The 144,179-nt window shown below is 42.5% G+C and overlaps 1 protein-coding gene and 1 long non-coding RNA gene across 2 annotated transcripts; one reads left to right on the forward strand and one right to left on the reverse strand.

Moving 5' to 3' along the window:
- Positions 1-14,659: 14,659 nt before the first annotated feature.
- On the reverse strand, positions 14,660-71,981 carry klf7a (Kruppel-like factor 7a). The gene is made up of 4 exons (XM_004066536.5): positions 71,628-71,981; positions 38,606-39,227; positions 28,574-28,697; positions 14,660-20,189 (listed from the first exon to the last, which is right to left on the reverse strand). Exons 1-4 carry the CDS (start codon positions 71,727-71,729, stop codon positions 20,138-20,140), a joined length of 900 nt encoding a protein of 299 aa, XP_004066584.1. The 5' UTR covers positions 71,730-71,981; the 3' UTR covers positions 14,660-20,137.
- A 22,562-nt stretch (positions 71,982-94,543) lies between these two features.
- LOC144990171 (uncharacterized) lies at positions 94,544-97,267 on the forward strand. Its single transcript, XR_013654160.1, has 2 exons — positions 94,544-96,134; positions 96,226-97,267. It is a non-coding gene; the product is annotated as an uncharacterized LOC144990171 (long non-coding RNA).
- The last annotated feature ends 46,912 nt before the right edge of the window (positions 97,268-144,179 follow it).

The raw sequence follows: 144,179 nt of genomic DNA on the forward strand, positions 1-144,179 counted from the left end.
TACGCTTAATGTCCATGCGTGCCATTTCAAATGCATACTTATACATGCGTACGCACACACGTATCGTCTTCATTTCATTAGCAGAATAAAGCTTTTTCTATCTCTTGTGTGATATTTGGTCAAAAAATATTAATTTAGAATTTTTGATAAACTTTTCTTTGCTTTGAAACACTCAAAAAAGGCACATTATGTGCATTTGGTAGTAATTTACATTTTACTTATCCAAAAGCCATTACAACCTGTATTAGGCATACATTTGGCTAGTAATGATGACTGATTAGATTCTGGATCAATATTTTAACTTTGACCTGACCTACGAAATTCAGTGAAATCAATGAAAACAATACAAAGCTGATGTGATCATCTACTGTATGTTCACGTCGGGAACGGCAACAAGCGTTTAAACGACCATTTCAATAAAACGTCTATGTAAATGTGCATAAATATATGTTTTAGGCTTCCAAATTCAAAACTCTTGTGTTCATGCATCGCTACGCAAGTTTCTGTGACCGTTTTCGGGCTATACGAATAAAACGTACGTACGTACGTAATGAACGAACGTTAAAAGTTAAACCAGGTTGACCTTTGACCAAACAGGGACTTGAATTTGGTAGTGATGTAGGGATCGTGTTCCTTTAACATTTACAGATGTGCTAACCGTCTAAAAATTGTTCATTGGGGAGAAATTGCTAATTGTGGTTTGTGCCCTACCCAGAATTCTATAACATCAAGTTTTTCTTGTATAGTAAGAGAGCGGTGAAAAACACAAGCCTGGAGCAAGATTCACAAGATTTTCACAACTTGTCGCACGATATGTAGGTGGCAGACATGCGCTAGTAGCCAAAGAAAAACATGAAAATGCCCCGCCATGCTTGTCTAGTGTGAATACCAGGACCTAAAAAGGGTTCAAGAACCGGAATTTAACACAGTCTTGCACACAATTTGCACCGCCTGTCTTTTGGCGTTTGTCAAATTGGCAGCTTGACGCTCCCACTGTATGTGGGAGGAGCTACTGTCAAACTTTTTAGTGTCATCGTTACATGGAGCATTGACTGTACATCTCATATACAACCCATGAAAGACATGGATGATGTTGAGAGATTTTGAAAGTGGTTGCTTGATGCGCATTCCCGAGGCCAGTGTAAATGTATATTAGCTTAGCAAATGGAATAATTTTAGGTGACAGCATTAAATAGTTACAAAAATATTTTAGATTATTACTTTGAGATAAACTTTTGAAGCAAAGTGAAAAAATAAATCTGTTTTTTTTTACCCTTGTGCCATCCTAGGCACCTTAACATTGGGAGTTGGGTCATCTAGACCCCACAAGACAGTGCTCTGAACCTTTTTTCTTCAATGATTTGCGATCTTCACTGGTGTCCATGGATTACATGAAATCCTCTTCACCTTTATCCACCTGCGTCATGCTAGGGATAATACGTCAAGGATTGGGTCATCTGGACCCCATCGGATAGCACAAGGGTTAAATTATTTTTTAAATACACATATACACCGAAAGGATGGTAGGTCCCCTGAAACTTTGATCTCATAAATGTGGTTTTTCCTCAAAGTGTTGGACAAATCGTGATGTAAATTTACCAATTTACATCTTCTGCTAAATCCTTCTACTATAAAAGCCGGAAAAACCACAGCGAGACTAATATTTCACTTTTATTGAAAGCTGAGTGCAGTGACAACCTGATAAAACAACCCCGGTTGATGCATCCACACACACTCGGCAGTGTGTTTAAACACGTGTGTGTGTGTGTTTAAACTCGGATAGACAAACACTGAGGCGCAGAAATGTGGGGCGGGTGCCAGCAGACGCTGCACCTGGTGAGATCCAAGTGAAAGTGAGAGGTACGAGAAAAAAAAGAGCTGAACACTCAGGTCTGTTGATCTATTTTTACCGCAGAGCGCAGGGCACAGGGAGAGACAGACAAAGAGAGCTTTGCTGCATAATGCATGGCCCTGTAGAGCAGCGGTTGCCTTTTACACTGCGCTCCCTCACCGGGCTTCCAGGTGTCTGCGCTGTCTGTCAGGCGGTGTACAGCGGGGCCAGGTGTTTTTGCGTGGCGTTCTTGTTGATCTGTCTCAAAGCATGGGACCACCAACCCATCCAGCTGCTCGCTCCCAAAAACAAGAGCCCTTTAGACAAGACTTTCAAAAAGTTTAGCTGGAGGAGCGGAAAGTAATTAAGGACAAATTCATCCTAACTCTTTACCACCGGAGATGTCACCGGCGACAGCTAAATTCATATTTTTCGAATATCATTTCTGTAAATAAAAATTAACCCCAGAGTCCTTTTTACCACAATCGAGTTGATCAACTCAAATGTGAACAAAAACCCAATGCCAGCCTCTGCCTCATTGTGTGAGGACTTTGCAGACCACTTCAGGAGCAAGATCCAATATGTCAGATCTGACATCATAATGGACAGAAAAACCTTTTTATTGGAAATGATGGGTTGATTTTACCTGAGGAAGCACTGGACAGTTTTGACCTGGTTGAAGCTGCAACACTTGGTCGAGTTTTCTCCCAAGTTAATCCATCGACCTGTTTTTTAGACCCCATCCCTACATCACTTTTTAAATCATTTTACGGGTCTTTTGAGAGTGAGATTTTAAATATCATGAACTCCTCTCTACAGACGGGTATTTTTCCTGCTGCCTTTAAAATGGCAGTGGTGAAATCGTTACTTAAGAAATAATAACTACAGACCTGTGTCCAACTTGTCATTTTTAAGCAAGGTTTTAGAAAAAAAATTGTTTTTATTAAGCTGAATGAGTTTCTCGTTCAAAACAACATTTTTGAGATAAACCAGTCTGGCTTTAGAACGAATCACAGAACTGAGACAGCCTTGTTGAAAATCGTTGATGATGTTAGATGTGCCTTGGATTCAGGTCAGGTCTCAGTACTAGTTCTGTTAGATCTAAGTGCAGCTTTTGATACTGTTGATCTTCTGATCCTTGTAAACAGACTTAAAAGTCTTGGCCTTTCAGGGACTGTTCTCAAGTGGTTCAAATCGTATCTCATGGAGAGAAACTTTATGGTAAACATGGACACACACTTTTCTGGGGTTCATGAAATTAATTGTGGTGTGCCTCAAGGTTCTATCCTTAGCCCCTTGCTTTTTAACATTTACATGCTTCCTCTGGGGAATGTCATCAGAAGCCATAACATCAGCTTTCATAGCTATGCTGATGATACCCAGCTGTACATGGCTATGTCTCCTGATGACACGAGACCAATAGAAGCACTTTTTAACTGTATTTCACATGTGAAATCATGGATGGTAAATAATTTTCAGCAGCTCAACCAGGAAAAAACTGAAATTTTAGTTATCGGTCCTGAAGCTAAGAGACAGAAACAGTTTCTGAAGTTAAAATAACTTTCGTTAAGCAATTCAGAAACAGTCAGAAACCTGGGCGCTATTTTCGACTCTAAGCTAACTTTTATCCCTCATATAACATAACACATATCTTTTTAACCTGGCTTTCAGCTTATTTTTTACTACCAATATTTATGTATTTATTTATTTGAGTTATTTATCTTGATTTATCCATTTTATCTTGCTTTATGAACTTACACTAGATTTTAATGTGTTATTTTAATTTTAATTTACCTTATTTCAGTGTTTTATTGTTTATCATTTTTATCAATGTTTACTTTTCCAGTCTCTTTTTTATTTTTATTTTTTTATTTAATTATTTATTTTCCGGTGCTTCCTCAGTTGGCACCTCTCCCTCTGGGTCGGCTGCTGTTCAGCCACTGCGGCTCTGGATGGGGACCTGCATCACCTCTTTGCTGTGGTGGAGTGGTCCCCGCCTGTGATGCTGCATTTGGATGTCTATGCGGCTATTCACAGAGAGGGAAGCTCCAATCATCAGCGTTTCCAACATCTTGTTTTCGTGCTCAGCCTAATTCTTATTTGTCATTTCTCATTGGCTTTCCCCATTAGTTATGGGGTGGGAAATTTGAAAGAAGTGGGGGGTTGTGTAGGTACAGGGAGGGGGCCCCTATTTTTATTGTTATTTATTTATTTTTGTGCTTGTTTATTTTAATTTTCATGCTTGTTTTTATATTATTGATTTTGTTTTTGTTTTTTAATGTAAAGCACTTTGTGTTATACTTTTATATAAAAAGAGCTCTATAAATAAAGTTTGATTGATTGATTGATAAATGACAAACAGTCTTTTAACATGTTTTAACATCAACAACACAAATGGCTGTTTTTCTCTGTATAGCACCCTAATACAATGTTCACACCGGCATCGGCAACCTGCGTTCAATTTGGTACTTCCAAAGAAAAGACAATGTAAACCCGCGCATATGCTAATTTTAGCATTTCGAGTTAAAAACTCTTGTGTTCATGTGTCGTTTTTACATTTTTGAGTCAGTTTTTAAGCTCTACGCACAACACGGTTGGTCATGGAACGTGGGTTGCCAGTTAAAACAGTTGAACTTTAACCAATTGAGGGCTCAGATGTGGTAGCGATATTTGGATAATGTCCTTTTCAAAACACAGAAGTACCACACGTTTGACAATTGATTGTGAAGGATAAATTAATAATTGTGGTTTGTGCCGGCTTGAAATTAAATGGCAACAAGTCTTTAAAATCTCGGGAGTTTGAAAGAAAAAGCCTGGAGCAAGATTAGTAAGATTTGCATTACTGTGACATTTTTCACCAAGCCTCTTCCAACTGTGGGTACATGCGATAGCATCGGGTAGCAACAGACCAGTGTGAACACAAAAAATCCTTCCAGATGAACGTGTCAAATAAAGCGGTCAACAAACAATAACAGGACCACAAAGCACCACACAACAAAACTTGAAGGTGAACAGGTGCCCTAATCCAATTCTCCTCCAGATCATGTGATGTCAAAACAATGGTGGCTACCCTCTGCTTCAGAATATGTTGGAATTACATTAATTGCGTAAACAGTTACAGAGGTACGGTAGTCGATAGAATGTAAACATTGCAGCTACAGTTCCAGTTTTAAAGTGTTATATTATGGTTGTCCCATACTGATTCTGGAGATTTTTTGTTCTTTTGGGCCCATAGAGGGACATAGACAGGAGCGGCAGCAGTTTTTGAGAGGACAGTCTTGGGAGGGTTGTAAAAATGAAAAATCTGGAAGATGTGCCTGCGTTTCACCCACTTCACCCTTACTTACCATTCCATGTTGTATTCACTGTCGCCCAAATTAGCATCTTTACCCTATGGGTTCACCAAGTGGTCTACCATCCTAAAATTTCGTGTGGGCCACTTGATTTGCCTATTTTTCACTTGCAGACAGCCCGTATCCACCCGTAAGGGCACTTTTGATCAAGACAATAAATTGCTGATGCCCCTGACTTCCTGCCCTAAAGTGAAGCATATTAGCGCCTTTTCCCACAACAGAATCACGTTAACTGTGTAAACAGTAAGCCATGGTAGTCAAAAGAATGTCAACACTGGAGCTGTTAGAAATAAATTACGAGCGGGTTTTCTTGTATTTTCTTACAGTAGTCTATCAACAAACCTCTGTTAATTTTGCAGCCCAAAGCATGATTGATCTACCACCATGCCCAGCAAAGGCGTACCAAAATTCCTGGATGCATTTAGTTCTTCTGTCTTTTTACGCCTGAAAGTTATGGGAAAACCTACTACTGTCAGAGAAAGTTCCTTCCAGTCGTCGTCATTCATTTTATAATCAACTTTCAAATTTTCACGCTGCAATAAATCAATTTCCCTTCAGGGATTAATAAAGGATAATTGAATTCAGCTGAATAAACATGACGTCTGCTGGTCCATTTTACAAATTACGTTACACGCCGAGCAAACAGCCTTCTATGAAGAGTTATGTGTCTTCTCACAAACTTCTCCTGCTTTAGGGACGGTGGTTGTTTAGAATTTCTGAGCTGGGGGCATGCTTTTAAGGTATTAAAGGTTGGGAGAACACGATTAGCAAAGCATTTCAGAACATTTGCAATTCAAATTGGAGGAGTCCAGTTGTGCTGTGCTTTGTGGTTTAGGAGGAGTTTCCATCTGACTAAAGTGATTAATGTGTGAGACTCAAGAAGAAGAAATGGTCACCATTCGAAATTATTTTTCAGTGCAGCAAATGAGACGAGATAAAAAAACAAACAGGAAGTTGGGTCTTTTTCTTTGCAAATTGAGCAATGACCTTTATAGTTTAGATGGCTATCGGGTATACAATACATGTCATTTACCAACTTAACAATGACCATAAGGTTCTGAGACACTTGATTTGAACAACAAACTTGACAGGATTACATAGGCCTACAGATGAATATTTAGAGTCAGAAATAATTCAAATTCAAAAGTTTCAAATCCAGACCTAAAGTTGAATCTGATTCCCAAACATTTGTTGCCTTGAGTTTCCAATTCAGTTGCCATTTCCACCTTAACCCAGTCATGATTGGGTAGAGGTGGTGTTAAATGATTAAGATGCAGCTACTCAAGAATCTTCAATGAGCACTGTATGGTTGTGTAGCGGTTAGCTCTCTCGCCTAAAAGCAAGAAGGCCCTAGCCATAATCCTGGCTGCATCCTTTCAGTCTGAAATTTTCATGTGTGGATTTTGGCCAGGAATTCCAGCTTTTACCTGCTGTCCAAAAATGCGCTTCATGGGTGAATTGATTGTTCTAAATCACGAGTGTCCAATCACGGCCTCGAGGACCAATGTCCTACATGTTTTCCAACCTAACTGCCGTTGAAGCTTCTTATTGGCTAAACCAGTGATGTGCAACTCCAGGCCTCGAGAGCTGGTGTGTCTGCATGATTTCCAGATATCCGAGCCCTACTCATGACCTATTACCGGGTCAGGTGTGTCCAACCAATTTAAATATCCCAGAGCAGGGTGTGTTGGAAACATGCAGGAATGCGGCCTTCAAGGGTTGGAGTGGTCCAATCCCTGGGACAAACACACCTGATCCAGGTAATCGTAAGCAGACAAGGCAGGGTTTCTGGAAATCCAGCAGGAGGCTGGTCCTCAAAGCATGGATTTGGACACCACTGTTGTAAATTGTCCCTTGGTTTGAACATAAGCATGAGTGGCCCTGCGACAAACTAGTGACGTGGGTTCTGAACATGAATGGATAGATAACTGATGGAGAATCTCCAAAAACTTTGAGACATTTCTGAAGACCCTTTTGACAGTTGTAGCCCAGTTAGATTCAACCTTTAGATTTATAGTGTGGTCCTAGAGAAGAGTGCTCTATCTATACTCAAAACTTCAGTTTGAAAGTGAGTCGTTTTCCACTGGTTGTTGTACTGGCCCATGGGGGTGAAGATGGGCGTTTCTTAAAAAACAAAGCTCTCAATTTATAATTAATCTTTGCTTCAATGCGTTCTGGGAGGAGAAGAACAAAGTCACTAGTACAAGCGTCTGGAATCAGTTGGGATGTAACTAGTATATTCAAATGTCTCCTGGATGGTTCCCGGAGGAGGTGTTCCAGGTATGTCTCATGAGGTGGAGACTACAGAAAAGATCCATGAAACACTGGGGAGACTGCGGCCAAATCCTAATTCTACCCCTACTCCTCCGGCTTCTCCCTACCCATCCAATCGTAGAGACATTTGGAGCTGTAGTGGTGTCCAAAAATGTTATTTTAAGGGGGAGCCGTACTGACTTCTCTCCGCCGGGAGGGTGTTCTGCATTGTGCTGTACTGCAAAGGAGAAACACTGTTCTTCGTGTGGGTATGCTCTGATCCCAGTTTACATTTAATTGAAGTAATTACTTTTTGTTTTTGCGTGACTTTTTAAAGTTATAAAACGTGTAAAAATGTATTTTCCTAGCGCTGGCTGTGCGCTAACGTAGCTCACAGGCGACTATTCATGGTGTCATTGAGGGGTAATGTCGTTTTCCAAAACTCTCCACTTGGAGGGATAAATGTAGGGGTCGGGAGAAAATGAAGGGACAGGGGAAGAATTTGTTTTTGGCCTACATCTCTTGAGTGGCCGGAAAACAGAGTTGGAAGAAGAGAGAAATGGTTTGGCATCTTTGCCAAAACTTCTGCCCCGTATAAAGAAATAGATGGATAGATGTTTGGATGATAGACTTCAAAAACCGAAAGATCCAAACCTCCACATTAAAATTAACAAATGTATCAATTGTGGCCAAAATCTGCCTTTCTCGTTTTATATTATTTATTTATATGTTTGCTGTTGGCTAAACCAATGCCAGTTTATGACATGTGGACCTTATTGCGGCCAAACGAAGCATCATGACTCCCAAAGGTCCAGCAACATCCAGCCCACATAACAAATGTTCATGCCATGACTGAGCCAGTTCCACTGACGTTTATACGACATAAAGGTGAAAATATATCCGCATTAATTCATTTCATTTTCCTAAAACCTTTCGAAATGTCTTTTGGGGGGGAACGTGACCATCCTAAAAGGGGGTTGTGTGCTCATGCCGGGGAGGAAGACTAATGAAATCTTGATGAGGATGCTTCTCTGAATCCAGCAGCATGATTAGGCTTTAATTACGGAGAGCCACCACGACACATTCCCAATAATTGAGACGATGTAAGAAATTGGCTGCTTGAGAAACCAGGATTGCATTTTTTTTTTTTTTTTTTTGTAGGATGAATCTCATTTTTTGATTATACCTCTTGCAGGCAGTGCGGCTGGAGAAACTACAGGCTGAAATATGAATCTTGGCTTCATGCAGATCAGCTACAAAAGGATGTGTAATCTCACATGTCTTACCACCTGCGTGTGCAGAACACGGATGGAATAGGAAAGGCTTTAAACTTGTTGGAGCTTCCCAGCACACCACCATCTCCACAATGCCAGACATGACAGTTACATCCCAGCGCGTCTGCCAGACGCCTGCGCAGCACCCATGGGGAATTGGCAGCACCCTCAACGAAGTCTCCTGTTCCAGCTGCTTGAAATAAAAGGGCTTTATGTTCGGTTTGTTAGGTGACTCACCGCCTTGCCTGGAGAACCACTTTTTCTTTTTGATTTCAAAAGTTCGATTCAGCACTTTCACCACGTTTCTACCCTCCTGCAGTGGTGGAAGCTGCAACTGAGTCATTGTGTTTGAAACAAAGACAACATTTCCAAAATGTGCTCAGGTGTTTTGGTGGGTGAGTAGCGGTGCAGAGGCAATAGACGATTCAAGGGCAGGCTTTTATGCCTGCAGGGCACAGAACAATGACACAGTGTGCATAAAAATATAAACACAAAAGTCTCTCCCTCCATTTTTTATTTTATATTTTCAGCAAGAATTAGGATTTATTTATTTATTTTTGGTTGTAAAATCCACTTCCATTCGGTGGGTTTAACAACGTTCCGCTAAAACCACAAAATATTTTGTGCAAATATGAACCTCAACAGGTTTCGGACGATCTAATGGATATTTAAATCCTGTTTATCCTGCTAGATGTTATCGCTCAGTGCAGATGTGTGGGCACAGAAGAGGCAGGTTGACTGATTACATGCAACCAAGCATTTAAAAGCTGTGTTTATCAATTTATCTTTTCTATTATTGAGATTATTCCGCTTGGGATCCCTGGTGTAATTAGCCGTATAACAAATACGTCTTTTACCGCGGTGGAGCCGTTATAGCCCTGCTGTATATGCTTTAAAAAAACAACAACACAGTTATTTGTTTATGTATTTTTGAGTAAATCCGCAGGAATATCACAGATTTTGCTCTAGTATGTTCCTACCATCACATATTTACGGGTATTATCTTTTGTCCTTTTCACTTTCACAACAATGGTATTTTCCATTTTCATGATGTCCCTCCATACAGGTATATGTGGCTAAGGCTTTACTAATGTAACAGGGTAGGTACCAAAACTGTTCTTTTTGCAATAAGAGTTTGGGAGCTTACGGTAACCCTACTTGGACAAACTACTTAGCTTTAGGTGCTGTTCGTCAGCGAGCTGCCGGTCTCAGGAGAACCGTGTCTCCCAGGAAAAACTGTGTCTTCAAACATAGTAGCGGCAATAGGACAGTGTGTGAGTTTGCGGAGGTGACTTTTGAGTGCAGAAATGCAGGCCTGAGAAACCATGTAAACAATCATGTGAATTTGTGTTACCAGTCATGTCCAGACAAAATAAAGGCGGCTCACAGGTCATGCATATGTCTCTCACAAAGAACCATATTAGCGCTTAAACAACTGTACCAAAACATTTTTTTTATCGTACTGCAATTTGTCCGGACCAATCTTACATGTCATCGGACCAACGTACAGCCCGTACAGCTAATCAAATAGGGTTACGTCATCATTAGTCCAGAGCAATCACTATCTTACAAGTCATCCGACCAACGTACAGCCAATTAAATAATGTGAATACTAAACGTTTTCATAGTTCACAGCAGAAATTTGCCTTAAAACATTCACCGTTGTTGTTGAATCAGCTGCACAGTGTTTTGTGTTTTTTTTGTGTTTTTTTTTTGTCATCAAGAATGTAATAACGACAACATTCTCTTTATCTGCTAAACTATTGTTGCAGCCCTGAGATTTGAATTTTCGCATATCTTATTAAGCTTCCTTATAATCCACTCAGCTTTCATTAATACTCTTTAATTATTAACAGCTCAAACTGGGTTTATTCTCCATCTGGATCTAAGAAAAAAAAAAGAAACAATAAACAGTTAAGAAAACAATTACATTTGGCTCTTGTGAATTCTGATCATGTTTCTGCCTTCAGTCGTATTTATTAATGCCAGTTGGCAACAAAGAAAACGCTCACTCACGGGCAAAATGATAAACTGGGTGCTCGGATGTGAGATCTATTCCGCTGCTTCATGTCTTTTATATTCATCAGGAGACAGCACAGATTCTTTTGTTTTTCTTATACTTAGCTTTCCTTGGTGTGATAATCCAGCCCACAAGGGACCAGTTTCCTTTACAGCTACGGCGCTTGAACAAGTTTCACTATTTTAATTAGTTTAAATAGAAATCTTCATTCATTCTTTCATCTCCTGTTTTGTCCCTTTCGGGGTCACAGGGCTGCCGGAGCCGGCAGGGGACACCCTGGATAGGTGCCCAGTCCGTCGCATGGCCACACACACTCACACCTATGGACAATTTAGAGTTGCCAATTGACCTATGAAGCATGTTTTTGGACGGAGGGAGGAAGACCCCCGAAGAGAATCGGTGAGAACATGCAAACTCCACACAGAAAGGTCCCCCATTGATGTTCTGTTTCAGGTCCCCCAGCCGGGATTTGAACAAGGGGCCTTCTTGCTGTGAGGCAAGAGCGCTAACCAGTATGCCACCATGCAGCCAATCTGCCAATCGGACATATCCAATTCAAAATCTGTAATTTCTGCTCTATAGGGTGCACCGCATTATTTGGCGCACCGTCAATACAAGGTTTATTTTTGAATTTATGTCATATAAGGCCCACCAAACTACAAGGCGCAATAAGTACAAAAAAAGTGTGCCATTCAGATATGATTAACTGCCTTTGCCATAACTCTTGATCTTGTTTGTCAAATACTTCACGTTTAGCCACATTAGCGTATTCACAATACCAGTAACTCCTAACCTTGTTTGTGATACTTAAAAAAAAACAAAAACAGACAGATACTGTTACATGCTAGCAGTGATAGTGCATTAATAATAAAACCTACCCTTGCTTACAACTCTCAAAAAAACAGACTGAAATTTAGACGGGGTGCTGTGTACCCCCCAAAATCGCTTCAACATCAGTGAGCTTAACTAGAATAAACCATATACAAGATGCTCTGGATAATAAGACGCACAGTTTTTTTTTTTTTTTTTAAGTCTGTTAAGTGTGCCTTATATTGCAGGAAATGCGCCGATGTTATTTTCTTGTAAACATGCTTGGAGCTGATTATAAATTATTGTACGAATTAGTGGTTTTGTCCGAATTCCTTCAGTACACGCTAATTAGTGCACTATATAGTGCGCTCACCATTTTTTAGAGCTGTCCAAAACTACAAAACCCCATGCAATAGTCTCTCCAAAAAAATCAGCGAGCATCGATGCTTACTAGATCAACGAATGGACCACAATGCAATGTGTATTTGTAAAAAAAGTTCAAATCTGTAAATCTGTAAAAAAAAAAAAAAGTAGTGAGCTTGGTGTCCAACTTGTATTTAAATTCCAGGGCACTACATAGTAGGGAGGGAATTTGTGCATTGCCTTTATCTGTTCTGACTGTAAACTAGCTAATGCTAGCAAATCTAGCTAACTGAATCTAGTCTAGAAGTTTTAACTGCTAGAAAAATTAACCCATTCAAAAAAAGAAGAAAAAAAAGGAAAAACTGCACTTCTATCCAGTTTGCTAGAAATGTTTCTGCCTTTAGCTAAAAATGCATCGACTTGTGAGCTTGCTGCTCTAAGGGTTGGTTGTTCATGCAATATGCATGCCCACCACACAATGTAGTCTTTTCCAAACAGATCACGAACAGCATTTGTTTCACCATCTCTATCGGTTTTGTCCATAGACTGTAAAGAGGAATTGGACAGACTGCCCCCCTCGCGTTCTAAATAGGAAGTACGTGCTGGATCCATGAAGCCAAAATTCAATAAACTACTACTGAGAAGTAAGTAACTATACTTATCAGAATGACTATTCTTCTTCTGCTACCTATTTCCTAACATTTTCTTGATAATCCTCGAATTATTATTTTTTTTAATTACAAGCTATTCAAGTTATAAACTGACCAATTAGATGCCTCAGAAAAAGCATGTGGTGCCCGTTGGCCCCCACCTCGTACATTTGATTGACAGATTCTCCCGAGCCGCTTTCAGTGGAAGAGGTCTGGACTTCAAACTAGCTTACTCATGTTATTTTCCACAGGTCATAGGAAAAAGATGCAGCGACTGAAAGGGCAATACAATTCCCCCCTGGAAGATATTTTCAATGTCTATCTTACAAGGTAGCAGTTTATCTTTTTCTCTCTAATAAAAGAAAAGTTATTCGGGTTTTTTTGCGATGTTTATAAACTTTAAAGAGACAATTTCAAATGAAACTCGTTTTTTTCCCAAAGAAACTTTCTAAAACCAGGCAAGATTTATTGGGCCAGGAGCCTGCTGAAAAAAAAAACATTCTGCAAGTACTACACCTGTTGAAACAGTGGACTGACAATAATAGGTCGGGTTAACATTGCTTTCTTTGTATTCTGCTACATTTGGTGTGTGATTTTCTATGACAAGCTTTGACTACTTTGGGTAAATAAATAAAAAAAAATATTAAATATTTTTAAAAGAAAACTATTTCAATATGTTCTCACTATAACTACTTGGACCGAGAAACAGCTGCTGTATAGCAAGTCATAGCCCTATCCCATCTTTATATAGAAAGACTATATAAATAAATAAATTAAAAAAATAAAATAAAAATACTTTGCCTCAAAGTCCATACATTCTTCTGTTTTCCAAAACTGCTGTATCAATTTTGGGGGCACAGTGTTGGTGAAGCCTATCCCAGCCACTTCTGGTTTGCCAGTCATTTGCTGGAGGTACTGTACACATACGGGACAATTTGTTCACCAATTTACCTGTAAGGCATGCTTTTGGACTGTGGGAGGAAAACACCTGCAATCTAAGTGGGCGGAGCAAAAGTGTTCAATCTCAGTTAAATATGAATAGCGTTTTAAATTAGCACAGTAATTAATACCAGTATAATATAGCCTCTAAAACCTTTCTACAATGAAGTACTTTCATGAGTCAGGTAACACGAGAGTTTGGAATTCCCCTGACGACTTCTTTGCCTGTTGGTCACACAGCCCGAGATTGGCTTTGAGTAATGGCACGACCGCACTCATCTTTAATATGTTACCTTTAATATGCACCGACTCCCAGCCGGAACACATTAAGACCATTTAGCTCTGCTGTGAACTCACACCAGCTCATTTCCATCACACAGGATGAGAATGATGCTCGGGAAGCGTTCGTGCGACGGACGACCTTTTGCTGAAAAATGACTCCTTCCCTAATTTCATAATGCGCCCCGGCATTTGACGTGGAAGGTGTACGTATGTAGATAATGTGCAGTCTGTCTGTAATTACAGATAAAAGAACATTAAGTTGGACAGATACATGTAAGCTTCTTGATGAAGGTGCCCATTTCAATTAGGGAGCATTAAATGAAACAAAAAAACCTTATGGGAGTTTCTCATTGCCAGACCCAAGGAGAATTAATACACTGCATAGGGCCATTTACTGGGGAGTAATTACCCCCTAATTAGCCATTAGTTATTCGATTACCCTTTTATCAGCTAGTCATGGTCAAAAAAGCAGGAATAGTGGATAAGCCATCACCTTGGTTGGTAACAAATGTAATTAACTCGCTTTAGCTCCCTTTAAGGGAGACGATCTTGTGCATTCAGGCGAAGTGCAGGTATTCTGACCCGTTTCCTGATGAGAAGAAATGATAGATCAGATAAACAGAAAAGGTGCAAATTTAATTTATCTGCTCGCTTTTGTTGATTTGCATACTTCACTCCCGAGCTGTCGGCAAAACTGTTCCGACCGAACTGCCGGAAACAAAGAAAAAAAATAAAAAGAGGTACGTAAATGTTCTCATTGTTGATGACCTGAATGGGTGCGTGATTGAGATCTGATAAGAAATCAGAAACCGTTCAGACAGGGGGGAATGGCGCTCATTGTTGGCGCCGCTGAGAGACGAGCCAAGAAGCGTGAATACTCCATGCCCAACTGCTTCTACCATTTATTACACATAATTACATTCTTAAATAAAAACGATTTAACGGACAGTTTCCTTGCATAGAGATATTACAATACCAATTTAAAAAAGGAATTATGAAACAAACCGGTAACAAAAATAAATTTTTCTCATTTTTCCATAATAAAGAACATTATTGTACCCATACATCATAATATACAAATGATAAATCTGCAACACTTTGTACAGAGAATGAAAAGCAGAAGGACAACAGAGGAAAAGGGGTGTCGAACCGGAGGTGGGGGGTTGGTGGGGAAGGATTGGGACATTTTGAGAGGAGTTGAAAGAGGGCCATATCTGAGAAAATGGAAGGGGGGGGGGCCGTGGAGGAGGAGAGGATGCTGGTAGAAAAAAGGTGGCTTGTGTGTGCGCGTTGGGGGTGCGTTTGATTTAAAATTCAGACCTAGTGGAAGCAGAGGTGGTGTCACACATAGTAATGCAGGCTCCCCCTTCCCTCCCCCTTCTCTTCCTTTTTTTGATGAGTCTGACTCCCACCAAGGTGGAAAACACCGAATATTCCCGATCGTGTCCGTGCGCCAGTCTGTCTGCATGCACGCCGCTCGGCTCGGACATCCGATCTACGCGTGACAGACGCATACATAAACGGCTAAACAGGAGGCTTGAAAAAAATAAGAAAAAAAAAAAAAACGTTAGATATGCAAGTGATCTTTTCTTTTTTCTGCTTTTTTTTCATTTTTGTTGTTTTTTTTTACAAAAAAATTCAGAGTGCAAAATACAAACAGACAAGGAACGCACAGGCACAGCAGAATCGACAATCATTCATTAAGATGAACTCAATCCTCAGAGACGACATGAAACAAACCTTCCCAGGAAAAACATTCACAAGTTTCTTGAGCTCCTGGAGAACACATAAAAAACAAAAAACAAAACACTTTTGTTTTTATCTCCCAAGAAAAAGTCCGACTAAATCCTAAACTGTCTTGTTGTGTGTGTGTTTTTTTTTCCTTTTCCCCTCCACTGTTTCAAGTGAAAATGAACATGAAGAACAACACATTTAATGTTTCCGTCTAAAATCCGCAGCTGTTCTTGATTGATATGGAACATGGGGGAGATGGGGGGCGAACACTAAAAAAGCTTTGTGTTTTTTACACATTCATATCAGTTTAGTTTTGACGGGAGAGTGCCTCAATCGAATACTGAAATGCACATGTAGAGCTGCCATCGAGGAAGCGGTTGTTCCACGCACAAGTTAAAAAGCTCCTTGCTGTCTCGTCTCCCTTCCAGGTGGAGAATCGGGCCAAGCGGGGAAAAGGAGAGCAGTCCAGCACGCCTATCCGTAACGCCAATCTCCGGTGTTTGTTGTGCTGATTACTTCTTTTACAGCTTGGATCGCCATCAGCGATGTTTGTCATCCTGACCGTAAATCAACAGTTGATGAAATGCTTCAACCATAACAACTATAACAAACAACAAAAAAAAAAAGACAGAAGCCAACTTGGATTTATGTTTCATAGACCTAGTCGCCAGAGTAAGATGTTTGATTGCATCCAGCTGGTTTGCCATAGAAGTGTTGGGAGTTATTAACAGCTTTACGTAACCTTAATCTGGTTGGGACTACAGTTGGTTAGAGCCTCCATCAAAGCCCTAGATTAGTTTTGTTAGATTATCGACTAGGTTGCAACTATCTGGTTTATTGGAGTTGGAAATGTTGTCTTTGTGAGTGTGTTTCACTGTCCTAATCCTAACCTGGTTAGTTATGCTTATGAAATTATATCATTAAACTCCCCGGGTAATCCAGTTTTGTGGAGTTAAGAAAGACTGTTTTTGTTAAGTGACGTCATAAGAACATGACCTAAACAGATTGGCTAGGTTTAGAAACACAGTTGGGTAAGATCACTATCCAAACCTTGAATTGATTTCGTTAGGTTTTGGAATCTTCATCAACAATGTAAAAATGTCTTTTTTATTGTAAAGTGGTTGAATGTTATACGAGTTAACCAAAATTCGTTTCCTGTTACAAACAATAACTATCCATACCTCAAATTGGTTTTGTTGGGTTGTCGTCAAGTTTGGAAATGTCTTAAATTTAGGAATCTGGTTTATTGGAGTTGAAAATGTTGTCTTTCAATGTCCTAATCCTAACCAAGTTTGTTTTATGAATTTCTACCGTTAAATACCATGGTAACCCTATCCAACCTAATCTGGTTGGCAAGGTTTAGATGTAGTTAGGTACAACCACTATCCAAAACTTGAATTGGTTTTGTTATTTTTGGAATCTTTATCGTAGGGGTAAAAAGTCTTTTCGATCCTAAATCGGTTGAATATTTTCAGGAATCAAGTTAAATAGATTGATACGTTTTTCAATAGTGTCTTACACTGTCCTAATCCTAACCAATTTATTGTTGTTTTTGAATTTCTATTGTTAAATTCCTTGGTAATCCAGTTGTGTAGAGTTATAATTGACTGTTTTATGTTAAACAGTGTCATAAGGACATGTCTCTAGGACCTAATCTGATTGTATATGTTTAAGAGTGTAGTTGGTACAATCACTATCCAGACTTCGAATTGATTTAGCAACGTTTGTTATGCTAAGCAATATATATTGTTAAATGTTTTAGGAATCCAGTCGTGAATGACTGTTCTGGTTGGCTAGGTTTAGGAATATAGTCAACCAGAACCTAGTTAACTATATTCCTAAAACCAAATAGTGTTCGCTAGATTCAACTGTATTCCTGAACCTAGCCAACCAGAATAGATTCAGGAATACAGTTGGAAACAATCACAAACAAAACATTAAATCATTTTAAAAATGTATTTTCAATAGTAATCACGTTATATAGTGTATTGGTTCCTTCAATAATGTCTTTCACTGTTATTGTTATTTTGAGTTAGTTAAGCTTATGCATTTCTATTGTTGAGTGCCGTAAGAATCCAGTTGTGTAATGTCATAAAAGACATTACACAACGTTTTTTGTTTAAACGATGTCATGACCACCTGTTCATAGGACCTAATCTACAATTGGGTACAATCACTGTCTAAACCTTGAATCAGTTTTGTTGGGTTAAATAATCTTTACTGTCAAGCTTTTTTATGTTTTCAATGCTTTAATGGTTGGCATATTTTTGTGCTTACCAACAAACCTGGCAAGACCCAATGTTCCAATATGTCTAATGCTACGTTCACACTGGGCTCGGAAACACGTGTTTGAGCGACTCCTTCCATGGAAATGAGTGTTTCGGTCTTCCCCATTCAAAGCTCTTGCGTTCACGTGTCGCTACACAAGTTTTTAAGTCTGTTTTCAGGTTATACCAGATGGACGTTGACTAATCAAGGACTCTGATTGAGTAGTGACAAATGGGTAGCAATGGAAGTATCAATCGGGCCTGGAGCAAGATTCACGACATTTGCACCGCTCCAATATTTTACACCAAGCCTCTTACAACTGTGAGGACATGCGCTAGTATCAGGTAGCAAACCCAGGGTGTACGTAGCTTTAAGGTGCAATTTTTTTCTTACTCTGGCAACAGTGTGGTTTTGATGGAGTAAATGTATCATTTATGCAAACCAGTCCATGATAAAGGAGGTTCTTGTAGAGTTGTAGACAAATTGACTGTAGATAGGATTTTCTTTGTACAGTAAATTGAAATAGTAACATCCCTCTGAAATAAAAACCGGTTATCTTCATATCTTAAAACCAGACCGCTTTTTAGCTTTAAAACAAAAACACCTTGTGTTGCTGTTCACAGATAAATCCATCAATCGGTTCTTGTCCAAGCTGCCTTTTTTTGACACTTGTTCACTTGGATGTTCATCCTAAATGTCCATGTGGCATTGGATATTTGTTCTGTCCAACAAAAAGTCAGGTCAACTCCAGTTTTCCTGACGGGTTTGTTTGTATGTGGCTCTTTGTGCGAGTGGGTTTCACTGTGCTGCAGTTACATGAGCTGATGGGGCAGTTATCATTGCTGACTGAGCAGATCTGTCCTCCCCTCCCAAAACATTTCAGCCACCCACTAGGATATCTTCTCTCATGCTAGTCCATTCAGGACCCACAAACTGTCAAAAGCCCACAGCTTCTGAGCAGACTCCAATCATTTGTCTTACTTGTGTAAAATCACAAATGGCGTTTGGCATGATTTCAATGACCATTTTTAGTGTTTTCATGGATCTGGCAACGTGTCCATGAATGTACATTCATACTAATTTTCACTGGTGACCCAAATTGATTGAACGTGCTTTCTCGTGTGCTTCCAGCAGGGTCAGATTCCATATATGGACGCGTTAATCCGTAAGTCAGCGGGAAAGTTCACCGGGCCACACCGGAAAACTTTTAAATGTGTTTTTTTTTCCGTTTTCTTTCTGGATAGTAAGTCAGACGTTGGAAGAGATCGGCATGGATGTGCGACGTGGGTCGGACCATCTTAGTCCAGCGGCTCATTTGGTGCCAATCACTCTAAAAGGCCAAAGAGATCATTTTCAGGCAACCCCTTATCTTTCTTTTTGGCTGCATCCATCCCCCCCCCCCCCCCCCCCCCCCCCCAACAAAGTCAATCTTCAAAATACAGCAACTATTTTTTTTTTCTTCTTGTTAGTGATATTGGTTGTGTTTGGTGTGCTATCGCAGTAAACTAGCTGCTTTGTCTTTGTGCGTGTGGTCGTCCACAATCCGGTGCCGTATTTCAGACAGCGGCACATTTTTACAAAACCTTTGCAAAAGAGGCAATTGTGCAACCATTCATTTTTTGACAATTCATAATAGCTAAGATACCAGAGGTTAAAAAAAAAAAAAAGTTTTCAGAGCTGCCTTTCTTTTTACCAATTCCAGGAGTCTTCCCCGTAGTCGGTTAATTAGTCTCGATAGATGATGATCGTAAAGTAAGCTAGCCCCCTCGATGACCTCAATCAGTCTCTGCCGTGTGTTCCTTCTCCCAAGTCTTCCAGAAATCCATTCTAAAGCTCCATTCAAACAAACGCTCCAAAGTAATCAAACCAGAAGGATTTGTAAGTGGATCCAATTGGCCGATGCGAAAAAGGTCAGTTGATGGGATGTTATTTTACCATTGATCCAGGATGACAGAAAATAAACCCGCAGATGAGCTAAAGTTAAGTCTGAAACGAGCAATCCCATTTGTCTAAGTTGTACTGTCGTCTTAAGAACTTTATAGGAAGAAATCTTGAGTCTTCAAACAGCTCCTTGTTGATAAAATTGACTGTACAGCTGGTCCGGTTTAGAGTTCGCACTGGTGCTCGATCTTTTTCAGAAGGGGCCGCCACAAAGAATCCGCACGTAAAGGTAGCGTCTGTACCGTCCATGCCAACAGTGAACGGTTGCAAAGCCATCATCGTGGAAATGATGGAGATTGGTGGATAGCCACTTCGGATCAGCGTGTCTCCGAATAGTTTTGCTCTGACTCCGCCTTCTGTCTGTCGTCCATTCCACGCCGTCCTCTTCCTCTGTTCCTCCGGTCCCTCCCCCGAACGCCTCAAATGTGCCTCTTCATGTGCAGCGCCAAGTGATCCGACCGCGAGAAGCACCTGCGAACAAACACAAGGGAACAGAGTACAGCTTGTTAGGTCTTTAACAATGCGAGAGGAAGAAGTTTGTTTTGTCGATTGAGCTAAACGTTGCTGTTAGCTAGTGCACGCCGAGCCACTAATGCACACACAATTAGTATATGTGTAACTAATTCATAATCAGCATTTTCAGCAGCAGTCCTAATGACTTCAGCTGCGGCATGAATAACTAGAGAGCCTGCAGATGAATCTGTTCAAAGAGAAAAAGGGGGGTTGGAAGCAGCATGGAAACATGTGCTCTAAAACGACAGCTAAAGTAGATGAATCAAAGCCTCTCATCTCAAATCAGGCTTCGGGAATTGCAGGGGTGTTGCCGCACGATGAAGAACTAAAATTGCCCGGTTCGGTTATTTATTTTTTTCTCAGCAAAGCTTTTAAAAATGTTTGTTTCAAATGAGTATTTCAGCCTGACACGGTAAATGCTCTCAGCTGTGGTTTTTGTGGATTCCTTTCAGATGCAGCTGGTAATTTTTTTTATTTTTTATTTCCCCTTCCATCGCCATGTCGAGATCAACGGTGTTTGCGGGTTTAACACAACAACTCTGCTCCCGTGAGAAGTGCTTGCCGACTAAGAGCTTTGCTTTTTTGGAGATAATTGGGAGTTGTATGTTTTGGTTATTAGAGTAAAAGAAATGTGTGAAAAGGGGGATGTTTCAGAGTTTGGTAAAGTGGTTAAAGCGGGAAAAAACTGAGAAAATGACTTGGAATTGCTTACTATTCTCCTCCTGAGAAAAAAAAAAAACTTGCAATTTTGTCTCTGTAAAGACTTTGGAAAGGGCCAAACTGAGCAGCAGATGTAGATTTCAACCCTTTAACACTCCGGTGTCTAAATTCTTTTGACTACAATAACTCTTTTTACTGTTTATGCAATTAACGTAATTCTAGCAGATTGTGAAGGGCAAAAAAGCAGCCCAGCACTAATATGCAACACTTTACAGTAGGGAAGTGCTAACGCAATCAACATAACTACGCTTAATTTGCAGAGAAAAATGATACCAAACAACTAATGTACGAAGAGTGTTACCAAAGTTTGCAAAGTTACGAAAACGATACATTTGTAAAGTTTTGCAGATCTGTAAAAAGCCGATATGAAAAGCCATATTTCTTCAATGATTTACGGTAGTTCAAAGAGCGGGCATTATTTAGGTGTTGCTGGTGACATTTCTTGTGTTAAAAGGTTAAGTAGAGAGAGTGTATCTTACAAACTTAGGTTTTTGTACATCAAATTAGAGTAGATTTAGATTTAGACTCAACTCCTTGATGATAACATGCATCAATAATTCAGTCCTTTAACACCGCAGCTTTAGCTAGAGTGTTACATTCTTTCAACCAACGTAACTCTTTTTCCGTTTAAGCAAGTAGCGCAATTCCAGTGGATTTTAAAGCTCATAAAAATAGCCTTGCACTAATATGCAACACTTTACAGTAGTGAAGTGCTTAGGCACTTGACGTCAAAAAGCTAAAATAAAAGAGAATAATGATCCCTAACACTTTTCGTTCGTAAAGTGTTCATAAAGTTTGCAAAGTTACGAACACGTCACGTTCATACAGTGTTCAAAGACTTTATGTTCAAAAAGTCTTCATAAAGGTCGCAAATTTACGAACACTTTCCGTTCATAAAGTGCTCAAAGACTTTATGTTCGTAAAGTGTTCAAAAAGTTCGCAAACTTACAAACACTTTACGTTTGTATAGTGCTCAAAGATTTTATGTTCGTAAAGTGTTCATACAGTTCGCAAAGTACGAACACTTAACGTTTGTAAGAGTTACAAACCGGTGCAAAGCCAATATAAAAAGCTGAATATCTCTGTGTCACAATCAGCTGATTCATGTGTGTCGCATAAACGGTTAAAAGAGTGCGAGTTATTTAAATGTCGTAGATGACTTTCCATTATAGGGAATATAACACAGATATATAACACAGATATAGATCTGATCTTTGGTGTCGAAATTGCACCAACCAATCAGACACCTAGCTTTGTCACCATTCCATCTTTTTAATCAAACATAAAGGGGTTCTGGTTACGTCTTTTTAGGAACTAATCAGGATTGGCTAAAGACACTAAATTCTAAATGCAGTTCCCCTACAACATCTGTTGGCCGATTGAGATAAAAGCTTATTTTGGGCTATTAACGTAAGACATGTTTCATGTCCCTTTCCTGAAGACATTTCAAAGTAGAAATTTAACTCTATATTTCAAATTGTGACCTTCAGTCAAAAAGTTGTTTTCATCATCTCCTTTAAAGATTTTTTCAGAAATCTTGAAGTACAGGCCACTTTCAACAATAGATTTTAAGCAACCTTTCCTCTATGTGCAGTTGTTTTGTATCTCCTGGATTAGTGGACTCCTGAAAGACTGAAAGTTTAACAAGAACTCAATTAAAAAGAACACATTTGGACAACTTGATGGTTTGACATTTTTACAGTTTGAACAGCACTAATCTAGACCGCCCCAATGGTCTAAAGCCTTAAAACCATCAAAAAGCTCATACAAGTTGATTGACTAAAGCCACCGTTGCCGCAAGAACCATTTTGCAAACACCAAATGCAGGCCAGTGTTTACCCAGTTCTTAATGAGGAAATTGATTGGAGTCTTTTCTAGTCTGGGCTGCAGGGTTGTGATGTATGTGCTGTCGCGCTGGTGTCGTCTATGGCGATCCATAGCTCTTTATTTCTTTGTTACTTTCTGGTTACATTCTACAGCTGTCACCAGTAAGCCCGTCAGGTTCAGTTAAGACTTTAAAATTAGCAGTCGGGTCCCTGTTGTACTTCAGGTGTTTTACGGATGTTTGTGGACTATTATATTTGAATAGTCTGGGATGTTTTGATGTCAAAATCAGTATTTCAGCATGTTTGATGAATAAAAGAATAGGTTTGAGTTATCCTCAATCAAATTATTTCATTGCCCCAAAAATGAGATATGTACAAATACAAGCTGTCACTTTCTGTTTTCAAGGTCAGCGCAACAGTACCAAATATTGCAGCTCCGTAAATGACCACAAGATTATGGTTTCAGAGGGGACAAATTAGCTATTTACTCCCGTAACGGATCTGTATTAAATAGTGCAGTTCCTCAAATGACCACTAGGACCTGATTTTGGAAGAAAAGCAGTTTGCTAATCAGTTTTGCAACACAACATCAAGAAATATTTAAGTAATTTGAAAAGCCACTGGGCGTACTGTTTTCGAAAGGAAGCAACTTGGTATTCACTCTTGTATTGCAACAGTACCAAATATTGCAGTTCCACTAATGACCACTAATATCTGGTTTATGAGGGGAACCACTTGCTATTCAGTGTCTTAGGGCAACAAAGATTGCAGTTCCTCAAATGACCACTGAGGTCTGGTTTCAGAAAGGAGCAACTTCCTTTTTACTCTTGTATTGCAACAGTAATAAATATCGCAGTTTTTCAAATGACCACTAGGGTATGGTTTCAGAAGGGAACAATTTTCTATTTTCGCATGTGCAAAAAAGTGATACTTAACACCAAAATGTTACTTCAAAAAAAAAAGTTAAAGTAGTTTTTTGTTTTTATTATTAAAATTTGCTGGTCTCTTGTTTTTACTACAGGAGTTGCGTTTTGAGGCTTTAAACTCCTCACTACACACTTTATTCTCTTTTCTGAGACAAATGCGAACATTTTCACTCATTTGTCTCTTGTTTAAACTCTCAGAGTTCAAACCTTCGTAGAAAATGGAGTCCAGTTTTATGGAATGAAAAGAAAGACCTGTTCGCTTTCAAACATTTGTGAAACTTTGGCAAGCTGATCGCATTCTGAATTGGAGACACAGACTGACAAGGTCTACAGCCAACCACAATGAGCCGTAAAAAAAATGTAAATGACATTTAAAAAAAAAAGCTAAATCGTGTATAAAACAGTCGCAAAACAGGGAAATCGCAAAAGGTCGAGCCACGATATAGCGAGGGATCACTGTATTTTGTTACTAAAACAACTCCATGTCTTAATGTTTTAATTTTGGGTTTGCTAAAAATGTTCTGGTTGCTGTAAGAAAAAATATAGTATTTATTTATTTATTTATTTGGCATTTTCTTTAGTCAACTTAGAGCAGTTCAAGTTGGAAAGTTTTCCCTCTCCAACTGTTGATTCTTGGTTCCGCTGAGATACATAGTGTCTGATCGGGCCAGATGAGTAAGAGTTTGGCCATTAAGCGGGGGGGAGGGGTTAACAAATGCAAGACCCCCAGCCATCTCTCTTACTGTCACACCTGCATGTGGGACCAACCAAAACCTCCGGGGACGTTCGGGTGTTTGGGTGCACGCCACTGGAACTTTCTGCATGTGCTCGGTGAGACAGATGGCAAAGTATGAGTCACAACCCGGGGGCCACGGCACCAGCTGGCATACCGTAGATCTGTCTCTCCGTGCCCCCCCCCCCCCCCCCCCCCCCCCCCCTCAAATCCTCAATCTTCCGCCCCGACTCTCCTGCCTCCCTTGTTTCACCCCCTCTTCCTTCATCTCAGCGGGACGTCTTTCATGTCGGGGCCAGAGCGCCATGCGACACATGACAGAGGTGGGCCTAAATTAGCGATGTTTCCGCAGGGGGGCTTTTGGCAATGGAGAGTTGAGGGATACTGTATTTACAGTCTGCCCAGATGAGTCTTGATGAAGACGCTGCTGATCCATCACACATTGTAAGACCCCCCCCTCATTCTTTTTCACATTAGGCCAAAGTACCCTAAGTCCAGAGGGACTTCTTTTTGTCCTTCCATAATGAAGCAATGCATGATTCAAGAGGTCACATATTCAATATCTCGCCGCTTTGTGACTGATTTTCACGCCGCCATTGTTCTTTAAAAAGGCACACATACAGTGCTTTGTTTGGCAATGGATGACATCTTTGTCAATTCCCAGCTTCATGAATTAATAAACTGTAACATGTGAAAAGAGACAGTGTAATCAAATCCATTGAAAACTTCAAAGCACACTTCTAAGGTGAAATTTAAACCAAATTCATGAAAGAAAACAAACTGTATAACAAATAAAATGTAATGCGGAACTATAAATGACCCAAATTGGCAAAACTGTTTGTCTAAAGCAATCAAAAAATAACATTTAGGACAATTTTGAGAGGTTTATTTTAGCTAAGGGGAAAAATATCATTGTACACATTTTTTAGATATTTTTTTATTAAGTTAAGCAACATATGTGGCACAAAAAGCAATTTGATTTGCATAAAAAGTGTATTCTATGCAACCTTTAATAGTTGCATAGAATAAAAAGCTTTTATTTTCTAAAAGTGTGAATTAAACAATTTATATTTACATTTAAATAATTAATGTAAGGGTTTATACCAATACTTGCATGTTTTGGCATTGGCACAAATCTATTTAAATAGAAACAGGATATGTTTATATAAAATAAAAAGTACTGTCTTTTTCCTTTTTAATGATCAGTTTCTCTCTTAATTTGAAGATTACAAACAAGACAGAGTGACTCAAAGCGTTTTTTATTTTCTCAAACAGAATCCTTCCATCAATTGTTTGATGTTTTCGGGCTCTGATATCTGACCTTTAAGAATGTTCCATCTTCAAACAGAAACACGATCGACTCATTAAGAAGCTCCAAAGCAGATCGGATCCTATCTGCTCTTTAAAAGCACGCTCCTCACTGCGGTCGACTCGGATCTTGTCTGTTTTGGAAACAGAAGTTGACTTTTGACCCGAGCCAATTATCACCTTTTAAAGTGTTTCAAAAGTGTTCATTAACTCTTAACCTTTTATGTAAGGAAACCTGTTTCTGGGGCGATCACCTCAATATACTTGACCAACTCCTCAGTCTAGTTAAAGAAATTGTATGAATTCATGCAGAATTCTAGTTACAAAGTAGCAAAAGTCAAAATATCTTCACGCAGTTTGAGAAAAGACAAGCAGCAGCAATTTTAGCCTTATGCCAAGTGCTGTAACGTGCGTTCGAGCGTCAACCTCCAATGAAGGTCTGCATTCAAAACCCTCATGTTCACACGAAGCTACGCAAAGTTTTACATCCGTTTTCGGGCTCTACGTACAAAACTGGCGTTCATCAAATGCGCTATGCTAGTTAAACCAGGTCAAACTTTGACCAATCAGGGACTCAGAGTTGTTTGTGACGTATGGCTGGCGTCCCTTTTTAATTCACGAAAGTGCCAACTGTTTGAGAATTGATCATGAAGGAGAAATTAATGATTGCGGTTTGTGTCCGGGTTGTAAACTCTGAGGCTTCAACCCCTTCACCACAGGAGATGTTGCCGGCGACTTCTAAATAACACACGTCTTTTGATACATCGTATTGTAAATATTGTAAATATTGTAATTGTAAATATTCAACAATGAAATAAGCTGATTCGGATGTGGAAAAAAGTGACTTTTCATACTGCAACACACCTCTACGAAAAGTCTTGCTTAACAGCACAAAGCTGCTTTTCTCCGCTTCAGAATCCGCTGGAATTACGTCAATTTTGTAAAAACAGTTGAAGAGTTACGCTAGTCAAAAGAAAGTCAACACTGGAGCCAAAGCTCTGGTGTTAAAGGGTTAAAGCTAACCTTATAGTATTTCAATAAATCTGACCACAACATAAAGCCAAATTACCAAGGTGAACTACTTTCTGTCGCAAAACTATATATAAAAAAAAAAACACAAATAACTGCGACTACACACAGAAGCACAAATAGTACAGAAGAACGCAAAACCCTAAACCCTGAAAGAAACCGACAGTCTGCAATGAACAAAATGCAAACATTTTACAAAGCAAGTGGAGTACGATTTATGATGGAAAACCACAAAAAAAAAAGTGGACGGATATTTATTTATTTATTTATTTTGGATCTTGATGCCATAGGATTCTGTGGAATCCCATTTTTCATTTAGCATCAGGCTTTTATTTGGGGGCATGAAACAGCTGCTCACCAGACAGTTTTCTAGGGCATGTTGCCTTTCTCTCTTTTTCTTGTGGCCTTTAGAAAAAAAAGACAGAAAAAAAAAATGCTCGAGTTGTCTGTTGTTTTTTAGGCTCCTTCCATCATTGATGATTCACATTGATTAAAAGCATATTTGGGTAGATTTCAGTTGTGTTTTATTTTATTTTAAGCCATTAAAAGCTATTCTTATGGTGTTTCATTGTGTTGTAGTGTCAAGAGTATTAAAGAAAAATGCTGAGCGTGCAACAATAAATGTCAAATTCAAAATTAGCAACATTTTGAGGATTGTACTCTTTAGTTTGGTTTGTTTGATATTAGTCTGTGTTTTTGGTTGATCTTAGGTCTTTTAAGGTATTCTTTTTTCCGTCACAGTCTCACGTGGTTTCATTTGATAGTTAAGCCACTAAAAGTAAACCAGAGATGGCTACAAATCCAGGTCTTCAACAATTGAATACAAAGTTAAGGATATCACAAAAGTCAAAACAAAACAAAACAATGTAAGACTTCAAAAAAAAGATACGGTGCCCACCATTGCAGCAAACAAAAGCATCTTTGTAAAAAATAAATAAAAATGTTTTCTTTTTCTGAAGTTTTTCCAACACTTACTTTTGTCTCGCTTAACCCTTGTGCTATCCTAGGCACTTTAACATTGAGAGTTGGGTCATCTAGACCCCACAAGACAATGTGCTAAATCTTTTTTCTTCAATGATTTTTGATCTTCACTGATGTCCATGGATTACATGAAATCCTCTTCACCTTTAGCCACCTTTGTCATGGTAGGGAGAACACGTAATTGTAAGGATCGGGTCATCTGGACCCCATAGGATAGAACAAGGGTTAATGGTGCGCCTTTTATAAAACATAAGTACGAAAATGGGCAAATCATTGACGGTGTGTACAAAATACAGCCTTCTTACTTATGCATAAACTTGTACTTCCAAAAGAACTTGTTCATAATACATTTTTTTGCAATGTGAAAACGCACCTCCGGTTGAATGCTAATTGTATTTCGTCCCTTTGGACCCACATGTGCAGTGATAATAAAGTAGAATCGAATCAAATCCAATACTTGACGGATTTCATAGACTGCATTTATTACATTCATACATTTAATTTCAAACTCATTTTATGCAGGGTAATAAGAGACGGTGCCAACTGGTTCTTCTCTGCACTTCTTCTTTTTCATTGGGGGCCATGTACCCATGTGAGCAGATCAGCTATAAATATGCAGGAGCAGGGCTAATGTGAGTGGAGCCAGCCCTCTTTGGATGAGTAAAAGACTGCAACTTAAGCATTTAGCAATCCTGCCTACACACTTTCAAACTGGGTCAGGTTCCAAACCAGTTTGGGCGCGTCACCGGTGTCTTGAGGAACTTCTGCGCATCAATAGTAAAAAGTTGGGGGCGGAAAAAAGAAGTTGTTTCTACAAACCTGTCGCAGTGGTTGCACTTGAAAGGCTTGGCGCCTGTGTGTTTGCGGTAGTGCCTCGTCAGCTCGTCGCTCCTTGCGAATCGCCACTCGCAGCCCTCCCATGAGCACTTGTATGGCTTCTCACCTAGGATGGAGACATTAAAAGAAAAAAAAAACGTCCAATCACTGGGATGCCCATGACCCTAGGAATCAGGTGAGTTCATACGCAATATACAACTCTGCCTTTCGTGTCCCTATTTCTTTGTCCATTTTTAGGGACTAAAAACGAGAGTGGTGCAATGTTTGACTGGGATGGAGGGGCTCCCACTGGTCTACGATCTTGCTGAATGTGCAGAAGATGAGTGAGAGAAGTGGAGCGAAAGAAAAAGTGGGGAGGAGGACGGGGAGGAAGAGGAGGGAGGGATGGATTAAAGGCAAGGTGGATGAGACTGAGAAGAGGAGGTGAGACGAGTCTAGGAGCGAGGAAAAGTAAAGTGCAAGAGAAGTGGATTAAAGGCAGAAGAGACTGCAGATATGCTAAGGGGTGATAATTAGGCTAGTCACAGAACGGACGATGTGTCCACCGCAGGAGACGTCCGACACCTGAGTCCCATCCCAGATGGACTGGCCCTAAAAAGTCATGACTTTACGCATTAAATAAGGCCTGGTCAATAAACTGCAAAAGTACAGTCACTGCGATATTGGCATGTGCTATACGCATATCGCGTAAATTGCGATAATTGGTCATTGTGCTAAAACATGGCAGCTTGAAGTATTTAACAAATCAAATACAGCCCCATACACATTTGACCAATCGGATGGCCCCCTTTATTTTGTTAACCAATGGAATAGAGAACTTTGATGTTAGGTTGAAAGTGTTTTCTTTTAAAAAGCAGCTAAAAAACCTATCTTTTTATAATAGCTTTTTTTATATTCTGTGTTTTACCATACTGTGAAGCACTTTGTGATTTTTATCTTGAAAGGTGCTATCCAAATAAATTTTATTATTATTATTATTAGACGTTGGTCATTTGGAGTGCAACTGCGGCGTGCACCAGGTGAATGATTTTTTGATTTTTTTGATAGTGGACGACATCACTTTCAAAAGAAATGAAGGCATCACAGTGGGAGCAACCATCAAAAGATGAATGGGGACAGAATCTCTTATCGGGCTAAAAATAGTTTTCACAATCATGTAACGAAACCAAAACCCACATGTCGGGGATACCCAAAGGAAGTTTTGAAAATTATTATCCAATGGCCGCTGGACCTACGGCTTGGAAGTCATGTTGCGGCAAATGAAGAAATTTAGCAGAATCACACAATTTGGGAACCATCATAACCTTTAACACACTCCACCAGGTTAAGTCTACAACTACACTTGAAGTTTTGTTGACTTTTGACCTCGGGGAGAGGACAGCATCTTAAATTTTCCAAAAGATTCATCCTTAGCATTTTCTACAAATGTAAACTCCGAGTGATATCGATCTATGCTCTCATAACTCCACGAGCATCATTAGGTAGCTATGTGGGAAAAAAATTATGGAGGCAATTTTCTTTTTTTTATGGCATTAGCACGGCGAGCTAGCAAAAGTCGGTTTTCCTCTGTTGCACGCACATTTTTTTACATCAATATTCTAAACATTTAGTGCACAAATCCCTGGTTCATGATGAACAAAAAGATTTGACATACAATTTTTTTTAATAAGACTGATGCTGGAAATTATTTATTATTTGTTTTATTGTTTAGCTGTTTGTTTGTGTATATTGTATATTGTTAGGCACATTTTTGATTACTAGTACTACAGGTTTTTCTTATATTATGCAGCCCTAATTTAAATTCCAACTTTGAACATCACCTTTTTCTATCCCAAACATGCACATAACTAAATTGGGAGATGATGCAAATCTTTCAACCAGGATATCTGTCGGAGGACGTACTAGAGCACTTCATTAGCACAAGACAAACATGTTAAGAAGGTGAGAAAACAGAGTTGTAGGTTCTAGCTTTGATGAGGTGTAGAAAAAAAGTGTCAACACTTGGGATGAAAATAGAAAAACACCTGTTATATGAAGGTGCCATTTAAAAGAAAAAATAATTTGTGGATCCCATTGTGGCAGCCCCACTTTCACAAAAACCCGGACCAGCAGGTTTGGGCCATCCGGCTCTGGCCAATCAAATTCCCCGAAGGCACGGATGTCTGTGTTGCCTAGCAATGGCAGCAGGGAGGGGGGAGGGGTCTGCGTGAAAGACGAGGCGGCGGCGGCAGTCAGTGCAGCTGGCTGGATCTGGCAACGGCACGCTGCCATGCCACCGGCCAATTAACGAGCGCGGAGGCAGTTGCCTAGCGACGGGAACCGCTAGAGCTCCACGGGGCGAGGAGGCGGGAGGGTAGGAGTGGGCTGCGGTGCCGACGGTGGTGATGGTGGTGGTGTAGAAAGAGGGGGGGGGTGCAACTAAGAGGCCCGCAGCAGTACATGAGTACTCCGCTACCGACTCCTCCAACGATACCCACATTGCCTAGCAACACCCCCCCCCCCCCACTACCAGCCCTTTTAAGATGCATTCATAAAAACATGCAAGGAGAGCAGGTACATGTTTTGCAACCACACATTAAAACAATGTTTCTCAAAGAGGTTTAAATCTGTAATTTAATCCAGTGGATTAGCCAAATACTGTAATCTGATTACATAGAGTATGAAGTTAAATAGATTGAAAAAATTTGGATTGTGGAGCTTTTGTATATATATATTTTTTGATCACTTATTAAGAGCTATATCTGCTGCTTCGCCGGTGCTTCTTATCCAATCCGCCAAAAAAAAAGACACCCAAAAAAAAACAGGCTTTCCAAAAGACAATTCTCAACCGTAATCTCATAACCGGGTGTTTCCTGAGTCGCTGTAATCCCATTATGTGTAATCTGTTACTTCCGAATGCTCTCACACGCGGACGAGCACGCGCGCACTCTCCAGCCTTTCAGGTGCCAGTGTTGGAAGTTAATTACATTCCCTCCATTAGTCGGAGCCGGAGCCGGGCATCCGGGTCTCTGAGGTCATTACTTTGGCTCTCGGAGAGCTCTCTGAGGCCTGGAGACAAGGGAGAAAGTGTTGGAGGACCGTGATGTAAAACTCTGTGTACTCTTGGTGTCGAAATGTTCTGGACATTAAAATGAAGAGTCAAAACGGGGGGCTGGCATTCCTAAGGGGAAAAGAGGAAACGAAAAGGCGGAATTACCCGACAGTCTTCGTGTTTCACCCTACCCGAAATCTAATTGTACCGTTCCTTATCTTCCATAAGCCTATTCACAAAAAAAGCTCTACGGGGCAGTCATTTCAACTCTAATTCCAGATTAAATCAAAGCCTTTTCTCTGTCTGTAATTTATGGAAATAACAACTAAAAGGAGAAAAAAAAGGATTTTAGTAATGACATCTTTAAACTTGTCAGGATAATGGCTCAGTGAATGAGGGAGCCCGCGGCATCGGCGTCTTTCTCAAGAGGGTCGCCCCACTGTGCCGCCCCTCTTCTCCCTGTCTTTCTCTACCTGTTATTTGTTTGGCTCCACGTCCCTCTTTTTGCTTTTCTTTTGGCGGCTTTTCTGCTGGATGCTGGTTTGGAAAGCGCTTGTGACAGACACAACCTCGTTTGTACGGAGCATATAGGCCGCGTTATTTAAAGACTAAAAATAGTGTTTTTAGCTTATTCTTGTGACATTCTTCTGATAATGGAGGACACATATTAAGAAATTTAGCTTAAAAATCTAGTTCTGGGTATTTCTATGTTCGAATCACTGTGAATCAGGAGCAGATAAAGAAATGGCATCTGAAAAATATCGTACTTGTTACGTAGAAAATACAATGTGCGTCTAGAAGGCTCTATATTGCTTGATGTTTTTATTGTATGGATAATGTTAGCTTGCAGGAAGTGACGTTCTGAGAGCTCCCAGTTATGAGTAATGGGAAAAGGGGCGGAGTCGCTCCACTCTACTAGAGAATTTGTAAAAGTGTTACAAGTGGTCCTTTAATTTTTAGGCAAAATCAAAAAACCCGTCATTTTCTAGGACAAAGTAAAACACACATTAATACGATAATACGTCAGATACATTTTCAAGAATATATCTTAAAATTGGAATTCTAGCACAATTTTAAACTTGGAGGGACTTTGAAAACAAGGATGAGAAAATGTAAAGCTCAACTTATCAATATAAGTGTCTCAAATGTGTTTCAAAACAATCTCAATGTTGTCTCAATGCCAGATTAAGCAAAACGTTTAACGACTTTTCAGAGGAACTAAATAGCAAGGGGTTAAAAACAAAAGCAAGAATCTGGCACTTCCAGGTGGACAGATGCACTACAAGGTTTTGTTTTGAATTTTTCACATATTTAACACATGAAATTTCAGTCTTTAGTGATAGATGTGAGATATAATTGATTTCTTACGTTCGTTATTTATCAATGTCCGCAGATGTTCATCGTCGGTGTCAGCGAATATGCAGGTTATGCATATTTGATACGCAATTACTACGTGAATCTTAGGTGCGTGATTTATGCTTTTTTGGCTTTCAACGACCATTCCATGTACACCAAAAGTATTCATTTACCCATCTAAATGATCAAAATCAGTTCTCTTAATCAAACAGTTTATTGCTACAGAACTCCAAACATTATGTGACCTTCAGATATGCCCAAGCACAGCACGCAGAGAGCTTCATGGAATGGGTTTCATGGCCGAGCAGCTGCATCCAAAGCACACATCACCAAGTCCAATGCAAAGCATTGGAGAGAGAGGTGTAAAGCCACCAGCCACTTGACTCTAGAGCGGGGAGACAACTTCTCTGGATTGATGAATCAGGCTTTTTTCTTCTGGCAATCTGATGGACGAGTCTGGGTTCAGAGGTTGCCAGGACAACGCTACGTTTCAGACTGCATTGTGCCGAGTGTGAAATTTGGTGGAAGAGATATTATGGTGTGGTGCTGTTTTTCAGGACTTGAGGTTGGCCCTTAGTTCCGGTGAAAGGAACTGTGAATGCTTTTGAATGGGAGGTAAAAAGCCAGGTCCATAAAGAAATGGATGACATTCTAGTGTGGATGAACTTGACTGATCTGCACAGAGTCCTGACCTGAAACCGATAGAACACCTTTGGGATGATTGTGTGACGTCACCAGTGGTCAATATGGTCAAAAAGTCCTAGAAACACACTCCTCAACCTTGTGGACAGCCTTCCCAGAAGAGTTGAAGCTGTAATCACTGCAAACGGTGGACCAACAATATTTTGAACTCTATGGGTTAGGAATGGGATGGCACTTCAGTTTATATGTGAGTCAAGGCGAGTACTTTTGGTAATACAGTGTATGTCCATGTGTGTCTACATTTTATATTGCATATCCGTCGCACATATCAAGTTAATTTACTAATGAATCCCTAATAAAATGCACATAAACAAGACAATAATCACACACGATTCATGTTCTATGTTGATATACTTGTTCTTTGAATGGTTTTAGTGCTTTTCCCCCAAATACTCATGTATGACCAAAATGTACATAGTGGCTGTGTGACACGGCCTTTATTTACGCCCCACAAGCACATCTACTGAGTTTTCTATAGATCACACTTAAACTACATGAATGTAGAAAGTGATGCTTACAGCTGCAAAAATCAACATTTTTTCCCCCGGAATCTTTTCCGTTCTCCTCACAAGTATATAAATAGGCCATAAAACCATAAACTTCTGTTTGCTTTGAACATTTAAGAATCGCTCCTGATATTTTTAGCTGGCGAGTTGAATGAGTTCAAACTCAAACAAGCGGCTTGTCGTTTCGGATTTGCTTCAACTTCGAAGGTGTGGAACTTGACAGGCCCCAAAATGTCAAGATTGGAGGGGGAGGGGGGGCAAAAATGAGCAGAAGGGAACAGGATGAGGCGGAACGTCCAAAAAATACCAAAGGGAATTTAGACAAAGAAGACAATATAATGGAGAAAGATCCAAAGAAATGGATACAAATGAATATTTGGAACATTTGGGATGAGCTTTCTGAGAGCCTACTGGTAAGGAGACACGCTTTTAAAGTTCTCAAAAGGTTTCACTTCATAACATTATCAATGGATCATTGGAATGACCCATAGGGACTTTTAATACGGGTTATTATGCTCTCCGAAACCATCTCTATCGGTTTAAAGCATACATCAACTTCAATGAGCTCTTAAATGCTGTGTCACACAAAAACTATGTACAATCTGCACAAATTGCACGGATAGAAATTGGTCATACGTGAATATATGTGGTAAAAGTGAGACAAGTTGTGGTCTTTACGTGAAATTTTCAAGTGGTACACTGGTGGTATACGTGTGAAAAGTCCATTAGACATACGTGGAACAGTCGTGGGAAGAAACAAATTTACATATGCATCTTCACGCACAACCGCGTAAGATTTACGTAACAGTTGCGAATAAACTATGTAAGATACACGTAAACTGCATAATTCTTAACAGACCCCAAATTTTGAACAGCCGAAAACCGGATTCAAGTGAAGACCCGTTGACTGAAACCTTCGACGGACAAATGCGGACATCCACAAAAGAAACACTTATGAATTGTGTATATTTCACATGTATCATGAAAGACTGAAATAATATGTGAAAATGTACCAAATGTGTGTACTGGATGTGTGACACGACCTTAAGAAGTTCCTTGGATGAGGATCGAAACTCTACAAGTCCAGCTGACATGACTCTCATACATTCTTAATCATACACCACTACCTGGAGAACTGAGAACCTTTGTCAATATATGTGGAGCACTGAAGTAAGTAAACCCTGCAATAAGCACAATCTGTGACTATCCATAAAAGGCCTTTAATTGTTTTTGTCATTCTGCCTCCCCTTTTTAAGCTTGAACTGTATGGCTCTTACCAACTTCAGTTTAGCCTAAAGAAGTTCTTTGAATGAGAAACACAACATTTCCTCTCAAGAACCTCCCAAGAAGTCCAATTGACAAGACGAAGCTCTGACATAGCTCTACTTGGACAACTTAGAACCTCTGTCAACACATGTGGGTCTCAAATACGTACCAAGATTTACGCAATGCAATATTATTGTAGTGTGGCGCAAATCTGCTTCTCTCTGCAACAGAATCTGCCACAATTCCGTTACTTGCATCAACGGTTGAAGAATTACGCAAGTCAAAACAACGTGAAGCCTGGCGCTAAAGCTCTGGTGTTAAAAGGTGTTAAAACTGACGATGTTTGTTGACTGAGGATAAAAAAAAAAAACTCCAGAAGTCCAGGTGACATGACTAAGGGTTCTCAAGTAACCAAACCAGGATTAAGACACAAATCTCAAGAAGTAAAGGAAACAACAACCCCTTAAAGGTTTTATTACTTCATGTCATCTTCTGGTCATTTCCCATACAAGGCTTGGCTTCAACAATTCTTACCAACTTTAATGCCAACTGAAGAAGTTTCTTGGCTGTGGAACAATACAGTTCAACTCCACAAAGTCCAGTTGACTAGATTAAGCTCTTAGAAAACTGTACCAGGACAACTGAAGGAAAACCTTTGACACATTTTGGGTACTCAAGGGAACCCAGGCGTTAAATAGAATCAAACAACCCCCTAAAGGATTCCAATTCTTCTTCTCATCCTCTGGTACTTTTCCCTTATACAAGCCTTGGCTTGTATGGATTTGAGACCGGGCAGCACCAGTGGCCTCCAAGAGCTGGCCCAGTTGGCATGGAGTTTAATTACAGCAGCTGTCGACATGCCGCACTGAGGGGAGGTGGGGGGAGAATCACCGATGGCACGTCTGCACCCTTCCCTGCAGTCAGGCTGATGCCTGTGCACCGCGAAGGGCGCGATCACACATCTAGCATCTTTCAATTATCCTCAACATACAGAAGTTGACAACATGTATTATTGTGTGTGTCTGTGTGTGTCCATATTCACACCCATCAAAAAGCAAGTGCACACATGTAAGGCCTTTAGCGACGACTTTAGGGTGGGGAGAAAAGACTTTAGGGTGGGGAGAAAAGAAATCTCAATGGAGCTGCTGTAACTTAATTTAGCATGATGGACGCTCTTTGCTGACCCCCCCCCCATCGGGTTTAAAGAAACAACAATGTGTATCATGTGTCAATAATTATCTCATTTTACCCCTGAATGGTTTCCTTAAAGAGGGGTAAGAGACCAGAACCCCCAACGATTAAAAGGAAACATTGGCCCCACCCCCAATACTAAAATCTATTTGGCACTGGGTCGGCCAATGAACACTCAGCTAATTGTCAACGCTTCTAGGAAAAATGGCTTTATTACCACTCCGGCAAAGTCAGTCAACGTCAACTCGAGCAAAAAAACCCCCCAAAAAAACGGACTTCTAGGGGACGGACCTGGAATAACGCAGGGAAATGGTGGCCTATCCAGGTCAATCCATCCATCACGGTGCAGTTACTCAGACAGAGGACAGCTCCCTGACAGAGGTCTGAGTGGTTTGGGATTGAGATAGAGGAGCCAGAGAGTTATAGCTCCTGAACCCCCCCCCCCGCCACACTCCTTCTTTTTCCCCCCTCTTCAAAGGAGCCTTGACTAGGAAAACCTGCCCTGCTTTTGCACTGCGCAAAACAAAAACTGATAAGAAAAATTTATTATTTTTTTTCTCTTGGGTCAATACATTTTGTTTATTTTATAGAAGGATATTTCCATAAGAGCCTGTACTAGGATTTTATTTATTATTATTCTAACCATTTTGGTCCAAGAAGCATTTTTTTTCTTTCCCAGGTGACTCAAAGTCTGCTTATCTTGGCTTTCAGGAATCTAAAAAGATAGGGGAATAACTGGCTAGATCGATTTGTTGTTCACATAAGCCATACAGATAAAAGCTACCACTGAACTTTTGAGTTCCTTCAAGTTTTGTTGAGTTTTGGACACATTTCCAGAAATCAATCTGGCGAAAGGTTGGAGCCCTGGGACAAATAGGTTTACTGCAACACCCCTAAATCTTACCAGACTAAATTCTGTTCACATATCGTTTTAACTTGGTTTTAACCCCAAAAAAAAGTTGGATACTATGAGCTTTCTAATGCCATTGGCGCAATTTACTCTGTAAATTAAAGCTTGATCAAGCAAGTCTTTGGCACAGTGGTAGTGTCTGTTTTGCAATATTGCGATAACGATATAACTTGCAATACATGAACAAATAGCAAAACAACTAAAAACATCATTGCCATTTCACTGCAACAGCTTAATTTTCATAAGAGTCCACTTAACCTAAATTATACTTCAAATGACCCCTGTCTATTTGGGAGGCGAGCACCTAACATAACAGGGCTCCATCTGATAGGTCAAATGGATGAATGGATTAATTTGATTTGTTAAATACTTTGAATACTTTGAATAGATTGCTTTAGCACATTTAACGTAACCATTTATCGCAATTTGTGCCGTCTCATGCAATATGCGTGTTGGACAGCTTGATAACAATGAATTTTTGATTTATTGTGCTGGCCTAGTAAAATGTAATACAAAATCTTGTTAGCACCTGTGTTTACTGTGTTTTTACAATTTTCCAGTGAAAGTTTTCATTTGAAAACTGCATGAATACAAGATATTTGAACAAAATTTGCTAATATTTTTTGTGAAACTGGTTGTTCCCCCACATTTAAAGAGGATACTAGCTAGTTTCATCATAGTACTGTTTTTTTCTTTCTCTAACTGTTCTTTCATAGCACATTCAGTGCCCGTGCGTTTTATATGTAGAGTTCAAAAATGGTCAAGAAACTTGCATTGCGACATGTGAACATTAGTTTTGAACACGGAAGCCCAAAATGTGCATGTTTACATTGACTTTTCATTGGAAGTGGTTGCTTGAACACGTGTTGCTGAAGGCAGTCTGATCGTAGTTTAAATGTAGCTAATGAACCGTAAAAGCGTACATACTAAAGTGGTAACAAAGCTACCTCAGTCTATTCCACTTCTTGGCTTCAAGATTTTAATAGAACTAAAAACTTTGTGAAAAGAATATGTTGAGGAAGCAGGTTAGTGTTTAAATTGACTTGTCTCACCTGTGTGTGTCCTCTGATGGGCCTTTAGGTGGGAGCTTTTGGTGTACACCTTTCTGCAGCCGTTGAACTGGCAGCGGTGGACTCTCTTTTTGTTCTCTGGTAGCTCTCCGACCCCGATTGCGTACGCGGCCCCATCCTCTTCCTCCTTCATCCGGACTGGGAGCGTATGCCCCGCCACCAGCCGGGCGGTGCCGAGCCCCACCTTCCTGGCGACCAGCTTCAAAGTGAGCGTCCCGTCGGCGGAGGCCGTCAGCGTCTGGTTGGGTTTGACGAGGTGCCGGCCTAACTCTGGCGACGACGGCGGAGTTAGGGAGGTGACTGCGCTCAACTGAGCCTGGTGGACGCCCTCCATCCCTTCTACGTTCTCGTGCACCTGTCCTTTGGGTTTAAGTTCCCTGGTCGTGCCAGAGGGAGAGATCTTCCGTTTTGAGAACAGGTGTGCCGGAAGGGGGCTTGGAGGTTCAGCGAGGCCGGGCAGGCTTGGCAGCAGAGAGTCCGCCAATTCTTCATCTCCATCCTCCTTCAGGTAAGCAGGAGTGAGAAGACCGTCCAAGTCTTGATCAAAGAGCTCTGACAGACGCTTGGGCTCCGTCTGCAGGTAGCGTTCCAACTCCAAACAGGTCTGTAACACAAGAAAACCCCAAAACGTTAGTTACAACTAAGCCTGTTTGATAAATCCAACAAGAACATCCTATACCCCTTCAATGTGAGGAGGAAATATGCCTGGCAAGCAACTTGGCAGCTCTGCACAGACAGCCACCAAGACAGCCAGGATAACTTGGCAAAACCACCAGGGATGGGTGATTACAACCCGACTGACTGGAGCCTCCGCAGTGCAGAATGAATGTGAGGCGCGCTAAACTGTACAAAACTCCTATCAAACGGCATTTTTCAGAGCTTGGCAAACCACTTGTGCACCAATATCCGCTGCGCCAAGACAGGAAGATTTATTCAGCTGAGGTATTATGCGCTCCATCCTCATTTCTCCAAACACCTCTCCCCACAGAGGGCAAATAAAAAGCTCGCATCTCCTGTTTGTCTGAACTGGCATCCTGAGAAGTCTATTACTTTACGACAAGCTGGCAAGGTTTTCGAAGAAAGGAGGGGAAGGAGACGTCCGAGGATGAAGCTATTATGTCTGAACGGGCGGGGGCCAGTTTGATCCCAGGCATGGTTGCGTTCCGCGTGTGGCCGCTAAGCTACTTTGACAGCGGAGATAGAGGCGGGCAGCTCCACCGGGTGCGTGCAACTCGCCACTTCATTTGTGTGCAAATAGGCACTGACAGACGGAGCAGCCACTTCCATTACGGGTAAGGGGGATGCACAGACTGAGCACATCAAAGATGTTTACAATCGCCCAACTCCCCCCTCTTTGCCTGTTTACAAGCTCCAAAAAAAACCTGTTGTTGGTGGTGTTTTTGGGGGAGCGATGGGTACGAGAGGGAGTCAGTTTGTCTTAGGGAAAACAGAAGAGGTTTGACAGCTTACATCGATTTGAATTTTCAAAGCTGCTTCAGAGAAGATATAAGATAAATGAATTCAACGCCTTGTGTGTCTTTTTCTGTGACGGGTCTAAAATTAGCAGTTTTCTTGCAGTTTGTTTGAAGTTTTGACCTTAAATTTGATAAATATTTCAGTTTTTTTTTATTTTTTATCTTTGACTTGAAGCCCATTTAGAGAACACACGTCAACCATCTTTCCAGCTGTATTAACCCTTGTGCTATCTTGTGGGGTCAAAATGACCCCACCCTTACATGGACGTGTTCTCCCTACCATGACAAAGGTGGATAAAGGTGAAGAGGATTTCATGTAATCCATGGACACCAGTGAAGATCACAAATCGTTGAAGAAAAAAGGTTCAGCACACTGTCTAGTGGGGGTCTAGATGACCCCACTCTCAACGTTAAAGTGCCTTGGATAGCACAAGGGTTAAGTGTTCTTTAACCCAGTGGTCTTTAACGCTTTAACACCAGAGCTTTAGCTCCAGTGTTGACATTTTTTCAACTAACGTAATCCTTCAACCGTTTACGCAACTATCATAATTCCAGTAAGATTCTTAAGCGGAGAAAAGCAGCCTTTGCGCTGAAATGCAACACTGCATAGTAGTGAAGCGCTTACACAACTAACATAAATCAGCAGATTTTCTTGCGAAGAGAAGTAGCTTTGCGTTGTTATGCAACATTTTATATTAGTAACGTGTTGCACAATGGTGCAAACTCTATCTGAAAATTGGCCTTACCCCACGTGAGAATCAGCTCATTCACGGTGATCGTGGGAACAAAGTTTGTTATTTAGATTTCGCCGGTGACATTTCCAGGGTTATAGGGTTAATTACGATGATGCAGTTTTCAGTCTAAATTACAAAAAAAAAAAAACTAGTAGGACACCATTTCTGCAGAGCGGCAGGAGTTCATTAGAAATTTGCCTTTGAGTTGGGGGCAAAACGGTTTGCATAGATCAACCCTATCCTATCTTTTTAAAAGAAATGCTGTTTAAAAATAGTGTATTTGATAAGTAAAAAATATGACAAATACACAATTTTTCAAACACCTTTCTTTTCCATCTGCGCCTGATTCACAACAATTTGAATAAAGAAATACACTGAAATGCAATTTAAGCTTAGTTTTTCTTTATCTATTTTTCTATAATCAGATGCTAAAAGACATGTTAAAAATTATCGGCATACTCAGTTCTAGTAACCTAACCAGGGTTGGACAGAGTATGCTGTTGAAGTAATGGCCAATGCCAGTTGAGGTGTCCATTATCAGAAATAAATGGACTGCACAGATACCTACAAAAGCATGATCCCGCGCATGATTGAACACTTGTTACATGACTACAATTTCTTTTTGTACAGAAATTATTTATAAACACATATGTCCACTGGGTCAAGCAACAAGGTAACGAAAGACAGAAATATAGGCAACAAACTACTAACAACATTGCCATTGATGGTAAAATGTGTCCATCACAGAACCATTTGAAGGACAGAGGTCTTCTCTACTGTTTTGCTGTTGTGATAAACCATGTAATAACGTATGTCAATCTCTGTTCTGAGTGTAGGCCGCTTTATGTGACCAGAACTTCTTCTATAGGTGTCTATTATCCCTTTTTAATGGCCAGTTGCAAAAAAAATGAGTCAATTTTTTTTTTTACTTTTACTCCTGATCCACTGTAACTATCTTCTGAAAGCCTCCAGTTCGGGGGGGGGGGGGGGGGGGGTTACCCAGCAAACCAATCAGTGCAACAGGGGGCTGGAAAGTGAGTGAAAGAGGATTTGAGAAGGAATGATGGGAGGTGAAAGAGGCAGGAGTGCAGAGTGAGAAAGGTGTCGACTTCATTTTCACTGCAGGGGGTGAATCCTTTTTGGAAGTGTGACATTTGCTGTAACAGGATCTGTTCAACCGGCGAGCCACAGGCCACAGGCCACATACACCTGAGTGCACGCATGCGGGAGATGGGTTCAGCCGCGCAAAATGTTAGGTTACGACCTGCGGGGGCGTCACGGCGCGAGGGCTCGGACTCCTGAGCGCGTCCGTGCAGACCGAGGATGAAAGGGTCTCCAGGTGAGGGTGGTGAGACGAGCTTATCACAAGCATCTGCTTTTTTCCACGCCATCGCTTCGTCAACTCCCCTTTTCTCCTTCGTCCTTTTCTTCCTCCCCTTCCCCCAGGAGGTGACATTAACATTGTTGAAGAGAAGGTCATGCAGCTGATCAGCAGATCCTCAGCACACGGCAGGAGCATGTGCGGGAGTGTGTAATTATGCCGCTCTCAAACGGGTGTTTGTGCAGCCCCACACGCATAAACCTATCTTCACGTTGTTAAGGCGGACTCAGTGACACAGGCTTGTGTGTGGGCAAGCCATCAAGAGCCAAAGGCGTCACACGAAAGCCAAAATAAAGGATTGCTGCAGTCCATTTGGACAAACGCCGACCTGGGGAGCCAACTTCAATTTGCTACGCACAAAGCAAGGGTCCATTTCCTGAAGGGGTTTCGGGATGATTCTTTCGTCCCTGCCAAGACAAGCTGAGGCGGTCCAGCAGCTACTCCAACAACCCCACCTCCACCAAAGTCGGGGGGAATCTTATCAGTGGTAGATGGTAGATTCAACTCATCAGTGCTGGTTGAGTCATGAGTTTTTTCCCCCCCTGAAGCAACATTTGCACGGTTCCTATTTCAAGGCCAATTCAATACGTGCATTGTGTTCTAGAAACATAGAAAAGCATGTCTGCCGACAAAAAAACATGACGATCAGCAGCACAAATACAAGCTAAAGCTTAAAAAATACATGTTTGCTTAAAGGTGTAACCAGGTCACGATGGAAAGAAACAATTGTTTTACAGTAGTTTAAAAAAAGCTATCTGGTTAGAAGACAAAATGTCGTTGAAGTGTAAAAAAACGAACCCTTTGACACCAGTGAAGTCAGAAGGTACGCTTAACTTACACACACTCTTTGAACTGGCGTAAATCTTTGACTGTTCAAATTAATCTAAATCCAATAACCAGCTTTGCATCAATATGCAACATTTTTCGTTTCGTTTTTTCGTTTTGTTATGCAACTCTTCAAAGTGTTTCCATGGCCGCTCCTCTTCAATGTTTGTGTCATTCTTGTGGAGGGTCACCGGGCCTGTTCCTCTTCATGCATCTTGTTCTTGTGGAGGGCTACTGAGCCTCCTCCTCTTCATTTTCCCTGTCCCTACCACTCCTGACTCTTATTCCCGTTCCCTGTCTTTGAAGAGGGTCACCAAATGGCTCACCGGCGACTATTCATGACGTCATTGAGGGGTAGTATCAGCCAGATTTGAAGACGCCATTTTTCCCCATCCCCGTTTTCAGTTCTTCAGTGCCAGGTCCTGTGTTGATACCATTTGTATTTCTCCCTGGTTTGATGGCTTTGTCTCGCTAAAACGTATTTAAATAAACTTTTAAGTACCTTCCATCAAGCCTGGTTGGTCTCTTCCTTTTGGGGTTCTACACTAGCAATATCTAACATGTATGATGTATAGGTATGTCATGATCCTCACAGTATGGTCCTTACCTGCTGTGACTTATCTTAAGTGTTTACCGCTGTGTTTTCTTCAACAATTAAATGTATAATAACGGCTCATTTCTTTCCACACGGGCAATTTTATAAACCCTGATAACGGCCAAATGGGCAAAACAGGCAAATAATCCAAATTAAATAGGCCTTTTAATAGCTGATGTTTTGGCTTGTATAGCAGAAAATGGAACCACTGGAGTTATTCATAATTTTAATAACGGCTCTGTACTTTTCAAGTGTGGGAATGCGTTGGGAAACTGCTCTCTGAACCTGAAAGAGCTAAATGGAATTCACTTGTCGTTAATTTTAACGTTTGCGCTTTTGCCCGTCCTTAATGCGGCGTGTCAAAGAGTCAGAGATCCATAAAGAAAGGTGTGTGAGGATAAATCAGGAGAGACTCGATCCACGAAACCCATTTCGACTTGTTTTGTTTTTTTTGACATTTACTTTCACTTTACTGGTTTTGCCAGCTGTACTTTATAGTAATTGGTGCAGCAATGAAAGGTAACAATTGATGTTCAAATGCTGCATGAAACAAAAATCTATACAATGCTACTAGATAGTTCTTCAATCCTTTTTTTTTCATAGTTTAAACCACATGAATTATATGAAAAGAGTGCTGTTTTTGTGAGCATCCTACAGGACACTTTACATACTGCCTGCACAACCAGTGCTTTCGCATTTGCGCACGATCAGTGAGGAGCCAATGCGCACACCTTACGAATGATGAGAGTATTGTGTTAGGGCACTGTCTGACAGCATCACCCGTATGTCACATGCACAAGAATCATATGTCCCATTTTACACACCCTTTTAACCCTTGTGCTATCTTATGGGGTCCAGATGACCCCGCCCTTACATTGACGTTTTATCCCTATCATGACAAAGGTGGATAAAGGCGAAGAGGATTTCATGTAATCCATGGACACCAGTGAAGATCACAAATCATTGAAGAAAAAAGGTTTAGAGCACTGTCTTGTGGAGATGACCCAACTCCCAAAGTTAAAGTGCCTTGGATAGCACAAGACTTAAGAAAAGAACACACTTGTCTGCAACCCTCCATGTGACAGGACATGTCTGAAAACCCATAGCACATGTACAGAGGTGCTTGTGACTGGTGGTACGCACACACCAGGACATTCTTGGATGCGCTTTTAGCTTACGTGTAGTCTGTCGCTACCTGATACTAGCGCATGGACCTAAACTGGGTGTGAAATGTCAAAGCAGTGCCAATATTCACAATCTTGCTCCAGTTTTTTCTTTCACAGCTCTATTTGGATGTATGAAAGTCTAGGTGTAATTCCCACTGGTCACAAACCACAATTACTAATTTCTCCTTCATGATCACTTTTCAAAATCTTTGTTATTCTGCCTTTTGAAAAAGATGCTACCCATACGCCACTACCAAATCCAAGTCTCTGGTCAAAGTTCAACTGTTTTATCTTTCAATTTGAAGTTCAATGGCCATGGTTTGTAATGTGAGCCCAAAAAAACAGACTTAAAACTTGCATTGCCTGATCACAAGAGTTTTCTTTTTTTATTTTTTTTTACTTGTTTTGTCCAACAACTGAGCAAACAGATGAGGGCTGAAGGCCTTTTGTGTTGGACAGGTTTTACTATCACAAAAAGAGGTTGTATATCTTCAGAAAATCAGAGTGTAAATTTGCATAAACCCCTTTTTGTTTTTATGTTTTTCTTATTTATTTGTCACATTTAGTGTATGTGGAGAGGGCAAGGGGAAAAGTGTGTGTGTGTTTGTGGGGGGGGGTTGTAGAAGAGAATAAAAGGGAGAGAGGGGGAGAGAGTGGGGGATACAAGCGCCAATTTGAATAGGTTAGGTTATTATTTTAAGCTGTGTAACAATTATACCAGATCTGCTGAAAAGACAAATATTACATCCAAAGGTGAAATTCTTACACTAAGATGAGCGGAAGACATCTGTCCATCAATACACTTTGGGTTAGGAGGAGAGATAAAGCAGACAGGGAGCAATGTGCCAGTGGGGGTGGAGATACATGCATGCTGCCGAAGTGAACCAGATCCTCCCCAGCCCGTCCTGCCAGACCAGGGGAGGGGGGGAGAGACCCCTAGGCCAGGAGCACCTCCGGCGACGGGACCCACGCAGCCCGGGGGGGCCGCCACCCACCCAGCCAGGCGCAGAGGGGGCCCCCTACAGCCCCCCCGTCACCGGGAGGCATAGGCGAACCCGGCCCCCAGGACAGGCGCGCTCGGCCGTACCAGGTGGCAGCCATTGGGGCCACTGGACACCGAGACGTGGGCCAAGGACAAAGCCAGGGCCCCGAAGACCCATGAGCCACCCAGCCGGAGCCTCATCTCCGCAAGCCAGCCCCAGCACCCGACCCAAGCAGCCAAGAGATCACAGCTACACCCACCACCCCCCACTACTCCACCCTCTACGACTCCCTCACCCACTATGTTCCTCAAAAGAGTTTCCAACATGATAGCTCGAAACCTGCATGTAAATTTCATTAAAAGTGGTTGATTAAACACACAATTTCAAGCCTTTTTTTTAAACATCGCCTAAGGCATTTAGAATGACCTACAAAAGATTTTTTACTGAGCTTCTGCAAAACCCGCATTCTTCAGTTCATACCATCTAGGAAGGTGATGGTATAAAGCAGTGTGAAAAGTATAAAATATAGCAGGTGGGACAAATATTTGCTGACCACGAGACACGCTTCCAGTAAAATGAAGCAGGTTTACAGCTGTGAACCTGATCTGGTTTTTCTCCTCCCGCTTAATCTCCTTGCTTCTCCTCCTCTGTCCCTCCTCCCTTCTTTCAGCGGGCCCTCTCGGCCTGGCAGCTGATCCTCTCTCCCCGATGCCTTTCTTCACATTTGGTCCACGCCAAGCCGCCTGCCATCAGCATCAAAGCGCATGCTGCCTCCCAACTGTTAGCACCCCACTATGCTGCTAATAAAAAGCCCGAGTTATAAATATGAACAGAGGAGCATGCACAACCGCCCTAAAGGAAGGCCCAAAACGCCACTAAACAGATAAATGTAATGAGGAGGATAAGGCTCATTAATTTTAGGATGATCATGTTTAAATTTTACAGATGATGGAGACAGATGCTGTGAATAACAGTCAGCAATGGGTATAAGACGGGACTTTAGGGGTCCCTAAGCTGGAGGGGGTAAGGCAGCACTTTTGTTACATGCACAGTAATTGGAGGGGGGGGCATGACTTGAAAGATGATACATGATGCCCAGCAGCAGCTTCCTTTTGGGGCTGAATAATCTGGATTAAATGGAACCCTTGGAAGCTTTATAGATTTTAAGATGGTGTACAAAAGTGCTGACTAGCTTTGATGCTTGTTTGATTTTTATTTTCTTTATATCAAATTATTTGATTTGAATTATTTGCCAAAATTCTTGAGTTAATGGTCAGAGCTTATGATTCCGACATAAGAATAACTGTGGCTATCTAGCGTAATTCAAACTTTCTCACAACAAACCTGTACCATACAATTACCAGAGCTAGCAAACACCTTATGTTGACTTTATCCATTTAGGTAAAAAAAAAAAAAAAAAGAAAACTGAAACTGTTAAAAAAATGGGGGTGTAACCCCTGTGCTATCTTAGATGACCCCCTCCTTACATTGACGTGTTCTCCCTACCATGACAAAGGTGGATAAAGGTGGAAAGATTTCATGTAATCTATGGACACCAGTGAGGTTCACAAATCACTGAAGAAAAAAGGTTCAACACACTGTCTAGTGGGTCTAGATGACCCAACTCCCAATGTCATTGATGAAACAATTTATACTCCTACGGTCCAACCAGATCTATCTGTCTGAAGCAAGTGTTCATGCAAATGACCAATACCATAATAAAATAGCAGTGGCTCAGGCGGTTGAGCGGGTTGGCTAATGGTCGGAAGGTTGCTGGCTCGATCCCCGCTCCCTCCTGTTAACCATCGTTGTGTCCCTGGGCAAGACACTTCACCATCCCTGCCTCCAGAGTGGCTCCACTGGTGTGTGAATGCATATGAATGTCCCGGTGATGAACAGAGGGGTCCTAGGCGCGTACTGGCAGCCACGCCTCTGTCAGTCTGCCCCAGAGCAGCTGTGGCTACATCAGCAGCTTACCATCAACAAGAATGAATGAATAATGGATACACATAGGTAAGCGCTTTGAGCGTCCGGAAAAGCATAGACAAATCCAATCCATTATTACCATTATTACTATTAAGATTCCGCACATGACCGTCTTCAGTGGCGACTTTCCGCTATTTGGCACATGAAAGCTCACAACAACGCAAAAAAGGACCTTAAGGAAGGCCTGGAGAAGGTCCTACCACCCGGAACCTTCCTCAGCCTTGTCTTATAATTGTGACATTTGTGGCCCTGCCTGCCACTCCCGAATAGGAATCCAGAGGAGTTGTTTGTCCTGCCACCCCCGAGTCAAGTTTGTCCAGCCCTCTCCTTTTCGCTCATCCAAAACTTAAGAAATCAGGCCCCACACTATTTCTTTATTCACTGAGTCCTTGCAAAATGCACGTTTTGTGTAAGAAATTATATGTTTTTGTACTTCCCATATTAAACTGTTGTCTGGAGTGTCAATGACCGTTATCGCGATGGGGACATCACCTTAGGGGACATCACCCGGCGAACACTATGATGTGTGCGATTTCTCGGGTGATTTTTACCCGAGAAAAACTATTTACATGAATTTCAAAACTGCCTGTGGATAAAAATATTTTAAAGGACAAAAAGCTCTTTCTGGAGAAATAAAATTCATCATTATAAGTGAATAAGCTTCAACAAGACACAACAGAACTGTTTAGGGACACACTTACATAGACAAAATTATGTATACTCTTCTGGTAATCAAAGGAAAAACACACAATCGTGGATTGCATAACTTGAAACTCACAAAACCAATAAAATTAATGACTAAAAGTCCATTTTAGTAGTTTTTTTATGAACATGGTTCCCTTTGAAGAACAACTGTAAGCAATTTCAGATAGTGATTGGTTATTTTGAAGAAGTGTGTATTTTATAACAACTTTAATCAAATTCAAACAATTTCATTCAGTTTTGCATTATGTACTAGAAGGGTACTAACATTTTTAACCGCATGAAATACATGGGGAGAAAAGAAAATGGGGGGGGGGGTACACTGGAGAACGAGAGAACATAACATAAAAGAAGGTTTTGAAGAAAAAAAAGTGGTATACGAGAGACAACAGAAAAGCTAAGGAACAGCCCCCAACGGACAATATAAAACCGCAGACAAACAGAGGAGGGCATCAACGTAGCCCAATAGTTGGAACGGTACATGTGGCAGTAAGAACGGAGAAAAATGGGTTTGATTCTTTGGGGGGAAGAGAAATTGCTAAAATTGTATGAAAAAACTTGCATTTTTAGGAATGAAGACGCATTTCTAGACATGTTTCTAGATATAGAAAGGACCAAATTAATGTTAACCAAAATGATTTGCATCAAATGGCAGAAAGGTCCAACTAATAGGTGAAACCACACAAGCATTGGGTTGTACATTCAGTAACACGCTAAATGGAGATTCCTGAAAGTTTAGTTATATTTAGCCAATGGTGTTCACACTGGACCAACACTATCTGATACCAGCGCATGGACCTACAATTGGAAAAGACTTGGTCTGAAATGTTGAAGCTGTGCATTTGAGTGATATGAAACATGACGTAGCGTTATATAAATTTCTCCGGGCACGAACCGCAATTATTAATTTCTCCTCCATGATCAATTTGACACTGCCACAGCCGAGTCCCTGATTGGTCAAAGTTCAACTGGTTTTAATGTTCTATGGCCCCACATTTTAAACTTGGAGCCCAAAAGTGGACTTAAAAACTTGTGTAGCGACACATTGCGAAAGGCTTGTTCGCAGAAGCCCTAAATGTGTGTACACGCACGTTCACATCGACTTTTCATCGGAAATGGTCACTTGAGCCTGGTGAACCGTGTCAAGGATGTGTCTGTATCTGCCCGTCTGAAACTTTTGCTATTTCATGTGCCAACCTATTTACGACCGATACTAAAAACTATATCAAAAAAAGATTTAGCCTCTATCCATTGAACATCCCAACTTTATTATACACGTACAAATTAGACACAAGTATACAAAACCTCTATTTAGCAACACTTTATTGAGGTAAAACTTGGAAAAGACCCTTGCCTTTAGAGTGCAGTGCATATGTCAGTGTGTGTGTTTATGCATGTGTGTGTGTTTTACCCCGCCACAACGTGTTATTGGGTCTATGTCTCCCATTGATCTGGTGGGTCAGGCCAAGCCATCACTTTGAGGTGACAGCTAAATGACCAGTAGCCTCGGGCTGCGTCCATCTCGCCAACGCTCATTGTGTGTTTGTGTGTGTGTTTGCATCGTTGCGCCTAATCGATACGAAATGATACCGCGTGGGAGCTCATCAGCGGTGGCCGTCGCAGCTGACAGATACGGCGATATATAGCTTCGGCTTGCAATACTTACACTGCACCTCAACAGCCACACCTATCTTAGAGAAAAATCTAACCAAAAAAAAAAACTGTCTAATCTTGCCTTGAGGGTTTTTTCTTCTTCTTACCAGACTCCTTGGAGAGTATGGAGTGGATCATCACCAGCTCCCAGCTGGTGATAGTGCCTCTGGGTTAAAAAGGGTTTTGGTTGTCGTGGACGTATGACACCTCATTTTCCCCAATAATAATCTGAATGGTAGAGCTATCGGCGCCGCTCTGCTGACTTCAATGGAAGGAAGCAGCAGGGGGTTGGCCAGGAGGTATCATTGAGCCCTCGATGCTCCAGGAGTCAGGGGCACAAAGGGGCTAAAGATTAGACAGATGGGTAGACCTGATCCCCAAAAACTTTTCAACATGGAGACAAAACAGGAAGAACAATGGAGAAAAGAACGAAAACTGAAAATGCCACCGACAGGCGCTCTCCTCCATGACTAACAGCTCAATCTTTCCAGGCAGCCACCTAGCTTCAGATAACACACTACAGAAACAGCTTAATTACACACACGGCCTTATCAGACGACATTAGCCTTGCGGTAATAATCAGCCGTTCCGTCAAAGCCTGGCAACGCAGCACCTTCAGGCAGTTTTACACAGAGCGGGCTGGGAGCTGATAACAGACACTGCCAGTTGTTAAATCACAATTTGCTGACGGAGTTTGAGAGGGCTAATGCCCATTTGGCTGTAAATCTGCCACCTTCTTTATACACAGTCAATTTCCGTAGGAATGAGTGTACTAATAGACATTTGAGGCTGTTTTGCTTCACCGGAGAGACTTTGGTTCATGGGATTGTTCCTTTTTTTTTCAGAGATTCAAGTTCGGGCTCCTCTCTTAAGCTTTTTTGTTACAATGGGGTTTACGAGACGTGTGTGTGTGTCTGTGTGCGTGATCTTCAAAGCACCTTTCAGCTGGCAGGAAAACCACAATGATGGAGCACTTGGAGCGCAAACACCTTGTGACCTCTGCTTAATGGAGCGGAGAGATATTTCCCGTCACTTTCTCTGAGCAGACACAACAGAAAGACACGCGTCCCCATCAAACCGCCTCAGTGGAACCACGCGTCTGTCTTCCCGAAACACAGCATCACCAGGAAAAGGAGGATGCCAAAAGGACTGACTTTAATGAAAACAAAAACTGGTTTGTTTTAGAGAAAAATAAGTTGGAGTTTTTCACATTTAGAGCAAAAAAGTTAAACCAAAAACTTGAGTGCCTTTTTATAGAAACTAAGTGCACCCATTAACACTGGAAATATAGCCAGCGACACATAAATAACACAGGTTCTTTGATACCATGACTCTTCAACCATTCGACTCTAGCAACACAGAAAGATTTGTACTTTTTTTTAAACCCAAGTAAGCTAGCGCACTCTAGACTATGCTAAGCTAACATTCTACATTACTTTTTTCTAATTTTTTTTTCTTTATGTCCAAACTACAAGAATTATTGCAAACCTTTGAAGAATCAACAGTTTTAACAACTGTAGTCCTTTTGCCAAACACTTGCTGACAACATAGGAAATTTCAAAATATTTGTAACATTTAGGAGGATTTTAAGTGAATTATTTTCTAACTTTCGCAACACAGAAAGATCAGTAATTTTGTTTTTTATACCAAATTTAGTTAGCGCACTCTCGACTATGCTAAGCGAACATTCTATATAAATATTTTTCAAAAACAATTTTTTGTTTTCCAAAAGACAAAAATACTTCAAAATTAATGATTTAAAGAACTGTTGTCTTTTTTTCCAAACACTTGCTGCAACATTTATGTTCGACATGACACCATACGGAATTTCAAGATATTTATTAAAGTTCTTAAACCTGAAAGTAACATTTGGGTAAAATTTAGGATGATTTCACGTAATTGTTTTCTAAGTGTAGTAATACAGAAAGATCAGGAATTCTTTTTAATACCAAAGTTAACTAGTGCACTCTAGGCTATGTTAATCTAAGCTAACGGTCTATAAAACTTGTTTTTCAAAATATTTTGTATACCAAACTATAGGAATTACTTAAAAACTTTGAAAAATTAACAATTAACAGAACTGTAGTCCTTTTTACCCACATTTGTTGCAACATTAATGTTCGAAGACATACAAAAATTCCACACATTTATTGACGTTTTTTTTAAAACCTAAAAGACACCTGTCCAACACAAAAGACCTTCAGTTATAATCTGTTTGTTCAGTTGTTGTGGACAGAACAAGTTATAAAAAATAATAAAAATAAAACCTGGGGGAGGCATTTAAGTAAAATTTAGAGTGAAATATTTAGCAACACAGAAAAAAGTTTTACTTTTTTTTTTCACCAAGCTTAGCCAGGCACTCTAAGCTATGCTAAGCTAACCTTCTATAAAACTTTCCTTCAAAACAATAGAACAAAATAAATAATTCATTTCAAAGTTTTGGTGAAGTACTAAGTTAAAGAACTGTGCTCGTTTTTCCACACATTTGCTGCAAGATTTATGCTTGACAACAAACCACATCTGACGTGTTTAGAGAAGCCATTTTTCACTGAGATCCAGGGGCAAGTGTTTCCCGTAAATGCTAAAAGTACCTTGACAAGGGAACGGATTGAACTTGTAAAGATCTGCTGACCTTGAGCACAATACAGATGTTATTACTCCTCCAGTACAACAAGTGCACTGCATATAAAGACCTCTTTTTCTCCATCTAAATAGCTTGTGACACAGTGTGGCAAATGTCTTTGTTCTGGTATTAAGTGGAGGATAGAGGAGGTGAGGGTGAAATGGGATCAGCAGAAAGGGAAGAAGCACCTCGAGACTGATGGGTAAGAGGCTGAAATAGAAGAGAGTGGAAAAAAAGGGAGAAAATGTGAAAGATGCAGGAACAGGGAGGGTGGGAGGATGGGGGGGCAATAATCTGGACGACCGGAGCTGTGTTGCGCTCGCTGGGGAGGAGAACTCTGTCTCTCTTTAACTGGATTTGGGTGAGCTGCTGTTTATCGGTGTATGAGTCGCCAAGCTCTGCCTCTCAACTGTCAAAACCACCCTAATCTAATCACGGGGGGCATTTCATCCATTCGCTTTCAACGCGGCGGAGCAGAGAGTGCACGTTAGTCATGTTTGTGTGCACCCTCTGAATGAACGCGTGGGGGGCTAGTGGACTGAGGGGGTCGGCAGCATCAGTGGTTTTATGGAAGGGTTAGCAGCTTGTGGTAGGATTTGGGGAGTCTGGCGCCGGACGTGGGGACCCCATTGTGTGCGGCAGGCTGGCTAATCTTCATTACCGCACACAATGAGAGGGCAAGAGAATGAGGCCTTGGCTGGCAAAAGGCAGGGGGAAAACAAAAGAGTAGTGGGCAGCGAAAAAGGCGGAGAAAGACAAAGGGAACAGTGAGGCGGAAAAACTCTGCTTCCGCCTCGCCATGTTCAACTGTGATGGGCCATCATGACTCGCCTGATCCTGTTTGTTTCTTTATGGTTGAGTACGATCCAAGTTCAGCTTTTAGCCATGCCCATAGCATGTTTTAAGGGCACAGTTTTAGGGATTTGTCACTCAGTAGTGCCCCAGCCTAGCAAAATAGGCAGTATACAGCAGGTCATGGGTACAACGTCGGAAGGCCAAGGTAACCTGCAAACTTGCACGGGACTCGTTCGGTTCCGCAAACGTTTACGGGCTTCAGCAGACGACGGGAGGTGGGGGTGCTGTCGTGCTCTATTTATCCCTCCGCTGTGCTTTCAAAACAAACCTGAGTGGCAAAGATTATCCCAAGCTGCTTAAAATATTGAAAGATGTCGCCTTGCTGCCACCGCTTCTGCTGTGGGCTGTCCTCCAAGAGATAACCTGAGTGTGTGCGTGCAAGTTCGGGTGGTATGAGGAGGGGCGGTGGTGGCAGCCTGAACCCATTCACCCTTCGGTGCAGAGCAGCTTCCTTTTCAGTGGGAAGCTTGAGGACTTTTCACCCCAATTTCATCTTGACAATGTATGGGAAGGGAAGGGGGTGGTTAGACCCACAGAGAAAGGTGTAAGGAACTCATTGACTTTGGCCTTTCGGTCTTGCATGCACCGGTGTGTGTGTGTGTGCTCTGACTGGTCTAGTCGTCAGTTTGAAAAGGCCGGTGATTACTACTCCAACAGTGAAGCCTTGCCTTGGTATTTGGGGTTAAAGTTTAAAGCCAGACAAATTCACGCCACTCCCAATGAAGTTTGGGTGTTTATCTGCACCGCCCGACACCAACAACAGCGGTTACGGCAAAGCCAATGGCTTTCTTGCAAACACACGGCAACGAAAATTATTGATGTGCTCTCTTGTAAAACAGTGGCTGTTCCCCGAAGTATTCCTGGCAACATCACGGGCCCAAAATAGACGCCGACCCAAATAACTTTCCCCGCTGGAACGTCGAACGAGCCAGACCACTGCCACTGGCGACTGGCTTTACTAATTGGCATCATTTTACAACGAAGTGATATCTGGGGCAGTAGACTGAACAACACCGGGAAACTGGAAAGCCGGATGGGATGTCACACCACACGATGAGGATTGGGAAGAGGGTGGGAATCCCTCTTTTCTTGTTAGGACAAATTATTTTCCAAGAAGACATGCATCGGGGAGGAAGTGGTAAAAGATTCATGTGATGGCATTGGTTTATTTAAAGAACCGAGGGGAGCGCTTGAGTGGTTTAACCCATAAACCGGGTTTTGCTTAGATTTGCATCCCAAGACCTCAATTGAATCATTTTTTTTATTCTTTTTCTTTTTGGACCGGGTTAAAATTACTTGCTTCTTACTGGTAAAACAAGGAAAAATGTAAAAAGTGGAGCCAATTTGGTATTTAAGAACGCTTGTTCAAACTCTGTTGTTGAAAATATTTTTTGGCAAACTAAACATGTTTAGAGCTTCTAGAAGCAAGAAAACATGCAACAATAGCCGTGTTTACATGGGCAAAAGTAATCGGAAAGAACGCCTGATCGGAAGAAAAATGCGTCATGTAAACGCGCCGTTCGGAATACTCTGCCCCGATCAGACTCGTTCGGATCAAAATTTCTTTCCGATCGAGATAGGTGGGTTGTACCGATTGTTGTTCCGACCGTTGTTCATGTCAACGGTACATTCCGATCGTATGTCACTACTGCTCTGGTTTACGTCATGCATAGACGGTGTTTTGCTCCAGAGAAAGCTTTGGAGCGCATACGGGACCGACCAGCTGCTCTGCGGACGCCCCGTGCAAAGTGCCGCTCCGCTCTCCCCTCTCTTTCACCCCTCACGAGAGAGGGGATGCGGGGGAGGATCGCTTCGTGCCCACAAATGTCTGGACCCGGCACCCGAGCTCTGCGTTCAGGTGCCAGTGGACCGAGTGAACCTCTCTGAGCAGAGCAGCAGGATTTATTAATATGTGTTTGAGGGGAGGGTGGTTTGTTACGTGTGCGTTTTGTTGTTTTGTTATGTGTGATCATTAGGACTGCGAAGCGTCCCGCCGCTCTGGATTAGCGGCTGTCGGCTTCAGGAGAACTGTGTGTGTTCGAGCAGAGCTCGGGCCGCCAGCACACATAGCGGCCTTGGGGCAGTGTGCGAACTTTAAAAAGCAGATATATCGCTCAGTCCTTAGAAACTGTTCAAACAATCACGTGTTTTCAGTTGTGCCCCGACTAAATAAAGGCTGATGTTATTCCCACACATTTATTTTACGTGCAGTCAAGATGCAGATTGCAGCTTTTCCTGCATGGTCCTGGATTTTGTGTCCGTCAAAAGGCTAATGTTGTTAGCGCGTGTTAGCCTCTCCTAACACTGGCTTCTTCCAGCTCCGTTCTTCCACAGACAAAGCACACACGGATTAAAAATAAAACGATGAGCGAACAGGCTCTTCATAATATTCATTAAAATAATAAAAAGCACATTTGGAAGATCGTCTCGTATATTACCGAGCTGCTGCATAAAATGAATGTGGCAGCAGTTTGTTTACAACGGGACTCATTTCCGCTTACGGTATTTTCAACACTACTGCGCATGCCCAAATGATTTATTCCGACCGAAAGTGTGACCATGTTAACGTTTGTTCTAATTGGAAAAAGGTTTTCTGTGCCCATGTGCACGGTTGAATTTTAACCTGACCATTGATCCGATCAAGATATTTTGCCCATGTAACCGCGGCTAGTGTGAAACGAGAGGGTCGTGACAAAGTCTTAATATCTGTTTATTAGGCTGGACTGTAGTAAGGATAGCAGAGCTAGCCACTTTTCACCTGATCAATGTTTGCTTAAAGACATAGTCACATGCACTGGTCAACCCTTGACTGACACTTTTGGGTTTTCCGGGCACGGTTGTACAGAGTAGTGTCCTGTTCGAGGCTCATCTTAAGGGGAGCGCAGGTGTGTCTTGCAGTTAGTCCCCTTGAGGCTTGAAAAGTATCAGCAAAACTAACCCAGAATTTACACTGGGCTGTCTGGGGAGGGGAGTCCGTCTCACGACTGTCAGTTTACATTGTCTCCATTTCGTCTACCCCCTGGCTCCCAGAGAGTGGTTTGTCCTGCCACCCCTGTGTCGGGTAGTTTATCACACCATTGTTGCTCACCCAAAACCTAAGCAAATAGGCCCCATGCCCTCTCCTAAGTCATTCTAAAATGCCTGATTAGTGCCATAAATAATGTTGTGTTTTTGTACTTTCAAAATGAAACTTTTGTCGTCTATGGCGGAAATGGATGCCTGTGTTATCTGGGGGTGTTTACCTGTGTTATCGCGCTGGTATGTCACCTTAAATATCAAATAAAATTTGATAAAGTTTTATTTTAAATATGCAAAGAGGTCTTTATTTTGAAACTTTGACCTTTTTCTTGGTTCTCCAGGTTTTTGCCGCAACATTGGACTAGAAATAGAACTACATAAAGCTTGCGTTGTGCTGCAGAGAAACGGATGTGATACGCAGATGCGACAGAGGCAGTTTAAACATTCTGATCAATTAATGAACGTTCTAATAATGTGTGCAACAAAGATGCACAGCAAACTGACCATCTGAAAGTAGCCTTAATGGAAGTTACACACACCTATGATGTACGAATGATGGAGTACTGTACCCTTTCGCCCCACTTTAGTCCCGGGGTGCCCAAATCCAGGCCTTGAGGATTGGTGTCCTACACACTTTCCAACCTGGCTAAACACACTTGATCCAGGTAATCAGCGGCAGATAAGGCAGAGTTTCTGGAAAACCAGCAGGAGGCTGACCCTCGAGGCCTGGATTTGGGCACCCCTGCTCTAGTCGTTAGTAAAAGATTAGTCACACCTACCTATAGTGCTACAATCTATTTGGGATCATGCAATCATCACATGAACAGCAAATATGGCCCCCTTTTTGTGCAGTTCGCAGGATATCAGGGGGGTGGAGAGAGAATTTTTTTTACAACACACCTGTGTATAACCCTTTCATCCTTACTTTAGCCTTGCATATTGCTGAAGTTTTGACTACAAACTATCGCATGTAACATGCTCATATAAAAAAAAATGTGTGTGAACATTTTTACTCTACGGGTTTACAGACCATGTTCAAGTTTACAGACTTTACATGACTTGTTCAAGTTTGCCCTGTTTTCACCTACAGTATCTGTCCGTAAGGGAAATAGTGGTATTCATAATTAGGAGAGGTCTATAGTAATTCTTGTTTGCCTTCACATAAGCAGTTTTTGGAACTGTACAATGTTTTTAAGCAGTTTTGATCCACACACCGGTGCATGCAAGACGGAAAATGGACCCAACCAAACACAGGTGTGAACATTTTCATCATTCTTATCCAACAAAAAAACTGTTTACAAAACTATCACAGTATAAAAGGATCTTTGATGGCACAGCAATATAAATGATAAGAAGGATGTGGCGGGGTCCCGCCGAGAAAGGATGCAGAGGAGCCAAGGTGAGGAGGTTCTGTGTTTATTTCATAAACAGTTGCTACACGCAGGGCCATGCAGCACGCAGCACACTCTGTCACTCCTCTCTTTTCGCCACCTGCAGTGCTCACCTTTAAGTGGGATGCCACACCCACGGGGCGTTGCTCTCAATTCCCAGCCAGGCGGCACCACAGGTGGAAATTATAACATACAATGAATAACAAAACACATTATTACACAAACAATAAAATCCGGTGTGGCCTCCCCTCGGCATCTGACGGTGCCACACCGTCACACCATCCCCCTCCTCTGAGGGATCGACGATGTGCGGCGATCCAGTCCAGCCCTCCGCCGCCGCGCAAGCCCACGCTGAACCACCAACCCGTTCCGCAGGCGCCCCTCGCCTAATGTAGAGGCCCTGTCCGGTTGGTCTGCAGGGATCAGCGGGACTGTCCTCCGGCGCGTGCTCCTCCACCCACGTCCTCGCGTCGGATGGATGCACGGGCTGCGGCTGCTCCACGACGGCGATCCCTCCGACCCGCTCCTCGGTGCGCCGCTCCAGTCGGTACCAGCCCCGGCTAAGGCCCTTCCAACGGCAACACGCCCCCGCTGGTCTCCTCCCGGATGGCACCTCAGCCGATCGGAGCCGCCGACAGCAGGTTACAGGCGAGTTGTGACGCCTCTCCCGGAGCACTCCCCTGACGGCCCGGTAGACGTCGGTCCGCCCCTTGTCCAGCTCCGCACAGGCCTCCAACGCCTGCATCCGCGGCAGTGGAACCGGGCGGTATGCCCGTCCCGCCTCCGGCCGTCTTCGCGCTCCGGCGGTCCACCCCTGCTGTCCGCGTGGTCCGCCGCTCGCCATGGGCGCCGAGTTGGACGCCGTAGTTCTTTCCGGGCCCCTGGCCAGGCCTGAAGCACCGCCAAGGCCACCCGGATCCAACCCCTCTTCCTTAGAGGATGGACTGCTTGGAAGAGGCGCTGAGCTGCCGGGGAATCGTCGTCCCCACCACGCCACTGCGTCCTCACCTTTTTGTGGCCCCTCTGCCAATTATGGTGTCAGAAGTGGGATCGCAGAGGGGCCACAAAAAGGTGAGGACGCAGCGGCGTGGTGGGGACGATTCCCCGGCAGCTCAGCGCCTCCTCCAGGCACTCCATCCTCTGAGGAAGAGGGGGTGGATCCGGGTCGCCTCGTCGGAGCGTCAGGCCTGGCCAGGGGCCCGGAAAGAAACACTACGGCGTCCAGATTGGCGTCCATGATGAGCGGCGGACCTCGCGGGCAGCAGGGGCGGACCGCCGGAGCGCGAAGACGGCCGGAGGCGGGACGGGCACACCGCCTGGTTCCACTGTCGCGGATGCAGGCGTTGGAGGCCTGCGCGGAGTTGGACAGGGGGCGGACCGACGTCTACCGGGCCGTCAGGGGAGTGCTCCGGGAGAGGCGTCACAACTCGCCTGTAACCTGCTGTCGGCGGCTCCGATCGGCTGAGGTGCCGTCCGGGAGGAGACCAGCGGGGGCGTGTGGCCGACGGAAGGGCCTTAGCCGGGGCTGGGAACGACCGGAGCGGCGCACCAAGGAGCGGATCGGAGGGATCGCCATCATGGAGCGGCCGCAGCCCGTGCATCCATCCGACGCGAGGACGTGGGTGGATGTTTACGCGCCGGAGGACAGTCCCGCTGATGCCTGCAGACCAACTGGACAGGGCCTTTACATTAGGCGAGGGGCGCCTGCGGAACGGGTTGGTGGCTCGGCGTGGGCTTGCGCGGCGGCGGAGGGCTGGACTGGATCGCCGCACACCGTCGATCCTTCAGAGGAGGGGGATGGTGTGACGGTGTGGGACCGTCAGATGCCGAGGGGGGTCCACACCGTGTTTATTGTTTGTGTAATAATGTGTTTTGTTATTTATTGTTATTTATGATTTCCACCTGTGGTGCCGCCTGGCTGGGTATTGAGAGCAACGCCCCGTGGGTGTGGCATCCCACTTAAAGGTGAGCACTGCAGGTGGCGAAAAGAGGAGAGGAATGACAGAGTGTGCTGTGTGCTGCATGGCCCTGCGTGCAGCAACTGTGTCGGCAATAAAGACCAGTCCTCCTCACCTTGGCTCCTCTGCATCCTTTCTCGGCGGGACCCCGCCACATTATGGTTAGGAGCATGTAAAACAAACGACAAACTAGCCTGTTCATGATTCTATCACTTTTCACACTCCGAATTGTGACCTTAATACTTATCTCTTCACTACCTACACATAAATATGGAAAAAACCTTATTATGCAAATAAATATATACATAGAGATGGAACAAGTAAAATTTTTATCTTTTTTAACGAGTTGTTGAGAGTAACCAATGGTCCACTAGAAATCTAATGGAGAAATTGATGACAAATGAGCAATTCAGTACTTTTTGTTAGAAAGCTTCATTTGCACAGATTTTGGATCTAATGAATCTTGTGAATTCAATTGTAGCATCCATTGAAATGCATCACCTATGTGTAACTTACTGTTAGACTAAACACAAGTTGACAAAAAGATGTGAATGTTACTAAACTTTCATTTTAGGATCAAAGCAGTTTTGCACTTGGTGAGGTCACTGACCACCTTTGCGCAAACTGTTTCATTTTTGCCAACGACAAAATGACCAGTTGTGTCTAAAATCTCCATTCCATAAACATCTCACCTACATTTCCAGGAAATAAAAACCGAGGGCGTGGAGGGTGTAAACGCGAAAGGACTTTGGCAGCCTAAACCTTAACTGGCACCATGAGATTCATCTAATCAAAGGACTGGCTGCGCGATCATTAAGGCTAAAACACTCGGCGCTCTCTTCACATACCAGAGCAGAACAATGGGAAACAGAGGTACACTGTCACGCTGATGAATGGCTTCTCCCACTGGTCTCATTGAATCACAAAAGGGGTACTTCCTGGGCTGTTAAAGGTGGAAAGCGAAATCTCTTCACCCTTTCGTCTATCTGCAGTGACACATTTACAGCCTTCTCCAAGCATGCTCAACACTTCTTAGTGAAAGATGTAAAAGTCGTTGGCCTTATTGAGGATTAATCTCAATTCTACTCCAATTTTTCTTCAGACGTTTGAGCCCAGTGGGCACTTAGAGTGACAGAAACTATGTGATGCACACAGTTGGGTTTTCTGTGTTTTGGAGTAACTTGGGACCCTGATAGATTGGGCAGTTAGTTGAACTCCAGCTGCAAACACCAGGATAACTGTTTTCTTTATCTATTTCTGACCAAACATCTGCAGCTTCACCCCCAGGTTAAAAGCTGCCAAAGCGTGGCCTGTGAAATGCAGCTCAGGTGACGTAGCTTTGAGATGTAAGAGACAGCGAGGAAAGATAAGGAGACAGCAAACGTAGTTGTAAGCTTGATTTCGAAAATGAGGAGGAATATAAAAAAAAGGGAAAGAAATATGTTATCACTATATATAGGTCGGACCAGACTCCGGCAGGGCTGCCCTTTATCATCGGTTTGATTCATAGTTTTAATGGACATAATTTCTAGGTGGAGCCAGGAGCCGGAGGCTGTTTTGTTTGGGGACCACAAGATTTCCTCTCTGCTCTTTGCAGATGATGTTGTCCTGTTGGCTTCAGTGAGCCAGGACCTCCAACGTGCATTGGGGCAGTTTTCCCAAGTGCAAAGCGGCTGGGATGAGGGTCAGCACCGCTAAATCTGAGGCCATGGTTCTTGACCGGAGAAGGCTAGTTTGCCATCACTCGATGGGTGGAGTGTCCCTGCCCAAGGTGGAGTTTAAATATCTTGGGGTCTTGTTCATGAGTGAGGGAAGAGCAGAGGGTGAGATTGACAGGTGGATTGGAGCAGCATCCATAGCTATGTGGTCGCTGTACTGGTCTGTTATGAAGAGAGAGCAGAGCCAGAAAGCAAAGCTCTCAATTTACCGGTTGATCTTCGTTCCAATACTCATCTATGGTCATAAGCTCTGGGTCATAACCAAAAGAACAAGGTCCCAAATACAAGCGTGTGAAATGAGCTTCCTTCGTAGGGTGGCTGCGCGCTCCCTTAGAGATAGGTTGAGAAACTTAGTTACCAGCGGAGAGCTCGGAGTAGGAGTAGAACCGCTTTTCCTCCACATTGACAGGTTCCAGTTAAGGTGACTGGGGCATCTGGTCATGACACCTCCCTGGGGAGGTGTTCTGGGCAAGACCCATGCTGGAGAGACTACGTCTCTTGGCTGGACTGGGAACGCCTCGGGTCCCCCCAGAGGAGCTGGAGGAAGTGGCCGGGGTGAGGGAAGTCTGGGCATCTTTGCTTAGACTGCTGCCCCCACGACCCGGTCCCGGATAAGCGGAGGAAGATGGATGGATGGACGGATATATAGATAGGTTACACCGTTGATGAAGAGACTCTTTTCCAAATTAGGTCTTATATAAGGCCCAGTGACCTATAAGGTGCAATAAGCAAGACAAAAGAGTGAGATATAAGTCTGACAGTCAGACTTTATTTAATAAGTTCACAGTAACTCCAGAACGTGTTTGTAACATGCTAGATGTTAGAAACATTGGAAGCACTTGCAAAGTTAGTGTATTCACAATACATTCATCTTCTTTACCGTTTATTCCCTTTCGGGGTCACGGGGTTGCCGGAGCCTATCCCGGCCACTTGGGCGTAGGCAAGGGATGCCCTGGACTGGTCGCCAGTCTGTCGCAGGGTAGAATATCCTCAATCACACATCCATTCACTCTCACACTCACACCTATGGACAATTTAGAGTTGCCAATCAACTATGAAGCATGTTTTTGGACGGTGGGAGGAAGCCGGAGATCCCGGAGAACATGCAAACTCCACACAGAAGGGTCCCCCATTGATGCTGTGTTTTTCATGTCCCCCAGCCGGGACTTGAACCGGGGGCCTTCTTGCTATGAGGCAAGAGTGCTAACCACTGCGCCACCGTACACTGTACAATACATGTAACTTCCAACCTTGTTTGCAAAACGTAAAAACACAGACCACAAAAAAGAAATTTTTACCGGGACTATACTAACCGCCCAACTTTGTTAGTAACACAAAATATAAAACAAAGTCTGACTGCGCTACATTTCATCCACATTAGCATGTTCATGTTAAATCCAACTTTGTTTACAACACGTGGAAAAACATAAAACAAACGTTACTGTGACTATGCTAACTAGGCTTCCAGTAACACGTAAAAAAAGACAGTCCGACACCTCTACGTATTCGTGTTTAGACAGTAGGACCCAACCAAATACTCTGACAGAGCGCCGGGTACTTCTCAAAATCACTTCAACATCAGTAAGCACACCAGAAGTATCCATATATAATAAGACTCTAGATTGTTTTTTTAATTAATTATGGGAGATTGTGGCAGGTGAAAAAAAGAAAAAAACAAGGTTGTTTTTGCAAGTCAGGTAGCCAGCATGCAAAGCATGACTTCAAGCAAAAGTACACCAACGTTCAAATACATCATTTTTAAATGTATTTTTACCGAAAGAACATTCATAAAAACCCAACAAGGTCCAGACGGCACTTTAAAAAACTTTTCATCCATTTTTGGCGAGCGTGCTGCCCTTGCAGCTGTCAACAAAGAGCTAAGGGGTGTGATTGATGAACGCTTCGGATGACAACAACAAGCAGCAGTGTTTACTCAGGACAAATTGCCCTTGTCTCTCCCCCCGGTTCATGCCCCCCCTTCGCAAAGTCTGTGGAGGGACGCCGTCCACATGGCTGGATCTCTGGTTTCTGGATGGCTACAGATCCCTTGGGGTGGGATTAGCCTTCCAGACTGACAGCTAAACAAACAAAAAAAAAACTGATATTCCTGCCTGCCAACGCTGCCTAGCAACAGGTAGATAGGATGATAGGATGTTTTGGATGTCACAGTCAAATGGTGCTATAAAATGCCGGCACATAATTTGTGTGTGTGTGAGTATTTTTTTTAAAGCTCGAGCATGTTCAATTACATCAACAGACAGGGTAATTAGGCAAACTTTGGCCCTTGTACAAAGTCATTGACACATTCCTCAGAGATTTTGCATAGGCAAGGGCTTTTTGCATGAGGCTGGTCTTTTACATGCCATTTAAATCCTCTCCCTGCATGAGGTAATGCAAACACGGTCACATTACACTCTGATTTAATCAGGAATGACTTTATCGACAGGACAGCTTCATGTAAACGTCCATTGCCAGCTGGTTTTCCTTGATAAAGCCCTTGAAATACCGGCCAAAAGAGAAATTTTTTGTGATTTGTTTGTTTTCTTTTTGTTTTTTTTCTGCAGACGTTATATAATGTCCGTTTGAAAAATAGAAGCTTAAAAATGTAAGGCTAACATTTGGTAAACACATTTTTTTCTTTATGTATATGCATACATATATATAATCGTATTATACCTGTCTTAAATATCATCTTATTCTTTGCTTTTTGGAGGTTTGTAAATGAAAAAAGCCACATGTCAGAAATTTTGAAATCTGTCAGTCATTTATTTCACTTATGCTTTTCATTTAAAGACCCCTTTTTTTTCTTTTTTTGCTAATTAGCATTACATAACAACCATGAGTTCAACTTTTTGTCTTCTGCAAACTTGTCTTAAGGCGAAAAAGGAAGCCAGAGCGAGTCATGAGATGAAGAGTGGGTGGTGGGAAAAGCGAGGCTCTAAAGCCTCAAACGAGTGTCTGAGACTTTCCCTTTTTTTCTTTTTTTTTCCCCTCCTGCACTCTCCAAGCCGGATGGCAGCAGCGAAGCATGTCGGATCACTGTAAGGTGCCGCAATGGCTTCCTGATTTCAAATGATGTGAAAGTCATGGCCTAGCCTTGTGCGCCAGTGTGAGCCAAAGGAAGAAAAAAGAAGAAGAAAAAAATCACTTGCTCCCCCGTCTCACTGTTAATCAAACCGTGGGCTGCAGGACGGAACCCATACATAAAGATGTGCTTGTTCACCACTCTCTGCCTCTTTTCCCTCCTCCGCCTGTCTTTCCGTCACCAGTGTCGGACAAATGAATACTTCCTCGGCCGTCCTCTCTTCCATCAGCCCTTCCCACGTTTTCATCAGCGTCCATAAAGCTGTGGTCGGCACCTATCACTGGCAAATCCCCCCCCCCTCCGCTGCCTGAGTGATGAGACGGAGGTGGCGGAGTTCACTAAGCGCTCTTATGGCAGAATGGATGTTTCTGGGTCAGGGGGTCGCCTGCACATCTCATTACACAACATACACAGACACACAAAACCGTATGGTGTGTGCAGAGGAAGGGAAGGCGTCTAGGTAAAGGAAAAGTCCCAAAACGGCTGGACACGTGTCACACAAGTCGGAGGTAAAACACATCTCAGATGGGTCAAATGTAGTCAAAACATTTGCTAATTATACATTATTATGGACTGTATAAGAGAACTGGACTGATGACCCCTACCGACATGCGTTCCAGGAAGTACCCATTGGTCCAAAAAAGCCGAAATCCAATAGACTTCTACAGACAAACAGCTATTAATAGTAATTATATCTGCTACTTTTTCTGCTAATCATATTGTTTTAAAATAGGATTAGCTGGCCCATCATATGCCTCGATAAATATATTTGTATTTTCAAAGCGTTTGATTGAGAGATTCTCTGGAGCCCGTTCCAGTGGTAGGGGTGAGTACTTCCAACGAGCTCACTTTGACTAAACATTCCTGTGACAACTGCTCTCGCCGATCAGACCGAGTCGGACCAATCTCTGCCTACTGATGATTTTTGGTTCTTACATGGTGACATCCGTATTGCGAAAAAAAAAGGCAGACTGAATTGACTTCTTTTTGTTAGAAGTCATTTTTATATGGGCGGTGTCACACTCACTCCAGTTTCAGACATGCAGTCAATGGTTTAATGTTGAATAGCCTCTTCAGACAGGGTTTCCAAGAAGCAATGTAATAGCTTTGTGCCCAAAGGGTGCCGGACAAAAGAGTCCTTTCATGCCCGACTCCATCGCTTCACGTCTACAACATCATCTGACTGCTGTCTGTCTGTTTCATCCTTCACATCTGAGTCTCAGTTGATCAGAAAACTTTGTGTTTGAAGGACCACGCTGATTCCTTTTGACAGATCTTTTAAATATTGTATTTTCTGTACTAAAAAGCGCACTTAATTATTTTTAAAAAACAACAGTACTACTTATAGACCGTCTGAAACACTGTCTGTTTTGTTTTTTTTCAATTTGAAGTGGGACTTCGATAAAAAAAAAAAAAAAAAAAGAACAGGCTATATTTTCTGGGATTAACACCTCATACGCAACGTGACATTCTATCAGAGCAGTAGAGCTGGAACGCTTCCAGGAGCCTTTCGGAGACAAACAAGATTAGGTCTCAACTCGTCCGTCTTCAGAGGATTGATTGAATTTTAATTTGCGTGAAATTACATCAGTTTGACGGCAGTCAAAGGTCAGCGGTTCCAAACTAGATGATTTTCTTAGACCAGCATCCAGGTGTCCTCACAAACCCAGACTGGAGTTCCACAAAAAAAAAAAAAAAGAAAATCCATACGTGCTAATTCTATAAGTGGAAAGACAGAAGGAAAAGCAAGGATAGAGGAAGGAGGGAGCCGGTTGGCTGAGCTTCTCAGCACACACGGCGTGTGTGTGTGAGAAAGCAGCTGTGGCCTATCGAGGGTTACATAACAGCCGGCGCACTTAGGCCTACATGTGTCTCCATTTGGATGCTTATAGAAACGTTTGTGCCTCAATATCCAGGCCCTACCCTGAGTGCCCTTCTTTTACCTGCACATCAGGGGGCGCCCATGACGGTGCTCATCACCTGGACGGAACCTGCACGCTCAGCATTGTCCCCTCACACACCCAGGAGAATATCGAGCTGGCCGGGCCAGACCTTGAAGTCGATCGGTCCAGATGACGCCGATAATGGACAGCGCTGCGGACATTATTTTTTGCCTACGTCAGCCTGCATTGGAGTGCGGCCCATTGGGATATGTCAGAGCGTGTCCTGAGGTCAATGATGGACAACCGCGGGTGGTGTCGGGTTACATCCTCCCCCATCGGGGTCAAGCAACAACAACCGCCTGAAATCCGGCATCCCTAAGCCAAGTCAGGTTTCTTCTGAGCAAATGTCACTCCGCAGAGCGGACAAATCCGTCACTGTTGGGTTGCAGATGCAAAACAACACGTGGTCGCAGTGCTCCAAAGGGAAACAGCGAGTCATAAGGGAGGTTTCTGACCAGCTCCACACGCCAAGCCGTCCCTGGCTGTTTGTTCCGACTGTACCGGGACTTGGAAGCGAGACAACGCCACTCAGTTTGGCACTGTTTGGTTCATTAATGGAGCAAACAGCAGCTTCGCACGTGCCGTCTGCAGACCCCATGAAACACTTCTTCTCTATTAACGTCCTCAATCGAGCTTCACACACTCCCAACAGGGGGAAGTGTGTGAGGCGGTCATCATTCCTGGGACCCATTTAGGACCCGACTACAACGGCCTCCTATCTCACCATCAGATGCTGTAAAAGCTTCCAATACAGAGAATGGAGGGTGGTGGTGCTGAAATCGCCTGCCCTCTGTAGGGGACAAAGCTTTTAAGGCGAGCCACAGCTGATAATTCCTGCTTTCATGGTGGCTCGTGGCGTCTTCAGCTGGCGAGAATGAGCTGGAGGACGGCTCTGCCAAGAACACTGCAGTCAGTGGAATGAGATTTGGGATGGGGATGGGGGGGGGGGGGGGGGGGTTGTGGTGTGGGGCAAGTCGTAATCCATGTTTGCACAATGATGCAGTCTGATCTTCTTATACAAATTAGGGGTTTGTTTCCCTCTTCTGGAATGAAAAGTTCCTAAATATTTGGAATTTCAAAGGCGTTGAGAGCTTTTCTCCTTTTTTTATCACTTTTGTCAGTTCCTGTAATTAGGCTAAGAATTTAGGCTTTTTAATTTGGGCAAAACTCTTTGGCTAAAACTTTTGTGATGTATCATAAAGATATAACTTGTTTTTTAATCTTGTTTTTCTTGGCTAATCCAATCAACAATTCTTGTTCCATTTAATTCATGTTTTTTTTTTAGACTAAAAGGGCAGCAAACCCCTGAAACTTCCAAAACTGCTCAAGACAGGCTGATTTTAAGTCAAAAGTAAGCATTGAACCACAAAAAATGATAGATTTTTGTTATTGAGTAGCCCGTAAAAGTTCTAGAAAGTGTATGTTTAAAGACCCTAAAGCAAAGACTGTCTTTTCCACGCCACAAGGTGAACTTAAAAGTCGCACTTACACACCTTATTCAAACAAAAACAACATTGCACCTAACTATTCAAATTACTCCTTGTCATGTTTAATGATGTCGAAGAGGTACACGACACTTTGTCGACTTATCAGCACTTTTTTTTCTCGAATTGCAAACAAAGTTGGGTGTTATTGTGAATAAGCTTAGAAGACTAACGTGTAGCAATTTTGGACTTAGCTACTAACAAGGTTGGTAGTTACACGTATTGTGAACACGCCTATGAGTCTAACGTGTATGGATTTTGGGTTGTTAGTTTTTACATGTTACTGACAATGTTGGGAGTTACAGGAATTGTGAATCCGCTAACGCGTAGCAGTTTTGGACTATTTTTACATGTTACTAACAATGTTGGGAATTACAGATATTGTGAATTTGCCAACATGGCAAAAATGTAGAATTTCGGATTGTTAGTTTTTACATGTTACTGACAATGTTGGGAGTTACAGGAATTGTGAACGCGCAAATGCGGTTAACGTGCAGCGATTTCAGATTGTTCGTTTTCACATGTTGGGAGTTGCAGGTATTGTGAATCCGCTAACGCGTAGCAGTTTTGGACTATTTTTACATGTTACTAACAATGTTGGGAATTACAGGTATTGTGAATTCGCTAACATGGCAAACATGTAGAATTTCGGATTGTTTGTTTTTACATGGTACTAACAGGGTCGGCAGTTACAGGTAATGTGAATGCGCTAACGCGGCCAACATGTAGCGGTTTTCGATTGTTTGTTTTTACATGTTACTAACTAGGTTGGGAGTTACAAGTATCGTGGATAAGCTAACGCGGCTTATGTGTAGCGGTGTTGGACTGTGTCTTTTTTATTTATGCGTTACGATCGAGGTTGAGAGTTAGCGTAGTTAAAGTTATGTTTGTTTTAGTGTATCAGTCTGTTTTTTGCCCTTGCAAATAAAGTTGGGAATTACAGGTATTATGAATATGCTAACATGGCTAACGTGGTTAGAATGTAGTGTGTTACAAACAAGTCCCAGAGGTTTTGTGAAAGCAGACAGACTTATCTCAGACTCTTTGGCTTGATGCTCTTTTTTAGTTTGGTATGCTTTGACATATTTTCCAAAATAGACCATTCATTAAGGATGTGCCTTAAAATCTGGTGCGAACTAAGGTAAAAACCTAAATTACGGTACCCAAATGTATTGTCGTTTTTAGCAGGAATTTGCAAATAAAACAACAAAGAGTAATAAGATTTTGGTATACATGTCTAAAGGCTAACAGCACTATTTCTTAAGGCGATGACATTGTTATTTGGTGTCTCATTCATTAGAAAATTCACCTCTTAGTTCTGGGCAGAAACGTTGGCACAGAGCAACCCCGCCCCCCCTTCCCCTCTCCATTGCTGAGAACTGGTTTCTGCAGAGCGGTATAGTTCTTAAGAAATTGGCCTCTGAGTTGTCGATAGGACCGTGTGGGCGAGTCAACCCCATCTCCCCTTCCTGTCACCCATCACTGAGAGGTCTCTGTTCACAGGCTCTCCTGCTTACAGCCCCTCACACTCCCAACCTAACATTAGCGTTGCAACAAAAATGGCGCACTAAATTTGTCGAGCAATATTGGAGCTATCCTGCTGGAAAGATTGGAGACGTACATGGATCTAGTCGTCTACAAGTGGATGAATCAGAATGGAAAGTATTTTCCATGTAATAAATACAATCAAAACAAATTACAGCAGATTAAAATTGAGAAAAATCCAACCTTTTTTGTCAAATAAGTCAAAACAGGAAGTGGGGAAGAAGTGGAGATTTGATCAAGAGAAAAAAAGCCTTAACTGACTTGATTTAGAGCTGTTTTTATGCAGTTAATTCAATGATTTTTAAACAACAATAACTTTTTTTACATGGTTTGTATGAGGGGCAAAAGGAATTAATGAAGAAAAACACAAATCCCTTGTTTTTCTTTACTTTGGAAGTTTTAGGAATTATAGGTTATCCACTCTTTTAGGATTTGAAAGCCATGATTTCTCCGTGTTTTTAAGCCCTTTCTAATAAAAAGGAAAGGGAAAAGTGGACAAATTGAAGCAGTTTGCAAATTTAATTATCAAAAATCCAACCTTATTTGTCAAATAAATCAAAACAGGAAGTGAAGAAGGAGTGGAGCTTTAATAAAGACAATAAAAGCCTGAAGTGACTTGATTTTGTGTTGCTTTTTGTTTTTTTTCAGCAGACGCAACGACTTTTCTCTACAAAGTTCAAATGAGATGTAGAGAAACTATACTCTGAAATCTTTAGTAATCAGCGGATATCCACTTGTTAGGGTTTGATAACCACAATTTCTTTTTTTTTTCCGAGTAGAAAATCCATGAAGAATGGGGAAAAGGAGGAGATCTCCAGCCACCTAGGAGTCAGGTGCATCTTTATTTCCAAAATGGAAGTTGTCTGGAGGGGAAAAAAAATCTGCTGCAGAACAATCATCTCAGCAAAAGAAAGCTGACATTTCCACTGGGTCCAGATAAGAAGCTCCCCAGCTTGCTTGCCTGCCTGCGCACGCAGCTGCCTCCCGCTACCATTTGCATTTTTCGCGATCGATTTTGATATTCGGGGCTGCGGGTGATGAACAGGGCAGAGGCGCGCGCGCTGCTTATGGCACACACGCGCACACGGTGCGGTTTTTTTCCTTCTCTTTCTTTTTTCTTCCCTTAATGCGCAGCGACTCTGAGACTTAATAGGGGGGAAGAAAAAAGATGCGTCTGCTGCAAAACAGTAGGATGCCAATTAGGCAGCTCGGCCACGACGGAGGAGATCTGCGCGGTCACGCACCGGCTTCTCCCTCAACGCGCCACCCCTCCTCCATCCTCCGGCATGGATGGAGAAGTGGATGATGAGAGGGGAAAAAACCCATAAAGCTCCTGTTTCATGAACAATACAAGCTTCAAATTTCCTCATAATGATTTTTTCCCTCACTGTCTATGCAAGAAAATAGATAAAATGATGTTGTTTATGCATGGATTTATGAGAAAAACTAAACAAAAAATGTGTTTTTAGGTGAGAAAATGTCATTACTTTTACAACATTTTGGATTTCACAATAAAATGTCTTTTTTATGACAAAATTAGTAAATACCCAAAAATAGCTATTAAAATGCGAACTGGAGTTCTTTCTTATAAAGGAGGGGCTTACAACTTCCTAATCATGTGCGTTATTAACGAGCAATTCAGCGCCCATTACCGATCCTCATGTCTCCATGTCGCATGTGACAGCTCCATTACGCGCCGGCGTGCGCTCGCTTCTCAACCAATTTGCACTTTTATGATTCAACATCTTTTTTTATTTCTTTATTTCAGTAAAATGATGTGGAGTTTGCCTTTCGTGATGACTGAGACAAGACGTGTAAAAAAAATAAAAAGAAGTAAAAGTTCACGCCCCGCATCCTAGGAGGATGAGGAGGATGAGGAAGTACCTGCTGCCAGTTCTCCTCCAGCGACGGCATGGCGGAGAAGTAGCCGGTGTCGTGGACCAGCTGAAGTTCCTGAAAGATGCTGTGGTTCGCCAAGACATCCATCGCTGACTGCGCGGTAGCGGGGGGGAAACAAGCCCCCCACACCGCCCAAAAAAGAAAAAAAAAAGACAGGAGTGCTTCAGCTTCACCTCTATCACACCTTTAGATCCACTTCTGTCATATTAGTCCACCAGAAGTGTTCGGGAGCTGCGGATGCGGCGATTGTAGGGTCCGTGCGCGCGTAGCCGGTGCGTAAAGGAGACTGGAGGTGCTGGGAGCTCCATGCGTACTCACGTTGCCAAAATAGCGCATGATAGGGAGCCGAGGAGTAGGAGGAGCGTTGTAAATCGAAGGGGCGTGGTTGGGAATGTCAATCAGACCCCCTCTGTTTGTCCATTAAACGCGAATGGGCGGTTCGGGAAGGGGGGGGGGGGGGGCGTGAATACACAAAAAGGTGCGGTTTGGAGGATTCAGCAGGCGGGATTGGTGCAGAGGCACGCCACGCAAGGTGCATATTAGCTTGATAGGTGAGCTATTTATGGATGGCTATAATAGATTTTGAAGAAGGACTAAAAGGCCAGTCCCATCTGAGGAGCTGAGGTGTTAACATCATGCACTCAGGGCAAAGAAAATGGGGGAGAAAAAGGCTTCTTTTGTTTGAATTCATGCATGAAGCGTGGAGGATTGGTGCAGTTGGAGAAGGAGTTTTCATCCCAGCATGTGATCGGCAACAGGCTGACTCGCTCAGCTCATGAGCTGCGAGAGGGTCAGCTGTCGGGGAAACTCCAAAAGTGTCCAAATCTGCCTTGATATGTGCGCATGGAGGTCTGTAATCTCTTTACAGCTCTCATGGAGGCTGGCCGACAGCCCCGGCTGCTCCATTTCCATGTGGCGTTTTGGGATGATCCAATGAAAATTATGTTGTTGTTTTTTTGGTTGTTCTTAGGACATATATGAAGAAATTTAAGCTCAGAATGGCATTCCTGAGTATTTCCTTATTTAAATTGTTGTGAATCAGGAAACGAAGAAAACCTGCAGTTTGAAAAAGAGCTGGAGGGGAAGAGGGGCGGGGTTGCTCTGTACCAATAGTCATGGCCACAACTCTGAGGCGAATTTCTAATGAAGAAACTATGTTCTATGTTCCAGAAAAGTAGCAGAAAATTGGTTTAATCATAATTAAAAGATCACAGGGAATGCTTTGAAAATAGATCAAAGGATGATTGGAGCGGGACTTTAAGTGTCCACTATGACCAGTAGCGTGCAGCATAACCTGTAGAAAAAATGACCATTTCGGCTCCACGGGTTCACCGAACTGTCCACGAATTTGATATTTTGTAGGTGCGCCGGACTGATTTGCCCATTCTTTTGTCACAGATGGATGCACAAAGGGTCACTTGAGCTGAGGAATCAGACATCCACAGGTATCTTGTCAAGACAAGACAAGAGGTTATCTGGCTCTACATCTACTCTACTCCGTTCTTGAAGACGACTAGGACCGTGTACGTCGTGTTGTTTTCTCGTCTGAGCTGGCATCTGGCTCAAAGCTATACAGCATGATAGCTCTGATATTGTTCGCCGTTTTTCTTGCAATGGTATTGTTAGGTTGGGAGCGTGAGTGGCTGTAAAGCTGCATTCACACCGAATGCGATTCGCGCTGTATAGGCGGCCAGGTTTACTGTTAAGTCAATGGTACAGATTCCATCTGAGGTCCCGCTACGCGATTTGAGTGGCGGGCGCGGTGCGAATGTCGGGGTCAGAGTTCAAATATCAGAATTTTGGCTAGGTCGCTGCATTGCATCTACCAATCGGGGTCTCAGCTTTGGGCATCTGACTTTTTCAGTGACTTGATCAGCGGGTAAAATACACATCCAAGCGAGTGTTTGTCCTGAACTTCCTGTAAGGATTCAGTGGTTTTGTTTTTGGTCATGTTTTAGGTTTTCTTTGTCAGTCACTCCACCTTCAGGTTCATGATCCACAGCTGTCTTCAGTTCCGTTAATTACCCTCAGCCTATTTAAGTGTCTTGGTTTCTGTTCTTCTTTGTCAGGTCATCTGCTATGTTGTGTCACAGTTTTGTTTCTCCTCATAGTTTTGTCATGTTTCAGTTTGCCTATTAAATGTTTTAGTTCCTGTCACCAATCCTGGTCTCCTGCATTTTGGGTCCTCCACCACCAGTTCCTGACACTTTCATCCATTTTGTCAACCTGCTGGGGCCGCGGGGTTGCCGGAGACTCGCCCAGGCTAATGTTGGGGGAAGGCAGGATACATCCTGGACTGGTTGCCAGCCTGTTGCACCCAGCGTTACCGGACGGTCCCGGGAAAATCTCTTGAACCAAGACATAGAGACGTGATTACCTATGTTTTTGTAGAGCTCTAAAAAAAATAAACCTGATCTTTCAACATAATCCATGTCCTCCATGCCTTGTCAATGACATGTACACAGACACTGCTCTATTTAGCGATCAGTAGCGGCTAATGTTTTTAGCTGGAAGCTAAGGCTCCTCCCACACGCGACCACAGCATCAAGCTCAGGAACACATTTCTGGACAGGCACAAAGCAATAAATTTGTCACACGGCGAAAGAGAGGCGGCCGACGCAAATTTGCCGCCTGAATATAAGATAGCTTAAAATAGCAGGAGTGTGTAAACAGAGGGCTCTCAGTTACAGGGAGGGAAGGAGGGAGTAATAGGTCACCAACTAAAAGGTGAATTTCTAATGAACTACTCTGGCTCTACAGAAACTATGTCTTGGAAAATGACACAGGTTTTTGATTTTTGGCTAAAAACGGCATGATCATAATCAAAAGACCTCTGGGTTTTTGAAAATAACAAAAAATGGTCTGAGTGGGACTTTAACATACTTTTTCTTCCTTTTTTCGTTTTTGTATTCCTCATCTGTCCTGGAATGATTTCATTCGCCACAGTCTGATACAAGATGGGACCATGGATGCATGATTAGTGGTCCTCGTGCTTTTGCAGAGAGCAATGTTAGCATGCTTGTCCTGTTTAGGGAACCCACGCATGCCTGACTGAAGTGTAAAATATTTAACAGATGCATTTAGTTCTTTGTGGATCAGGAATTAGAAAAATAGTGAAAACCTGGCCTGGAGAACGAGGTTAAAATAGGTTTACTTTGAACCTTTTACAACACAGGAGATGTCTCCGGCGACTGACTCTGATGCGGATAAAAGCAGCTTTGCACATTAGCCTTATACCATAATATATTATATATATCATTGTATATATATACCATTATATACAACACTGTTAATGTAGTGTGTTGTACAACGGCAGAAAGTCACATTTCTCTGCAACCGAATCAGCTGATTTATGTCAATCGCAAAAGCACTTCACTACCGTAAAGTGTGAATCCGCTTCAGAATCATTTACGTTGATTACGCAGAATTACGTTTTTTTGCGTAAGCGGTTGATCAGATCTTTGTGAAAGAACCTAGCCACAGCCTTCCAAAGGGTTGTTCCAAGAATACAGGAGATGTATTCTTGGAAGCGGCTGATGCTTCTAATGTGGCTAACGTGTTGCGTGTTACTAACAAGTTCTAGTAATACTGTGAACGCAGTAAAAGTCTGACGGACACAAAGACGTGTAGAAAAAACATTAAACGTGGTATAATCCACCGGCTGGAAAGTGAGACACTTTCTGATTAAGAGGGATCCGCTGTAACAGCATTAATGGGTAGTTTTGCTCCAATTGAGGAGGGGAGCCACATGTGCAACGCAGAGGAGGCGGAGCAATGATTGCCTAAACTAAACACTAGTGAATGTTGACCTTGACCCTTATAACCAAATCTACATAGAGGGTTATTTTATAGTACTCTGCTTGTGCCCCTAGATAGAACTATTTAGCTAGCCCACTTTAAAAAAGTGCTGCTATCATATATACCGCACTATGGGGCAAGTTCAAAGCCTTAATTTTTCTTCAATAAAATGACAGAGTGCTTCTGGTTGTGTTTACTGATGTCGAAGCGATTTTTGAAAGGTACAAGCACACTTTTTTTTTTGTCAGTGAGCTAACGTGTAAAGGTTTTGGACTGTTCTGTCTTTTTATTTATTTTTTATATTTTACAAGGGTGGGAGTTGGCGTAGTCATATTTTCTTTTTCGTGGTATCAGTCTCTTTTTTATGTGTTGTTGACCAACATGTAGCTATGTCGGACTATTTTTTGATTTTGTACGTGTTACTGACAAGAATGGAAGTTAGCATAGCAACAGTAACGTTAGTTTTAGCATGTCAGTCTGTTTTTTTTAGGTCTTGTAAAAAGGTCGGGAATTACAGGGTATTGTGAGTAAAGTTTCCTGGCTAACATGTGGGGGTTTTGGACTGTGTTTTTTATACATGTTACCAAAAAGTTATCATAGTCACAGTAATATTTGTTTTACCGCAATAGTTCTTCTTATTTTATGTGTTGCAATCAAGGTTGGGAATTACTGATATTGCGAACATGCTTGTGCGGCTAATGCTTCTAATATGGCTGACATGTTGCGTGTTACCAACAAGTTCTAGTAATACTGTGAACGCAGTAAAAGTCTGACGGACACAAAGACGCGTTTGTCTCGCCTAATGCGCTTCAGGGTTCGATGCGCCTTATACTTGACATCCTTTCGAAAATACACCTACATCGACGCCCTATAGTGCAAAAATTAAGGCACTTTAGATTTAAGCAAAGGTGAAGTGCCTCCACCTAATGGTTATCAGGTGAACTGATCTGAATTGGATCATTTTGGTTTTTTAAATGGCTTCAAAACGGAAGTTTAGTGTTCCCACGTTTTTAATTTACATTAAGTCATTTTTTTCATATAAATAAATATTAGTTACTGACAACAAATACGTTTTGAAATCTATTGGAAAGCCAGTACACCCTCCTACTTTAAAGGAAATTAAATTACTTAAACAGGTAAAAATCTTGATTTCAAACACATAAAGTGAATTTATTTATAGATGAACAAACTCATTAACCTCTAAAAAGTATATAAATATATATATATATATATATATATATATATATACATATATACTTTTTTAGTCCACCTTAAATGTTGTTGGGAGTAACTTTTAAACTAATATTACCTTATATTTATCGATCTAAAGTTTGACTTCCTTGGCAGTGACCCACCGGTAGCGGCTGAAACCGTTGGAGCTGAGAGCTCTTAGTGCTGTGTACCCTTCTCCAACCCGTGCATATCATAGATAAAAAATAAGTGCTCGCCATTATCCGTGGGCACACAGCGTTATATTGTGGATGCTGACATTGCTCTTACCTGGCAGTTGGTGCTTTTACTATATTAATAATGGAGCAGGCGCCATCCATCATGGGGATATAAGGCTGCTAATCATGTCAGCTCCCTGCATATTCACTCCTTTCATCAGAAGAGGAGGTGGCGGCGGTGGTGACGGTGGTGATGGTGGTGGTTCTGGGGGCGCGGGGGGGGGGGGGGGGGTTAGACTGGAGAGTTACGGCGGAGTAGGGATAAAAAAAAAAAGGAGAGAAGGGGACGATATCAGTGTGCCGAACACATGACAGATGCCCTTGGCCTTTTGCTGAATAGCTTCCCTGTTGGCAGGAGTTAACCAGTGTATTTAAACAGGACAAGACGAATGGGACCCCGAATCCCCCTGCTCACTGAACCAACCCATTTCTATTCCAACTCACAGTTTCATACCCCCACCCATGTGGGAATGCTAATATCTGACATTGCTGGGGCTCCAACTTCTTTGTGAATTTCTCTTTATAGCCACTTTTCAATCTCCGAGCAAGAATTATTCGGGGATTGGAACAAAATAAACCAACAAACAGAAATGTACTTGACGGGGGAGCGTTTTGTGTTGCTCTCCAACCAAATATCTTGCTACAAGTTGATTTGCATGGAAAGGAGCGCCTCTTGTTTTGCAGAAAGCGCGCTTTCTCGCTAACCATTAGTCATTAGAGTCTGTGCTTTACCTCATTTTCCCCTCACATGGCCCCGGATGTGTTTGAACGCAACACTTCCTCAAATCGGAACCCTTTTTTTGTTTAGGTGCCAGTTTCAGTGGAAAGTTCACTTTATAGACCCACTCTGATGAAAATGGGGTTTGTAACATGGCGTTTTTCTCATGATGGAAGACTTATAAAGGCCGTGTCACACAGCCACTACCTACATTTTAGCGCATATTGTAGGGATGAAAATTGTTCATTTGTGGAAAAAGTGAGAAAAGTTGTGGTCTACACAGGAAACTTTCACAGAGGTATCCCGAGTGAACCACATTAAAACCACGGAAAAAGTACAAATGGACCAAGCAAAGTACACGTAAACTAATGTATGACACGGCATTAAAGAAAATTAAGCTTACAATAGCATTCCTGAGTCTTTCTTTATTCAAATCATAAATGTAAAGCAGATGAAAAAAAATGCAGTTTGAAAAAGAACTTATTTGTTACCTACCCAGGTTGGACCGGGCAGGTTACAGAGTGTAAACAGAGAGCTCTCAGCAAAGAAGAGGGGGTGGGATTTTTCCGGGCTAACAGTCCAGCCCCGCAACTCAAAGTTGAATTTCGAATGCTCCGTTCACACCCGGGTATGTGATGCCGTTGTTGAATGAGCGTTTAACTTCGATGTAAAATGCTGATCCTTTGAATAAATCGTGGGTTTGTTGCTTCCGTTATTTATTTATTACTTTATGTATTGGTTAATTTTTCATATTTGTTTATGTGTTGCATGCCTGAGAAAAATGATGCTAAAAAGTTTGGTTTACTATCAGAGTGGTGTATTAGTTTTATAATTTACTCAATTTTTATTTCATGTTTATGTATTTTTTAAAAATTGGTTTAATTTTTTTTTAATAATTATGATATGAAATATGTTTTAATCATGTTTTAGATGTTTTAATAAATGTGTTTTTATTTGCCGAAGCTAGAGGATCTGATTTGACACAGGATGTATTTTGTTTTGTAAGGGCCTTGTATGTGCTGCTGTCAGAGTTAAAAGAAGTTAAATTATACATAGAAAAGTATAGCTTTGTTATATTTAAATAATGCTGAGTATTTCAAAACCTAGAAGTCATAAATGAATGGCCACAAAAACAGAAATAAACGGCAAAGAAACAGGCCCAAATGGCTTTTGTAAAGGTTGCCAACCCCTGGCAAGTGATGTTCACACTGCACAAGCAGGGCTGGGCTTCTTCATTTTTCTTTTTCTACTGTTTACTAGTGCATGTGCGCCACCTACAGTTGGAAGAGGTACGAAATGTCGAGATGAATTTTGCTCCAGGCTTTTCTTTCACAGCTGTATTCGGATAGAGCAATGAAAGACTTGGTGTCTATTTTGGCTAAAACCGGCAAATTATCGTATTTTTTTTTCTTGTGTAGATTGTCGGGCTTTGTTAAATAAAGGTAGGATTTAAAAAAAATAAACCTGGTGGATTGTATGTCCCGTTTGGCTCAGAGCTGAGGTGTGGAAACATCTTCAGGATCCAGACATCTTCCTCCTGTTGGGGAGGAGGAGGAGGAGGTGGTGGTGGTGGTGGAGGTGGTAGTGGGGGAAAAGCCAGAGAAGGTTGGAGATGAGTTGCAGGAGGGGGGAAGAAGGGGGGTGTTAGAGCGACAGGCCGACTGAGAAGAGCGATAATGAGCGCTCCAGGCTGTCTGGGGTGCAAACTCCTACCCGAACCTTATAGCTCTAAGACAAGAAGGGCAGAAGAAATGGGGGTGGGGGGGTGGGGGCTGATGAAGGGAGCACAAGGTTCAGGCAAAAGCGCCCTCTGGGTGATGTGTGATGCGTCGCCGCTGCTTCCTTTGCCAGGGAAAAAAAGAAGAGAGGGAGCCAGCGAGGAGGCCATGAGGGGCAGCTGTTAAGTGCCAATTAGGCAACGATGAGTGGGGGGAATGGAAGTGCCCATTTGCACCCCCTCCCAGCAACCGAGCAAGGGGGTAGAAAGTCGACAAAACGTGAAATACAAAAAAAGGGGCGCAATCCTCGTCGTCCACCGCTGTTTCTCCAACAGCTTGTTAGGGACCGTCCCGTTCAGGGCTCCATTTCTGTTTTCCCGTCCTTTTATTTTGGAGGGATGGCCAAAAGGAACAAGCTCAAGTGTTTCCCAGCGGACAATGTCTGTTGTCAGGCGTCCAATTAGACAGCCAATCTACTGGAATTTTTCAGCTCAGGACCATTAAAGCAGATTAAAAAAAACTGAACGTCTTTTAGGGTTCTGGAGCTTGTTTTCATGCTATGAAAAACCCAAACCATAGTAAAATGTTTGAAGCTTTCAGTGTTGACTGTTTTTTTTTTTTTTTGCATTTAACATTTATTTACCCAGGAAATGTCCCATTGAGGTTAAGAATCTTCTTTTCAAGGGACTCCTGGCTAGGAGGAAACAATAAATTACATTTACAATAAAGATTTTACATTTAAAACATACAATAAATAAAAATGAGAGCTTATGTAAGACAGGTACAGTTAAAAGTGACTTTCTCCTCCATTCTCAACCTGGACTTCAAAATCTTTAGAGGAATGAGTTCTTTTCATTTCTTTTTTCGTTTTCTTTCGACAATTGTAAATCTTCAACCATTTACGCAATTAACAGACTTCCAGGGAGAAGCGACCTCCAATTTGGTATTCTTCACATTGACGGGGGTAAATCATTTATGCATACTGCGTCGATCAGCCGATTCTGTCGCAGAGAAAAGATGAAAGCAGCTTTTCTCCACGTCAGAACCAGCTGATTCACGTAAACGGTCGGAGACATACGGTGTGTCAAGGATCGCGTGTTATTAAAGTGTCGCCGGTGACATTTCCAGTCTGAAAGACTCACTCCCATCATCTTTTGAGCAATTTTTAGTCGTTTATTTATTATTATGATTATGTTGTTTTTATAAATATTAAAAAAAAACGTGTCGTTTTTAGGACATAGTTTCTGCAGAGCTGCAGTTGGTCATTCCTATACTATGATCCGGGTACATACTTGATTCTGATTGGCTGCTGGGTGTGCATTAAAAAGTGATAATGTACACCTAAAAAATAAGTTCCAGTCACATAGCTGAAATGTTTGCTTTCACTGCATTGGCTTCTTCAAAACAAGCTATTTCTTAATCATCTGGACAAAAACAAGCGGTAACTTTCTCTCTGAACTGATCTATTTTACTCATAGTGACGGTATGCCTATATCTCGCTTCCCTTTGCCGTGTAGTCGCGGCACCACATAACAAATAGTCCGCTTTTTGTGGAAAAAAGCGATCCAAACCGAGAAAATAACAAGAAAAAAGTACTAAAAATTGATTAAATATTAATTTCTTTCATAAGTGACCATGGTATAGGCAGGTTAACGGCCTTCGAAGTGTGCATTATTAGAAATTAATGCACGTCGTGGAAGCCTGAATAATGCGTTGCAGACTTTAACACTTACAAAAATTCACCTGTGAGTTGTTGACAGGTAACCCCGCCCCTCTCCCCCCCTCGTTATTGAGAGCTCTTTGTCAACAGGCTGCCCCGCTAGCCAACTCACACCCCCAACCTAACATTACCGGTGCAACAAAAATGGCGAGAAATCTTGGCGCTATCCAGCCGTACAGTTTGTAGCCAGACGCTAGATCGGACGAGGTAAACGAAGACGTACATGGATCTAGTCGTCTACAAGCGGATGAGTCAGCACGGAGCAAATACGATATTTTAAAAAACGGCTCCTGCTTCCCTGTGGTGTAAATAAAGAAATAAGCAAACTGCATTTTTAGCTTAATTTTGTTTTTACGTCGTCAGAAAAATTCCACAAAAACATGTAGAGACATGATTTTCATTTTCATCTTAAAAGGTTAACTGCAAGATCCACAAAATTGAAAAAAATTGAATAAATAAAATAAAAAGTGGAAATTTTCCTAAACACGTTCCAGGAGGGATCTCGGACGGTGGCATTTTGACCACTGTCGCCACCATTTGTCAAACCAAATTATGACTATATTGCGATTTGTAAGCTGATGATCCCGTCTTTGCGGATGGAATTGTCCAAGAGGGTAAATGACTCTGATGGGCTGACAACGGATGCGAAAGTGTCATTCGAGGCTCTTCGTGTCCGAGCTTCCAGTCGATCTTTTGTCTCCACGCCTCATCTGAGGCCTCCGTCGCCCCCCACCCCTTCAGATCCGGCGTGTTTGTATATTCATGTGTGTGCCCTTCCTATCTTAATCCTAGCTATTACTCGCATGGCTGCCCATGTCAAGGGGAGATTTGCTCGCTCACAGTGAATGGGCCAATATTGACAACACGCCCACTGCATCAGCGATCAGTGTTCGGGCTTAGATTCACAGGTTTGATGCTTTCATTGAAAAGAATGGGGGGATGGGGGGGGGTGGCATGTTGGAAAACAGTGTTCCTGGAATCTATGCAAATGCTAAATGCTACTCCCAGGCTGTCGGGAGTGATAATTTAGCAGCGGGGGAGGACATGATGTCCATTTTCGCCTACCCAACCTGGCTTGCATTTTTCTCCAAAGATTTACTTTACCAAAGGGGTCACGTACTAAAATAACAAACGTAATTTCATGTTTTTTTTTTTATTTTTTCCTCTCTCCTCCGCTCAGCTCTGACATAAGCCTGGCATGTTTACCTATGCTACTCTGCAGGAGTGTTTTGCCTAGTACACCCTGGCATGAAAGATGATCTTATTGAGCGCACATCTTCAATCAAAAGTTGGATGACAGGGTGGCAAAATGCCAAATAATCAAAGCCAATGGCGCCACAAATATCATTCATTTTAATCCTCTGAAAAGACCCACTCAAGGAAGATCGTGTTTTTGGTACTCTTGAAAAAGGCATTTTTCCGATGATGGAGGACATATATGAATTAAAATAAGCTTAAACTTGCATTTTTGAGTCTTTCTTTATTCAAAATGATGTCAACCTTTTGAATAAAGAAGTTCTCCAGGAATAAAGAGTTCTCCAAGAACTCCAGCTTCCTCCCACAGTCCCAAAAAATGCTTCATAGGCCAATTGGTGAGTCTAAATTACCCCTAGGTGTGAATGTGAGTGTGTTTGAATGTGCAGCAGACTTGCAACCCGTTCAGGGTGTACCCTGCTTTGCCACACAGTTGGGTTGGTTCCAGTTCTTCTGTGACACCGAGGGGGACACGGTAAGTTTTGAAGATGGATGGATTTTTACTTATGGGTGAGAAGTTCAGCACAAAATCACCTTTTCATAATTTGTTAATCTCAGTTTTTGAAGAATAACTGGGTTTTTTGTCAAAGGGGCACAACATCATGGAAGGTTTTTTGCCCTTTGGCTGCCATGTAATAGTGGTAGTATCGTGGTAAGGGTTTTTTTTAAAGGTAAATTAGCTCAGGTGGCGCACTCTTACCTCACAGCAAGAAGGCTGTGGTTCAAATCCTTTTCTGTGTTGAGTTTGCATGTTCTCCCACTGCATGCGTGGGTTTTATCGGGGCACTCCGGTTTCCTCCCACTGTCCAAAAACACGCCTCATAGGTGAATCGGTGTCTCTAAATTGCCCCCTCGGTGTGCATGTGAGTGTGTGTGTGTCCCTCCACCGGACTTACAACCCGTATCAGGGTGTACCCCGCCTTCACCCAACAGTAGCCAGGACAGGCTCCAGTGACCCTTTGACCCCGATAGGGGTTCTAAAGATGGATGGATGGATTTTTACTTGTGGGTGAGAAATTCAGCTCGGACCTATATTTACTAAATTATGTTAGCACATACATTTAGCAGTTTTTGAGGAATAATAGGAACGGGGAGTATTTGAAAAGCACTTACGAAGTCATGGAAGGTTCAGAAAAGTCATTCCCAATATGGGAATTTTCCTCCCTGATATGATTAAAGTTGTTAAGTACCTTTTAACTGGCTCTACATTTTCTTTACAGTTCAGCTGAAGTTCAGCAAATAAGGAGTTATCAAACCAGGCAGCAGCAGCAGCCTCTGCCGCCGCACCTGGCATAAACCTCAGACGCTCCAAACACACATATACAGGTCAAAAGTTGACGCAAACCCGACTCTTCTTTCATCTAGCAAAAGCGGTGGCACCTCGCTCCCTTCTCCAAACAGCTTCAAAGGCGTCGGCGGACTGGAAAAGCGGCGGCGGTGGCGGAGGCGCTCCCGCTCTCCTGGATGGGTGCGCAGTTGTCACTGTCGCACTTTGTTTTGCTTAAATGAAATGATTGAGTTCGGGCTCTGCAAAAGCCGGTGTCAAGGTGGGGGTGAGGGCGTCACACATCATCGCTGGTGACATTAGCAGGTGACAGCGGCAGCCTCAGAGCTGAGGTTCAAAGCCTCACGGAGGCGCCAACAGATGAAACAACGGTAAAGTCACGGAGAAGGAGGACTAACAACAAAACAGAAGCTAGTAATTTTGTGGACCAAATATCTTCCTCCTGTTTTGTCGAAGACATGCTGCAAAGCCGTGCATGGAGAGATCAATAGAACGAAGACATGGAGGGTTACATTTCCCTCCGTTCCTCTCCGATATCCTGAGTGCAGAGGCCACGCAGTCAGATACAGTAAATTCTCTTAAGACGATCGATTTGGGTTGCAGAGTCCGCGGAGCCAGCTGACCTCCGGGCAGACGGAGGAGCAGAGCCGAAGCCACCAAACAGCTGCATTCACCGTGGAAATTTGTTGTGGTAATTCGATCTGAACAACACAAGGGACAAGCCGAAGGAGGGGGGGGGGGGGGGGGGGTGAAGCCATATGATAGTCATATGACACCGAGCTTGAACTCAAATGAGAGCCCCCGCTGGCTTTTCTGTTTTATCTTTTTAAAGAAGAGAGTCTTTTGTGGCCGATTTAAACTCGGCCGAAGGGTGTCGGCGAGAAAAAGTGTGGTTTTTTGTGTGATACCCAGACAAAGATTGAAGTGTTTCGTCAACGGCGATGTATCATCAAACATCTACGTTCCAATAACACGCACTCTAGTATGCTCCAAACATAAATTCAACAGACTGAGAGGGTTCTGGATTCATCCGGCACTTTCAAGTAAACAAGCCGCCTCGCTCTGGAAGTGGGGCGGCTATTTGTTTAGCATAAAAGCTTCCCATTAGCGTCTAAATTGTCGTCGGATATAGAGTTAGTCCGCACGCCTCGCGGACATAATGCCGTCAGCTCGCCTCGCCATTACGACCAATTCTGCTCCATTGTTTTCGAAACCAAATAACCCCTCCCTAAAAAAACAAAAACCCTCCTTTCCATTCATCACCCCCACCACCATCCCTCCTCCCTCCACTATGCTTGCTTCGATGCAGTTGAGCTTGCACTTCAAAATGCTCCCAAAATGAGCTTTGCTTTGCCAGTCCGGCAGCATGCCAGACCAATCATGCATCTGCAATAATAGAAATCTTCTGGCTGATGATAGACTGAAGCAATCACCAGGCAGGCTAAGTGGGCTCTTCAGACTAGCCTCTCCACCCCTGCTGCTGGTTGATAGCAGGGGAGGGCCAGAGGGACGCTGGCACTGGGATCTGGTTGAGTAAAGGCCTCTGAGCGCTGTGTTTGCCTGGCAAACCCGACACAAACAAATAGAGGGTGAAGGGTACGGAAAACATACCAAACATTGTCCTGTGTAATTTAAATGGCTAGTCTGATTTATATCATGCTAAAATTACCCAGAATTCTTTCAACTTTAACAGATTATAATAGTTCATTAGAGTTTTGAAACTTGGTTGTAAACATTTCAATTGTGTGTGTATAGTTTTAACATTGTTGTCCTTAAGAAGTCACTCCGTTTTGAAACCAGCCTCTAGTGGTTATTTGAGAAACTGCATCACCTTCTCATTCAAATGAATGAGAAGGTGTGTCCAAACTCTTGGTCTGTACTGTAAAACTACCACCGCGGCATCAATAGAATTGTCAAGTTTAGCTGCCCCCCCCCCATTGTTTTCAAAGTCGTTTGCGTGGTCATAAATGCAGATGGCGACAGTCACTCAGGCGGGAATTACGTCATTATGAAATCAGCGACCTGCAAATTTTCCCTGGCGCCCACTGACCGATGTCAAAATATTGCTCGGTCACCATTTAATTGTAACTTTTTCTTAAAACCTCGGTGGTGCACAACATGTCCAACTTTGACCCAGATGGGTTACAGCAGAAGAAAACCACACGGGGTTCCACTCCTGTCAGCAAAGAACTGGAGTTATCTCCAGTGAAAGTGCCTGTGCCCTACATCAGGCTGTTATAATACCACACAGAACCCAAAAGGTCGCCAATTTTTCGCACCATGGACCCCACCATGTTGGAGCCAGAAACCGTCAGTGATGTAGTCGGTCTGAGTCATTATCTGCACATGAACTTGTTGGAAGTCCACACCCCTAACCAGATGAAAATGGGCTTTTGTGAATGTTTTGAACATGAGACCACATGTTTTTATTGAGGCATCTGATTGGTCAGTTTATAACTTGAATAAGTACTATGAAAAAAAAACTTGGGATTAGCAAGAACATGTTGACAAAAAAAGGCAGCTGCGCGAGAATGGTCATCTGAGTCAGTAATAGCTTGTCCTTTCTTAATAGAAGTCAATGGTATTTTTGGCTGCAGTCTTCTCTAGGGCGGCCGTGGTACAGTAGTAGAGCGGTCGAACTCTGATCAGAATATTGCAACTTTCACCTTGCCTCTGGTGAAAGTTGGCGCCAGTGTTCACCAGCGCAGTCGCCATCCGTGTGTGTAGGTGAATGGGTGAATGGGACTGTGGCTGTAAAGAGCTTTGGGCCTGCGAGGAAGGTAGAATATAAAGGTATACGCCGTTTACCATTCTTGGAACCAGTGGGTACTTCCTATTTGGAATGCAAAGGGCGAGGGGCCACTCAGTCTGGATGTCAAATACAGTTAATGTTCTTCTACTTCTAGAACCAATACTGGACCAGTGTCTGGTCCCTGAAGCCTTCCTGCTATCGGGTCATAGTCATGTGATCACCCATGAACAGTTTTGTTGTTTTGTTGCCAAAACCCATTTTGAAGTAAGCTGAATTTTATTGAATAATCAGGAATAATTACTGCATTTTGTATAGCCAAGTGATTCAAACAACAGGAGTGTTTCCATGCAGGCGTAAACGAAACATTTCATCACAGCTAATCTGCCCTTACAAGTGTTTATTCATGACTGCTTGACTGGTGTGCAGCACGCCTGGATAGTCATTGAGCCGTCGTTGGCTTCTTCAGATCCCGCCACCCTTCCTCCCTTTCATCCCCTCATTATTTCTCTCTCAACCTCCAGCCACACTCTCTCCACGCCCCGAGCACCTCAATCCCTCAATCATCCCGCACATCCCCGGCTCTCCACACCTCCGCTTCGACCCCGTTCCATTCGTCCCTCCACCTCTCCGTGGTGTTCGTCTACGTGGAGAGCTCCTCATTCTGTTCAGGCTAATTGGCTGTAATTAGAGTCATTCAGCAGGGGTTAATCAAGGATGACTGACGCAGCTTATGACTGCTGATGGTGACGGGGGGAGGGGGGGCAAGGAAACAGAGAGCCTATGTGCCAGGCGTATATCTCCCAACATGGCCGGGGGGGTTGGCATGGATGGATGACTTCAAAACCTGCTTGAACAACATGGCTTTTTAGAGATTTTGGAAAATATCCATCGACCCATGCTGGACTCATATACACATAAATATCTAGGTGTCTCAGTTCATCCAAAAGATCTGTAGTATTTTATTTACATCAATGAAAGGCAATAGTTTGAACGGAAATATACTTCATTACCCAGAAGAAATGCGTGATTTACTCCAGTAAAATGATCTAACATCTCCCTCCATGGATGGACCAGTTGAAAATTAAACACCTTTCAAAAGAGGTTTATGGTCACACCCAGACACATATTTTATATATACACTCACTGGCCTCTTTGTTAGGTACACCTGTCCAACAGTTTGTTAATGCAAATTTCTATTCAGCTTATATCTTGGTAGCTACCTAATGCATTTAGGCATGTAGACATAGTCGAGACGATCTGCTGCAGTTTAAACCAAGCATCAGAATAATGAAGAAAGGTGATTGAAGTGACTTTAAACGTGGCATGGTTGTTGGTGTCAGATGAGCTGGTCTGAGTATTTCAGAAAATACTGGAATTTTCACCAATTTTCATGGGTTTACAAAATACTCAGTGAGTGGCGGTTCTGTGGAGTGAAATGATTTTGTTGTACATTTTATTTCTACTGACTGTTTTTACTCAAACTTTTTACTTTTTTTTTTTTGGGAGCTTTTACTGAACTGTGTTCGGCAGCATGAACAGCACAGTTCCAACTTCTCTTTTTGCACGCAGACTTGCTCAGATAGTTTTATTTTATGTGTTACTTTTCAGTCCGTCAGTCGACAAAAATTGTCAGCTGCGTAAAATAAAGTCTGAACTGCGTGCTTGGCTCATTGTCATGTACGCTGTCAAATAACACAAATGTCATGTTTTCAGCAACGCTTGTGCATCTTCTGTCATGTCAAGTCAAACTCTGCTTGGGCAACAAAGTAAGACAAAAAAAAAGACAAAGCTGCAGTTTGGAAATGTGTAGGCTGGGTTGTTTTGAAACGAAAACCTAGAGAAGTCCCCTTGGTGTCTTTTCGCAGACAGACACCTCACTAGAACGAAAAACACAGAAAATTGTTTTGTTGAGTATGAACTTTAATGTCATGTTTTTTTGAACAAGCTTGTATCTTTTTTAATTTTTTAAGGTAATCTAAATTTTCATTTATGATGTCCCAGACGTTGACTGTCATGATTTAAACCATGACTTAGTGGAAGTAGAGAAAGGAAAATATTCCATCTCTTAGTATAGTTGAGGCTCTTTCTAAAAGTCTTTTGTTGAAAAAACTTCTATCAGGTGTTTTCACACCTATTCATGATAAGAGAATAGATTAAGCATTTTATTCTACCTATGATGGTGGTAATATCATGGTTGGGACAGGCTTTGCAAGTACCAATTCATCCACAAAACTTGTTGCAACAAAACATAGTGGATTCAGGTGTCCCTTAGACTCCACCCATCTGTGATAACATAAGTGGAAGGCCAGATGTTATGGTGGTATTGTCCTAGTTTTTTTGATTTTTGATTTGATTTGAAATGGTTTATTTCAAGCAATTAAGTAGAAATAATTTGTTTGTTTCCCTTTCAGCTTTTCCCATCAGGGGTCGCCACAGCAAACGAGTTGCATGGTAAACTTGGCAATGTTTTATGCCGGATGCCCTTCCTGACGCAACCCTCTCGAAGCAACCGGGCTTGGGACCGGCACAGAAGTAGAGAAGGGAACAGGGAGCAGCCCGGAGTCGAACCCTGGTTTCACGGATGGAAGGCACCGCAAACCAGCACAAGCTAAACCGGCTCCCTAAGTAGAAATAATACACCAAAGCAATATAATCATCACTTGTACATTCATACAGTAACTCATCAAATGTAGGATAATTAGACATATTAATAAATAATGCTTGAAAGGTAGTGGAAGGAAGCAAATTTATATAATCCCACCCCGTTATACTATAAGCATTTAATTACATGATTTATCAATATCCGGTTCCTAGCTTTTATCAGACAGAATCATAAGGTATCGATAAAGCACATGACAAAGATGAATTACTTAATTATTATGTATAAAATAACTATTTTAGAAATCAACATGACAAATGCAGATCAGTTATATAAAATATATGCAGATTAAGTTACTTATAAAAGTCATTCATATGATTAAAACATAATGCTATATCAGGAAAATAGACACAACACTGTTTCAGGAATTTTCATAGCAAAATTTCATCAAGTATCAAGAGTTAAAAACATGTGCAAAATTATGCTACATTGGGAAAGGTTTTTGAATCAATTTATCAATTTTTGGAGCAAGTGAAGTAATATCATTAAACATCGATCAATTTAACCATTTTCAATAAGTGATTAATCATTTGTTTTGCTATTTTTATATTTTTTTTTTCTTTTCTTTTTTTTATAATAAAGTAATGCTGTAAGGGAAACTGTCGATTGTCCAAGGTTGGCATTTCTTCTTCTGCTGAATAACAGCCGGTCTTCTGGGTTCAAAACAGTTAATAGTTTTCTTCCATGTTATGTCTGCAGACATTAGATTCAGGTCCATATCCTTCTTCAGCTGATATCAGCGACGGTGAAAGTTGAGGTCAAGTTGTCTGCAGGTCAGAACTCTGCTGTTATTCAGGTGACTTCAGACATACAGAGAAAGTGAGGAATCCAGGTGTCACATTTCTTGAAATTATTTGTCTCTTTGATTTATTACTGCATGTTGTTTCAGACAACCGTAATCAAGCACTTCTCAAAATCCTTCATGGTGTTCACAACCAGAACCTTGGACCGGTCCGGTGGACCGAGTGGTTTGACATAAATCCTGCAGCCTTTAACCCAAGTGTTCTCAATCTGCTTCTGCTTCCTGAGAAGGCTTGCATGTTTGGAGATTTCAGCATTCCTTCTGGTCAGATGGTCGTTCAGATAAACAGCAGATCCTTTGAGATTCCTCCTTTGATTGATCAGAGCTAGCTTGTGTTTTTGATTCACAAACCTGATGAGGATCGCTGGTTTATCCGTCTCCTTTCTCCTGGGGAGCGGGTGGCAGGTCTCGATGGTGTTGAGATCCAGGGAAATCCCTTTAGATGTGAGAAATGAATGTATTTGCTGTTCCAGAGACTCTGCACCGCTCGCCGGTTCACTGCTAGCTACGCTAGCGCTAGCATTAGCAGTGCTTGCTCCTGCTGTCAGTTTCGCTCAAGGCTTGATTGGTACTCCAGTGAGAATGACATTATTCATCCTTACTTGCTGTTCCACATCGTCCAGTCTTTTCTCCAGAATGTCGACCCGGTTTTCTCGCTGCTCGTTTTGAGCCCGAAATCTTCGGAACTCTTCCATCATTTCCAAAAGTGGCGTTAGCTTAGCCGACACCTGATCAATAAAGCTTTTCATCGTAGCTTGAATATCATCAAGAGTCTTTTTGAGGTCTTCGTATTCCTGGGTTTTCTTAGGGGCCATGGTCAGCTCTCTTTTTTGGAGAAAATCAACTTTTTAAGTAATTTGAAGATAGTTGTATCCGCAGAGAGACACGCCACGCGCCCTACCCGTAAGTTTAGAATAGCGATGTGACTGGTTATTCTGCTTATGGTGGTGGTAGTATCATGGTTGAGACCAGATCTGCAAGTACTCATGTTTTTTTTATAAAAACTGTTTCAACAAAATATTGTGGACTGAGGTGTCCCTTGGACTCTACTCATCCATAATCAGACAAAGGAAGGCTTTATGGTGGTGGTTTCATATTTAAGGCTAGTTCTGCTAGCATGTGGTCAACCTATTTAACCTCCAATATCCCTTGTACCTATCAAGTACATTTTTCTAATTTTCCATTTCTCAAAATATATCACGTCTGACTGCAAGGGTTTCAATTACACCGAATTTAGGTAAGAAAAAATAAAACACCCATCAGTAATGAAGGTGATATCATGGTTGGGGCTTATTCTTAACCTATTACAACTTTGTTGATTAAAATAATCCTAAATGAAACCGACACAGGGTCCCTGTTTCCATAAATTTCCAATAAGATTTAAAAAAAAAAAAAAACGTATTTGGTCACATCATCAAATGTTTTGTTATCATGGTTTGGGCCATTTCCAATGTAACTCACGATTAACACATTTTGGTAAACATTTTCAAAGACTTTAGATTTGGAAAGAGTAGCAGTACTAAAGTTGATAGGAATAAAATCATTTTTTTTCTTCATAAATTTCCTCACGGGGAGAGGAGAAAGCCAAGTAGTCTTTTACAAAGGGGATAGTGATAGTATCATGGTCAGGGATCTTTTTTGCTACATTTTGAAAAGTCATTCCCAAAGTAATTTTTTTAAGTTTAATTGAGGCTAATAAGTTTAAGAATACATTTGGATAGCAACCGCTTTTTGAAACCATAGACAATGTTGCTGTTGACGTTTCAGCTATTTCTTAAGTTTTCACTTATTCGCACATACGGTTTGGCGGAGACTTTTACATCGGATACCCTTCCTGACACAACCCATGAATTTTATTCGGGCTAGGGACCAGCACAGGGAGACCCAGACTTGGGCCCCATGTGGTGATGTACATGTGATGTACAAGCAGTAGCGTGAAGGGTCTGGCTCAAGGACTCACAATGGATGAAGCTCGTTGCACAAGCTGGGAATCTGAAACCATAGACAATGATGGATGTATACTGTAAATGACGATAAGGGCTCAAATCTGAGAAAGTTTTAAGCTTTAAAATACTGTTATGAAACACCCAAGTGCTTTCCTTGAACCTGAATCCACAGCTTTCGTCTCACTTTAATGTGAAAAATACAGTTGTATTTAGAGCAAGTCAGAATGTGATGATTACTGAGAAGGGCCAAACTTTACTAAAACCCTTCAGGGACTGGAGACATTAGAGCTGGGAGTTGCACACTAGCACACACTGGGATACTGGACAGAGAGTAATAGCCCAACCCCTGTTGGTAATGGCTTTACTTTCAGCTGGTGAGCCTGAGCGCACTCTGGAATACTTGCATGCTCCAACCCAGTCTATTCAATGTGACTAGTCCATTTGATTTTAAATGGGCTTCTACACCATAATCCTAAATACACTGAGCTTTCCTTCTATTTTTTTCCCAGAGGCTGCTCAGTGGAACTGCCCTGCAGTACAGATTGCTCCTGTCACCGTTGAAGCAGACAAATTTCCCTTCATATCCGCCGCATGCAGGATGGGATTGTCTTGTTATGGCCGGGTTACATTGCCCCGTAACAACATTAGCCGGAGGCTGTAAAAAGACTATTAGGACCCAGATACCTGTAGACTGAAGACAACAAGGCTCAGGGAAGTTGGGAGCGATAAAAAAAGCAAGTTATAGAACCAAGTTAAAGCAGCCGTCCACCGTGGCTCTGCCAGTTGATGTCTCCGGCACGCACACAAACACTTTGCAGCAATGTCGCCATCCTAATCCACTGCAGCCAATCAATAAGCATTTGACAGGTACTGAATTTAGAGGGCTACACCAGCCTGCTGGTACTTTGGTTACATTTAAACTGCAGTTTGACATCTGGAGAGGAAAAAAGGGGAGATTCATTCTGCTATACTTAAACTGGGTCTAATTCAAGCGTCTTATGGTGAAAAATTCTATACCACAAAACATTTCAGTGAGACTAATTGTAACCGCACTGATAAACTGGAAATTTGACTTAGAAACGGGACCAAACAACGGCTGGATTCAGTCTTATGTGTGACTTTGGCAAAAAATTCAGTGTCATTTGAAACATGACGTGAGATAAAAATGAAAAAAAACTTAGATACTCTGATATCACAGCTCTACAGGACATCAACAATGTTGCTTTGGTGTTTACAATCTTTAACTTTTTAAATGAATGAAAAACATCATAGTACAGAAGGATTTCCAATCTACCAACCTGTTTATGTTCAATCAACCAGAACTTCAAACTACCCTTTCCAGCCAATTCAGCAGCCAGGATGTCGGTGAAAGTTGTAAGAGGTTCAGTGGATCTTCAAGATCACATTGACTGAATATGAAATCAAACCTGGAGGAGTGTGACATCACATATAGAAAATTACTTATTTCTGGTTTTAATGAAATGAAGTCAGTTCAGTTGCCACTTTTTCATGATATGGATGTCGTCTAGTTGAAACCAGACGGCGTCAGTAAGCAGAGATTGGTTAACATTTCAATGGCAACCATTCTCGCCAGTCAGGCTTGAGCTTGTTGGAAGACAATTTCCTTACCACTTCAAAGCGGTTTGGAAGAATCTGTGAATCAAAATTGCAAGTGTTTGACACAAAATCACATGCTTTATAATTAGAATAACCTGCAATAAAGAAAAAATATAATGAAAAATAAGAGGATTAGGAAGAACATGTAAAAACAAAAGGTAGCAGAGCAAGAATGGTTATAAACAAATTTAATGACAGAGGAATAGCTAGGTTTTTTCCAGTTGACGTCTATGACATCTATGAGATTTTAGCTTCTTGGAACCAACGGGTACTTCCTATTTGAAATGCTGGCTGGCTCAATGGGACCCTTTGGGGCTTTCTTTCCCCATCACAGAGAGGGGAGGGCACTGAGAGGGTTGGGGAGGGGGGCTCAGATAATATGGCGGGGGGGGCTGTAGTGTGTAGGGTTATGGGGGGTGGCTGTGGGTGCGTGGCGATCTCTGGGTTGCTCAGGTCGCGTGCCGGGGCTGGCTTGCGGAGACAGGGCGCCGGTCGGGTGGTGGGCGGCTCATGGGTTCTGGGGGCCCTGGCTTCGTCCCTGGGCCTTGTCTCGGTATCCGGCGCACGGTGGCCCCCATGGCTGCCACCTGGTACGGCTAAGCGCTCCTATCCTGTGGCCTGGGGGCCGGACACCGGGTTTGCTTATGCCTCTGGGTGTTGGGGGGGCCCCTGTAGGGGGGCCTTCTCTGCGCCTGGCCCCCTCCCGGGCTGCCTGGGTCCCGATGCTGGGGGGGCTCCTGGCCTGGGGGTCTCTCCTCCCCTCTCCAGGTCTGGCTGGTCTGGCTGGGTAGGATCTGGTTCCCCTTATGAACACACGGTTCACTTCGTCAGCATGCATGTATCTCCACCCCCACGTGCACGTGCACACTGCCACACTGCTCCCTATCTGCTTCATCCCTCCTCCTAACCCACAGTGTATTGATGGACAGATATTTCCGCTCATCTTCGTGTCAGATTTTCACCTTTGATGTAATATTTGTTTTCCAGCAGATCTGGTATAATTGTTACAGCCTAAATTAATAACTTATTCAAATCAGTGCTTGTATCACCCACTTTTTCACCTTTCTTCCTTTTACCCCCCCCCCCCCCCCCCCCCCTCACATTCTTTCCCTCTCCCTCCCCAAACACACACTAAAATTAACAAATAAAATAAAAAAATAATAATTCAACAAAAAGGGGTTTATACAAATCTACACTCTGGCTTCTAAAGTTCTATAACCTCTTTTTGTGATAGTAAAACCTGTCCAACACAAAAGGCTTTCAGCTCTAATCTGTTTGCTCAGCTGTTGGACAGAACAAGTTAAAAAAAAAGAGAAAGAAAAAAAAAAAGAAATGCTAACTCAGTCGGGTTCTTAAATACAGTTATTGTATAAAACCATACATGAGATGTTTTGGGAATCTTTCACCATATGCAGATGATGATGCGAAATATGTGTGAGTTGTGTCATTTATACTTTTATTGTTTGAGCTCCAACCAATTAAAAGGTAGGCTCTATTTGTCCCTCTGGTAAATGATTTTCATAGGAAGTTTCAAGAAAAGAGTAAAATTATGCCCTTCTACTTTTCATTTGAAACACGTTTCGAATGCTTTAGTCACATACACCCGTACAGGTTTTTGGGTTGTCCGTCCCTGTGAAGGATCGTATAGGATTGCATCTTAAGGTTAATGCAGGAGAGTCTTGCAGTTCCCTTGAGGCTCGTGCGGCCACCTTAAGGGACATCGTGAAACCTGAACGTTGCCTTTACACATTAAGTGTTCACCACAACCTGTTGCCTGCAGCATCCCCATATAGAAAAAATGAGTATGAACATTTTTGTTCACCAAGCTTGCTCCGTACAAGTTTGCCCCTGTTTTGCAGGCAGAAAGCCAACATCCACCCATAAAGGGGAGTTGTGCCTAAGGCATTAAAAAAAACACCTCTCTTTTTGACATCACTTTTATTTCCGTCAAAGAAAAACAGTGAAGGTAGAAAACAAAAAGACAATGAAAGTAGTCCTTAATTATTTTCCCACTTTTGCTTTCCCTGTGTCTCCAATGGCAGATGAGGATCCGCTGCTAATGTCTCTCCTCCATCACTGCTCCTTTTCCAGCTGCAAAATGCTGATTGAAACTGGAAACTCCTCATGATTGCGCAATTATATTGAGCAATGAAAAAGCTGAAATAAAAAAAAGAAAGAGGGGTAGAATATCCTCCTTTAATTTGTTCAGTCTGCATCTCTCCAGCCATCTTCCAGTGTTTCAGGAAGGTGGAAATTGGAAACACCGTGCGGAAATGTTAGGGAGGCATCCCCTAACTGGAATAGGGTGCCATTATCCCTGACTTGGTGAAGCACCATGGAGGCTGAAAAATCTCCGACCGGCTCTCTCCCACTCAATGATTGTCTCATCAGCGGGAGTAATTTGGGTTTCCTGTTATCGCGTCATTTCTGATGCCGACGAGGAGGGGAAGATGGGCAAAAGCGTAATTACTTCCCTCCGCAGACGGATGAGGAATCGGGGAGTAATTAATAACTTGTTGGTACCTCCTGGCGGAGTTGGAGACTACCTTTCAGCGCCGCTGCCTCTATCCTCTGAGAGAGACTTCGCTCACGGAGAGAAAAGAGTCGGGACTTGGAGCAGGCGTGATGGATCAGCAACAGGCGTCTCGGCGAAGGAAGAAAAAAAATGAGATGGCAAGAGGAGAGGGAAAGGAGATGAGATAGAGGGGAGGAGATAGCAGAGAGGAAGATGGGGATGAAGGGGATGGATGGGAACGATTGGGCTCAGACAGGCAGGTAAGGAGGAGTAGATGCATTACCCAACATGCAAAAACTCATCACTTTTGATAAGAGGCCTCTGAATGGCCCTTTTCTTTCTGTCTCCCAGCTCTTACAGGAATATCACAAAGGAAGTCTGTTCTTCTTTTCTCACTGACCGTTTTCATTTCCTCACCCACGTTGGAATGATCTCGAGCTCTTCCGTTCCCGTCTGCATAGATAATTCTCCCCTGCAACCACATCAACAACCCCTGCCAAGGCTGCCTATCTTATCTTCGGTGTCTGAGGCGTTTTGTTAGTTTTCTTGAAAACACATTAGGCTCCGCCGATGAACATGTCTCCCTCCGCTGATGCTTTTTCTCTCCTCTTCGGCCTAAAGGGCTCTAAAGGCAACCTTCAGCCAAACTGACCTCCCCAACCTGCTACCACCCATCCGTTTTCGTTCAGTGGCGTTGGCGTTAAAATCTGTTCACAACCCCAATACTTTCACTCCAGATTACTTTTAATTGCCTCCATTCTCCACAAACTTAGTGCTGTTCATGTGGTCAGTGAACGTCTCTGAGTACCAGGTGTGAAAGTAGATTTTTATTTATGCCGCTACTGTAACAAATTACGTCGTCAATCTTTTTAATACCAGTTAATGCATATTAGGGGTGTAACAATTAACTTATGAATTGTTTGATCCAACCAGATTGATCTGTTTGATGCAAGTAATCAGTTGAGCCAAATCAAACTATAACATTATAAAATCATTTCAAAAGGAAACGCATCGATTCTAATCGACATTGGGAAATACCATTTGGACTGAGGCACTGGAAGTCTATTTTACTCTAACGTTAAAAACAACCAAGTGCATCACAGCGGACAACACACGTGTGAGAGAAGCAAAAAAAAAAAAGATCAAGCCATTATTCCAGTCCAATGTGTGGAAAGATTTTGAATTTTGAAAAGACATGTGACCATACAGTGTGGTAGATTGTCCTAATGATGTTCCATTTGTATTATTTTTAATGTGGAAAAACAACAGTGGGCTGAACTTTATGGAACTAAAATGTGAATGGATTTGACATCAATTCTTGTTTACTTGTTTGTTTGTACACATTTCATTCACACTTGAGTATCTTGCAAGAAATATAAAGGAATTTGGAAAACTTCTGAGTCCCACAAAAAACGTCCTGAATCGATTTTAGGTCAGTGAATCTGATCGGCGACCACAAATAATGATATGAATTGTTACAGCATTACAGATAAATGCAGTTAAGAATACATCTTGGTTGTAAACACAACTGTTGATGGGGTTTTGTTGAAAAAAACATTTGAATTTCTTACTGCACTAAAGAACTTGGTAAATGCAGGAGATGCACCTCCTTCTTTCTCAATTTCTTCTTCTCCTCTACTAATTTTAAACTGTACATCTTCATCATAACTTGATGATCTTCCTTTTGAACAATGTTCACCGCATTGCTCTTGTTTCAATGACTTTTTAAAGGATAAATTCATCTCTAGTGCAATTCTGCCAGTGCATTAAGTTTTTACTTGAACGATCAATCACGATATCGTTCAGAAAACTGAAGGAATCGTTTATTGTTTCTCTTGTCCTGTTGCAAACTAACCAACCTTACAGCTTGCACAGAAATATGCCTCCTTCACTGTGAATAAATTGAGCGTCCCCTCAAAACCAATCAAAAAGTACTCTGTAAGTCGTGCCTGCTCAATGTGTTTGTTTGGGGAAGTGAGAGAATTAGCGGATAACGTGTCAGGAGAGAGTGGCGCGAATCACATTTTGTAGCGACGATAAGACAGTAAAAACCACAGAGACTCTAAAATGATGAGATAAAGTGCTGCCTGGTTCAAAGTTAGTGGCACTAGCAGCAGTTTCAGCCCGCAGCTGCTTTTGAAAATAAGTGTTAAAGCAGCAAAGAGCGGCCACACAGCATGGTCCAGTTAGTACAGCGCACATCCGCCAGATATGCAGTACCGGTCCATACCACTTACTTTCACCCCTCCTTGTTACAGTCAGGGAAGCCTGACGTTCACACCGGGCTCGAATACGTGCCTTTAAGTGACCGCTTCCAATGGAAAGTCTATGTCAAATCAAATCAGTCTTTACTTAAATAGCACTTCTCATACAGAAAGTAACACAAGGTGATGTAGTATATAAAAAAAAGCCCAAGGAATGGAACCCCCCCCCCTCCCCAGATACACACAAAGCCCCCTTGACCAATGTAGACATGTAAATGCACGTATATGCGCGTTTCAGGCTTCTGCGTTCAAAACTCTCACGTTCAAGCGTCGCTACGCACTGCTTAAAGTCAGTTTTTGGCCTCTATGTACAGAAGAAACAGTGAATGAGCGTGGGTCCAAAGTTAAACCATTTGAACTTTGACCAATCAGGGACTCGGATTTGGTAGTGACATAAGGATGACGCCCCTTTCAGAACATGGATTTGACAACTGGATATTAAATCAGAGTCCCCAGTCGGTCAAATTTTAACTGGTTTAACTTTCTACGCGGGTTCAATTGCCACGCATTACGTAGAGCTCCAAAACAGCCTGGCATAACAACACACAAATCCGAGAGTTTGGAGCACAGACGCCTGAAACGTGAATAGATGAGCCTTGTTGTGTAAACTTATCACTGGAAGTGGCCGCTTGAATGTGAGTTGTGAGGGCAGTCTGAATCCAGCTTTAGGGTCCATGGGTGTGGACCACCCAACGGGTAGACATGACTGAGGCCTGACCCTTTATCAATCGAGATGTCGCAGGCGACACCTAGATGACACACTTTCGTTAACCTACTGTAACTCTTCGAACATTTACACGATCAACACGAATCAGGTGATTTGGTCACAAACCGACTTTGCCAAACCTAACCTAAGGCTAATGTTCTCCACTTCCGAATTAGCTGTGAATAGGGTAGTTGTGTTACCGGTCAAAGTGTTACATCATTGAAACAAATCGTGGGGAAAGTGACTCGTTTTATCCCTACGGCATACCCAGATGTCTACGTTGAAAGTGTCAAATACAAACACTTTTACTGGCTTATTACCAAAATAAAAAAAAATTGGGGGGGATTTTTGTGTTGTTTTGTAATACACAAACCATATGTCTCACAGTTACATCAAACCTTGAAAATAAAATAGAAGTTTGAACCCACTCATGAGGAAAGGGAATCACTGAATCCCTAGCCAACACTAAAGCTCTGGTGTTAAAGGGTCAATAGGGTCTCCCCTAGCATGAGATGCTTAAATTTGGTGGACGATGATCGGTGCTGTCGTGGTACAATCTCAGGTGAGGGATGAGGAGCGAGAAAAGGGGAGCCATGGATGATGCTCACCTGTCTGTCGGAACGGCAGAAGCCGAATGCTCCATGGCGGGGTAACAACCAAACAAGCTGATAGCTATCAGGCGATAAAGCAGTGGACATGCAAATCCATTTAGCACATATGAGAACACACACGCAAGCAGACGGCGATGGTTATCGGAAGACAACACCGCTAACAGAAGCTGATAAAGATCCCAGGAACACAGATACGCACTCACAACAGCTTCTGAGACTAAATGACCTTTCTCCAGGAGGATTAATGTTGCTTTGGGACGGCATAGTAATATTCTAAAATGACACAGAAAGGCTTATTGAAGGGATCCGTGCTGATGAAGACGAGTCGAAAGGCAGAGTCAGTGAAGCTGAATGAGTTTGAGTGCACTGAAGAGGCACACACTGTTACAGGCCAGCGCCAATCAATCACACCCAGCAGGGGCTCCCAGAAGGTTTATTAACAATTCAGCAAGGGGTCCAGCCTATTTTAACCCAACAGCTGACTCTATTTTTGACTTTTATTTTTGACGCACCTTACAGACAAATCCAACATTTTAAATGCTTCCAATGAAGGAAACTGTCTTGGTCAAAGTTTAGCACAAAAAAGCTACAATTAAATATGGATACACATTTTAAAAAGTGTTATTTTAACAATGAGAATAGGCTAGGACACCAACACTTCATTCGTCTCTTTGACTAATGAAAAATCCTCTTGTCCCAAATCAAACTTCCTTTTTTTTTGGCAACTCAAAGATGAAAATGATGTTTTTGGTGTTTCTAACATGTTCTTGTGGTATTTTTCTAACGATAGAAGACATAGATTAAGAAAATGAAGCTCAAAATTGCATTTCACAGTATTTCTTTAACGTATATCTTCTGATAGTAGCCCCGGCGTTTCTTCCACAAATGTGCCAGCCGGCCAGGCGTTTATTAGTGATGGGTGTCTATTTGATTCCGGCGTTTATTCCATCACAGACAGAACGTCGATGGCTAATGGGTTCATTTTGCAGTGAAATTCGGTCACCAATTGCAGAAAACCCCAGATGAACGTTTCAAGATTTCATCAAATGATATGAACATCGCATTATGCTATGATTAGCACCGGCTTTGCTCAACAATCTATGTTTAACCCTTGTGCTATCTTAGATGACCCCACCCTTACTTTGACGTCTTATTCCTACCATGATAAAGGTGGATAAAGGTGGAAAGATTTCATGTAATCCATGGACACCAGTGAAGATCACAAAAAAAGGTTCAGAGCACTGTCTAGTGGGTCTAGATGACCCCACTCCCAATTTTAAAGTACCTAGGATAGCACAAGGGTTACACCAATCCTTCTGATTTGTCGCTCGCCTTATTGGCACCTCCACCAGGAAACTGTTTTCTCCTTTTTCTGTCACCATCTTCTCCATATCACCCCTCTGCTTGGGCCATTCTCTGATGCATTTAGGATCCACCCCAAAAATGTCGTGCGAACTCCTTACCAGAATGTTCTTTGGGGTACGAAACCGCACGACGTTTACACGCTAAATGGTATTGGTATTTTGTTTTCTAAGTCTTAAAGTAAAAAAAAAAAAAAAGATTTTGTAACCCTTGAAAGTGATTAGCATCATTCTGCAGGGCTGGTATCTGGATCCCCTCCTCCCCATCTATATGCATCACTGTTATCCTTTACAATGAAAGAATCTGAAAATGTGTCACTTCCAAAACTGCTGCTGCACTACACATCACACTATAAGAAAAAAAGAAAAAACTGCTGCAAAAAAGATGCAGTGATGCAACAGAAGAAAAACACTCCTAACTTTCCTATTCCCAGCGAACAAACATTTTTCACCCAACAGTAAAGCTTCTGCTTCAGTGTTTCGCAACATTCCCTTTCGGTGCAGAGAGTCTCATGTTGCGTGATGTTGCCTCTTGTTTCACACCTCAAGCAGATGCAGCTATCTCACCTCTGCATGCCTTGTTATGCGCAGCACAACTTAGAAATAGACAAATGCACATCTACTCACAGGTGCAAACACCTTTTCCGCGGCTCCCCCCTGCATCCCCCCCCCCCTCCACCACCACCAACACAGCTCTCATGTGGGTAGTTGCATCAGCAGCGGGGTGTCTGACTGTTGTCATGGTGTGAAACATCCCCCAAAAGCCCCGGTGGAATTGAAAAGCCCCTCTGACTACACGTGAGATGCAAAGCACCCCGCCATCCAGCCAGCAGCTGGATACAAGAGGAGACTCATTGAAGCTTCAGCAGAGGGTGTGTATACGTGTGTGTGCGTGTGTTTCCAGCGAGGCTCCTGTTTACCTTGACAGGCTTTGGCTGCATCACACATCGCCTAGCAACCGCACCTGGCGTCATCGTTGTCGCCCGCAGGAGATTTGCGGCTCGGCACAAAACACTCGCTGGGTGGATGAAAACAACACAAATGGAGACCAAACCCGCAGCTCAGATCAATGATTGCATCTTGCACATTAAGTGCATGAATATAAGAAAAAAGTGAAGAAGCAGCATGTTTTTCCAGGACAATATACAAGAATTGGTAGGACTCTATATACTCCCTGAAGTGTCTTAAGTCCACAGAAACCATATACATTTTTTCCTGTCTGGAGCAGACAAACATGTGTCTATACTGCACTGGAAAAACAAAGCCTGTAGTGGGAAGGGCACCCTGACCAGAGCTTTCTCTGCCCAGCTCAACAACATTGAGCCTAAAGTCTAAAGCTTTGTTGGGTCTACTCGGTTTCCAATCAAGACAAACAAAATATACTCCTAAATTATCCTAACTATATGTTTCTTTTTGACTTTTCCATTGGAGTTAATGAGGAATTGCTTCTTTTTTGCTACCTGCCTCTGGCGGTCTTTGACGGAACAGCAATTTGGGGATTGCGTGAAAAAGTTAAAAGGTGCAAAAAGGTTTAAGCTTAATTAAAAAATGTACTTTCATGCCAAAAGAATAGGGGATCCTTCCACCTGTGCTAGTGAGTACAGAGTTAAAAAGAAGAAATTTTATTTTGTGATGGTGTGAAGCATTTTTTTAAAGGAAAACCTTTAAAGATTAGGATTTGTTATTTGGTGAATTGTGTGGTTGATATTTGAATGGTTATTCACAGATGCAGACAAGTTATGTGTTTTTTTATTTATTTATTTGTTTAATTTTCATTTCAATTTTATTTATATAGCCCAATATTACAACAATAGTCGTCTCAATGGGCTTCATACCAGTAATTGTAAAATTAAACATAATATCATAGTGAATATGAAGTCATAGAATTTAACAGGTAATGGCTAAACTAAACTAAACAGACCAAGCTGAACATTCCTGCCCTTCGACCCTCCTTCTCGGTAAGGAAAACCTCCTAAAAAACAGATGCAGGAAAAAGAAAGAAGAAACCTCCGGGGTGCCTACATGAAGCAGGGATCCTCCCCCAGGACGGTCAGGTGATGTACCAGAACTCGTAGAGAAGAATTAGCTTCTCTAACTCTACAACTACATGTTTGAAAAGTCCAGCAGATGAGCTTCATCCAGATGGAGTTGGGGGACGGCTGGGGGCGCGAGACGAGCCAGAGGCAGGGTCCATGGCCAAGTATAGGAGCACTGACGAGTCAACTGGAATCTGGATTCACTCCCAGGAAAGAGGGACAACACATTAATCTCACTGCACCAAACAGAGGCATGGAGAACTAAATGATAAATAAATAAACAACAATAGAGGAGAGGATAAGTAGCTGAAAATAGAGGACAGAACCCCATACGTTCCCCAGCTTTTATCTTCTACCAGGCTACTAACAACTAAGTGTTGTTGATTTTCAATTCAAACACGTTAATAGTAAGTTAAATATTCTCTGATTACTAGCTGGTCTGACAATAAGTCTCTCCAAAGAAGAATGTTTTAAGCCTAACTTTACATGTAGACACTGTGTCGGCCTCTTTTACATGAGCTGGGAGCTTATTCCATAAAACAGGATCTCTGTGGCTAAAGACTCTAGCTCCAACTGTACTTTTAGAAATCCTGGGAACCACAAGCAGTCCTGCATTTTGTGAGTAAAGTGTTCTGTTTGGGTGGTAAGGCCTTATGAGGATTTAATAATATATATGGGGTTATACCAATCAAGGCCGTTTTGAAAATACTTTTACTCCCTCTCCTAATCTCTATCTCCTCACAACCCCGTTTTGATGCATAAGGATGCATCTTATATGGCTGGTTTGGCAACAAACCACTCGGATCTGTCATTTCTGTCAAGCTGTCACTGACTCTGAATGGATCGAAACACCACAAGCCGATGAGATACACAGACGGAATATGAAACAATGAACAGACTCGGACGCAATGAAGCGGAAAAGGAAACAGAGATGATGTTTGAAATTTTGAACGTCACTGGCAACACGACCCCGGTGTGTTGATACAAGCTTCACCACACCGCTTCAAATCTTCAGGAAGAGCCATACAAGCTTCATAGCTTCTGTATCATTTGTCCATCACAAGTTTTGTCGTTATTTTCCATTTTCTCTCATTTTTAGGTGAGGGATTTTTCTCTTAAATTAGGTGAGTACATTGTAGTTATTTATTTTATTTAATAAAAATTTAGTAATTTAGATAGGCTCCGGCAGCCCCGTGACCCTGAAAGGAAAAAAAGTGGTTTAGAAGATGAATGAATGAATGAATGAATGAATGAATGAATGAATGAATGAATGAATGAATGAATGAATGAATGAATGAATGAATGAATGAATGAATGAATGAATGAATACATAGTGAATATTTTTCTGTGTTTGGTTGTTGAATAAATGTTTAAGTGTGCTTCATGGTGCGCTTGACCATGATCCTATGAAAGAGGGTAAAAAAGGGCACACTAAGGCCAGACTAAAGCAGTTTTATTTATTTTATTTTTCGCAATGGGGAATGAGAAAATGTTGTTTTTAGCCCTAATACTTCAAAAATTGTCACCAATAAATAAGTGCATAAAACAGTCAAGAATGTGTAGACGTCTTGAACTGTTCTTTCTGCAACATTTTATACCAAACTTGAAGTTTTTTTTCACAAGATATCATGAGCCTCTTCTATGTCTTAGCTCCCAAACCATTCCTTAAATGGTGTCACGCCTCGTGTATTGGGTCCGGCTCAAACCTCCGAGCCTCGGATGCATAACTTACACACCTGCCTGTCAGGAGAGTATTTGCTGACGTGCAGATACACACATGCGTACATGAGAGCCGGGAGATGAACTCTTATACATATTTTGGCATCCCGATGACTTTTTTTTTTAGTCAAAAACATGAAAGAAAAGGGGGAAAAACAGCAAAAAAAAAGGTTTAAAATCTTCAGAAAGAGTCTTCTTATCACACCATCTTGTTGAAGAATTGCTCAATCTCCTCACCGCTGGCTGACACGACAAATCCCTCCCCCCCCCAGCCGGAAATCTAATCCCGTCTCTGTGTGAGCGGCGAGGCACTGTGACAAATGGCTTGTAAGCGTCCCACCATGTTTCATCAAACCTTCTCCTCTCTTTGTCAGAGCCGAAAGATGGAAGACTTCCATGCAGTGTCTCACCTTAGGGACACGGCTCTGTTTAATAATTCAGCTGCTGTTGCTCCAGTCCTGGGGAGAGCGCTCATCAGTGACCGATGAACATCCCTGGTGGGCCGTAGCATGTCAAGCAAGGTTTCTCCTCAGTATTCCAAACGGATATGGACTGAAAGTGATAATTGCCATTCCTGCTTCAGCATTTGAGAGGTTTTTGCACCATAAGCAACATTTCAAAATCAAAAAACTGAAAGAAAGTGTGAGAAAACCCAACTTTGGAAGATATTCGTCTTGGATTCAATGTTAAACACCCAAAATGTAGCAGATGGTAGTTTGTAAGGTTGGATCAAAACTGTTGGAGAAGTGTAGAGGCTGTGTTTAAAAATCCAATTGTCAAGGTGTGTAATTCACCTTTGGTTCTAACTTATGTCCAATAGGGAAAACCAGCAAGGAGGCAGGTCTCCCATTGTCTTTCATGGGTTTGGATAGACTTTGAACTATAAATCGATTCACCTACAGCGTTCGTCCTCCATGACAAGGGCAAAAAGATGGCAGATTTGAGCTACAACCGCAGCTAAGTGATTCTTTACTGTGGCTCTACAGAACTGAAGCTGACTAGAATAATACAGCCAATCAATGCTTTATTTGGGAGACAAACACACAAAACAGTAAATCTGAGATGTAGATGTTGAAAGATAAAAGGTAGATAAACCGAATGCTACGTTCACACCGGGATCGGACACCCATATTTGAGCTATGAATGAGAAGCACATACTGTATATGCGGATTTCGGGCTTCCGCATTCAAAAGTCTTGTGTTCACGCGTCACTACGCAAGTTTTAAGTCCGTTTTTGAGCTTCACGTGCAAAACGCGTGGCCACTCACCACATGTCAGAAGTTAACCCAGTTGAACTTTGACTAATCGGGGACTGGATTTGGCAGTGACACGTGGATAGCGTCCTTTTCAAAAGACAGGAAGTACCAAACTATTTGAAAATTGATCATGAAGGAGGATTACATGACTTTGGTTTTTGCCTGGCCGGAATGATCAGAATACAGCCGTGAAAGAAAAAGTCACCATGCCACATGAGCCTGGTGAGTGCGTAGCTTAAGGAATAAGGGCAGCTGTCTTTCTCACTACTCTTGCTATTGATGATGGTCAACATCAAGTGTTGGAATAGAAGCAAACTGTGGTTGTCTTTTGATGTCAGGTGTTCTCTACCTTTTAGAGTCTTGGATTTAGGTTGAAGAAGTCCAAGCTGTATCTGTAGATTTATATTTCTGTTCTGAAAGAAGGATTTCCTTGAAATTGGTTTTGGTTGGACCGTCAAGCATTGACATAAAGTTTTATTTGACCAGCAAGTTTCATTTTGATTGGAAATGACACAAGCGTCACCCACCAAGTAGTTTACCAATCATTGACGGTCTTAGAGAACTGGAACGACTGAATGTGACTGCACCCACTGAAAGTGGCTTGCTTCAGGTTCCAACGAAATGAAGCAAATACCGTCCTCCTTTGTTTTTGTTTTTTTATGACATGGGCATTGCGATTTTGGAACGGCCAACATCATGAAGCTGTAATTGCTCTAAGTTGGTCTTAGTCCACATTTCTAAGGCAACCACTCACAGCAATCAGGAATGAGATTGTTGGACGGCCACACCCCTTCCAGTGAAAGGGGACCTAAGTAGAGTCTGTCAATCAAAAGTTTTGAATGTTCGGTGTGAGGGCCAGTGGGTGTCACAAATTTTCATTAAGGCATCTGATTGGTCAGTTTATAACTTCGATAAGTAGTTATAAAAAAATAAAAAATATAGGAAACAAAAACATATTTAAAAAAAAACAATAGGATTATCCATAACATGTTAAAAATGGGTATAGGAGCAAGAATGATTATTTTGACAAATGTCTATTTATGGGATTTTGGCTTCTTGGAACCAGCGAGTACTTCTTATTTGGAACTCAAAGGGGTAGGAATTGCTTTTTCCAGTTCTCTTACAAAAGCAATGTTTTGAACCAACAGCAGAATATCCCCCCTTAATTCTCAGCCAATCACAATCTAATTTTTTGCCTTTAAATTCATGGATTGTAGATGGTTTGTAGGCCCTCCTCCACACTTGTTCTCCACCTGGAGCAATACTTTGGAATGGCCTCTAACCACCATCAATGACTAGATTGTGTGGTTTATACATCTGTGGGTCGAGGTCATCCCTTGCACAAAACACGTCATTGTCCCAGCGCTCAACCGCCAAAGATTATAGACTCATTTCATGCAGATCTTTCTGTAACACAAATACATCTTCTTAATATCTCTTTTTTCTGGCGCAAAGATTTGAAGGATTAGCAACAGTTGGCTAAAGTTGATCCAGTTGGACTCTCTTTTCCGCCGATGTGTGACATCCTCGTTGCGTTTCCAAAAACCTCAGAACATCAGATGCGGTAAAGTGAGGCGAGCGACCCCTTCGAGTTTGACTGAAGATCCTCTGAGTCCTCTGGGATTGAGCGGCGTCTCAATGAGCACTGGAGGTTAATGTGCATCTGTGGAGAACACAGCGGATAAAACGCACTCCACTGGGTACCAATGACGAAAAAAGAAAAATCAATGCCCTGCTCGGCTCGCCTCCCTCAGATTCATCCTCTCAATGCCACTAGACTGGCATGGCGGTTGGAATTTTTTTAACACCAGAAAGTTTGCTGTACATCACTTCTTGCTTTCGGTGATATCGAACAGGCGAGATGGGAATTGCAGAGTTATATATATTTTATAGGTCCAGCGGGTTACATTTCATTCCCCTGATCTGCGGAATGGTTGCTTTGGGAATAAGGTTAATCCCTAATGGTTATGTCTTTCTTCTCTCTGCACTCAATTTTGTGTTTCTTGGAAATAAAGAGTGAACATTTTTGTCAGTGTACTGTTGGGGGAATTACAGAGCCATAACTTTTTACCCTGCAACATTTATGTGCCATCCCTTTAAACCAAGGCTGGAAAACAAGCAGCAGAGGAGACCTGGCTGCATTCTTGTGTTTGACAACACCGGGAGGGACGATGAGCCGAGAAAGGGTGGCGGAAAAGGTTTGTTCTAGCTGAAAAGATGAAGACGATGCAGTTGGAGCTCGCGAACGGCAGTGACTGACGAGCGGAGCCAATTAAAGTGTTGCGGAGTCTGAGCAGCCGGACCGTGGCGTTACACTGGGAATCAAAGGGAGGCTTTTTTTTTTCTCCACACGGGCTCAAGAACGGGAGAAAAAAAAAAAGAAGAAGAAAGCCTTGCAACCAATGTCAACCATTTCCACCGAACAATTCGTGAACAACTGCACACTCACGATAACACTGCTTTGTTCTTTCTGAGCTGCTGATCTCCCTCTGCAGATAGGAGCCACAGAAAGCATATAAAGCACACACATATGCGTGGCGAGGGTGAGGGGGGGGGGGGGGACCCTTCCACCCACCACACCCCCTTCAAGTCCAGCAGTGTTTTCTGAGCAGAGAGCTGAAGAAACAGCATGATCTAAATAGCTCATTAACTTTTGATGACTGGGTCCTTCGGCTGTAGATCTTGAAAGCAAACGGGAGCCAGACTCCTTATGGCTATTGATTCAAAAGCAACCCCCCCCAACCCCCCGTTTGAATGCACTGGCCAGGGCAACCAGGGACACCAAATAATTCATGCCAAGATCTGTGCTTTTTTGTTAATGACTGATTGGGACAACAAATGCCTCGTTCTATTTTATTTTTAAAGAGCAAACCACATTTGTCGGAACATCTTTTACAGTTGTCACCACTTTATTGATACAACCCAGAGCCCCGGAGAGGTTGGAAAAGCGGTGCAGAAGTCTCTAAGTCAAAGCAAATATGCAAATGTTTGGACTTTTAGAAACGTCAGATGTTTTCCAAGTGCTTTCGGAAGCATTAGAAATGATTGTGCAAAGATTGTATCATTTTGTTTTTGTTTGTGACGCAACAGGAAAAAGTTTGTGCAGTCTCTATTATGCAGTCTGGTCACAAATCAGTCAACTTTTGATCTAATGCCTTAGTTACAACTGTTCTTATGGGTGTATGCGAGCGAAAAACGGGGCACACGAAAGTGCATGCTGCAGGCGACAAGTCACAGTGAACACTTAAACAACATGTAATGCTACGCACACACCGGGCTGGTTCTTGAACGGTCGCAACCGGTCGGGAAAAAAAACGTGTTTATGGTTAACAACGATATTAGAAAATCTGTCCATCTCGCTGCTCAGGACAGAATCTGTTGTGCACTGTTGAGAGCGGATCCTCCACTGAAATCCCAGACAAAACCACCAGCTGCTGTTGGTCTTTCATTCAAGAATAAGTGGAGCTCAGCAAAATGGGGAGAAAATGGGTTATACCAGAAAAGCACTATGGAGGGGTCATTCTTTTAATCTTATAAATATACATTTTATAACACTTTGGTATTTTCCTCTGTCTGAAAATCTAAAATGTTTTTTTAGTATGTGACTCTTTGATATGTGGCAGTCATAACAGAAACCACCCGGACCCTTCCTACCAATAGTGACACATCTGGACACGTCTGATGATGCGCACACGCAGTCATTTACTGTCACGTTAATGTGCAATGACCCTCTAAAGTCACAGGTGTTGTTCGTGGTCTACCTGACAGCGTCGCTGGTTGTGCAGCTGGTACACCTGTCAGAGAGTCCTACCCATTTGACAACCCTAACTCCGGCTGATGACAGGTAACCTGTCATTAACCTATGACCCAAGGACGGACCCGTCTTCAAAAAATCCACAGAGAAATCATGTTTAACCCAGCACGACTGCTTGATTACTTCAAACCTAGGGTTGGACGTCTTTTCGGGTCAGTCATCCGCTCCTTCACAGCTGCTGCTTCATACAGAATCCTCTTACAGACGTTTCTGAACACTTCAAAACCTAGCTGGTTTAAAAGTTGGTTGATATTTCCACATGCGCTGAACCGTTCTGAAAACTCACCTGGCATTTAGAGCTGTTTAAGTGATAAGTGTGCACTGACTGTTACAGAAACAGACAAGCAAAGCGTTGTTTGCACCTACAGGCAGTTCACCTGTCTCAATCCCCGTATGGGTGCTGTAAATTGAAGTTTCGTCCGTTTGCTTTCAAAAATTTTGGGTTTACTAATAGCGACACATATCTATCGACATTGGACGCGTGTTGCAAGTGAAAGCAGGTTGAATTTTGACTGCAAGGTTTGCACCACTTCAACATTTTGCACTAAGCCTCTTCACACCGTAGGGGGCAGACTTGCGCTAGTAAATTGTAGAAAAAGAAGCCCCTCCATGCTTGTCCAGTGTGAAAACCATCGGCCCACACACGTGTTTTGCCCAGTGTGTCCATTGACTAAACTGTAACTTTCTATTTTGTGCAAATCAGAGGTTAAGTAATTTGATTTTTTGGCTACTCTGCCACATGGCTAAGAAAAGTTCTTTGGAACCAGACTGTAAATGTTTATTTTTCTTTTAAAGTTGGAATATTTTACACTAGACTGACTTGCTCCTTGTGGCTACGTCAGGAACTACACCTTCCTCGAGTTAACTTAGTTTTAAAACAAGTTTTAAGCCAGAAATCTGTTCTCTTTTTATTAAAAATAGCTGTTTTAACAGAAAACTGTAGGAATTTGCCACATGGATCCACTGATTCCCAGGATTCTATTAACCCTTGTGCTATCCTAGGCACTTTAACATTGGGAGTTGGGTCATCTAGACCAGTGTTTTTCAACCAGTGTGCCGCGGCACACTAGTGTGCCGTGGGAGATGGTCAAGTGTGCCGTGGGAAATTGCCCTCATTATCTGATCTAAAAACATTTCCCATCTCCAGGATTTCAGCTCTCTGTTCATCCAAACAGGCCCTGATAAAACACTGAGGAGTTAGGAATATAAAAGATCGTAAAATACTTTTTCCTTGCGTTTATTTTATTTTATTAAAGACATTTTGATAAGAATGACCGTACCGCGATCCAGCTGCAGCTCCGGCTGTATTTGGGAAAATTCCCGTCCCTTTGACTCTCTCCACCAATCATTCTTGAGGGGCTTAATCACATGTCATCAGTCTGACCAATCAGAAGTGGTTAAAGTCTTCACTTCCTTGTCCTGATTTAGCTCGTAAAGTCGCTCAGTTCTAACAAAAATACCAGCTAAAGCTCGTCTTTAGCGGTGTAGCTTTCCACAGAATCCGGTATCAGACCGTGGAACAATTGAACAAAACAGTGAAGCTCCGAAAACCGATCTCCGGCCGTTTTATGCACTACATCTCCCATGATGCATTGGGTTGTGAGAGTGACAGGGCACAAGGAGATCTGTCGTTAAACGTCTTGAAACCAACGAACACACATCAAACTGTTTTTAAATCTTCTAACTTAACTTTTATTGAATCTTTTAGAAAAAAACAGCTGCAGTTTCCAGCTTTTTCTGTAACAATTATCTCAAAAATGCATGTGAGATTGTGGAGGGGCTGTAGATCAAAACAGACTATGAGTTTCTCCTTTTTTATTTAAATTTTTGGATGCTGGTGTGCCGCGGGATTTTTTTTAAGGTTAAAGTGTGCCGTGGCTCAGAAAAGGTTGAAAAACACTGATCTAGACCCACTAGACAGTGCTCTGAACCTTCGTTCTTCAATGATTTTTCATCTTCACTGGTGTCCATGGATTACATGAAATCTTTCCACCTTTGTCATGGTAGGGAGAACACGTCAAAGTAAGGGTGGGGTAATCTAAGATAGCACAAGGGTAAAAATAAATAAATGAAATAAATTAGGGAAGAAGTCAGAATCCGGCAATATATTTACAAATTCAGAGCTTCTCACACTGTAATCCCACCAATGGATCATTTGGGCGAAGAAGATGGGCGTGGACAGGATTGTGCGATTATTGGCCTCTCTTGTGGTGCTTTTTTCATTTTTGGATCTTTATCTTTTTCATAAATAAGTGTGTTTTCATCAAACCCCTTGACACAGATTGATGGATTTTCGCATCAAACCTATTCCACTCCAAATGCACCCCAAAACACCGTCCATAATTTTTCACTATACCAGTTGATTCACTTCCATTATATGCCTAGGAACCTTTTGCAAGCATTAGTTTCTTTTAGAAAAAGTCAGAGACGAACCACAACCCAGTTCGTATTTGACAAGATCACCTTATGCTGAATCATCATTTTCAGACGGCAGTAATGGAGAATGTGTCCAATCTAAGGTATGATGTCGAAAATAAAATGCAAAAAAAGAGTAAAACAAACAAACATGCAAAATCACACTGAAAATATCAGTGAGATCCGCGAAAAGGTGAATCGTGATATACTGAGCTACCGCTTAGCTTAAATTTAGCTAAAATATGTTAGTTTGGGGTTGATGGCAAGTGTGAAAGGACAATGGATAATGCATATTTGATGTTTTGCAAAAGATTTTTAAGCAGCCACATTTAGCATGAAGTCATGCTGTAATTAGCTAAGTTTGGACCAAGCATTCTGTTTTTTTTTTTGTTTGTTTTTTGTTTTTTAATTTGGGATTAACCAACATAAAGAATCTATGTTGGGCATGAGACGTCAAAATGGACTCTTGAACAAAACAAAACGATTTGTTTCAGTGAGATTTTTTTGGGACCTTGTCACCATTTGTGCAATATCTTTAACAATAACATATCAAGTAACTACTTCATATTTTATTGCATTTCCCATTCGGCCCCTTGGTCGTCATAATGGATGAGCAAGATAATGGCATGTAGTTAAGAGTCGACCAGTCATGACTGGCTGCCTCTGGTCATTCTGGCAGTTACACAATAAAGACTCTTGCATTTATTCAATATATTTACATTCACAGACATTATTTTAAATATTCTAAAATTCAAAATATTTTTATAAAACATTTTTCTTCAGCATATAAGTGATATTTTTTTTTGCATAGTTTGGTCAGGAGTGCGACTTATTCTTAGATGCAGTTGCATGTGATGTTATTTATTCATTTTTTTAAATTTTAGATAAGTCGTGTCATGTGTGAAGAACCATTAGAGGGCGCTGTGGGTGTGTGTATCGCCATTTACAGCCTTTTTCTTTTACAGTTCTATTCTGATATATGAAGGACTCAAATTACAATTATTCAATTCTTCCCCATGATCACTTTTCCAACTGTTGGCACTAACCAGTTCACACGTCTCTACCAACTCAGGGTTCCGGATTGGTCAAAGTTCAATCTTGTATAACTTGCAACATGCGTTCAATGTACATAGAGCCCGAAAAACGTATGACTTTTTTCAAGTGGCCTGACCTGGTTGGCCTAGTTTAATATGTAACGCCTGTTTAATGGCCACACGTTTTGTAAGTAGACCTCGAAAATGGTTGTAGAAACCTGTGTAGCTATGCATGAACTTTATAACACAGTGGTGTGAAATGCGCGTTTACATAGACTTTTCATCGGAAGTGGCCACTTCAACGTGAGTTGCCGAGGCCGGTAGCAATGCAGCATGACTTACACAAGATTTTTTTCCTTTTTTACTAAGCATTTTTTGGCTGCTGCGACTTATACTCTGCAGCAGCTTATAGTGCGGAAGATACGGTAAAATGTATTACAGATTAGTTTCTTTTTGACCCTTTTGCTTCTTAAAATCTTTAGAAAAACATGTCCGGGATCAGTTTGGAGACTACTCCGAAAAATATTTATTATTGAGTATGGGGGGGGGGCTTAATGCTTCTGATGGAATAGTGAACGGATGTATGTAAATTTGGATTAGTGGGATAAGCCCCCCCGTCAGCTCAAATAAGTATTGTCGCCATTGTGCGTCTGGCCATGTTTTTTTGGCGGCGACTCGACGGTCGCTTTAGGCTAAAGGAATAAATATGAATGAGCTCTTTACCTACGATATTGCTTCAATTAAAGGCTTCACCTTATAACTGTGTTTCCAGAAAAAGGGGTTGGGGGTGGGTGGTTGGGTGGGGGTTGAAATAAAGTGTGCCTGAGGGAAAGAAAAGTCTATACTTTCAAATCACACCTCGATTACTGCAGGCCAATGGGCCCCGTGTCCGGAGCCGATAGTGCCGCTCCACGGCTCAACCTCTATCTGGTGTGATTCCTCCAGCATCACATTCCACGTGGCGCCAGGGGAGACGGAGCGAGGGAGCGAGGAAAGCACTGATAAGCCGCGCAGCTAGTCGTGTAGAGGGTCAGTGTGGCGGAGAGATAGGCCGGCAACGCGGAAAAACAGAAGCCAACCGTGACTACTTTTTCAACTCAACCTCTGGTCATCCTAAATACGCCTGCGTTATCTCAGCCGGGACGGCGTCTGATTTTGTCTGACGCTTCCTCACAGCGTCGTCAACCCGCCATTGTCCAGGTGCGAGGCTGTGTTTTCCACCGAAAAGTCCAGAGGAGATGAAGGGAAGCCTCTGCATTGATTTTTGCACCTCAAGCTGTCCTTGAATATAAACGGCGCCGTTTCAACCCACTCCCTTGTTTTACCTCCTTTTTCTACTTCCACTCACCAGCGAAAGAGATCGACGCCAGCCTCTGCGCTATAGCGCTGACACCAAGACAGAAGGCAAACTGAAAGAATTTGATCTCTTCTGGAGCGCACGTTCTAATCTTTGCCCGACCGATCCACCGGGGGCGGCGACACTTACAGTACAACTCACTCATCTCCAACGGCGCCTTTGATTCTCCCTCTCCCCTCTGCTGATTTCGCATAATCACACGGTAATGAGGTTGGCCGCGGCGTGCTGGCACGGCCCCAGCGCCCAGCAAGCCGGCGCTTGCATATTAAAGGGGAGCATATGCGTGGAGGTTTTAACTTAAGAGGGGGAGGATCTGGCGAAAAAGAAATGGTCTGGAGCCCTCAACTCGCGGGCACATTTGTTAGAAATACAATTACACAGGCGCACAGAAGCATACAAGACTCCACAATGATTTCTCCATCCTCCAGCCGCTGGAGCGGCTAATTTCCTCAGCAGCTAAGTAGTTATAGATTGTTTCGTAGCAGAAGCTGGTGTTGATGGAGTGAAGCTCAATGGATGAGGGCCACGTATCGCATGATTGTTTCTGCTTCATATCTGACACACAGTTGAAGGTTGTTTCATATTGGAGCTACATTAAGTGACATTAGCTGATTTCTTTCACTGGTTCAAGTGACGGGAACATCTCACCCAGTCTGACTAAAGGACTCTGCAAGTGGTTTGGTTTCCACCAGCACTAACGGAAAGTACCTCATACCACTCACCAGCTCTACTTTAGCACAGATTTACAGAGAAGATTTAAAAACCAATAAAATGAAGATGAATAGTTAAAAGGTTGGTGTCCCCTCCCCCACCCATTGTACATTTTTTTTTTTTGGTCTGTCAGGCAAGATTTCAACCACGGAGCTTACTCAAAGTTGGGTTGGGAAACTTTTTTTCTTCTTCTCATCAAGCCACCCCATTTGTTGCCATAGCAACGTCCTCAAGTTCAGGTCATGGGAGCTTAAAGCTTGTTTTTACCCTGCAAAAACATTTTTTTTTTTTAATTTATCGTCACATTAACACATGGACCATCTGGATCTCATCTTTGTCATCACCATGTATTACCCTCAGATTACATTATATCCTGTTTGTAGGGCAGTGGTCCCGAACCCTTTTTTTTTTTGGTCAATGGACCGGTTTAATATCAAACATTGTTTTCATCGATCCAATGGTCCAATCTATTTTCAATAATAAAAAAAAAGAATGTGTGTTTTTCATGCAAATTATTTTTCAGGCCAATTGAACAATTGAACTACAAAAGCAAAGAACTCCAACCAGGCTGGGCTTTAACCTCATCTGCACATGAAAACTATACGATGAGCTGCATTTAAAAGTATAAATGTGTTGCTGTCATTGACATGTGGATAAAACACATCATCAGTCTGTCTTATCCACATTTTTTTCCAATTTTTCAAGATACATTTTTTCCATTTGTTTTTATTTTTTATTTTTTTCTTGTTCAAGATTCTTTTAAATCTGTTTTTTCTTTTTTTTTTAGATATAGTACACTGATTTTTGATATATTTGTTTTATATACTTGGCTTTTTGAGAATTTTGTGGGCTACAATTGTTGTCCAAAAGCAACGAGATGGAAACACGTCTACAACTTTACAACACTGGTTCACACTAAGAGAGAATAGTGATATTATGAGTTTGTTTTAACAATAATGAGGACATGTGATGTTTTTTGGGATTATTTTTGGTTTCTGGTTACTGAGAAACTGCTTTTTCTTCGACTGGGGTGTTTTCTAGGTGCTTAATTGACGGTCCCGTTCTGCTTCTGCAGCGTTACGTGGATCGACATCAAGGCAAAGCTTAGAACAGGCGGATCATATTCATCTAAAAAAACTCAGTCTGTAACTCAATTTCTGCACACAATAAACGAACAAAAATAAACAAGCACAAAAAACAAAGAAAAATTTGAGAAAAACAATTTTAGAACTGAAACCACCCTTTGTTTTATTTTTAACTGAATGCAATACGTTTCCATTAAACAATGCCAAAGTTGGTGTTTGATAAATTTTTTCCGTAAATAGCAGATTTCCTTTTCCTGTAAGTTGAAGACTCTTTCTCAAAAGATGTTGGTTTAAATAATATATATTTTGTTAACAAAATTAACTTATTTGTGATATGAAAAACACTTCTCTCCATGTTAGAATTGGTTAATTCACGTTGACCGCATAAACCGTCAAAGAATTACTGTATGTCAAAGAGCCTGTGTTATTCACCGGCGACAAAAAAAATTGAAAAATCATGACATCTAAGGAAAATGACTTTCTGCACAACTGGGTTCAAGAGAAAACCTAAATGATCGAAGTAAACATGGTTATTTTGGTTGAAAAGTTAAGGCTGTTCAACAAGGAAGGCAATGGGGACAGCCTCATCTTTGTAACAATGATTTCACTTTCACTATTGAAAATCTTAGGCCTTCACTGTTAATCAACTGTTTACTTGACTTGAACAGTTTTCATGAAGATACCTTTGAAAAACAATCATTTTACTTGATTTAACTCAAGTGTGCTCAGGTCAACTGACATCAAACCGCTTTGAAGTACAGCCAGAGATGCTGAATTGAAAAGGGCAGTTTGATTGGAATTTCTTATCATGAGCAATTCAGAGAGTGTAATTTGAAGCTCTGGGTTGAGCCAATGGTTGCCAAAACTAAAAAAATATCTCTACTTTTGTGATTTAAATGTTTTGTAAAAATCCTATACGATGCTATTCTTAGGCCTTTTAGAGCCAACTACTGTATATCCATGTGTATGGTAATATTGTTGCCTTTGGCACACTAAAGAACAATTTATTCAATTAAATATTAGTTATTTTCGGAGGTCATTTCGAACCTGGAAGTAAGGCAACTTGATCTCTGAGGCTTAGGCAATCTCTCCATATAAGAGTTGCCCATTTTATATCCTCTGCAGCGTCCAAACCTTTACAAAGATGGATGTGCAGATTGTGTATAGAAAAAGGAAAGCAGGTTTGCTGATCACCACTAGTTCAGTTGAGAAAGTGGGTGTGTGTGTTCGCCTGGGGGCGGTGCTGGCGTTGGGGGCAGTGCTGGCAACCCAGACTCGTCCTAGAAAACCAGTTTTCAGAGAGCAGTTTTTTAGACTTTCTGTGCAATAACTGACTTTTCATCTACCTCTACACACAATACTTAATATGCTGCACTTTATTGCACCCCACTTTATTTTCTTTTCACACATGTATTTAATTGTTTCTTGTACATATTTTGATATTTACAGTATTTTTTACCACTCCAAGGCTGCTAAAATTTCATTGTATTATTGTGTACAATGACAATAAAGGATTCTTTTTTTTTTTTTTTTTTTTTTTTTTTTCTTCTTTTAACTTGTTCTGTCCAACAGCTGAGCAAACAGATTAGAGCTGAAGGCTTTTTGTGTTGGACAGGTTTTACTATCACAAAAAGAGGTTATATAGCTTCAAGAAACTAGAGTGTAGATTTGTATAAACCCCTTTTTGTCGTATTATTTTTTATTTATTTGTTACATTTAGTGTGTGTGGGGAGGGAGAGGGGAAGAATGTGAGGGGAGGGTGGAAGAGAGTAAAAGGAAGAAAGGTGAAAAGGTGGGGGATACAAGCACTGATTTGACTAAGTTATTAATTTAAGCTGTAACAATTATACCAGATCTGCTGGAAAGACGAATGTTACATCAAAGGTGAAAATCTGACACTAAGATGAGCGAGAAAAAAAAACTGTCCATCAATACACTGTAGGTAAGGAGGAGGGATGAAGCAGACAGGGAGCAGTGTGGAGTGTGCACGTGCACGTGGGGGTGGAGATACATGCATGCTGCCGACGTGAACCATGTGTTCATAAAGGGAGCCAGATCCTACCCAGCCAGACCAGCCAGACCAGGAGAGGGGAGGAGAGCCCCCCAGGCCAGAAGCCCCCCCAGCATCCGGACCCAGGCAGCCCGGGAGGGGAGGAGGAGGGGACCGCCCACCCCACCAGCCAGGCACAGAGAGGGCCCCCCTACAGGGGCCCCCCCAATGCCCAGAGGCACAAGCGAACCCAGTGTCCGGCCCCCAGGCCACAAGACAGGAGCGCTTAGCCGTACCAGGCGGCAGCCATGGGGGCCACCGGGCGCCGGACACCGAGACAAAGGCCAGGGACGAAGCCAGGGCCCCCGGAACCCAAGAGCCGGCCACCACCCGACCGGCGCCCCGTCCCCGCAAGCCAGCCCAGGCCCGCGACCTTAGCAACCCAGGAATCGCCACGCACCCACAGCCACAGCCACCCCCCTAAAACCCTACGCACTACCACCCCCCCCCGCCATAATATCTGACCCCCCCTCCCCAACCCTCTCAGTGCCCTCCCCTCTCTGTGATGGGGAGGGAAAGCCCCAGAGGGTCCCAGCGAGCCAGCCCCCAGGTCGGTCCTACCCATGCACTCACACACACATACTCACAATCATCTGGTTACCCTCCCTACCCCCGCCGCCAAGCAGCAACCCCCCCCCCAGCCGGCCGACCCCCAGCGCCGCATGCCCGACCCCTCCCGCAGCCGACAGGACACCCATAAGCCCGGCCGCCCCGAGAGGACCAGGCGGGTGAAGACCGGCCGCCCCCCCCCGACCCCACCCATGTATGGAGGTGTGGGAGTGCTGTGTGTGTGCTGCAGGTAAAATAGGAGGTCACCAGTGTGGGGGGATCCACCGCTGCCAAGCCGCAAAGCCCCCCACTCCGGAGTCCCTCTGTGAGTGGTGTGTATTTGCTGTGTGTGTGCTGCTAGCATGCAGTGTGTGTGTCTAAAGAGGAAGTTAAAATTGTGGGGGGGCCAGCGAAAGGTGAGCACGGATGTTTCACCGTGCCCCCCTCCACCAGACCCTCTCCACAAGGCCCTAGATGAATCAGAGTGTCTAATATGCAAGTAAAAAGCGGGGAGGAGGGCGGGTGCCAACGAGAACCCAGAGAGGGGCATCCCCAGTGAGCCCCGCCAGCATACCCCTCCCATCCAGATCCCGGGGCCCTATGTGCCTGTGTGCAATATTTGTTTGGGTGAGAGCGGGGAGGAGCGGGCGGATGGGCACAACCGGGGGAGAAGGCTCCCCCGAGCGACCGGCCCCCCAGCCGGCCGCGGTAGGCGCCCCCCCTCCCAGAGCGGCCGGGCAGCCAGAAACGCCAAGCCAGCCGCAGTTGGAGGCCAGAGCCTCGCGGCGCCGAGAGACAGCCAGCAAGGAAGGGTCCCGGTGCCAGAACGGGGGGGCAGGGGGTCCAGCCCCACCATTCATACCCTGGCCCCCCTAAGGACTAGCACACTGCCCCCCCAGGCCCCCCCCCCCAAAAAAATAAATAAGTAATAATACTTGCTGGCAACCCAGACTCGTCCTAGAAAACCAGTTTTCAGAGAGCAGTTTTTTAGACTTTCTGTGCAATAACTGACTTTTCATCTACCTCTACACACAATACTTAATATGCTGCACTTTATTGCACCCCACTTTATTTTCTTTTCACACATGTATTTAATTGTTTCTTGTACATATTTTGATATTTACAGTATTTTTTACCACTCCAAGGCTGCTAAAATTTCATTGTATTATTGTGTACAATGACAATAAAGGATTCTGATTCAGATTTTAGACGAATGTTCAGAAATGCTGGAATGGATCAAAATAGCGCTTTGGGGTTTCTTTTTGTAAGGGAAGAACACTATAATACAGTTGATTTTGCATGATACAAGCCCTATACACCAAAGCAGTTTTGGACTGATCTTTATATTATTTATTGGCACCATAATATAAATGTGGTGCCTGTAAGGTAAAACTCTGATGAAAATGGTGTTTTTAGTGTTTTCAACATGTATTTGTGGGATTTTTGGAGCACATCTATAAAGAAAATTAGGATTAACCTTGAATTTCTGAGTATTTACTGATTCCAATTGTTGTAAAACAAAAATGCCATTTGAAAAAGATTTTATTTTTGACGTGGAAAACATGCTGGGCGAGCCACATGCTCCATTCTCCGCCCACATTCTAATACAGCCGCTTGTAGTCGCATGCTCCAAGTATTACATTTCAGTCATTTGTGATACATGGGTGTAATTCATACGTGTGTCTTGGTTCGTCATTCGTCGATGTGCACAGATTTGCTACGAGGGTTTCAGCCGACGCGTCTTTACGTGGAATTTGAGTTTTTGGTCAGTTGAGAATTTCGCAGTTTATAGATATTTTACGTAGCATATACGCCATTACTACCTACATTTTGAATGAATAGCTTTTATTGTCACATGTACAGCTTTTACACTGACATACGAGACATTTTACGCAATTGCGCGTGATTTTTTGTGAGATGCATACGCAAATTTGTACTTTTTTATGATTGGCTGGGGTATTTGTGTTCAGATTCCCAGAGTTTTGGTCGTACTTGTCCTCTGGTATCATTTGTTTCGAGTCCTCCGAGCTTTCTGGCCTGGTGTGCCCACGTTGGGTCACATTGACCCGGGGGTTTTGGGCCTGTGGGGCATGAGGTGCTGGGGATGAGTTGTGCTGCTTAGATGCTGACACCCCGTCCAAAAGGAAGACAGGGTGGACAGCTCCTTCTGGGTCCTCTCTTCTTTAGCTTTTTATTATCATTTCTCTTTTATTTGCGTGTTTTTTGTGTGTATTTTATTATGAGGGGCTTATTCTATTATTTTATTGCATGTGTAGGAATTGGGTTTTTTGCGTTCTTGGTTGTTTTCATGTACAGGAGAGTGTACAAAAAAGATGGAAGGAGTATTTTGAGGAGCTGATGAACGTGGAAAATGACAGGGAAAGAAGGGAGGAAGATGTGGTTGTTGTGGAGCAGGAAGTAGCAGAGATTGGAAAAGATGAGGTTAGGAAGGCTCTGAAAAGGATGAAGAGCGGAAAGGCCGTTGGTCCTGTTGACCTACCTGTGGAGGTATGGAAGTGCTTAGGAGAGACAGCAGTGGAATTTCTAACGAGGTTGTTCAATAGGATTTTAGAGAGTGAGAAGATGCCTGAGGAATGGAGGAGAAGCGTTCTGGTTCCGATCTTTAAGAACAAGGGTGACACGCAGAACTGCAGCAACTATAGAGGAATAAAGTTGATGAGCCACACAATGAAGCTGTGGGAAAGAGTAGTGGAAGCCAGGCTTAGGAAGAAGGTGGAGATTTGTGAGCAGCAGTATGGTTTCGTGCCCCGTAAGAGCACCACTGATGCCATTTTTGCTTTGAGAATGTTGATGGAAAAGTACAGAGAAGGTCAGAAGGAGCTGCATTGTGTGTTCGTAGATTTAGAGAAGGCGTATGACAGGGTGCCGAGGGAGGAGCTGTGGTACTGTATGAGGTCGTCTGGAGTGGCAGAGAAGTATGTCAGAGTAGTTCAGGACATGTATGAGAGAAGTATGACGGCGGTGAGATGTGCTGTAGGTCAGACAGAGGAGTTCAAGGTGGAGGTGGGACTACACCAAGGATCAGCTTTGAGTCCTTTTTTGTTTGCTATGCTGATGGACAGGCTGACAGACGAGGTAAGACAGGAATCTCCCTGGACAATGATGTTTGCGGATGACATCGTAATTTGCAGTGAGAGTAGAGAGCAGGTGGAGGAACAGCTAGAGAGGTGGAGGCTTGCTCTGGAAAGAAGAGGCATGAAGGTCAGTCGTAGTAAGACAGAATACATGTGTCTGAACGAGAGGGATCAAGGTAGAAGCGTTAGGTTACAGGGGGCTGAGGTGAAGAAGGTGCAGGAGTTTAAGTACTTGGGGTCAACAGTTCAGTGTGATGGGGATTGTGGAAAAGAGGTGAAGAGGCGAGTGCAGGCAGGTTGGAGCGGTTGGAGGAAAGTGTCAGGAGTGTTGTGTGACAGAAAAGTGCCAGCAAGACTCAAAGGAAAGGTGTACAAGACAGTGGTGAGACCAGCTCTGCTCTATGGGTTAGAGACGGTAGCAGTGAGACAGAGACAAGAGGCTGAGATGGAGGTAGCGGAGATGAAGATGTTGAGGTTCTCCTTAGGAGTGACCAGGTTAGACAGGATAAGGAACGAGTACATCAGAGGGACGGCTCATGTTGCCTGTGTTGGCGACAAAGTCAGAGAAGCCAGACTGAGATGGTTTGGACATGTTCAGAGGAGGGATAGTGGATATATTGGTAGAAGGATGTTGGAGATGGAGCTGCCTGGCAGGAGGGCAAGAGGACGGCCAAAGAGGAGATACATGGATGTCTTAACAGAGGACATGAAGTTGGCTAATGTTAGGGTAGAAGATGTCCATGATAGAGTGAGGTGGAAAAGGATGATTCGCTGTGGCGACCCCTGATGGGAAAAGCCGAAAGAGAAAGAACAAGGTTGTTTTCATGTAGCACCTTGACCTGTTCTTTTTTTCATGAAAGGTTTTTGAGAAATAAAGTTTATTTGAATTTGACTGCATGTACCACTGAAGTATAACTTATAAATTGCGTATATGGCGCACATATCACGTTAAAATTCCATAATTGACTCTCAAATTCTAATGAATGCCATCTAAATAGCGCAATAATCCCGCACGCTTTATGTTTTACGTTGATTTATGCGTTCTTCTGTGGTTTTAATGTGGTTCATTTGTGAGCATCTGTGAAAATTTCTTGTAAAGACCACAACTTTTCTCACTTTTTCCACGTATATTCCAGTATGACCGATCTTCTATCCTGCAAGATGCGCTGCATGTACGTAGCGGCTGTGTGACACGGCCTTCAGAGGTAAATTTCTAATGAACTACTCGAAAGATGTCCTAGATAACAACACAGGTTTTTAGATTTTGGCTATAATCATCACTGGGAACGCTTTAAAAATAGTTTTAAAAAATGAGCCTAGTCATAGTTTTGCTGTGAATAACTGAGGAATTGAGGGGCTACAACAGTCCAAGAGGTGTGGCCAGGGGGTAATTAGCAGCAAGGGTGGCGGCAGCAGAGGCGAAGGCCATTAAAATGCTGCATGCAGCCTTATCACTTTATTTTTATCACATGCCAGCAGTAAAGCGCTGAAGCCCACTCACTTATGCAGCTTCATCATTTCCAAACTGCTCTGTCTTCATCAGAGTCAAAAACATTTGCAATCAGATCAATCATTCCCCCTTTTGCCACTTAGCCGTCCTTGAGCTTCAAAAACAACCCAGCAGCGAGGAACAGGAGACATCGCTCCCACTCGAAAGGACTGCAACCTCTTCACCGCCACATGACAGGGGCGGCGGGGGCAGGTAAAGCATCCAGACGGCATGCTGGGACCCCTCCTGCATGGCTGTCACTTCTTTAAGTACCCATGGCTGCCTTCGAAAAAGTTAGCTCCTTGCATGACTGGTGATTGACAGGTGCCCAAACGGTGACCTTTCCCTCGATTTAACCAATTAGTTTTCGGAGAAGCAATTGGAATCGACCTGAGGGCTCCTGATTGAAGGTCTCACAGCTTCTATTTCAAAGGGGGGGGGGGGGGGGGGACCCTTTACGGGGTGTCCACAGATGCAGCTTCAAGTGCTGGCATGGAATTTCAGTCAAATACCAGCCTCTAAGGGTTGTGCCCATCTGACGTAAATATGTGAAACTGGGTCACCTTTTCGAGTTTAACATTCCTCGTTCCGCTGGGTTAACTTCGCAGATGAGGAGCTGGCGTGAAAAACTCAAACCTAAAAGAAAAAAAAGGCTGGAAAGTTTCTTTTTTGTTGTTTCTGAGGACAGACACTTGTTCGGTTGGTGTTTTTTCTGCGGGTTTTGACGTGTGTAACCCTTGTGCTATCCTAGGCACTTTAACATTGGGAGTTGGGTCATCTAGACCCCACTAGACAGTGCGCTGAACCTTTTTTCTTCAATGATTTGTGATCTTCATTGGTGTCCATAGATTACATGTCATCCTCTTCATCTTTATCCACCTTTTCATGGTAGGGAGAACACGTCAATGTAAGGGTGGGGTCATTTTGACCCCACAAGATGGCACAAAGTAGTTGTTTCCTAAAACAACAGCGCACCGCTGCTTTTAGCACCAGGACTGAAACGGACACAAGTGACTTCTTTTGATCATCTCCACTTCCTGATGAATGGTACCTCACCGTAATCTTTTGATGAATCATTTGCCAAATGTATTTGTGCATTTAAGTCCTAAAGTGGCCCATTACTATCATTTACTGTCAGTACGGCGTTTGTATAGATAGATAGATAGATAGATAGATAGATAGATAGATAGATAGATAGATAGATAGATAGATAGATAGATAGATAGATAGATAGATAGATAGATAGATAGATAGATAGATAGATAGATAGATAGATAGATAGATAGATAGATAGATAGATAGATAGATAGATAGATAGATAGATAGATAGATAGATAGATGGATTTGCTTCATTGTCATTGTCCGTTGTACAATGAGATTGAAGCATCACCGTTACAGTGCAAGAATAGCAAGGAACAACGATATGCACTATAAAACAGGCGCTGTCCTTTACGGCGGTTCCTTACATCCATCCAGACTGCCTCATCCTGATGAGCGTTGGTGTATTCCAGCGTTGGGGTGTTTGTGCGAGTGTATTGTCACATCAGGAGGCGGGCATCACGCTGAGGGTGGACGCGCACCGGTGGGCCGCTGCAGGCCACATGGCAGACTCAGCGGGAGGGGTGTCATTTGGCAGTCGTGCGGCGTTGTGGACAGCAAGGCTTCACTGGTCGTGTCATAAACCCTCAACGCTGCATCGAATCCGAGAAAGTCTCCAATTTACTGCCGGGGGTTTGATGCGGGACTCTTGGATTTATGATCCATGGGGGTTCTCATCCCAGCTTTTCCCTACAGAAACCCTTTTTTCCTTAAAAAAAAAACAAAAACACACATTTGTTGTCTTTTGTGTTGCCATGTTTCCATAATTTTTGTCGCCGTTTAGACATTTTACACCATCTGTCAGCTGTAGTGCTTTAAAGATTGCTTCTTTTATGTTTTTTAAATGATGTGTTCATCATTAACTTGTGCCTTATTTTGCTCTGCATATTTTCAAAAACTGTTTTTATCATCTTCAATAATTTGTTAATTTTTTAGCTGTTTCTTTTTTCCGAAAGAGTTTCAGTCTTGTTCAGATGATTTTAAAATAACGCATTTTGTCTTTGATGATTTTTTAAAAATCTTCTTTGTTATGATACTTCACACTTATCACAATCGGAGTTTGAAAAATGTTTTCCAATTCCACTAACAAAACCCAAACACGCATGTCTGATAGGCCAAAGGAAGTTTTAGAATTATTATGGGATGGCCACAGGAGCTGTGTCTTGTCATTTTGTGGCAAAGTTTCAAGTTTGGTGATTTTTTTCACATTTTCCCACAATAAGTAAATAAATTATGAGCGATCTTAACAAATTTCACACACGCCACTAGGTTAAGTCTACAACCACAACCGAAGTTGCGTTGACCTTTGACCTCGGGAAGAGGCTGCCATCTTAACTTTTCCACACAAAAAAATAAATAAATCACCTTTAATGCCAGCTACAAATTTAAACTGGATATTTCGGTATATCGCCTCATAAGTCCTCACGCATCATTGGGAAGCTGCTTTTGAAACAAAAAAATCAGTTTATAGATTTTGAACTGCGTTAGCGTGGCGACCCAAATAAGTGAGTTCTCCTGTTGATCGCACACTTTTTACCAGAATATTGTAAAACTTGTATATATGAATCCTTGGCTCAAGCTAAACGAAACAGTATGATAAATTATATGAATACAGTGATCCCTTGCTATAACGCGGTTTACATTTCACGGTTTCGCTACTTCACGGATTTGCATCGTGCATTGTGTTCTGCATTCTGATTGGCTAAAAAGTCACTCCACTTCTTCTCTACCTGTGCGTCAATAACGCTGCAGTTTAGTATGTACACGTACGTAAAACAACTGGCCAAATTTACATCACGTACGTGCAAATTTTCTTGCAATTTCGAGTTTCTCTAAAACCTATAGAAAAGAAAGCGACAACAACTGCCAATCACTATGTTCTTCTCCCGAACAAACACAGCTGCACCGCCGGCTTCAAAAGGAAACACTGCAGAGCAGAGTCAGGATGCAGCGGCTCAGTCTGAGGAGCAGTGAAATACACCTGAGTCACTATTTGTCCGACTGTACTTTGTAGTTTTTTCATAATCATTTTAAAATTTCTCCCGTTTAATCCAATAACTCGGGTCGCGGTGGGCGGGGCTAATCTCCACAATTTAGAACCTTCTGTTCACATTGATCATTCAAATTATTTGACATTTCAGTACAGAAGTTATTTGTTGAAAAAAACATTTCTAAAGTACCTTTATTTGTGAAACAAATGCTTGAGCCTGTAAAATGGTTCGTTCTTTCTTTTCAATGTATAATAGAGTATTTAATTGTATAATAATTTTAAAAAAAATAAAGGTTTCTATTTCATGAATTTTGCCTATCAGGGGTTCTTTTTGGAACGCAACCCCCCCGAAAAACAAGGGTTTACTGTATATCAGGATTGTGGGCATTAACCCCCGTTGCCAAGGAAATATACTTTTACAGATTCTTACAAAAATGACCTGGCCGGCACCACCAGGCAAACCAAACATAAAATGGTTGCTATGGAGATGGAACCAAATCAAAACCCGCCATTTAGAAAAAATGGGGGTTTCTTACATATTGGAATGTTTTTTGGTTATTTTTTTTTGCTCCAAAAACCAACAATGCTGCTCTCTCTTTTTTCAATTACCGATCCGAAGCCCATCGAGACCACTGTTGTTGGGAATTTGGGCTATACAAATAAAATTGAATTGAATTCATAACCCATTGCAAGATCAAAAAGATGAACTGAAGTCAAAGTTTGTGTCAAAATCTACTTCTTTTTAGGCTGCATTTGAGAAAAGGAGTGTTTGGAACATCCATACATGTTCAGGCAGCAACACACCTACTCACTTCACTGACCTGCTTTCTCAACACAGCGGGTCCCCATCGCCTGCTTCCTTTTTTTTGTCCGCCTTCTTCACACGCGAATGGGGAGGGGGAGGCGTGGAGAGGTCTTGTGGGTGCTCATCATGCACACTTGACAGAAGCGTTGCTCTTGGCAAAGGAGGAGTCACATGATATATGAAGATGGCCACTTTGAGCTCGCCACACGCTCGCTCTGCTCATCAGCCCCCTGCCCCGCAAGCAGCTCTGCAGACTCTCATGGTGACATATATGAACCTCACGCAGACTGAAGCCTGTTAAATATTCAGGCCTCGTCTGCGAGCCCGTAAATCTCTGTGTGCATTCCACGCGGTGAAAGTGACTGTCTCTTCTGACGGACACATGTCAGTCGCCATTTACCGCAGGGGTTTAAGGAGGGTTAGTTCCTGGTTAGGTTGATCTTCAATGGGCTGCAACTCTTCAACTATATACAATTATTCTAAGAAAAATGCATAATTAAAAAAAAAGTTTGGTTGTTTATTTTTTCTTTTGGGTGATCACAATCAGTGTTCTAAAATTTGAAGCCCCAAGTTCTCCCAGATGAATTTGAAATTTAGTTTAAAAAAACATTGGTTTTTATCTCCAAACCAGGAGGACGTTTAAAACTGCTCATCTGAGTCACATGACCTTTAACTTCATCTCCGATCATCTTTTGATCATTTCTAAAAGTTTTCCTAGTAGTCTTTTAATTATGATCATGCCTTTATTTATTTTTTAGCCAAAAAAATAAAAAACCTGTGTTGTTTTCCTGAACTTAAGAGTGACAGGAGTTCATTAGAAAAATGCATCTGAGTTGTAAGAATTGGGTAAGAACGTCAACTACAGGAAGCAGGGGTGCAACTACCTAATTCCATAGGGGTATGCGGCCACATTACCCCCCCACGCACACACACACACACACAGACATAAATGCACAAAAACGAAACGCCCCATCCACACAACACTTTTATTGTTTAAATATATACATTTAATTACTTCTTCTCTGATTATTGATATGGCCCAGCAGAACATTTTTGTGAGCCATTTTCAACCGTGCCTCAATGATTCCATTCAGAAGAAACTTCTGAGTAATGCCTTGCCCCAGCCCTCTCCTCTGTACCTCTCTGTTCTTCTCCCTCTTCATCAGCAACTGATCCTCTCTCTTTCTATCATCATCATCTAAAACCTCTCTCCTCATTCTTCTCTGTTGGGACTGACTTCTTTTGTTTGTCTGCACTTGTTTTCCCAAAATAAGTGAACAGGTGGTCAGCAGAAGTTTCAACCAGAATGAGCATCTAGGTTTTTGGGACTTTAATAGTTAAATTATTCCTACCTGAAGTCATCTCTGCTCTCTTTTCTATCAAATGCATCACCAACCTCATGTCTGTCTCCTCCACCTCTTGTCGGTGTTCTTCTCCACAAAAATCGTATGGCCAAGCAGCAATTATTTCATGTTTTAAATATATTAAACATCTTACTAATACATGTTTTTTTTTTTTTTTTTTTTTAGTAAAAATACTATTTGAAAATGACTGACTTGGTATGAACTGGCTTTTCCCTGAACGTCCACCATAAGACCAACCTTTTTCTTTCCTCCATCTGTCCTGATTCTTTCTCTCTCTTCTCGTCTTTCTCTCCATCCTCACAGCTGTTTGATACAAACTTTGTGTTAGGAAGATTTTAAAAGAATAAAGAGTCTAAACTATATGTAAAAATAAAACATTTGTAACCCTTGTGCTATCCTGGGCACTTTAACATTGGGAGTTGGGTCATTTAGACCCAGTAGACAGTGCGCTGAACCTTTTTTCTTGAATGATTTGTGATCTTCACTGGTGTCCATGGATTACATGAAATCTTTCCACCTTCATCCACCTTTGTCATGGTAGGGAGAACACGTCAATGTAAGGGTGGGGTCATCTAAGATAGCACAAGGGTTAATTTTAAATAAAATAGTGGTGTAATAGAATAGCATATGTGTATTTACTTTTGTCAAACATCCCCAAATGTTCAACTAATATCCAAAATGTCGTTCAGCCAAAGTGATATTATAAGCAAAAGGCTTAAATAGTCACTCAAAAAATAATAATTATCCAAACTTTTAACAATCTGAAAAGAAACAAACACCATCTAACCCACAATCACACAAACTTTTCTCTACTTCTGCCCATAGGAGCAGCTTTTATCATCATTTAGTGCTGTTTCAGTCATAGGATAAAAAGATTTTCAGCGTTTAGGTTCATCTAGTTAAAGAAATTATTTAAAACAAAATCAGCACAAACAAGCTCCTTTTTTTCTCTTCATGATTATTGATAATGTAAATCCTGCTCAGTACAGCTGCAGGACACATGTGACCATTTTACTGGTAGCTTTAACTTGCATGTTTCCAAACACTGCTATAACGTACCTGCTGTCTCTCAACCATTTAGAGAAACTTTTCTTCATTCACATTACATCTTTGTCCCTCTTGCATTTTCTATTTATTATCCCCCGATTGTTTGTTTCTTTTGCTTTTCCATTTAATCCTGTCATCAGACGATCACACAATTCAAATAGAAACAGATCAGACCTTCGCCCTCACGTGCGTCTTTGCGAGAGCGTTGTCATGACTATAACGCGGAGGGAGGACCCAGATGCTGAAAACCCAGAAGGCAGAGGCAGGTAAGTGAAGAGGTAAGTAAGAGGTTTTGTTTTCTTGATGTTTCTTGCGGTTGTTGATGGCGTTGTGGGTAATCGAGGCTGTGGCTCTTGATTGGAGATATGGAACTTCCAGAGCGGGGAGCGAGACAAAGTTCGTGGGTAGGATTCTTGAACCCTGGCGGACGGCTCAGTGGACACGTGCCGTGGCTGTGGTTTAGGTGATCACAGAGGCTGTGGCTCACAGTGGCAGAAGTTGTCGGCGGTGGTAGGCTGAGGCTGCTGCTGCTCGAGATGGTGAACTCAGGTGACTCTCGTGGCGTGAGAATGTAACCATCAGGGTTAACGGACTGGCGAAGGATGATGAAGCTGGGTCTCCTTAAGTAGCAGGTGGCTGATGAGTGGAGCAGTCACAGCTGAGGGAGCTGAGCAGCAGAGATGGAGGGGGAGGAGTCTGACAGGCCACCATGACAAGCGTGCTCCAGCACGTTTGAGTTTGCTCTTTGTACAAGACCCCAGGGAGGGAGGAGCGGCTGCGGCGGGGGCGCCCAATCAGTTACAATGTGTTTCTGATCATATATAAATATATGTGCCCAAACAGCTGTGAAATTGAAAAATACAGACTGTAAATAATTTTCACAATTTCAGTTTGGCGCCCCCTTTGGCCGACGCCCCTAACCATATGCTGCACACCCACTTTTTCCGCACAGACTGTAAGGTGTTGCGTTTTAGCACAATTCTGCTTTTCTTCGCCTCAGAATTCAACTGGAATTATGTAAATTGCATAAACGGTTGAAGAGTTGCTGTCGTCGAAATGTAATGTTAAAGGGTGAAATCCTCTCTGTCACTATTCCCCGGCCAGTTTGCCGTAGTTTGTTACTCATTCCAGCCTTCGGGTCATCCCACGTCAAGCACCTTTTAATTTGTTATCAACCACCAGTGTCTACATCAAATTCCCGACTTTCGCCCATCCATGCTGTTCATTCCCTTTTACTTCCACATTTGCTGGACAGTTTTAAAAATGTGCACAACTTATTAAATCAGATTGAAAGGATGTCAATCCATGCTCAAAAAGCTCTGAACGTTTAAAACTGTGAACACAGCAGACTATGAATTTTCGTTTATCTTCAGCTCAAAAAGAAAGAAAAGGAGCAATTCTGACTACTCTCTTTGGGGACCAGAAACATGGAAAGGAACGCAACTGTCATGGTTTGAGTTTGTTTTGTCTTGGTTTTTGTTTTAGTTCTTGTTCTGTCTTGTTTGGTTCTGTTTCCTGTTTTATTTTGAAAGGGTTCCTGTCCTGTCATGTCTTGAGTTTTACTTCCTTGGTCCCCATCTGCCCTGATCGTGTTCACCTGTGTCTTGTCTGCCCTGCCTGTATATAAGTCTTGTCTCTGCCTTCCTCTTGTGCTGGTCCATTAACTTCTGCTCATGTTGTTAACGTCTTCTTGTCTAGCGTCCTTGTTCCATGTCCCTTGCCACGCCACAGTAAGTTTTTGTTTTGTTTGGTCATCCTGCTCGGCAGCGCTTTTTGTTAATTAAACCTTTAGTCCTAAACCCGTTGGCCTCCCGTCTCTGCGTCTGGGTCCTACCGGCTCTCGAGCCTCCCCGCACATGACAGCAACCTTGCCCAGAGACAAAAAACACAAAGAAGAGAGGTCCTGACGACTCTCCTCAGGGACAGGAAATGTGAAGAGGAGTGGCCCCAGCAACCCTTCTCAGGGACAGGAATTGTGTAGGGGAGCGACCGAGGAAGAGAACACATGGTCACTCTGCTCAGGGACAGGAAACATCCTCTTCAAGGACAGACACCTACCACCACACCACCACACCACCACACCACACCACAGGAAACATGAAGAAGAGTGGCCCCAGCGACCCTTCTCAGGGACAGGAAACATGAAGAAGAGAGGATCCAGTGACCCTTCTCAGGGACAGAAAACGTGAAGAAGAGTGGCCCCAGTGACCCTTCTCAGGGACAGGAAACATGAAGAGGAGTGGCCCCAGCGACCCTTCTCAGGGACAGGAAACATGAAGAGGAGAGGCTCCAGTGACCCTTCTCAGGGACAGGAAACGTGAAGAAGAGTGGCCCCAGTGACCCTTCTCAGGGACAGGAAATATGAAGAGGAGTGGCCCCAGCGACCCTTCTCAGGGACAGGAAACATGAAGAGGAGAGGCTCCAGTGACCCTTCTCAGGGACAGGAAACGTGAAGAAGAGTGGCCCCAGTGACCCTTCTCAGGGACAGGAAATATGAAGAGGAGTGGCCCCAGCGACCCTTCTCAGGGACAGGAAACATGAAGAGGAGTGGCCCCAGCGACCCTTCTCAGGGACAGGAAACGTGAAGAAGAGTGGCCCCAGTGACCCTTCTCAGGGACAGGAATTGTGAAGGGGAGCGACCGAGGAAGAGAAGTCATGGTCACTCGGCTCAGGGACAGGAAACATCCTCTTCAAGGACAGACACCCACCACCACACCACACCCCGAAAAGGATTGTGTTAATGATATTGTTCGTTAATGCCGGAGGACCATGTTTAAAACACCTAAAACACAGTTTTTAATTGGAATGGGTCTTTATAAATAAAATGATCCAAGTCCTGCTAATAAAAACTTGGCTACGGCTGTATAGTAAAATTTTGACTCAACATTGTTGACTTTTTTGGTTTGAGCTCCATCATCACCAAATACCAATCCAACACTAAAGAAAGAGCTTAGCTTTGGAGAGTTTGTTGCCCACCAGCTGTTGCTGGGGGCCACATCTGGTCCTTGCTCTGCTCTCCAAGTCACCTCTGGGCCTTGCAGGACGAAGGGCTTTAATGAAGGCTCTCGCCTCGAGGTCTATCTCAAAGCTGCATCGCACGGCAGAGAGCCTGGGCCCCATTTGCCTTTATAGCACTTGAATCTAATCAGAGGATAGGCCACTTTTGGAGTGTTTGGAGATACCACTTGTGCCCACAGGCAATCAACACCTCATCAGAGTCCCGCCTCTCATGTGGAGAGAATGGGGCACGAAGCCGAGCGGTGAAGAGCACAATTTCGTCTCCTTGTCTTCTTTTTTTTTTTTTTTTACCCTCTTCTTCTTCGTCGTCTCTAACCTTTTGTAGTGCTCGTTTCGATGTAGGCGTGTTTGTCCGTATGTTTCAGGCTTCTGAAATACTCCACCAAAATCCCCCCGAACTTCCATTTATTTTACAGTTAATGGGGACATTGCCATGACAAATCTGATTTTTTTTTTGTTTCAACGAGAAGGATAGTGGCTTCATCCAAACGAGGTTAAGAGGTTCGTGATTGACACGTGAATTGGTGTGAGCGCATCCGGTAATTGGACGGCTCAAATTGGAATCAGCCTTGCAGGAAAAAGAAGTCTGGATTAAAGCAACTTGTTCTGCAGTTGAGGAATAAAACGCCTACTGGGTAGAAATACTGTACAACGCGGCTCCAGACATGGATTCCCCTTCAGTTCTGCCGAGAAAATGATCTATGATTTCCCCATTATCCTCCTGTAATGGCGCATATCTCCAGTCCCGCACAATGATCTGCTCCTGAAATGCAGCAGAGGCGTTGCATGATGTCTGATTCTTGCGAGGAGGCTTCCACCTGTTTCCCTCCCCCCCGCCCCAACATTCCCATCAAGACAGATAGAAGGGAGAGGAAGCAGGGGTGAAGGAGGTAAGAGTGAGACGAAAGAATGCGCCGAGACAGAAACACACTAATGATGTTGTCAGAAAAGGCTGCGAGGCTTTGAAACACACTCCCAGTTGTGTTTGCGAGCGTGCCGCTGCGTGCACAAGGTATGGACTAACACATCATCGCATTAGACAGGCACTCCATCACTGTCAAGTGGTAAATTTGGAATGAGAGGAGGCTTCCTGCAGTTGCAGCAAATCTCACAAAGCTCTTTTGTGTCTGTCAGTCCAGGACTCTTTCATTCTGACGGTACAGAGAACCAACAGCATCAGACTCAACGGCTTTCTTTTGATCCCGAAAAGTATAGAGCAATACCAACAAACACGGTATCATGATGTTTTACAAGAAATGACTCATCATCGAACCACATTCTATTCCTGTCAAACATTCGAAGCTACGATTTTTGAAGTCGCAGCAGACCGGCTGAAGGCATGAAAGATTCTTTTGCAATGCTTTTTTTTCTTTACATAGTTGCATGTGTTGCCGACACAACCACGCAAAAATTATCAATGGAAATGACATTTCATTAGCCTCCGGAGGTCTGGATGTGGAATCGAAATTAAAGAGGAAAAACACACTACAGGCTGAGCCTACTTGGATGTAATGTCTTTGAAACAAGTCAAAATGAGGCTCAGTAGTGGGTGTGGCCTCCACGTGCCTGTGTATGTTTCTGATGAGGCAGCAGATATTCTCCAGGGAGACCACAACTTGACCAAAGCATCCGCCAACTCCTAGTCAGGCATTGGTGGATGGACCAAGACATGACATCCCAGGTGTGCTCATTTAGATACAGGTCTGGGGAACAGGCGAGCCACTCCATTCCATCAATACCTTCATCTAGCAGAAACTGTTGACTCACCCCGGCTACACGAGTTCTATCATTGTCTTGCATTAGGAGGAACCCAGGACCAATCCCACCAGCATATGCCGGTCTTACAAGGGGTCTGAGAATCTCAACACGGTACCTTACGGCAGTCAGGCCACCTCTGGTCCCTTCAAAGAAAAGGCCACCCCAAACCATTACCGACCCACTGCCAAACCGGTCCCGTTGGACAACGTTGCAGGCAGCAGAACATTCTCCAGACTCTGTCACGTCTGTCACACATGCTGAGTGTGACCCTGCTTTCATCTGTGAAGAGCACAGGGTGCCAGTGGCAAATTCACCAATCTTGGTGTTCTTTACCTAATGCAAATCGTCTTGGATACTGTTGGGCTGTAAGAACAACTCCCACCTGTGGATGTTGGGCTTTCATACTACCCTCATGGAGTCTGTTTCTATCTGTATGTAACACCAATGATCGACTGGTCAATCGTGATGGACATCATTAAGTCAAAGCCATAAGCACCTGTCTGTAGATTGAATAAATAGCAAGATAGCTTTTGTTAGTCACACACTCCCTATTCATCTTACCACACTTTATTTTATTTATTGTTTTTTTTTTGTAAAAAGAGGCAAAAACACTGCAAAGTGCCCCATCATCCATACTTCTGAAGTGTTTTTTTGTTGTTGCTCCAACTTTCCTTTTTTTTTGTTTTTTCAAACCGTTGCACTTTTCTTGTTTTCATCGCCTAATAAAGCAACTGAAGGCACTTCAAGCGTCACATCCTTCGAAGAACCCCGACTGCTGCCGCCGCTGCTGCAGCACGAGCTCCAATAATGATTAATGCAGATACAATCAGGAGGGAAAGTGGCAGGAGGTAACATATTATGTAAAAATATGCTTTAAGAAGTGACTTGCCGCGCAATGCCGCCACCACCACGCCAAATTAGCATTCGGCGGCGCTGCGATCTCACCGGATATGCAAAACAGCCGCAGCGGAACAAAGACAACAAACTGCAGACATGGTGAAACAAATCTTCCTCGTTGTGTCTCTGTGTTTGACATGCTCGCCACCACTCCTCTTCCTCCTTCTTCACCCAACTCTTCCTTAATGATGTCTGTGTGGGAGTGGCTTTTTTTCTTCCCAGCATCAAAGATACGAAACTCAAAGAAATGACTTAATCATTGCAGCACAATCTGCCCCATCTCTCTGCTTTCTGTTCACTTGCACTCGTTTTTCTTCTTGCTAGAGGCAGCGGTTTGGCACCTTCTCTCATTCTTTGGAGCTTTTTTCGCGCTAATCAGTGGAGCCCAATCCTCGGCTATCACTCAAGAAACTGGTATCAGGTTCCCCGATACAACATCAGGCCCTGTTTTGAACCCAAAATGAAATAGAATATAAAATAGAAGCTCCTCCCTTCAGAGTGAAAACCTTCTTTTTGATGTTCGACAGCTAAGCGAGGCAGACAGAAGGGCTAGGAGAGGAAGTAGAAGATGTACCCTCAGGGAAAACAATCCTGAAGGGGAAAAAGTTGTGTCTGCACGCTCTGTGTCTGCGCAAGAACTGCACAAGAACTGCACAGCAGGGATGAGAAAGGTTTCAGTTCCTGAGGTAAACCGCCAACAGGACGCGCAAAAAGCACAACAACAATTTGGTTTGTGGCCTTTGTTGCTGAAAATTCGGGAAATATTGAATTTTTCTATTATCCAGTATCAGGCAAAAGCACTTTGAGTCGAAAACTTGTGAAGAGAAATCATTAAAAGTCACCTGATATCCGGCGAAAATGAGTTTTTGACGTAGTGAATGATCCCCCCCCACACACACACACACACACACACACACACTCAGACAAGCCAAAAAAAGGATATATAAAACCCCAAATGATGATGTCACGCCACGAGAAAATGGAAAAATCTGAATACAGCTAAAATCTCTTATGGGGCTCCACAAAAAGATTTCAAAATCCGCTAATGAAACCAAAAGATACGTGTCGGGCTCATCTGACATCTGGCCACATAACTTATGACTTCAAAGGCGTGTTGTGGCAAAGTGTGAAATTTGCAGATTTTGACTTTTTCCCACAATATGGGAGAAAAACTTTTTCCAACAAAAATTTCACACACCACAAGGTTAACTCTACAACCACAGCCAAATTTCGATGACCTTTGACCTCGAGACGTGGACAATTTTAAAAATAAACTGTTAAAATGTACACTCCTCTTGGGGATTTTGATCTATCGCCTCTTGACCCTTTGGGCATCATTGGGAAGCTGCTCGGGGAAAAAAAATGTTGGACTTAGAAGTTAGATTTGATTTTTAATTGTGTTAGTCATCTGTTACTCCCATACTTTTTTATCAGAATTTAGTGAAAATGTAATACATAAAATATTAGCTTAAGCTGAATGAAACGATATATCATATGATATGAGCCCATAAGGAATGTGGGCATAGTTAACTGAAAACCTCTGTTGCCAAGGAAATCCAAATATTTAGTTTTGCTGATTCTTCTAAAAATTACATCGATCTGTTTGTCACCCCCAGGTGATCAAAAATTAAAATGGTTGCCATGCAGATAAAACCAACAGATAAGGTGCCATTTTGAAAAAAAAAGTTTTTAGATGTAAACAGCTCTGACTTGGGTGGCAGGGGCAGGAGTGAGGGGCGTGTAGCGGCCTCTCAGCTAATGAGGGTGGGTCAAAAGGGCGCAGCGAGGGCTGTGCAGCCACGCTCTGCTTGCAGTTTTTTTTTCAGGGACTTAATCTGCAGAATGTGGCACAATTCATGAGATGGGAAGCGTTGACGCTCCTGATCCATGTTGGGCTGTGAACACACCTGGGTCACTGACAGAAGACAGGAATCGGCAGACACCTGAAGCCGCGTGTCCTTGTCTCCCTCTGGAGGCTTTTGTCAATGTGCAGCAGAAGAACTGTGATCTCCCTCCCTCACCAACGTAAAGGGCCCTCAGGCTCCTCTCTCGCCCACCCAAGGTTTCAAGGTTGCTGCTCTGCTGTCACAGTCTGACAATTTCTGTTTTTTCCCTCGGCTGTGAATAGCGTTCTCCTCCCCCTCACTGACTCTTCTCTGAGCTTGTCATTACACCCAGATCGGGTTTCTGCCTTCAAATCTGATAGCAAACACACTGCCTATAGTACAGAATGCTTCCCATCTGTGCGCGTCAAAGCGCTCCTCTGTGTTTGACGTATGCAGCAAAGTTGGGCTGCCATCATCAGACTGTATTCTGAACTGTGCTCCACTCACTTCTGACAAAACCCGACTTACATCTGGAAAATGTCTGCATCTCCAAATCAGAACTGGGTAAAATGAACTTTCTTTTGGTACCAGGAAAGGACAAATTCTTTGGCTTAGTAAAGATCTACCTCCCTTCCAGGAAGTCTGGGCAACCTTATCTTCTCAGCTAATCATTGTCTTTTTTTCTCTATTGACCTCATGGATGGCACTGCATTCCTGACAGTTTCGCCGGCCCCGTCTCCACCTTAAGTCTTAGGCCGGATTTAGACCGGTCCGTTTGCGGTGTGTCTCCCTTGAGTTTGATAAGGAGTTCGTCCCACAACCATCAGTTACTTTACATTGTGTTCGTTGAGTGTCTGGTCCATCCTTCTCCCCCAGGCTCCCGGAGGAGTGGTTTGTCCTGCCACCCCCGTGCCAAGTTGTTCTTCAAAACTTTGGCAATCAGGCCCTATCCCCTCTCCTTCCTCACTCAATCTTTTCAAAATGCATGTTTTGTGTCATAAATGACATTATTTTGTACTTCCAATATCAAACTTTTGTGTTATCCATGGTATGAACATGCATTATTTCATCCATTTTTTTAAAACTACGAAAGGAGTTTGTATTTTGAAACCCGGCTCTGTTTACCATTTCTCCGGCTTTCTGCAGCAAATTTGATGCGTCAATGGACTGGAATTACAACTCCTGCGTCAAACTTTCCATGCAGATTATGGTTGTGTGATGCAGACATGACAGAGGCGATGTAAACATTCCAATTGATTAATGAACAGTGCTTTTTTTTTTATGCGATAACTGCAGACTCTTTGCATGCAGCCTGACGGTTTAAAATGAGGAAATTAGACAACTGGAACATAAGTAAGGTAGCGGGACGGTGGCTACAGATCTCCTACAAGCATTACTGTGTTCTCTTAATACCTTGTGTGTGCGCATTTGCACTTGGTCAGTAAAGGGTCAGTACTCAAACGTTACGAATGGCTAAAGTAAGTTATAAGGGGACCCTACAAGTGTCTGTAATTTACATTATCATTACAAATACTTCACAGTGCCACATTCTAACCTTGATTGGAAACATTCACCTGAACTGCCTGGAATGCCCCAAGGCTTAATTTTATTGTATTCTTTGTTTCTTTCGTATTGTTACAGGACATTCAAGCTCCTGGAGTAATAAAACACATCCTGCTGAGCGTCTCCGAATGATGCTTCCCAATGGTTTGGTCAAGCTCTCCAAAACAAATGGTCAGGATATGTCAGGACCTGTGGGGCTTTTGGCTCTAATAGGCTGCCATACATGTGCACTCTACTAACTCCCATTAATGATCATTCGGTGCATCTGGATTCTGGAGCATTTAAGCTCCTTTCCTTCTCCCCAGCTCTGCCAGTTTGTTGTGCCCTCTGCCCTCATACAAGCCTGTTCAAGTTAGCGTTTCCGCTGCTGTTTTTGTTTTATCCCTTTGTCTGGTTTTGGATGTTGTGTCAAGTCTGCCCCATTGGTGTACTGCCTAAGCCTGGATCTCTGGATTGGATTTCACATGCATGGGCCTGGTCTGGACTCTATTCGGATACTCTGGTGCCCTCCATCTTCACTTTGGCGTCCCCAGACATCTTCCCTACACAAGATTTTCTTTCTTCTACCTTCCTTGAAGACCCAAAGTGCCTTTACAGTCACGGTCCCACTCACTCATAGTCTCACACACGCACTCACACACTGATGGCGCCACTGCCACCATTACCACCAGGAGCAATGTGGGGGTTTAACCCGAGCTTCTCTCTAAACCGAGTCTTCCACAATACAGCATTGAGGCTTTTGAAGGTAGCTCCTCCCTTCGGTGAATTTGCGTGGGGGGCATCAGGTTTTTGATCACACTTTTGGACAGTGAATATGAAGCGAGTCACAATGACACACATGTTCAGCGTGAACACAGCATCAGACTTCCATCTATGGATAAAGTTATGTGATAAGAAGCAAAAAAACGTGTCCCTAAGGCTTTGAAATGGACAAGTGAAGATGGGAGAAGTCATAGATTTAGTTTAGAGAAGAGACCCAAAATACCAGGACAGTATGTCCCACGTGGCATTATGACTTGCAGGGAAAATGAGTTTAAACTTTAAGGAAGGCAAAGCTGTCTTGTCCCTTTCTGAGAAGCCTCTCGTGCTCTTGTAATTAAATCTAAGAAGTTAGAAGACGGAGGAGAAGTGGACGCAGGAAGGAAGAACGCTGTGAGTCACAAATCAACCCTTCTTTAAAGATCAAAAAGGTAAAAGACATGTTGTCTTTTAACAGCCTTTTAGGGCAGAACCTCCTTTTAACTCCCTCTTAAAATCCAAGTACCGCTCCTCACTTGATAAGCACACTAGAAAAAAAAGACATAATGGACGGATTGAAGCTGATTTTAGGAGTTTAACAAGGTCGACACACACAAACATGCACACACTGGAGCTCGTAAATTGAAGCGTGTCGGCCTTGGTGCAGTAAAATCAGCAGTCTCTGCTTCGGTCTCTTTATCATTCCTTACAGTCAACCACACACCTCCGCCTCTTCATCGCTTTTCTTGCCTTTGCTTTCATTCAGCCCAGTCCTTGAAAAAGTTGTAACTGAAAGCCGTCAACATGCCTGGAAAATGAAAAAAATGTGAGGAGCACTTATTGTGAATTCTACATTTATTTTGCAAGATTATTAATGTCCTGTATAATATTCACAGCTTTTCATATCTCATGTATTCTTGCATAAAAGGTTTTTGCGGAATAACAGTTGGATAATTTAGTGAACATACAAATTGTTTAATGACCCTGGAAGCTTTCAGAATCTATAACATACTGAGGGGCAGAGATCACAAAAAGAAAAGATTTTATGCAACAATAACTTTTAAAGATAAGTCTTGTATGAAGTGCATATATGTTAAATATTTCTCCCCTGACTAAGTTTCTACCTATCCAAGCAAATTTTTAAAGTGCATGAGGGTAGGAGGAAAATATCTCTTTTTTTTAACTACTATTTCGCAGGTGTTCCGCAGGGTTCTGCTCTCGGTCCTCCTCTCTTTTTGGTCCACACCAATCCTATGAGCTCCATCATTTGTTTCTTTTATCATTTCTATGCTGATGACACAGCTATTTCATCGGAAGACACGACAGAGAGCGGACATCAACGACCGGGTAAGCTTTAATAAAAATAAAAAAAATGTAGAAGAATCAGATCCCACCTTTGAGAAATCAAGGCCCAACTTCTCCAGCCGACTGTTGTTTCTAAACTTTATTTCTGCCATCATCCTCTGACAGAAAGTCGTCCATTGGATTCTGAACCAGCAAAAAATACAGCCTGAAGTGGAATAGGCTCTTTAAAGGAGTTTACTCCGCCCACTTCAACAACATGCTCAAAATAGCTGGAAAAAGTGCAGTCCACTCATGGGTTCACTCACCTGCCAACCAGAAAAACTCCTAGAAATTAAGAATGAAATAAAGCATCAGACGCATTCTAAAAACTAGGCATATATACAGATATTCATTACAAGTCAATAAGAAAATACTATATGTTACAACCAGTTATTATTTAAGGTACTGTGACATTATTAAGTAGAATGAGATTGAATTCAATGTCATGGCAACACGACTGCTATGTTTTCTTGTTTTTTTGTACTTGTACCATATTTTCTGCATTAAGCACATTTAAAAGCCTTAATCTTCTCAAAAACAGGACAGTGCACCTTAAAATCCAGATCCAGATCCAGATGGAGCGGCCGTGGTGCAGCGGTAGGGCGTCGACTCATGATCGTAAGATTGCAGGTTCGATTCCCGCCTTGCATGCCCATGTGTCAAAGTGTCCTTGGGCAAGACACTGAACTCCACATTGCCTCTGGTGGGAGGTTGGCGCCAGTGTTGGACAGCGGAGCCGCCATCAGTGTGTGTGAATGTGTGTGTTCATGGGTGAATGGGACTGTGCCTGTAAAGCGCTTTGGGCCTTCGTAAGAAGAAGGTAGAAAGTGCTATATAAGTATACGCCATTTACCATCCTTACATAAATTAGTTCTGGTTGTGCTTACTGATGTCAAAACAGTTTTGGGAGAAACACGGCGCCATCAAAAGGTTTGGTTCGGTGTTGTTGTGATTTTGAATTTGTCTAAATTGTTGTTTTTTTTTAAGTGTTACTAACAAGGTTGGGAGTTACAGGTGCTCTGAATTCGCCAACGTGACTAACATGTAGCGTGTTACAAACTAATACTAGAATTACTGTGAGGGTTAAATTAGGTCTAACAGACTGGCTGACTTATTGCTGACTTTTGTTTCGTTTAATGGACCACATAGTTCGGTGTGCCTTATATATGCCATTAATTCGTAAATATACCATTAATTGATGGAGCATCTTGTTATCTGGTGTGCCCTATAGTGCGGTACTTGTTGCAATTTCAATAAATGAATCAACATCTGGTACTTTTGGGTTTACCTCATATTTAGACAACAAAAATGTGAGGGCTGAGATTGAGTCAGCTGCTTTTCTCTCATTATTTCAAGAATATGAAAAACTTTGCCTGTGAAAATAAAAATAAAAAAACTCAAAAACATTTTTTGGGTCATCTCTCATTTGACTTTTGAATCCTTGCTGAATAAGCCTTTGACAAATGACGAAGTGTAAAAAAAATGTTGGTTTTCAGGTATTTATCAACGGTGTCTGTGTTAATTTAAGGCTTAATCGTAATTGCTTCCTTTTCCTTAGGGCTTCTTTATCACCCTACATTTATCCCTCCAAAAAAGGGGAAAATAGCTCTTACTACTAAAGTTTGATGACATCAGCAATAGTCGCTGGTCATCTTGTTAGCGCCTAGCTGCCAGTGCTCTGAAAATACACATCGGTTTTATAACATTTAAAAGTAGTTTTAAACGACGTGGCTCCTACTTTAAAACGCGCTTTTGGACACCACTACAGCTTCAAATGCCCCTACAATAGGAGCAATAGGGAGGAGCCAAAGGGGTACAGAAGCAATTTGGATTTGGATTCAGCCTCTGTTATTGTCAATAAATGGATTAAATTCAAATAAAGCTAAGAAAAAAAATAATGAAAACTAAAACTAATGCAAGACGAGCTTGAACACAAGGTCTGTGCATTACAAATTCTGTTCAGGCAAACTACAGAGCAGCAGACAGCATAAACAAATACGAAACGGCGGTCAGATCTTTGTAAATCTTTTATTCGGCTCAGCGTAAGTTTTATAACCTCATATTTGCTGACCATATTATCACATTACTGTCATGGGCACAAAGATAAATGTGGCCACAAGGTAAACTTTCCTGCAAATTGTGCTGTGACGGGTCGCTTTACATGCTGCAACTGATTCGGCACAAGCCTAATATGTTTATAGCTGTCCACTTTATGACAATAATTATGGCTGCGGTATATCTGACATTGCTGTGAGATGCAGGATTCACCCAGGGAGGGAGGCAGCCAGTGCACCCAGACCACCGTAATTTATTAGACTGAAACCTGCAAGACACTGCCTTCCGTTTCCAATTCCAATGACTGGACTTTTGATAAATGAGAACACAGCCTCTACACAGTAAAGGTCACTTTCCTTACTTTCTTTTTCTTTTTTTTTCTTCAAAGCCAGATTCTAGTACTTTTAATATAAATTATTGTTTGGATTTGTTCCGACTCAGCTGTTACCCAAAAGCCCATGCAGTGTACCAGAAAGAAAAGTCGTTATTGGCTGTCTAAAAAGTTGCCAGATAACTCTAAGCAATTAAAAAGGATGTGCTTGAATGGGGAAAAAGAAGAATATAACAAAATATTGGGCACTTTTTGACTGTTACTGAATCTGCGGAGGAAACGCTTGGAGAAAACGTATTTTACAGACTGAATTGTGTATTAGGTAACAGAAAGTGGTCAGATAATGTGGTGTGACTGCACTACCCAGAATATCTAGCAGGAAGCCCATTGGTCAAATGGGAAGTACATTTTTAAATCTTTAATTAGCACCCAATGCAGAGTAAAAGAAATAAGTCAATAAGTTAAACTTCATTCGACTAAATCCTAATAACTCAACATTGTTAGTCATAACAAATAAAATACAAAACAATACACTCATTTCTATAAGATTCTATAAGAAAAAGAAATGGTTGCAAAAAGCTGATTTCTTTGTTGAATATTTGTGGACACTTTTAAGTAGGGGTGTCAAATTGTCATTTTAATTGCTGTTAATTTACTACACACAAATTAGCAAGTTACTTTGGGTTTTTTCCTCGCGATCATCTCATTTTTGATCTCTAGCTATTGCAATGTGTCCTACATATTCAGTCAACGGTCTTAAGTGGTTCTTTGTCTCTGTACGCGGCACACGCCAGTCGGAATTGTGAATTAATTGCGCAATTTTGTCATTCTTAACAGAATTAACCCAAAATAATGCCACAATACTTATTTATTATGTAAGAGATAAAGCCCAACGAGGTGTTTGTCAGCATAAATTCAT

The sequence above is a fragment of the Oryzias latipes genome, chromosome 2 (genome assembly GCF_053564925.1).
Source record: "Oryzias latipes strain Hd-rR chromosome 2, Olatipes_Hd-rR_3.1".
Taxonomy (NCBI): domain Eukaryota; kingdom Metazoa; phylum Chordata; class Actinopteri; order Beloniformes; family Adrianichthyidae; genus Oryzias; species Oryzias latipes.

Excerpts from the sequence above, each read along its gene's own strand:
- klf7a (XM_004066536.5), bottom strand. The coding sequence starts at position 71,729 with ATGGATGTCTTGGCGAACCACAGCATCTTTCAGGAACTTCAGCTGGTC. Across the intron at positions 28,698-38,605 it reads CCATCAGAGGACACACACAG|GTGAGAAGCCATACAAGTGC; the intron begins GTGAGACAAGTC and ends TCTCCATCCTAG. Across the intron at positions 20,190-28,573 it reads AAGTGCAACCACTGCGACAG|GTGCTTCTCGCGGTCGGATC; the intron begins GTTTGTAGAAAC and ends GTTTGTTCGCAG.